The sequence below is a fragment of the Nothobranchius furzeri genome, chromosome 12 (assembly GCF_043380555.1).
Source record: "Nothobranchius furzeri strain GRZ-AD chromosome 12, NfurGRZ-RIMD1, whole genome shotgun sequence".
Taxonomy (NCBI): Eukaryota; Metazoa; Chordata; class Actinopteri; order Cyprinodontiformes; family Nothobranchiidae; genus Nothobranchius; species Nothobranchius furzeri.
Window position 1 is genome coordinate 4,664,366 of NC_091752.1, and position 144,179 is coordinate 4,808,544.

At 42.9% G+C, this 144,179-nt stretch overlaps 2 protein-coding genes across 3 annotated transcripts in view; one reads left to right on the plus strand and one right to left on the minus strand.

The window, feature by feature from the left end:
- Positions 1-8,536: 8,536 nt before the first annotated feature.
- Positions 8,537-116,936, minus strand: plpp4 (phospholipid phosphatase 4). The gene is made up of 7 exons (XM_054749854.2): positions 116,354-116,936; positions 84,122-84,230; positions 67,725-67,815; positions 55,193-55,256; positions 51,368-51,492; positions 19,652-19,822; positions 8,537-16,675 (listed from the first exon to the last, which is right to left on the minus strand). The coding sequence occupies exons 1-7, from the start codon at positions 116,440-116,442 to the stop codon at positions 16,467-16,469; spliced, it is 858 nt and encodes a 285-aa protein (XP_054605829.1). The 5' UTR covers positions 116,443-116,936; the 3' UTR covers positions 8,537-16,466.
- A 23,496-nt stretch (positions 116,937-140,432) lies between these two features.
- cdh23 (cadherin-related 23) overlaps positions 140,433-144,179 on the plus strand; it is a 405,629-nt gene continuing 401,882 nt past the window's right edge. For both annotated transcript variants that reach the window (XM_070542163.1, XM_015943881.3), the window contains exon 1: positions 140,433-140,533. In XM_070542163.1, the coding sequence (XP_070398264.1) occupies positions 140,528-140,533 (6 nt within the window). In that variant the 5' untranslated portion in view covers positions 140,433-140,527. The remainder of the gene's footprint in view (positions 140,534-144,179) is intronic.

Consider the following 144,179-nt stretch of genomic DNA (forward strand, 5'->3'; position numbering starts at 1 on the left):
CGTCACTTTCCGCGACTAAAAAATGCTGACATCACGTGTGCGACCTGTGTTTGCACTAGCCGACAGCATGGAAGCCCTCAGAGCTGCGCTCGCTTTATCAATTGTCCAAGCGCTTTCTGCTTGTTTGTTCTTGCAAGTGGAATTACTGCTCCTTGTGGAAGACCACAGATGAAGGACGAGGTTAAGAACGGGGGAAGTACTGCCACCTACAGGTCTGGCATGTTCGTAACAATGTATTTATCCGGGTACGTGTGGACAGAGTTTTTTTTTAAACGAGGTGGTGTGGATGCAGGTTTTTGGAGGGGCGGATATTCGTTTTTAAAAAAACCCGGCTACGTGTGGACTAGGCCTGAATGACAGTACAAGCTCTATGAACTGTTCCACGTAAAAACATTCTAAATAATATTGTACTCGGTATTTTGTTTTTTTCTCACTTCTCAGCCTTGCTGGTTACCAATGGAGAGGAGTAGCTTTCCAGACTCACTAACATCCCATTTAACCTCAGGGCCTCCTGATGTAACAGAAAGACCTGTAGCTCCATCCTCACTCCGCTCTCCAAATGTTTCTCATCTCTGGAAGCGACCTCCCACAACACTGATGTTATATATAATTTTGTTTTCAGGCCAATTGTGTCATGTTCCTGGGAATGTGTTTAACCCATGACATGAAGAATCATCACAAGACGGGGGGAAAAGTTCAAAACAATGATTTATTTAAGGAATCTAACAAAAGGTGTCCCTGGAATAAACCCAGAGTAGTTGGAGCCAGAGAGAGTCCAAGTTCTGCAGGTGGAGGAGGTCGAGGAGGGCAGGTGGAGTGACGGGGTGAGTCCAGGAGAGGGAGCCAGGCAGGGTGGCAGAGGAATAAGAGGAGAGGCGAACCGTGAAGTCCAGGAAGGTATGGTTCTTTCCAGGTGAGTAATCCAGTGAGGTTCTGCTTCTTGGATGGAGGATAATATCCAACAAACCCAGAGCGTCAGGGAAGATTGTCCAGTGATCCTGGAGAGAGGATACAAAACTTGAGTCCAAAAAATCCAACACAAGAGTCCAAGAATAATCCAAGAAATTCTCCCAGCCAATTATCTACTTAGAAAACCAAGCAACCTAGAACAGGTGGCCAAAATACTACCATGAGTAGTTAATCATCCAGCGCTGTGTAGTGGTTCCCTCTCTTCTTAAATAGAGCTCTGCTGCAGATGACCTGAGAAGCTGCATCTGCCGCTGATTGCTAATACCCTGCAGCTGGTGAGCTCCCTCTCCTGAAATGAAGAGCTCAAAGATGTTATAGAGATGAAGAGTGCTCACCCCACCACACAACAAAATGAACCCAAGAAATCTGCTGTCAGACTGATTGCTGCAGCTACAAATGGTCCAGACTAACATGAAGCCTTGCAGGTGTAGTAAAGGTGAATTGTTTTTAATCATATTTGATCTTCATTACAGCCTTTGAGTTTTAACATCTTCTATGTTTTTGTTTCATAGCTTATTGCTACACGTGTGTTGCTGCTGTGAGCTTGGAGCTAGATGACATCATGAAGGAAGCGACTGATTCTGGTCCTGTGACACTTGGTAACGTGTGAGCTGATTCACCTGGTAAACAACTTTTACATTAAATATTTTGTTTTTTGCTATCAAAAGTAAATTAACTAATAACCTGCATTATTGTAGGACACTCAGCAAAATATGGACTCTATATCATGCGGCAGGCACATGTTAATATTATATAAGAGCACATGAGGTGAGCAACACTACAGGTTATTATTATTATTATTATTATTATTATCGTCATTGTAGTACACTGTCCTGGATTTGTTTTCTTTCTGCATCTCATCACTAGCCTGGCTGATCACCACTGCGGGGCACCTGACACCTCCTGCCATCTGGTTGTGACAGCATGAGTGTGTCCTCACACACCTGTACCTATCAGCTCAAACCACATTGGGACCCCTTTTTTCCCAGGTGAAGAGCTAAAATTTATATCAGATTCTGCCAACGAAAAGGCTCTAAAACAATTCATTCGTAAATATTCTGCATATTTATTGCAAAATCTCTATTTTAAAGGGATTTTGTATTGTAAATGTAAAACAAATAGATATTATCATATCTTTTTATAATTTATAGAAGGAAAAAAGTGACATAATTGGAAGAGATGAAAAATGAGTCCTTTCCTGACACGCCTGGCCTCTTTTTACTGACGGCAGCATTGTAGCATATTAGTATATTTCCTTCAGTCTTTCTTCTGCAGCCACCAGCTACTTGTAGCTCCAAGGACAGTAAATAATTCAATTCAAGTTTATTTATAAAGCGCCAAATCACAACAAGAGTCATCTCAAAGCACTTCACATAGTAAACATTCCAACACAGGTCAGTTCATTAAGCCTATCAGTAAAAAGTTTCCTATATAAGGAACTCAGCAGGTTGCATCGAGTCACTGACTTGTGTCAGTGTCTTTACAGCTATCCTCATACTAAGCAAGCATTTAATGACAGTGGAGAGGAAAACTCCCTTTTAACAGGAAGAAACCTCCAGATTATCCTGGCTCAGTATAAGCAGCCATCCACCACGACTCACTGATAAATAAATAAGCAGGCTTGTTTCCACTATCCCAACTTCCAGACCATGAGTTCCTGCCTTGGGGCGTGTACTCAAACATTCCAGACCATGAGTACCTGCCAACTTTGATTTGACCAGAAATCAAAACATCCAGATGAATAAAACCAGTCCCCACGTCATCTTAGTTCAGTTCTCAACAGTTCTCAAGAGTTCACGGGAGTTCTCTGGAGCTCTCTGCAGTTCACCGCATTCTAACAGAAGTATCGGACCGGCCACCCGGACTTCCTTTTTAAGCAAAGAACCAACAAGCTGGATAAAATCTCTTGCATTTTACCAACCAAGTAATGGTTCCTTTCAGAATAAAAGCTGAACTCACTGACCCTCCGGGTCCATCTGACGCTGTCAACCAACTGTCGCTTTTTACCTGGAGACAATCCAAAGACTAGTCTGTCGTACTGCTGACGCCGTTTCATCGGCTCCGGTACCGAAAGGGGGGTCCGAGGACCTGGCATTCTGGATCTGTACGGAGGTCTCATCCTGAAGGGTATGTGTGGAGTGACAAAATGGCGTCTCATGTGTTTATGAAACTCCGATCATAGCTTAAGAGCAAAACATCACAACATCATTCAGACTTGCTTCTTCGGATACGAGAGTTCTGATGACAACATCACTCACACATACACCATTCATCTCACGTCTCATTACAACAGACCCATTCATCATTTAGAGTTTAGAGTTAGTCTTGTTAAAATTCTTTAAAAATTTTTAGAAATAAATCTTCTTAAACGTTTTAAAGGTTACTCTCTCTTCTCTTTTCTCTCAGTTAATACAAGTGTTACATAATCCCTGCAATAAAAAGTTCCAATCTTATGGTTAAAATAACCCAACAGTCCGTAAGATTGATTTCATATTTAATATGGAACCTTACGTCTTATGGTCCATTAATTAGATGTAAAATAACTCCTTTATACTGAACATCTGTGAAATGTGTGTGATCCTTTGGTGGCTTAAGGCCTAAGGGGTTTCTGTTTAAATCGGACTCTAGAAGGTACTTTTACATTGACAGCTTTATGACTTTTGCTACAAAAGTTGCCCTCAAAAGTCCCATTAGATGCTTTGTCACTTCTTTCATTGCCTACAAAGTTTCAGCCAACTATATTCAACAGGGTTTTTCATTTTTCTCTCATCCCCAACAGCCTTGAGGCTTTGTGCTCTTTCCAAATGCCATTCTACTTTATTAAGCTCTGAATGAGAAACACTGAAGCAGCCCATAAATGCACTGAAGAGGGACAATATTTTCAGCAACGTTATTGATGTGTCGTCTTATTATTCAGAAGGGGTGGACAGTACTTTAAGGGGAAGTAAAGCAAAGTTTTTGTTTAAAAAATCCAGAAGAGTCATTTACAGCTGCAGTTGTCAGGCCTAAAATTAATGCATTTATTACTGACTCAGACCAGATGCATCAAGCGGAATGAGTCACACGCCATAACAGTACAGTCAAATGTCTTGTTCAACCTCTTCATTTGTATTTTGCTTTCAGTCAGACGTTATTGTGATGTTCTAAAATGTCCTTGAGCCGTAGATCACCAGCCTGATTTGTCATTTATTTTCAGCCCAGTTCTTGTCCATCACACTTTTCAAAGACATGTTATGTTTAAGCATCTTCACCTTTGAATCACTGTAGAAAGAAACCACACGAACCCAATGAGCAAGAATTGCACCAACACATAACGGACAACTTGGGAATGTACCATAGGCACCCTGTCACAAAGTGAATTTATTTGCTACCATTCAGTTCACCAAGTCTACACAAAACTCTACGTCATCACATAAAATAGCGCTTTTGCACCAAGTTGGTGATTTCTCTGTTTCTGTGAGAAAAGTTCTCCCGTCTTGACGTGCTTATTCATCAACATTCACCGAGGTTATTCGGGTTTGTGGTGCTGCTCTTTGATGGATATCTTTTCAATCGTTTAAGTCACTCCTTTCAAAAATAACTTTTCTGTTTTAGACAGTGTTTTTATAAACATTTCTTTCATGTGTTTGGCTTTTAGATGTCCACTATGCTGATACAGCTTATGCCGTGATTCGGCACACATCCCAATGCAAATCAGTGAACTGGTGCACAAACCTCATGTTTATTATTTAAAACATTTAACTAAAGTATCTGTGGCTAAAGGTCTGAACACACCATTTAAAATGAGTTGTTTCTGTAAATTTGTTGTTAGACACAAAGTCAGCTCATCCTTTGAATTTAATATTGCTTGAATGATGCATGAGTCAGCATCAAGTGACTTAAGAGACAGCATAAACGTCAGATACAATGACAGGGGTGAAAATAGACCTTTTAAAAAAAAATAAACATTTCAGCCTTGTTGATATTCCACCGTGCGCGATAAACATTGGAGATACTGTGGGCAGAAGTCTGTCATGCCACCGCTCCAGCCAGGCCTGGTTTCCCCAGCAACCACAACCAGCTCATCATCTACCTGATTCAAACCACCTGTCTCACATTAACTCATCAGCTCCACCTGCAACCACCTCTATATAACATCAGGAAAAACACCAAGCCAGTGCCAGATTTTTAAAGCATTTGCTAGTAGATTCTCCAGCATTCTAAAACCCTGCCTCAAGTTCCTGACCTTGCTTCTGAACCTCGACCTTGCCACCTGCCTGCTCCCTGACTGGATTATCTCACAGTTTCTGATCTTCTGGACTCCTGACCTTGGATCTGTTACATGGACTCTGCCTCTGGATTTCCCCTCCTGACCAAGCCTTCTGCTTCTGCGCTTCCTACAGACTGGTAACACTCCCCTGTGTGTTCTCAAATAAAAACTTTAAAGTGTCTTACTGTGTCTGGTGCTTTCACGGGTCCTCCAGCCCTGGTTGTTACAGAAGTCTAGTCCAACTTCTGTAAACAATGAGCAGCATTAACGTGCTTTTGAAAGATAAGTGTGCGTTACAGAAAAATAAAACTTGTCATATTATGGGACACACACACCACACACCACACACACACACACACACACACACTTTAAGCTCCATCAGTGCAACCTGAAGGCAAATTACTAAAGCATAAACTCATTCAAGTGTCTTGAATGAGTCTAAGCTCAGTAATTTGTACATTTATAAGAAAATGTGCTCAAAGCTCGATCTTTTTCCTCTGTCATGTGTTCAACTCCAATAAAGCTGTTCTGAAGTTCTGTCAGAAACAAACCCATTCTCCACCCAGTGGTGGCTCCAGAGTGAATGGCGCCCTGGGCAAGGACCTCCTCTAGCCCCGATAAATACAGACAAGGCCCCCGTATTTAGAGCATTTAATGTTTAGTTACTGTTCATATTATTTCCTATCTCACTATGTGGTTCTTGTGCTTTTGTGCTATAAACTGCTCACTCGCACAGTTCAGCTTTTTTGCTTATTGTGTTCATTCTCACAGACAAAAATACAGTGGTGTGAACTATTTGCCCCCTTCCTGATTTCTTATTCTTTTGCATGTTTGTCACACAAAATGTTTCTGATCAAACACATTTAACCATTAGTCAAAGATAACACAAGTAAACACAAAAATGCAGTTTGGAAATGATGGTTTTTATTATTTAGGGAGAGAACAAACTCCAAACCTACATTGCCCTGTGTGAAAAAGTAATTGCCCCCTGAACCTAATAACTGGTTGGGCCTCCCTTAGCAGCAATTACTGCAATCAAGCGTTTGCGATAACTTGCTACGAGTCTTTTACAGCGCTCTGGAGGAATTTTGGCCCGCTCATCTTTGCAGAATTGTTGTAATTCAGCTTTATTTGAGGGTTTTCCAACATGAACCGCCTTTTTAAGGTCATGCCATAGCATCTCAATAGGATTCAGGTCAGGACTTTGACTAGGCCACTCCAAAGTCTTCATTTTGTTGTTCTTCAGCCATTCAGAGGTGGATTTGCTGGTGTGTTTTGGGTCATTGTCCTGCTGCAGCACCCAAGATGGCTTCAGCTTTAGTTGACCAACAGATGGCCGGACATTCTCCTTCAGGATGTTTTGGTAGACAGTAGAATTCATGGTTCCAGTTATCACAGCAAGCCTTCCAGTTCCTGAAGCAGCAAAACAACCCCAGACCATCACACTACCACCACCATATTTTACTGTTGTATGATGCTCTCTGTCTGAAATGCTGTGTTACTTCTACGCCAGATGCAACGGGACATTTGCCTTCCAAAAAGTTCAACTTTTGTCTCATCAGTCCACGAGGTATTTTCCCAAAAGTCTTGGCAATCATTGAGATGTTTCTTCGCTAAACTGAGACGAGCCCTAATGTTCCTTTTGCTTAACAGTGGTTTGCATCTTGGAAATCTGCCATGCAGGCCATTTTTGCCCAGTCTCTTTCTTGTGGTGGAGTCGTGAATACTGACCTTAACTGAGACAATCGAGGCCTGCAGTTCTTTAGAAGTTGTCCTGGGACCTTTTGTGACCTCTCGGATGAGTTGTCTCTGCGCTCTTGGGGTAATTTTGGTCGGCCGACCACTCCTGGGAAGGTTCACCACTGTTCCATGTTGTTGCCATTTGTGGATAATGGCTCTCACTGTGGTTCGCTGGAGTCCCAAAGCTTTAGAAACGGCTTTATAACCTTTACCAAACCGATAGATCTCAGTTACTTTTGTTCTCATTCTTGAATCTCTTTGGATCTTGGCATGATGTCTAGCTTTTGAGGTGCTTTTGGTCTACTTCTCTGTGTCAGGCAGCTCATATTTAAGTGATTTCTTGATTGAAACAGGTGTGGCAGAAATCAGGCTTGGGGGTGGCTACAGAAATTAAACTCAGGTGTGAAACACCACAGTTGGGTTCTTTTTTAACAAGAGGGGCAATCACTTTTTCACACAGGGCAATGTAGGTTTGGAGTTTGTTCTCTCCCTAAATAACAAAAACCATCATTTCAAAACTGCATTTTGTGTTTACTTGTGTTATCTTTGACTAACGGTTAAATGTGTTTGATGATCAGAAACATTTTGTGTGACAAACATGCAAAAGAATAAGAATTCAGGAAGGGGGCAAAGAGTTTTTCCACACCACTGTATGCAGCCAGACAAACCTTCCGACATATGTAAATATATAGTATGTATATATGTAACGAGCTGACTGGCTGATCCGTAAAAACACCCAACACAGAATGACAGTTAAACAAGTTTATTAAAAGGAGAGAGGCGAAGGCAATGTCAAGAGGCAGGAGGTCGTTACCGGGAGATCTGAAACAGAGAATAATCCACAAGGGAGATCCAGGAAGCGAAGTCGGGGACGGAGCAGAGTCGGAGCCAGAGGATCAGAAAGGCAGCGGTGCAGACAAGGTAATCCAAGAATCGGAGACGGAGGAGAGTCGGAGCCAACAGGATAATCCAATAATCAAGGTCAGGGACGGAGCAGAGTCGGGATCAGGAGACAAGGTAAGAGAATGCTGGAGTATCTACTAGGAGAACGTTCGATAATCTGGCAATGGCTGGGTGGCTGAGTGGATATTAAATAGCAGGAGGAGCAGGTGTGGTGAATAAGGTTGATGACGGAACAGGTGGAATGAATGGAGCTGATGAGGTGCGGCAGTGGTTGCTGTGGCAACAGGTCTTTGGCAGGAACAGGATCATGACAATATAGCTTAAATGAATGACCCGCACTTGTTTAGTGCCTCTCAGAGTAAGGACTCCAAAGCGCTTTACACTACAGTGTATCATTCATCCATTCACACACACACATTCACACACTGATGGTGGTGAGCTACAATGTAGCCACAGCTGCCCTGGGGCACACTGACAGAGGTGAGGCTGCCGAGCACAGGCGCCACCGGTCCCTCCGACCACCACCGGCAGGCAAGGTGGATTGAGTGTCTTGTCCAAGGACACAACAGCAGAATTCTCTGTCCGGAGATTTATGGTAAATCTCCTCAAAGTTACCAGTAATATATTTTCTTATTACACAATATAACCCCTATTCCACATCATGGATAAAGTTCACACAACTGAAGTATTTTATTGTACACAAAGTATACAAACAGCAAAGCACAGCTCAGAGTTCTCAAGGCCCAGCATGCTTATTCATAGAAAAGTATTTTCTCACAAATGGAACTCGCATGCCATGGACAAAGATTCTTACACTCATTTGTTCTTCAGACATCTAGCCACAAGTCATTAAGTTAAAAAATGTTTTCATTACTTTTGTCCTTTTGCTATGGACGAAATGTGGTTAAAAGAGATTTCACACAGTAACAAACACTGGTTGCATTTGATGTAACATAAAGATTACCGTATTTAGAGCCAACATTGTTGTTTCTCTCCTTACGAGATCATTTTTACGTGTCTAAATTAGACATCCACCATCTGAAACAGGCAGCAGATATTGCTACAAATGTTCCTATAGCACCAAATTAAACTGACAATGGATTGGTTTCAAGATTAGTGGGATTTAAATCAACAAACTGAATCATTACAAGGAAAAATACACCAAAATCTGATCATTTTTAGATTCGAACACACTTAAGTAAAACTACATGGCAAAGCACAGACTTCTAACTGCCAGTTTAAGCAAAAAAAAGGGAACAGAATCTGATCCTGCTTTTAAATCCAGCAGATACCTCTTACCTACTATCAGATCTCCAGCTTCGTGCTGAAAGACCGTTCGGACATGGCCAAAAGCCTAGAGATCAACCTCAAGTTTTACTGACAACAAAGTTAGAATTATTAAGATGTAAGCTTTGAATGACTCCAGAATGATATAAAGAATAATCAATCGAATGCAATGGCCGTCTTTCTCATTAAAAAATTCCAATCCTAACGTTTAATTGTCCTGCAAGTCCAGCAATGCCAGAACACTGAACCAGCCTTAGGATCAGAGTAACACCAGGATAGAGCTCGCTCAGAAAAGGCAGCACATATCTGCACCACAGTGCAGGGGAGGGGGGGGGTCTGAAGTTAATTAGGGCAGCAAAGAAGCCACTTCACAGCATAAAAACCCGCAGACATGGACTGATATTCTGCTGAAGTTCCAGGGATTGGACTTTAGTGTTCTGAGGGAAGGTAGTTTTCTCTGGTAACTGAACTTTCTAATTGTTTGGGGTATTCAGGAAAAGAGTGGTCTAAAGGCCAAGTTCACCCATTTTTTTCAGTACATTCCCAGTGGCCTCTAGAATAAATGAATGCCTTGAGTCGTTCTCGTTGGGGAAAAAAAGCTCTGGTGTTCATGTTTCAGGGAGTAGACGTTTGCTAGAATAGAAGGACACAGAAAACAGCAGGACTGATACTTGGACATCTCACCTCTGATTGGCTAACAGCAACATGACTCTACCACTGACTGACTAATCTGCAACGTCTTTTTTTATTTTTAGTGTTATAGAGTTACTAATGCTAACGATTAGCTTCTACTGCTACTAGCCGAGACATTCTCAGCTGTTTCCCTGACGCTAAACCAACAACAGTCTTCTCCTTCATGAGTCAAGATGAGTGAGTCCATGAATGTTAGTGACAGTGTGATGTAGATCTGTCAGGATTTCTAATCCCAGAGTTTCACCGTCTGTTTTCCATCAGACGCTAAAGCAGGAAAAAAGGGAAGAAACTATTTTCATGTTCAGCCTGTGAGACAAACTCAGAGTGACCATATTATGTATATTTAAAAAATAACTATTAAAAATTGGCTTCTCAGTGAACTTGTCTTTTAAAACAGCCATCACTGAACTGTTCAGTAATGTACCAAGTCTTTTACAGCATGAAAACGACTAAAATGAGAAGTTGGTTGCTCTGGAGGCAGAAAACTCATGAATTTGGGCCTACAAACAGGACTCTTCTCAGATCTTAAATTCAATACAAAATAAATCCACAAAAGGAAGGTGTACAAACAAAAACCCAGCCAATTCTCAAATGTCAAGCAGAACTTGGTCCAGACGTTGATCGTGCACATGTAGCATGTCAGGGTCTACTTCAGAAAAAGAACCAGCCCTGCAAATATCGACTTATCGTAACTGTCAATAAAAGTCATTTAAACTTCTGTAGAGCTTGTCAACATAGCTCAGTAAACCACATAAACATCTGACAAAAATCTAAAAATCACAGAAGCAGCAAACTTTTTTTTAAACCAGCACTTGTTTCAATCTCTAAAGTTTGGGCCATTACAGCAAGAGGAACCTGCTGTTAAAGCAACCTCTCACCCCCAAATTCCACTACCTCCGCTCCGCTCCGGTCCGCCCCCGCCTTCCGCAGCCGCTCGCTTCCGAACTCAATTTTTACTGGTACCCGCTTTACAACGGCTCCGCTCCGGTGCGGAGACCTGAGGGGGGCAAACAAGCATGCGCGGGATTTTCGAGATCTTGCGATACAGTCCGAGCAATAAACGCGGAAGTTAGATCCAAACACCCGTTGTGTGGGAGAAGCATCGACATGAACTGTTTAATCTGCCCATCATTTGTGTTGAGAGATCAGCAGTGTTTGGATCAACAAAGTGTGACTACTTTGATAGTAGAAACTGTATTTATGGCTTACTTTTGTGCATTTAAACTTCAGCCGCCATTGATAGTTGTTAAAAGTTGTTAAACCTGTGCATATGAAACAAAAAATGCCTTTTGTTTATCGATTTATTGTGAAAAACGGAAGTTGTGCCCGCTCCTTTTCCTGTTGGGCGGTTGTGAGTTCTGTCCATTTACTGCGGAGGTGCTCCGGCGTCCGGCGAAAATAGGATCGATTCTATTTTTGCCGGACGCCGGAACAGAGGGCGGCGCACGGCGCCGCACTGCCGAAGCACAGCCGCAGTAGTGGAATTGCTCTGATTGACTACAACGGGACCGATTTTGCTCCGGCGTTCGTGTCGGAGCGGAGCGGAGGTAGTGGAATTTGGGGGTCAGAGTCTCGTCAGGTCCGTTCACTGAGTCTGAGGTGTAGAGTCCAGTTTTTGCCTTCTGGTGACAGCTGTTTCCTTAGCTAGATCTCAATTTGTATTGCATCATTGTGGAATGGGCTTTGTCAAACGCACATATATACACACTTACACAGCAAAAAGCTACAAAAGAGCTGAAGAGACGTAGCTGTAGCCGACTTGAAGGTGGCAAAAGGTGTGTAAAGAAAACAAGCATCACACTTTTCCGGTATTGTGCCATGAACCAAACTCTTCCGAACCATTGCTATACAACAGCTCTGCTTACTGATACTGCAACATGTGCTGTGTTCTGAGCTCAGGTAGGCTGGAATCACACTTTCCCATTAATGTCACAGTAAGGAATCTCCCTGCCATCTTTGCTGATAAAGCTTCCAACCCTGGCAGAAAAAAATCTCTTCAAATCTTTGGTGTCATCTTCATTGAACACTTTGTCCTTATATTAATAAATAATGTAAGTATAACGGATGAATAATACATTAAGCCTATCATCCCAGGTTGATAAACGCCTCTGGCTCAATGCTAGATTGTCTATTTGTGAGGGTCAGTGAGCTGAAAGCTATTTGCAAAGCTGGGGGACTTTAACAGGGCAGCTCTAATGTTCTCATAAGCAGCACGGGCTGACCTCACTTAATGAGGATTAATGCTGAATCAGATTGGAGCTTGTGCCTGTCGAGACTCTCTTCTGCAAACCCACTCCCACCTGCTGGTAATTGATTGCACTCATTGAGAGTCCATGTCCCCATGCAACCTCTGAACATGCGTTAAAAGCCACGCTGGTGAAAAATACAATTGTGTTTTTGACAGGATGGGACAAAGAGAGGGAGACATGAATGGAGGCATGAGCAGGTCGGGCAAGTCCAGGAAAATGGAACCAGACAGAATATTGAACAGTGGCTCTGACATGGACCACTGCTTCTCCGACAAGGCAAAGCTTCTATGCCTAATGTTTGCAATAAAAAGGTCAAAAATAAATAACAGAAGGCATGGATGTTACTTACTGCAGCAGCTTTTTAAAGTGCAGATGAAAATTTAGCATTATACAGTTTTAAAAAGGTTTTATGGTCATTTTCTACACAAACAGCTGCAGCTGTCTCCCATGCAGCCTGGGACAATCCCAGTGTTATAATATTTCTGCTAGAACATTTGTGTGTTGTGAAATAAACAACAATGTAAAAGATTATTAAATAAAGTCCAAACATTGATGTGATATTTTTGAGATGGGATTTGGTTTGCCCATTGAACCACCTTAGAGGAGCTGGCTGTTACAACAGGACTAGACTAGTGAGCTGATAGGGTTAGGGTTATCCATAGTGAAATCCAAATGTCCTGATTTAAAGCTGCTTTACCAAATCTGCAGAACAAGCTAGATTTTAAACACAAACACCGATCTCTCACCACTCCCATCAGATATCATCCCTAGGCCACGTCCCAACGGTACAGGAACATGCATTGCCAGAGGGATCGAGGGGATGCTAAACACCAGTCGCTGTTTTCTAAGTCTAAGTTTTTCTTTTTGGGGCTCTTGTTTGTCCTAAAGTTGAAGTGGCAGCAGCCGGCTGTTTCTCCTTCTCTGATATAATTGAGTGGAGAACCTCTCACACCACTGGTGTTCTGGTGCTAAATACGTGTGTGTATTGAGTGGTGGACGCAGGTAAATATAGATGTACAGCGGTTCAGCGAGACCGACAACCAGGTAGTTCAGTCGTTGGTTTTGGACCGAGTCGTGTTATTGGCTGAATTTTTTAGACAAATGCAAGAGAAACACTTTTTTCTTTCTTTTCTCCACAATATACCTATAGATGTACTATGTTAGAACTGTAACGTGATGAAGGAGCCATTTCTACCCTCTAACAGCTGTTTCCTTCTGACACAGTCCCAGAGTGCATGAAGCAGCCTCAAGGTCATGCATTCGCTTCTAAACTGTTTACGTTCCAGCAATGAAGACAGAAGAGCGAAGAATGAACTCTTTTCTTTTAATTAATCAAAGAACTCTATTTTAATAAAGCCAATCCATCAAAGTGTTAGTCAATAATAACATGTGACCAACCTGTGAAATTAAAATATTAATTACTTTATTATGATCTTAGAAATGAAGTACTTTCACTTTAAGGATTCCAACAGGACTCATTTCACATAGTGTTAAAAAGACATGATACATTCTTTCACTGATCCAATCAGAATTTTACAGATCTGACGGAGGCGTGCTTCTGCAGGTGTTTGGTAATTTTCATTTGACAATAAACCATAACATCCGAGGTATAAAACTACGCCACGTCCGCTCTAACGCCAGTTCAAAGTGTTCCAGAGCAAGCGTCGGAGTGGCCAATCCGACCTTTAACTCTTCAACCGAAAGAACCACGACAAGCTGAAAATCCAGTCGCTATAACAACCAGAGGCAACAACAGCTCCTTTCAGAATAAAAGCTCCACCGACCCAGGCTGGGTCTGAACAGATGCCAATAAAAGTGTGCCGGAGGTAACTCAGGACGGGTCTGGTCAGAGCCGCGGCTTCTTCTACCAGCTCGGTTTCCAGAGAGGGTCTGATAGGGCCTCGGCATTCCTGATCTCCCGAGGACTTCCACAAGGCAGGTAGACGCGACTTGATGGTGTCTCATGCAGTTTCTGAAACTAATCCAAGCTTATTTCAAAACAACATCTTCAGTTCCCGTCAGAACTAATCGCTTCTTCGGATTTGCTGGTTTTGATTTACTCGACACGTCAACCATTCACCGCCTCATCCATTTTTAGTTACACTATACACTTAGTTCTGAAATCAGCCTAGTTTAATTGTTAGTAATTTTAAACTTGGCTCTCTCTATTCTGTGTCTCTGAGTGAATACATAACGGTTACATAATCTGTGATCCGATCTTCTGGTTTAAACAACCCTCAATCTGTAAGGTGGATTTCATATTTACTATGGAATCCCACGCCTTACGGCTCGTTAAATAAAATGTAAGAACCTCTTTCCCTTACAGAACGTTGTTTAGGGGCATGAAAAAAATGTATTAAGTTAGCTTGATTTGCCATTGTAGCTTAATGGGTTTTCTCTGAAATTCATCTTGTTTTGCGAAAAGTATAAAATTCATGTATTCTTTTTATTTGAAATTAAGAGTGGTGTCATGTATTCACAGTGTACTTTTGCCTATGGGTGGATTAACATGGCGTCGTTTTGATCCGTTTGAATTGCAACAGAGGCTCCAAAGTGCTTTACACTACATCATCATTCATCCATTCACACACAGATTCACACACAGATGATGATGAGCTACGATGTAGCCACAGCTGCCCTGGGGCACACTGACAGGCGCCACCGGTCCCTCCAACCACCACCAGCAGGCAAGGTGGGTTAAGTGTCTTGCCCAAGGACACAACAGCAGAATTCTCTGTCCAGAGCCGGGATCGAACCTGCAACCTTCCGATTACTGGACAACCCGCTCAACCTGTTGAGCTACTGCTGCCCCAATTCTACCTTTTGTTTAGCGAAAAACGGTTTGGAACAAAGCGTCTGCTTCTCCTTCAAGTCAAATCACCTGCATCTTAGAACACCTTGGTTATATTTCTATCAGAAACGAGTGGGACTGAAGACACGGCCATCTTTGTTTAGAACAGGAGCATCTTGGTACGTTACACTAGCCCCAGACTCTTTAGCAACTCAAATAGTTTTCAGCTGCCTGTTCTGTAGGTTTTACTACAGTTAGTCAGATAATGGTGAATTAATGTGATTTACCTGCAATGCCCATAAACAATCAGCTGATTGCACAATGTATTATCAACCTTTACATGACTGCTGTAGCACAGTTGTTGTCCAGTAAGTGTCAACATCACCACCACTAGAAAAATGCAGCACTTCAGGCGAATCCTGCAGTACGTACCCAACGCTTTTACCAAAATAACCACGTAATGTGAAATGGATAAACAGTGTCAGTAAAAATGCTGATAAATTAGGAGAGTGAGGCTAGCACCAACAGCTAGCATTTTTAAATCATGCCTGAAAACTCACTACTTCAACCTAGCTTATACCACATAATTATGAACCTCACTCACATCTGCACTGTTTAAAAATGGACTCCACAATTATCGACTTCCGTACTATTGAGGTTCTTTTTTAAAATGTTTTTCTAATTTTTTATTCACCCTGTGTCTTATTGATTTTTAGCTGTTATTTTTGGGAATTTTGTTGTATTTCCTTTTTATCTTTTATCTGTGTTCGACATGTTTGTATAACGCCAGTTTAATTAACCAACATTTTTAGTGTACAGCGCCTTGTTTGGTTGTAATGCCTTGTGAATGCGCTTTATAAATAAAATTGGATTGGATTGGATTTGATACAGCAGAAACACATTTTGGTTCTAGCGTTTGGATTACCCTAACCCTGTTCATCAGTCCTATAGGAGATCAAAGTTATTTCTCCTGATTATCAACCTTTTACTTTTTTACCCAAAACCACATTTCAAAATGGCAGACACGTCCATTTAACAGACTGCGGTCTAGTTTCTGCCACCAGTTGAGATAAGAAACCATCATTTGTTGTGACATAAAAAGTATTCCAATAATTTGGATTTCTTTTGGGAGCTTAATTGCTGTGACATTTTATGGGTTTTCTCTCTCCAGCCCCTCCAGCTGTTTGTTTCTAAATAATTTAGCTGAAGCACAAATCAACTCGATAACCACACCTTTCATTAGGCAAAAGTTTTCAGTGGAAAAGACCAACGTTTGTCATCCTGCCTCACAGGTTAAGGGACAATGTTTCGCCGGGTTTTCCCTTCATTCTCAGCAGAGATACTCCGTATCAACTACATCTGTAAACAGACCTTAATGACTGCTGTTTAGGAAACAGACTTTAAAAAAAAAGGAAATGAAAAAATACAACTGAATGTTGGTGTCACCGAGACGTAGAGTTGTAGACTGAAAATGGCTGAGCTGTCCACTGGAATGTTTTTAAGAATCAGTCATTCACTAGGAATAGGGAGGCGGGCTTGGTGGTTTAGTGACAGTGTTGAGGCTCGTCTCGATGGAGGCCGCTAGTCATACCGACCCCTTAGTCAAGCCCTCCATAGGAAGGGTGGTGGCGTTGTCGGTGGGCAGTGGGTCGTCCTGAGGAGGCGGGGGCGTTGTGGAGGCAGTGGGCAGGCTGGCGTAAGGCAGGTGGCAGTCCGTGTGCAGGAAGGGGGGGTAGTGCTGGCGGTAGCAGATGTAGGCGAACAGCAACCCGATCACTCCTCCAACAAAGGCGTCTGAAAAGTCACAGAAACACACATTTTAAGGAATGGCCATTTTTGGCCAATCCATGGAAGATAAATAACACCTACTCTCCTGGAATAAGCCTGGCTAATTAGGCATTGCTGTTTGTGCTGTAGTGTTTCAGTGAGCATTCATCATACTCGCCTCGTTTAGAGGTTGATAAAAGTAACATAGAAGGCAATAAATCTGTTCAGCCGAGCTTGTTTTCCCTCTGGGAAAGGCTAGCTCTGCTACTTTTAAGGGTTCTGCATCTCAGCTGCTCTTCTTTGAGATATGAAGCATTAGCAGAATGACTTTTAGCAATAAAATATTAGTAAAATAAAGTTATTAACGGGAGTTAGCTAAAAACCGTTTAGCATAATTTTATGGAAAGGTTCCTGGTTTGGTTTATGCACATTTCCAGAAAATTTCAGGTATCTGTTTGGGATCTGATTCAAAGTTGAGCTCAGATCTGCAGTTGTACCAGAATTCTCTTAGCCTAGAAATCTAGACGAGCCGTAGCAGAAGCAAAGTGATGTTCCTCTGCAGGTTGGTCTAGCCACGCCCCACTGTAGCCTCAGCAGGTCTACCTTTGGCCTGAGCAGTTTTGTGTCTTGCCAATCAGAGCTCTCTATCGGTTTAGTGGGCCAGTGACAGTGCTCTATTGGTTTGGTGGGTGGGATGTTACTGCAACTGAGCGGAGCAACAAAGATGGCGACGGCTCGTTTGAAGTGGCTTTGCACTGGTGAGACTTGGGCTTTTCTTTAAGTCAAGAGCAGATAGAGAAACTTTAGTCGTTTCTTTTAGAAAAATGATGTATTTGTGCAACAGTGGATGGTGGCCCTGTAGACTGACATCTGCAGCGGTGAGTACATCACGTTGTTCATTGTCCAAATCAGAGCTGATCAAAATTTACTCTTACAAAGGAAAACAACTTCATTTGATCATGGAAACACATCTCACCTGGACGTTCCCCTGATGCGTAAGCGGCTCTTAACATAATAAACCTTAGTGGCGCATCTCTTCCCTGCTGGAGCATTTCAGAAGCACATGGACGCTAATATTTTGGGATGCATCAGAGACATGCCATGTGCCCTGTGTTTATAACGGAAGCTATTCGCAGCGTATTGAGCTTTGCAGACGTTAGACAACGACTACACATCTTCTGCGTGAGGTGAAACTGGAGCACAACCTACCACTTATTCGGGTCAAATCAGCTAAACAGCCTACGTAAGATTAAATGGTCAAGATATGAAACTGAATTTCTGAGGAAATGTGTTAAACGTCCAAATATTGAAGCACAAAACCTTTCATAAAATTATAACAAAGGGATTCTGAACTAGCCAGAATTAAAGTCTGATTCCTATCCATTCCCCTCACCCGATATATAGAGTAAAATAGTCCTGCCAGATGGTAAAGTGGTAATTTTACAGTACTAAAATGCTATTCTGCTTTTGTTTACTTCTTTTGAAAGAAATGAAAAGCAATACAGAAATAGTTTCAACCTCCCTGAAGTGAATGAGCTCATGGTCTGAGTCCTGCCGCTTGAGTTTAACACACTAAGTGTCATGGTCTGCGTCTGCCCCTTCCTTCATGTGTCTCCTGGTGTTTCTCCATCCTCTCTTGGTGCTCCTTTTGTGTCTTCTAGCGCCCTCATGTGTCATGTCTGCATCTTCCTCATGTGTCTCCTGGTGTTCCCCATTTGCCCTCTAGGTTTCCCCCCTCAGACATCCCTTTCCCAAGTCCTGTGCTCTCTTGGCCCCCTCTTAGCTACGCCCCTGTTGTTTCTTTCTATGGTGTTTTCCTTTAGTGTCAGCTTCCCCCTAGTATATTAGTCATGGTTCATGCTTTCTGGTCTTTTGTTTTTCTCTTAGGTCATTTTCCTTTGTTACAGCCTTTCAGTATTTAGTGTGTTTTTCCCACCAGTGTTTTCTTCCTCCTCCCTGATTTAGTCATTGCCTTCACCTGGTCTTCCTCCCACACCCCACACACCTGCAGCTCATCTCCCTCTCATCCTCCCTGTGTATTTAATCCCTGTCTTGTCTCAGTGTCTTGTCGGTCCATTGTGTTTGTATTCTGTCAGCGTTTGTTCGTGCTCTTGGTGAGCTTTGTTTCTCCTGCTTTGGAGTTTTGGGCTTTAGGCTCGCTGCCTTTGGATTTATTTTGTTCATCCTTAAAAAAATAAAGGATTTTATTTTGCATCATCTCCAGCCTCCTGTCATCCTGGGTTGCTGCATATTTGGGTCCTAAACATCCCCAAAACGTGACACTAAGTTGATTTGATACATTACATTAGTGTCTCTATCAGCATCTCCAAAATACAAAGTGATGGTATTAATACTAATATTCATCAAGCATTCTGTAGCAGTTGGGCTAAAAGGAGCTCCCAGCTTGTGTTTACACTAGGAGCAGATTTGGCACCCTCAAATTTAATGGCCTGTGCTACTGCCGCTTATTTACTGTCTGCAGAAAAGAGTCGAGAGACAAAACAAGACCCAAAGATTCAACAAATGAAGGACTTCTCAGTAACTATAGCGAGTGTGTTGCTTTGGGTGCAAATAAAGACAGGTTGTGATGATAGAAGTTGTTGGTTTTGTTGCCAGGAGCATATGGCTTTCTCAAACTAATTGATACCACACGACAGAGCCGTCATCAAATCATCACACACTGCACACACGTGCAGTTTGTTCACCCCGTCAGCACAGATCTCATTCCAATCTTTAGAGGAGACGTAAAAGAACTCAAATTTGGAATGTTGGAATCCTTAGTAGATATTTTTAGGCTCACGTTCGTTTGATTTATCTTCTCAAAGATTAAACCTGAAAGTGTCAGAAAAGTGTAAAAAATACAACCATGTTAGAAAAAAAAAATGTCAGTCAAAAACCTAAACGGCTGTTTGACTATTGATTCCACTGGTTTTGAAATAAACACCTTCAAGGCAATATTTCTGATTGATGCAGCTGAAGCCGCATCAATCCGTCTGAGCACACCTTGCCAGTGGTGTTTGTAGTCGCATGTTCGTGACAACGCAATCATCATGGCGCTGTAAAGAGGCAGCACCATGGCACAGAGGCGCCAGCTGCGACCTCGACCCTGATCTGTAAAGCACTGAAGCTTTCCTGCCAGGTAGAAGGAGGTGAAACCAAGTCCGGAGAAGGCAACTGATGGGCAGAAAAAGAGAAAATGAAGTCAATCAACACAGATCAGCATCTAGAGAGTACACAAAAGCAGTTTAAGAGGTGGAAGTTTTCAGCCAATGATCCCATCTCAGGTTATTTCTGTAAACATTGGGATGATAACCAAAACCTTTAGAGAAATCTTATCTAGAAAGGTGATATTTTGCACAGTGTTATCCATTTCTGGGTGATGTTACAGCAAAAAATTGCAGTGTAACATGCAGATGACCTTGGAGCATTTTCTAACAAACATAACTGTAAGATTTCTTAATTTTGCAAACTAGACAAAGCTCATCTAATCTAAAACCCATCCTGTCTGGAGGTTTAGGTTGTTGCTGGACCCGAGTGATGATGACTCTAGGAGGCAGGCAGGAAATCTCAAAAAGCCTTCAGTAACTACAAATCAAGAGTGGTCAGGAGAACAGGAGGTTCTGACAAGTGGTGCAGTCACTTTTCTACTGAGGGAGGGGATCACAAACGAGGAACCGAGTGCTGATAAAAAGGTGTGCATAATCATCGACTGGAGAGCAGACGGATGCACCTAAAAGAGCACAGAGAGACAAGACGGATGACTAAACAAACGAAGAACAGACAAACAAATCGTCCTCAGTCCAAACACTTCACATTCAACTTTATTTATACAGCACCTTCACATGGCCCAAGGGCCAACCAAAGCACTGTACACCATCGTAGAGGCAAATTTACACATAAATGCATAAAAAGTACACAGAATATAAAAATGATCAAACCCAATTAAAACATTAAACATCAAGCCCAGTGTCCACAGTTCAAACAAGTTGGGACCAAGAAACAAACAGCAGCCACCCACTAGTCCATCGTGACTAAAAGCCACCAAGTGTGTTTTTTTGAGTCTATGCGTGGGCATGGTCATCAGTCCCTACTCAGCTGACCGAAGGGGGCGAGATAAGGAGTACGAGTGAATCGGATCTGACAAATAACGAGGAGCCGTCCCATTTAAGGACCTAAAACGAACAGGAGTCTTCAACACATAATAAACTTTATTTACAACTATTGTCACTTATGGTAAAATGTAGTAGTCACTGTTAGTTATATTTTAACATATTGATTTCAGTCTGACAAGTACAATAATCAATATTTATTTCCATCTAGGTGCTGTTTGTTTTCAAACAGGTTTAGTCATGCTGCAACTGCTTGGTCATGTGACACTGATAGTAAGCTTCAGTGTATGTGTGTGTGTGTGTGTTTATATACACTATTTCATTACTATAATATCTAGGAATGCACCTTTTCCAAAATGTCTTTAACCGGTTCTTGACGACCCTTAACCATTGATCAAAACCAAGAACTTTTTGATAACGGCGCTTGTGCACTCTCTAGTGGCACAAAATATAAACGTAAGCACAGCAGAAGGGCTGGAAGCAGTTAACCGAGCAAAACCACTTTACTTGGTTACAACAATAATGGCAATTAACCGGTTGCCTTTGTACATCTCTAATAATATCAGTTATCGGCCATAACAGCAATATAAATATAAATATCAGATATCGATATCAGACCAGAATGGTGCATCCCTAAATATTAGTAATTAATATTAGTTTTTAAGGCCCTGCAGGTCAGTATGCCAAGGTCAAGGTGCAAAGCTAGGGCTGATTGGGTCTTTTCGGGTATGGTCGCGACATTATGGAATGCTTCGTTCTGCCTTTCTTGTTTTTACTTATCAATGTTTGATCTTCTGATGATGATGATTTTTCCTTCAAATTCTTTGATTTATGGAAACATGTTATAGACCCCCAACTCTGCTCCTTAACCCATCGTAGGATCCTGACTACTGTTTTAGGAACCATCGCTTTAGATCCCACTAGCTAGCAGTTCCACAAAGGTGAAGCGATTCATTTCTTAAGTCACCACAGAAACAGAAAGCAGATGCGGATGGGGTTTTAGTGCAAGATGATGTCAAGATGGGTGAAAACTCAACAAAATCTGACGTTCATCAACAGCTTTAGGCTTGGTTTATGCTTGACACATTTACTTTCCGCTTGGTGATGCGGCTCGCGGATGGAACGCACTTCTCAACTTGCAGCGTTTATAGTTCGTGCGGCTTGTCTCTGTGGTGAGCCAATATTCTCCCAAACTGTAGGGGGCAGCATGGAGCTCTACGGCATGCATCCAACACTACACCATAGTAGAAGTAAATATTACTGTTGTTTACAACATGGCATTCCAGCAATTTTAATAGCGTCCTCGTCTTTTCCGACAGTGCGAGCTATTTCTCTCCAAGAATTATTAACAACATGTTGATCACGGCGATCTCTGAGAGCTGAATCATACAAATGTCTGTATTTACAAACCTCTGCCATACTAGTTCTTGCCGGTCCGCCATGTTTTTCCGTGTTCGACCGTCCACGTGGTTAGAAAATTTCCTAGATGCGCCGTGCGGAAAGTTTGGGCCGTGCGGAGGCGCGGTGGAGGGGCTTGGTTGTTAAAATGACGCAACTTTTCCACGCGGAGCAGAGCGAACCTCGCGGAAGCGTCAGGCGTAAACCAACCTTTAAGCTCCACTCAGCTTTCACGCTGTAGCACAAACAAAACGAGCCATGCCGCTGATTGGTTCTCTTAGCAACATCCAGTGTGAAAGAAGCATTGGTGGTCTAATTGTGTGAGGGAAGGACTGAGTCATGGACCCACTTGTGATTCTGAGAAAAAGGCCATGAGTTTACTGCTGCAGCAGGTCAAGCAGCTCTCGACAGCTGCCCATTTGTCACTCAGCCACTTGCTCGCTAAACAACACCTCGAGCCAAGTGTGCTGCCTGAAGATCAGAGGACGGCTGGTGAGAACGGAAAGTATAGACAAAAAGCCCAGCTGTCTCCGTTACTGTCCTGCTGACAAACAGCTGAATATGGCAGGCATGATCTCTTTGGCTATTTCCACCAGTATATTAGACAGCAGGGGGCTTTAGTTTGTTTTTAAAATTCAGCCCATGAATATATTCAAGCCTGCTCCAGTTTTCATTTCAAATTTTCATTTATTTTTAACAGTAAAATGAGCTGCTATAGTGAGCTACTTTTGGCAGAAAAAGACATTAATCTAGCTGTTGATATGAAACCATTTTCTTCTGGGGGGGTTTTCTACAGCCAGTCTAAATGTCCTGCTGTTGTGAGTAAAATGAGGGAAATAAGTTGGCAGACATTTTTGTGACATAATCTTTGCCAAATGGTTTGGATCCTAAAAAAATGCAAAGACGGCCCAAAAACCAAATGCATGATTTAAAAATAAATAAACAGGGGATGGTGTTTTGGTAAAGACTACATAGTCAGCTTAAGTGTTAGCCCAAACTGTACACCTGCCAAAATCACAACTGAGTGTAAAGTTTTGTATTCCAGTCAGCCAAGCGTCAGGTCGCCTTGAGGAGTAGAGTTATCGCTGTAAGGGATCTAGATGCAAGAAGAAGTAAAAAGCATTGGAAGTTTTTTTCTTCTTCATTAAACTCATGCTGAAATAAAATCAACTCAGTTCTTGCAAATAATTCATATTAGCATTTTTGAGTTAACGGAGGGAAAAATCCAGGCTCTCCAATCTCTGGGTCTAAGGTCACTGAGGTGGTCAAAAAACACCTCGGTGGCAAGGCTCCAGGGGAGGATGAGATCCACCCAGAGTTCCCTAGGGATCAGGATGTTTTAGGGCTGTGCTTGCTGACATGGCTTTGCTATATTGCATGAACATTGGGAGAAGTTCCACTGGATTGGCACTGGATTCCCACTATTTAAAAAAAGGTGCGTTTCCAAAGGTGTGAAGCAGCTGCACCACATTGAGAGGTGGCTCTGGTATCTGGTCAGGATTCCTCCTGGACACCTCCCATGTGAGGTTTTCCGGGCACGTCCGACTGGAGGAGACCCAAGGGAAACCCAGGACACACTGGAGGGACTGTCTCTTGGCTTGCCAGGGAATGCCTTAGGATTCCCCTGGAAGAGCTGGACCAAGTAGCAGGGCAGCAGGACGTCTGGGCCTTTCTGCTTGGTCTACTGCCCCCCCGAACCTGACTCTGGATAAGCGGCTGAAAATGGATGGACGCACGTTCCAACTACAGGAGGTCACACCCCTGAGCCTAAAGTCTATTCAGGAATTCTGGACAGAAGGGTCCATTGGATAGTCGACCCTCAGATTCAGGAGGAGCAATGCAGTTTTTGTCCTGGCCGTGGAACACTTGACCAGCTCTATACACAGGGGGATCCTGGAGGGTGTGTGGGGTTGATCGAACAAATCTACCAGTGTTTTGTTGATTTGGAGAAGTTGTTCGACCGTGTCCCTCAGGGTGCCCTGTGATTACGCTCCGAGGAAACTCTTAGCCAATCCTTCAGTCTTTTGTTCCCTGAGTTTGAGATAGTCTTCTGGCCCAGGGCTTCTACTTGATGGACAGGACATTCGTTGTAAAACTGTTCTTTGATGGTTGGAAGGAGTCCCTCAGGGAAGATGTTTTGGTACCATCTTATATTGGCGCTGCTCCGATCATAAATCCATGCTTTCAAAAATGTACGATTGTCTTGGTCCAATATCGAAGATAAAGAATTGTGTCGCCTGTTGGTTGTGACGTGCAGCCAACCAGAAAGCGAGGTGATGGGAGCACACTGCACACTCCTCCTCTGTCATATTTGTTTACTCCTAACATTTCCCATCTGACTGAGGAGTATTTTTTGAAAACTTTTGGAAATGTAACTCATATTCCTCCCACACCATTCTCCAGGGGAAAAAAATTCATAAACACACATACAGGTTAAATTGGAAAAGGAAAATATGTTGCAAAAGTCAGTTTATTTCCCATTTAAGGCTCAGGAACCCCTTGCAGGTGTTCTGGATTCGTCAGCTGATTAGAGTGTTGAGAATATTGAACCTTTTCCCAATATTCTGGTTGTCTGAGATTTAGAATGTGGGGTTTTAATCAGCTGTAAGCCATAATCATCACAGTTATAACGTATAAAGGCTGACACATCTGGCTTCGCAGGCAGTGAGTTTCTCCTATACTAGTCCCACCGTTTTAGTTGAATTACTGACACAAATGAACCATTTTCTAATTTTTGACTTTCACCGCTAGCTGTTACGGTTAACTCTTGTTTGCCCATCACAGGAACATTTAATTCCAAAACGTTGGTATTTGAGTTTAAAATAACGAAACATGTAACACAGTAAAACGTTTCAATCAGATGAACAGTCAGAGAAATATCAGCCACGCTGGCGTAAAAAGTTAAGTGGTACTTTGGTAAATCATCACCCACAAAGTGTATCACTTTTCCCATCGTAGTCGTAGATCCTCAGACCCAGGGATCGTTCGTCTCACCTCTGGATGACTGATCCTCATTTCCAGCCACAGAGCAGCTTGCACTATTTATCCCGGTACCTCTAAGGAGAGTCAGGGCAATTCCATTAGTGGATTGAGAAGACGTAACTTAATTACAGACTCAGTCTCAGGACTGAAGGTTTTAACTTGCATCACTTCAACATTTTGTTTAATATTTATTTATTTAACTCTTATTAACTTTGTATTTTTTTCACATATTTTGTCTTGTTTATATTGTGTTTTTCTACATTTTTTAGACGTTTCTTTTTTTGTTGTTGTTTTTTTGTTTATTTATTTATTTTTTACCGTGTCCTGCCTGGCTGTGAGGCAAACAGAATTGATGTCTGAATGCTGGTAACAAGCCTTACAGATTTACTCTCAGGTGGAGCATCAAGGCGTCTGCTTTTAATGTTGCGGCTGCTACTTAAAACTTCATTGCTGTTGTTTTTGAATGCTTTGTAATACCGACCAGACACGGAGACAGAGGTGAAAGAGAAAGGAAAAGACAAAAGGTGGGGAGAGATGGGGGAAGGGGGTGGGGGGTGGGGTCCACAAAAATAAACAATAATTAACAAGAGTCTGCTTCTAGACCTGCAGAAAGAAAGAATAGAAGAAAAAAATGGGACACACAACAATACATCATGAGCAAGCTATCACTGTGTCAACCTGATGATGAAATATAAAATCAACATTGTTTAACTGAACAATCACACGATAATAAATCATAGTGCATGTAGTGGCAATGACAGCCTTAAGACATGTGTTGAATGTGCCCAAGCCCATACTTTTGAGAGCACCATGTGAGCACCTGTGTGTGTACACGCGCTTGTTTATGTAAGGTTTCTCTATAGGAGCATCCAATTGAGAGTGTGAGGGACCACAGAAGCACCCCCCCCCCACCCCCACCCCCCACCCCCCAAAGATGTGTAGGAGACGGGGGGAGCTCCGAGTCCCAGAGATCCAGGCGCTGCCCCAGAACACAGGAATCCCAAGGAGACTGCAACCAGAAAGGCCCCCGCCCCCCTCGAGAGGCACAGAGGGTCGCCCCGGGGGGCCACAACCAGCAGCCAGCAGAGTCCCTGGAGATATCAGCGGCAAGCCCACAGGCCCACCCGCAGCCTCCCACCCCCTAGCCGGCCGAGCCCAGGACCCAGCGGCCCGGGACCCAGGGGCGACCTCCCCCGCCGGGGACCCAGCAGAGCCAAGGGACCCATACCCCACCAGGCAGCCACCGGGACTGACCAGGCAGGCGCCAAAGATCTTAAACCCCCTGACCCAGGAGCCACGAACACTCAGGCAGATCAAGGCACCACACCCCACACCAGGTGTGGCAGGGGGAGGGGAGACGAAGATCTATATCATAAAAAGAAGTCCCAGGAGAAGGGAGGAGTCAAAGCCCCCACCTGACATATACAGTCATACACAAACACAATCACACACTCCCTCCCTCATGCTCACACATGCACACATACACATACAACCAAAGACTTACAAAAATGCACACCGGACACCCACTCATGCTCCCCATACACACCCTATTCACTCTGGTCCCGGTACTGCTGCACATTGGGTACAACCGTTACCAGAGTTTGACCCTTTCTGCTGGGGTGCTGATGAGCAGGCTCCCCCGCCCAATGCTGAGCACAGCAACCCACCACCCCAGACCCCAACCAGACGGCCAGATCTCCCTCCTAGCCTCCAGCCCCAGGAAGCCAAGCAACAACAGAGGTGTGCTAAGACCCCTAGTCTCCCTCCGCCTGCTCCAATATAGTGTTGTGTGTTGATAAGGTGTATGCATGGCGGTAGTGAGCAGGCAGTGCGGGCATTGTCTGGCCTATATCCAACTGATGCCACCGCACCACCCCACTTGCACCCACAGCCCTCGGTGTTTAAGTGCAGTTTTAAATTGGAAGTGGGCACCGGCACTTGGGAGGAGGCCGAGAAACCCCCCTGCCAAGTGCCGTTGAATATGCTCACTCCCAAGGCCCTAAGTGTGTGTTTGCGTGGAATGTCTTCGGTGGACGTGTATAAGGTGCAAATAAAATTGAGGGGCAGGTTGCCACAGGAATGCGGAAATGGAGTAAATACCCGCACTCCCTGACTTGACCACCCCACAAGGTCCTATGTGCATGTTTGTGTGATGATGTGAGGGAGCAGGAGGAGAAAAATATGCAAGGATGGGGAGGAATGGCTAGTTGGGCTTAGCCCTCCAGGGAGCCAGCTCCCCACTGGCCCCAATAGGCACCTCTGTTGTCAAATTGCCACCCAGGGCATGGAGACCCCAGCCCATCCTGCCAGGGCCCAAAGCAGCAGCATCGCAGAGCCTCACGGAGCCCGAGGGCACCAACCCAGCCCCACCCCAGCAGAATATCTATGCCCATCCCTGCATTTGCACAACTTCCAGAATATATAAGACACAGGACATCCAGGTAAGGTTGGGTCCTGGGCCTCCCCCTCCCCTGTGATGAGACAGCAGAGGAGCTAGCCAGAGGTATACCCGAGGTCTCCAAACCCGGGCCAGGCACTGCTGCATGTGCCTGTCTCCTTCCCGGCAGCATACATGCCAGGTTCCGACCCCCAAGGTCCCACCCAGATCCCCACACAGGGCCAGCCACCCCCACACCCCGAGCCCCAGGCCCCCACCCAGACCTGCCCAGGGGCAATGCAGCTGCCAGGCAGTGACCCATGGCTGCCGCCAAGACCTCCAAGGGGCCCCACTCACACCCACCAGTAGTCCACCCCCCGAGGCAACCCAAGCACCTCCAGAGGGGGCAACGGCCCCCCAGTCCCAGACACCCCCCAGTGAACCCACCTCCAGGGAACATCCGGATACTCCAAACTCAGACCCCCCCCCCACATCATCCCATAGGACAACATCAATGGTCCCCCATCATCGCTATGTGATGGAACCGATCAAAGGAGCCCAGAGAGATTGATTTGAAGTTGAAGCAGAGGCTAAATCAAGTGTGATATGATCTAACAAAAGATTTCTATACTGGTTAATGCAGAGAGTTTCTCTATTTTTCCAATTCAAGAGGATCGTTTTCTTAGCGATACATATGGCAGTCAGAACCACGTGATCCAAAGATGTTTCAATCGGGACATCGTCCAGGTTTCCCAGTAAACAGAGAGGGGGAAGTTGGGATATGACATTTCAGACATTTTGACAGATCCTCACATACTCTACCCCAAAATTCCTGGACAGGTGGACAGGACCACAGCGCATGTAATTGTCAGGAATGTTGTTTGTGCAGTGTGTACAGGTGTCAGATGACACAAACCCCATCTTGAACATCCGATGACCTGTATAGTGTACTCTGTGTAGAATTTTGTACTGAATTAATTGTAAATTGGAGTGTTGGATCATTTTAAAAGTTTGTAAACAAGTTTGGGACCAGAAGTTCTGGTCAAAGCTAACTGATAGATCCACCTCCCATTTTTCAATAGGGATTGCAATTTTATTGTCTATTTTGGACAGTGTCTTATATACTTTAGACAGTAGTTTGGGGGGTTTGAGACTATAGAAGTCAAATACCCTTGGTGGTGTTTGTAATTCTATTTTATTGAGCTTAAATTTTTGTTTGACTACAGATTTAATTTGGTGATATTCTAAAAAGCTATTCTTATCCATTCCAAATTGGGAGACTATTTGATTAAAAGGGATGAAGTCCAATCCTTCATATATGTGTTTCAGGTATAGGATTCCTTTATTTTTCCAGTCCGGAAGGTTCATCATTTAGTTATTTTGCAAAATATCAGGATTATTCCAGATAGGTGTGTGTCTGCATGGTATTAGTGAAGACTGTCATTTTTAGATACTCCCACCATGCTGTCAGAGAGGTGCTGATACTAATACTTTTGAAGCTTTTATGTTTTCTTATGCCTGAGCTAATAAATGGTAAGTCTGAAAGCTCTATCGTATTGCAAAGTGTCTGTTCTATATCTAACCAGGACTCATCTAGTGGGTTATCTTGCAACCATCTTGGTATATATTTCAGCCTGTTGGCTAAGAAATAATAATAAAAGTTGGGTAAATCCACTCCTCCTCTGTCTTTGGTCTTCTGAAGCGATTTTAAGCTAATTCGTGGAGGTTTATCATGTCAAAGGAATTTAGTAATTGAGGAGTCCAGAGATTTAAACCAGTCAGCTGGGTGTTTGTTTGGGATCATCGAGAATAAGTAATTTATTCTGGGTAAGACCATCATTTTAATTGTAGCAACCCTCCCCATGAGTGATATCGGTAAGGATTTCCATCTTGCAAGATCATCTTCCACTTTCTTTAAAAGTGGGATGTAGTTTAGTTTGGTTAGATCTGCCAGCTTGGGAGAGACATTAATTCCCAGGTATTCCCTGAATTCAATTGTGTATTAAGCAAATTGACAAAAGAGAAATGAATTGGTAGAACTGTGGATTTTATCCAGCTTATAGAGTAATCTGAAACTTTTGAAAAAGAGTTTATCAGTTCTATTGAATGGGAGAGAGAGGATTGAGAGTAAAACATCATCTGCATAAAGACTGATTTTATGTTCTATTTTCTTACACTTTATCCCTTCAATACCTGTTGTTTGCCTACTTGCTGTTGCTAGTGGTTCGATAAAAATAACAAACAGTGAGGGGGAGAGTGGGCATCCCTGCCTGGTCCCCCTCTGAAGACAGAAGCTAGCTGATATTTGGTCATTTGTCCTGACACGTGCTGTTGGTGAACTGTATAATGGTGAACTCATTAGAGAGTGAGATGGCGCTCGCGTGGGTGCACGCTGCGAGCTGCTCGTCCTCTTTATGCAGTGGTACCTTGCTTTTTACTGGCTTTTATTGGCGTTTTATTGGCTTTTATGCATTTTTGTTGTCTCTGATGACTTTTTTGTATGGTGTGGACTCTCTGGTGACATACGATCGAGCTGCGCTGTTGAGGCTTCGTCCTCACGTTGATGTAGCGGGTTGCGCGCGCTGGGAACCTCACAGATGGCGCTGCTGGTTGGACTGCCCGTGTGCTCTCTCCCCCCAAGCCTTGATGTGTCGGCCCTCTGTCCGCCCCAGCTCCAGAAGGAAGCAACGGAGAAGACGGGGAAAGAGAGGTAGCCGGCGCGTGAGACGTCGGGCTGGATCCCTGAAGAAGCGGCTGGTCCGATTCGGCCCAGCTTCTGACCCGGTGGTTCCAAGATGTCTCATGGATTACTCTGCACCCTGCCTAGGGAACTTGGCCAGCTCTGAGGGTGAACTGGCACCACGACACGGCCAATCGGCTCGAAGACCTCACCAGACTGGGGTTTGCTGGGAGAATCTGCGCTCGGTTACAGGCACAGAGTTAAAGGGGACTGGTCCCGTGCGCGATCTCGGGGCCGCAGCCCCGCCGCAGACCCGGTTTGGTCTAGTCAGTGCCAGGTCTGTGCTGAACAAAACTTTTATTCTTTGTGAATTTTTTATTCAGCATGACTTGGGTTTTCTCTGCACCTGTGAGTCATGGATCCCGTGTGGTGACTCAAGTGCCCTGCTGGAGCTGGTACCACCTAGCTGCTCCTGTTTTAATATCCCCAGATCACGGGGCAGAGGTGGAGGGCTGGTTGTTGTTTTTAAATCCAGCTTTCCTTGTAAACAGCTTAAACCCACCATGTCATTTTCTTCCTTTGAACTGTGCTTATTTGAACTGTGCATCTCCCCCCGCCTGCTCGTCGTGCTGATTTATCGCCCTCCAAAGACTGACTCTAACTTCTTTAATGATTTCTGTGATCTTGTGGCAGACTGCATCCTAAAATATGACTATGTCCTATTTTTTGGTGATTTTAACATCCATATCTGCTGTCCTGACAATGTGCTTGCTAAAGGTTTTTTGAATTTGCTAGATTCATTCAATTTGACTCAATGGGTATCGTCCCCAACTCATGCCAGGGGTCACACCCTGGACCTGGTTATCTCTTTTGGTCTCCCTGTCATGAACCTTGTGACTTTGCCTCCTGTGTTCTCTGACCACTCTCCTATACTCTGTGATGTTATGTTGCCATGTCCTGTCCCTGTGTGTGAAGCTCCAACTACTAGGTTCAGAGCCCTGGATGCAGAAACTATTTCAAAGTTTGTGGACTGTATGTCTATAAGGTTAGAGACCTTTAACCCAGATCCATCTAACATTGATCACTATTCACAACACTTTGATGTACTTTGTAATCAGGTCCTGGACGTGGTTGCCCCTCTCAAGCTTTGCAAGTCTAGGCCTAGGAGGGAGCCTTGGCTCTCTGATGTCACACGGGCTTGTAGGCGGGCGTGTAGAGCCTCTGAGAGAAAGTGGAAAAAGGATGGCCTACAGGTCTCGCGTGAGTTGTTCAGAGCATCGCTGGTTGCTTATCAGGATGCTGTGAGGGCTGCCAGAACGGCCTATTTTGCAGACATCATCGAAACAAACTCCAAGAATCCCAGGATTCTCTACAAAACACTAAATTCTGTTCTGGTGTATCAAGAGCCTAGCTCCATGTCTCCTACAGCTGCTGGAAACTCTGAAGATTTTCACAGATTCTTTGTTCATAAAGTATCAGGTATTAGAGCAGCTATTTCTGGTAACTCTGTTGACCCTGTTCCAGTTCCTCCATCACCACCCACCCTGAGGGCCCTCAATACTGTTTCATACTCTGAGCTGAGTAAGCTTGTTGTGAGGCAGAAGCCATCTGGCTCTCCACTTGACGTTCTGCCGCCTCATCTCTGAAAGGCTGCCTTTCCGTGTCTTGGCCCTTCACTTGGTCAGATTATCAATGGGAGCCTCAGCACAAGTGTGGTCCCAGCTGCTTTGAAAGCAGCAGTTATTCGGCCGACCCTGAAAAAACCTGGTGCTGATGTCTCTGTGATCGCAAATTACAGGCCTATCTCTACCCTGCCTTTTACATCAAAACTGCTTGAGAAAGTCATTTATCAGCAGCTGGTCTCACATTTAGCTGAGTCTGATCTATTTGAGGTTTTTCAATCAGTGTTCAGGTCTGGCCATAGCACAGAGTCAGCTCTACTGGGGGTCCTAAATGACATCCATCTATCACTAGATCAGTGTACATCTGTGGTGCTTCTGTTGTTAGACCTGACAGCAGCCTTCGACACAGTTGACCACGCGATTCTACTCGATCGCTTGGAACGATGGGTTGGGATCAAAGGGTCTGCTCTGGACTGGTTTAGATCGTATCTCCACAACAGGACATTCTGCGTTAAACTGGGTGATGTTTATTCATCTTGGGAGGGGCTCCGCTGGGGGGTCCCGCAGGGATCGATCCTTGGTCCTCTTTTGTTTGCCATTTATCTGCTACCTCTGGGGTCAATCTTTCATAAACATGGCTTATCATTCCATCTCTATGCTGACGACTGCCAGATTTACTGTCCATTGTGTCTGGAGAAAGGTCACTCTATCCAGTCCTTTGTGTCCTGTCTTAACGAGGTGAAGTCTTGGCTAATGGCCAACGTTCTACATCTGAATGAGGGAAAGACAGAGCTCATTGTTTTTCACCCCAACAGCAGGAATAGGGATCGTTATGTTGATCTTGGCCCTCGTTCTCCCTACTCAAAACCAGTTGTTACCAGTTTGGGGGTGAAACTTGATGCTGGACTTAAAATTGATGCTCACATCAATTCTGTGATCCGGTCCAGTTTCTTTCACCTGAGACGCCTTGCAAAAATCAAGCATATGCTGTCGAGAGCCCACCTGGAGCGGGTACTGCATGCCTTTGTTATTTCTAGGCTTGATTACTACAACTCTCTCTATGCAGGGTTGTGTCAGTCATCACTGCGTCGCCTACAGGTTGTGCAGAACAGCACAGTCAGGTTCCTGACTGGGACCAGGAAACGGGACCACATCAGTCCGGTTCTGACCTCCCTGCTCTGGCTTCCAGTTTGCTATCGCTCACAATTCAAAATCCTCGTCTTTGTTTATCATTTCTTCCAGGGTGGTGGTCCCCCCTATCTAGCCACACTCCTGAATAGACATTCCCCATCACGCGCTCTGCGCTCCTCTGACCAAGGCCTGCTCACTGTCCCTCGTTCTAGGTGTCGTACTCGTGGGGACCGGGCTTTCTCAGTCCTAGCACCGTTACTCTGGAACCAGTTGCCACCCTCAGTTAGGCTGTCCCCATCTCTGCCAGTCTTTAAGAATCACCTAAAAACACACCTCCTCCGCTTGGCGTTTCCTGAACATGTTTGATTTTGGCCCTCTTTTATGTTGAATTTATTTCACAGTTTTCATTGGTTCACTCTATCCATTGTTTTACACATTTGTCCTGTACCAGAATGTTTCACCTTTTTTGTAATTTGTATTTTGTAATTTGAATTGCTTTGATTTTTGATTTTTTTCAATATATTTACCTTCTACTGTACCATGTTCAGCCCCTTGGCCTTCCTGACAGGGTTGCGGAAGGCGCTTTATAAATAAAGCTTTGATTGATTGATTGATTGATTGATTGATTGATTGATTGATTGATTGATTGATTGTATAATGTTTGTAGCCAATTCATGAAGAAGTTCCCAAAGCCAAATTTATGTAAAGTTGCAAATAAGAACTTCCAGTGAACTCTATCAAAAGCCTTTTCTGCATCTAGAGATAATATACTAGTTTCTATGTTTCTACTGTAAGAGAAATCTATCAAATTAAGTAACCTACGCGAGTTTGTGGATGACTGTTTACCCTTAATGAAACCAGTTTGGTCAGGGTGTATTATGAAGGGGGTTACCTTCTCTAATCTTTTGGCCAGGGCTTTACAAATTATTTTGAGATCAACATTAAAAAGAGAAATTGGGCGATAGCTGGTAGGAAATGCAGGGTCTTTGCCTGGTTTTAACAAGACACTAATATTGGCTGAATTCATGTTTGGCTGTAATCTGCCGCTCTCTTTGATTTCCCTCACCATTCTGAAAAATGTTGGAGCCAGAATGATCCAGAATTCTTTGTAGAACTCTGCTGGAAACCCGTCTGGACCTGGAGCTTTCCTATTAGTCATGGATTTAAGGGCTTCCTGGAGCTCAACTGATGTTAGTGGCGAGTCCAGTTTAGTTTAGGAAGTGTTATCATGTCAAGGAACTCATTTATCTCATTATCGGGTTTATCTGTGGTGAGTACAACGTTTGGTAAAAGTCTCTGAAAGTGTTGTTTATGCTTTCAGGGTCATAAACTATATTCCCGGTTGAGTCTTTAACAGCAGATATGGTAGTTTTCTCTTTATTAATTTTTAACTGGCTAGCTAAAAATGTACCTATTTTATTACTATGTTCAAAGTTTTCTATTCGTAGTCTTTATGCTAAAAATTGTGTCTTTTTGTCAATAATTCCAAGAAGTTCTAATTTAGCTTTACGTAATTTGCTCATTAACTCTTCTTCTGTGGATGCTTCTAAAGACTTAATGTTTTCTTCTACCTCCTGAATACGTTTGTTTTCTGTTTTTTTTTTTCTTATGTGATGAGAAAGAGATTATTTTACCTCTCATCACTGCCTTTCCTGCCTCCCAGAGAATAGATGCTGATGTTCCAGGCAGGTCATTATGTTCTAAATATAAAGCCCACTCCTTTTTAAAAAAATCAATAAAACCTTCATCTTTAAGCAGTGATGTATTAAACCTCCAGTTTTTGTTTGGTGGGATTGTCTTCTTATTTACCAGAGTTAATGAAACCGGAGCATGGTCGCTGACAACTATGGGGTGTCTCAGTGTCTGAAATGTCAGCCAACAATGAGCTGCTGACTAGAAAATAATCCAAACGTGAATGAGAGTGATGGACGTGTGAGAAAAAAGTATAGTCTCTACGGTTAGGATGAAGAGATCGCCATGCATCACAAAGCCCATAATCACTCATGTACTGTTTAACTATGTTAGTGGATTGCCAATTGCGCTGAGTCCCAGCTGTACTGAGCCTGTCTGTTAAAGAGTTCATCCAAAAATTTAAATCACCTCCAAGTATAAGTGGACAGTCCAAGAGTTTGGAGAGTACAGGGAAAAAATTATGAAAGAATTAAGGGTCATCAATATTTGCACAGTATATACTGACAATACATAAACTTTGATTCTGTACAGATATTTTTAACTTCATAAATCTACCCTCTGGATCAGAGACTGTGTCCAATACTGTGAAATTGATGTTTTTGTTTATTAAAATAGCTACACTCCTTTGCCTAGAGTTATAGCAGGCAGAGAACATGCTGGGAAACTCAGGTGTTTGAAGTTCATCTGCGGATGTGGCAGATCTATGAGTCTCTTGTAATAATATTACGTCTGCTTGCACTCTCTTTAGCTGATCAAAAATCTTTATTCTTTTCTCTATGGAGCCAGCTCCATGTACGTTCCATGAGACAAACCTTAGTGCACCCATAGATGTGTGTGTGAGTAGCTAAAATATGACGCCTTCATGTGAATAAGATGGAATAACTAACTAAATGTATAAAATAGTATGTTAATAAATAACAGAAAAGTTAATAATAATAAAGATCCAACAGTAATTGTGGTTGTATTATTTGACGCATAAATTGTGATATTTTGCTGTGGATTTAATTTGTGTGTGTGTGTGTGTGTGTGTGTGTGTGTGTGTGTGTGTGTGCGCACGCGCGCGTGTGTGTGTGTGTGTTGAGTCTGACGCAGTGTTGGAAAGTTGTGTGGTTGTGCCATCCAGTTGTAAATATACAGAAGCAGGTAAAGAGGAAAGGAAAGAATTATACAGGTTAAAAAAGAAGAAAGAACTAAGAAACGGTGATAGGGGTGTGAGGTGGTGATGAACAGGTGATCTCATCATCTAGAAAACGGATTTAGCAGCTGTTTAATCCTGACATGATCAATCCCAGTGAATCCTGATAAGAATAATAAATGTCTGACCTGATGTTGGGCTAATACAGCCAGTCAGTCACTCCTCGCTCCTTCTAAAGCTTATTGTCCACATAAAGCTTATCCACCGAGATGACAGCTCTCTTCCCATCCTGGATAAACTTTTTGAGCAGCTGAAAGAGGACTCGGCGCCGATCCAGGATTTCCTTAGGGAACTGGTCATTTATGCTGAAGTCTTTCCCTTTGAGCTCTCTTCTGTGACTTTTAACAAGATCCTTCTACTTAAAATGTTCAAATTTAGCCACGATGGGACGAGGTCTTCTGCTGTCCCCTCTTTTAGCTCCAAGGCGATGTACCCAGTGAAAGGTGACGTTTTTTACCGTTTCTTCGGGTATCTTCATTTGGGTCTGGAGAAAGTTCTTGATTGTATGCTCGCAGGTCTCCGCTCGTCCCGCCTGCTCCGGCAGGCCTGCGAACACCAAATTATCCCTCATGCTACGGGCCTGAAGGTCCAAAACCGTTTCTTTCAGAATCTTGTTGTCCTGGGTGATCCGCGTCACTCCCTCTTCCAGGGAAGAAACGGACTCCCGCAGAGACGCGTTCTCAGCAGCGAGCCGCTCAACCTGCTCTTGGCTGAACTCCAAAGATGTTCGGAGGTTCTGAAACTCCTGGTGTAGAACCTCGAGCAGATGAAGTGGTCCCTCAAATCCCAGAAGCCGTTTATCTATAGAATCTAATAATTCTAATATGTCCTTACAGGGAGATGAGGCCTCAGGCGAGTCCTGAGGACGGCTCCTCTTGGTCCCAGGTGTTTCAGGCTCAGCTGCTGATTTCTTCGGACCCATGACGAAAAACTCAAAAACTCTGTCAATATGGTTTTGTAAACTTTCTAAATTTTCTTCACTTACCTCCAGATTGAGTGAGTTATACTTACCAGATTATTCTTTGCGTTGTCAGTAGATAAATTAGGCAAAAATGCGTCTTAAATGTTTGTGGATGTTTGCTAATGAGCTGCCATCAGCCTCAAACGCTGCCGTGTATCCGGTGATCGGCCGTCAGCGCATGCTCCGTCCTAATCGTCCTAGACGTTTCTTAAAAATAGTCTGCTTCAGGCTGCAAATCAAGACTAAAGCATTCACAAATGATCAAATGTGATCACTCAACCTTTCAGGAGTTAACAGGAAAAACAAACTGGGCATCAAAATATCAATAAGGTTTATTTAAACTCTGCAGCGCAGTTCCAGCTAGGCATCATTTTCTAAATGAGAATGTTACAGATAAGCACAGAAAATACATGTACATGACTCAAACTGAATGAATGTTTTTGACAGAAAGCACAAGAACACATTCAATCTGAGATGGTAGTTAAAAAATAAATAAATAAACCTAATTCACTCAAGCCTGAGGGACATAATAAAACTGTATTTCCATTCCCCACATAACCAGTGTGTTTGCAAACACAGAGAGTCAACATAACAAGGAGTAACCAAACATAAATATGTTGGTGTTTTGCATTGTGCATGAGTGAGAACAGCATGTTGGTGCCTTATTCTCACTTCACAGAAAGGAAATCTAATTCATTTCTACGCACACGGTTTGTTTAATTAATTAAGCCTATTGTTGATGCAACAAGGTGCATCTGTCAGCCGCTGGGTGTTGCTCATGAGGGAGCACCAAAGCCCCAAAGGCCAGGGGAGGGAAAACAATATCACGTTAAATAATTAGTTTTCTGCATCTTAACTTAACTTTAGTGGGAAAAAGGTTAAATTTGTTTAAAAAGAGGAAATCTGTGCAAATAACTTTTTTTTATCCTTTTAGAAAGACCTCGTGTATTCATGGAAAAAATGTGTAACAGTTTATTCAGTTTTGAAGTGAAGAAAATGACTTTTGACCACAATTTTCTAACCAAAATATTTAGATTTCATAAACATGAGCAGTAGAGGAAACGACAAAACTATAAAAGGATTTACGTAAACACAACAGGATGGATCAATCACTCTCCGACAGGGTGGTGGGTTTATGAGTCGATTAAAATGTATCTAGAGTTGCGGTTTTATAGCAACAATAGTAAAAACATGCATTTTCCAGTGAGCTGCATGTTTTCTGTTGAGTTCATGTTTCTAAAACTGCAGGAGGAGAAGATTAATGAGCAAATAACATTAAGGGTGCTCATAAATTAGCACCCTTAATTAACAAAGCACTGTTGTTACATCATCAACTTCACAAAATGAGCTGAAAGAATCTTCCCTTAGTCAATTTTAGAATTAATATTCATCATCATTCTGTTTTATATAAGAAAAAAAGTATTTCCAAGTTTTTATTTAAAGCTCAATCGCTCCTGTTTTCGGGGCTAGAAGTTTGACAGGGAAGTGGGGGTGGAAAATGACAGGATTACAATTCTCACTTATTAACTCATTCACTGCCAATGACGATGAATGTCGTCATTTGCATTTTTTTACTGTGTGGGCGTCGGAACGAGCCCCCGCGCCGTGAGAACAAACATCCCAGCTCTAAAGCCAATCTTCATCTGCATACGTATCACGTTACGTGATCAGGAAACAGAAAACCCATGTGTTAGGAGCAGTGGCGGATTTATCAATTTGGGGGCCCAAGGCAAACACAGACATGGGCCCCCCTTACACTACATTTTCGACAATCGTATCTTTAACTGGATTTGCAAAACTCTCCCCTCTTCTGACATGAGTTATTTTCCCTTTTTATTAGTCCTCCTCTTTTTTCCTGTCTTTCCCTCCCTTTGAGTGCCTTCAATATTTGCTCTGCTTTGTTCTTCCTGTCAGTGCTCCTGTGCTTTTGCCTTTATTTTTTTTCTTCTATTTTCCATTTTGGTCTATGTTTTCCTCCCTTTAAACATTTTCCATTGTATTTTCTTTTCTGCTTCCTTTTGATGTTTACATAGAAAAACGACGTCACTTTCAGAAGTGACGATAAAAGATTTTTTAAAGCAAGCTGCTTCGGATAACTCCATTTGATGCTTCATGTTTTGACTATCGCTTTGAGTTTGTTACGAACGCTCCCGCCTCTCTTCTTCTTTTTCTGTTTTCTCTTCTTCTTCTTATTAGTGGTCTTAGGGCACTTGGCAAACAACAATTTGGTGCATTACTGCCACCAAATGGATTGGACTGGAATGACTACCAATCACTTCCTATTTGTGCATAGACGTTTTAAAGGAATAGTCCACTGTGGCATTAACAGAGGGGTGCCAGCAGTCAGGGCTAGCCCCCCCCCCCCCCCCCCCCCCCAACATAAGGGGGCCCCAGGCAGCCGCTGACATATGCCTAATTGCAAAACCACCACTGGTTAGATCGTTTTGGGCCGTTCCTGTAAAAAAAGTGAGGCGCAAACTGGAAAAGCTTCTGCCGATCAAAAGTCAACAACGGATTATGAAAGAACGGATAACGCTCGAAACGTGCGGATTCTTCCTGATGTACGAGGGGAGTCTCCACTTTGTGTTGGTTGTTTTGGCGTCAACATCATCCTAGCGCGCAACGTTCTGTGACTCTTAGAAAAACAGTAAAAACGGCGAGAAACGCTGGCAGTGAAGGGCTTTACCGATCAGGAAACAGCTGGCAGTGAATGAGTTAAAGAGCAAGTCACCCCCAAATCAACAATTTTTTCTGATAAACTATATAAATGCGTGTCTAATCATGCTGCAGACACGTGTAATCAATAGTTTTGCACTTTTGTGCATTTTAGTTAAAATTTACTTTTCTGCCTAAAACTGTCAGCATTGTGCCGTTGTCAGGTAAAAACTCTGCACTGCATTTGAATTTAAATCTGCCATCGCTATTGGCTAAGAGGTACCCTAGAACGTTAGCTGGTACCATATGATGTCACAATGTCGTTGTGAGCCTGTGTGTGTGTGTGTATGTGTGTGTGTGTGTGTGTTTGTTAGCGGCTTCGCCCTCTCGGTCTGCTAGGCAACAGGATTTGTTGCATTTTTCAAACAGGAAGTGAGAGCTGAGTAATAATCTGGTAGGGGGTGACTTGCTCTTTAACATTCGTAACATGCAAATGGGTCTCCTCTGATCGGCTAACAGGAAGTGATTTTACCGCTGCTTTCGTTGTGAAGAAGAAGAGGCTTTTTCTGACCCCACTGTTTTCTCACTGATTTCCCTTTCTGCAGGTCATGCAGGAGATGGGCGATGAAAGAAATGTTCTTGTTATGACAGAAATACTACGTTTTCCCAGCGAATGACAACTTAAATTGTCATTAATTGTCATTAATAGTTTTTATATCGATTATATTCGAACATCTTCTCCATGCTGTGGGTAAAGGAGTCACTTCCAGTGTGAAGTGGACACTGTGCAACCTTTTTACTCATAGCATTCAGCTCGATCTCAAACTTTACAACTTCCTCGCAGGGGAAATCTCACGAGTCATGTTCTCACACCGCACGACCCAGTTCTCGAGTGCAACCTGACTGCTCACACTGTAAGTCTGGTAGCAACACATCTGGCCTAAAAATACGCTAAAAATAGCAGTTTTTGCACAACACGTCGGACTTTTTATCGTGTTGGTTTTTGTGTCTGTGGTCCTTCGGGAGTGAGCGCTGTAGGAGGACACACAGGGATTTATGGGGGTTGGAGGAGGAAGATGAAATAAAAAGTAAATCGATGTTTTGTGATCAGTTTAGTTTTACATTAACAAGCAAACACGCTTTCTTAACAATCCTTGTCGTTGTGTGTGAAAAAGTATATAAATAAAAAGGAATGTGTGTTAAAAGGGAAATAGCTGGCCGTGTTGACGCATGTTTACGGATGCGCCGTGAGCGTTTTGAATCGCAGCTGCTCATCATCATCATCAACCACATCATCCATAGGATTGAGTTTTACATCACAGCTCTAACAAAAAGTTTAGTTTTGTCAGTCATCAATGAATTCAGTCTGTATGTTGTTTGTTACTCTGTCATCCAACAGCTTCTATCCAGACAAGCTTGAGAAACCAAAGAAAACAGACATTATTATGCTCTCCATCTCTGCCATCCTGTCCCTCCTGTTTTGACCTTTGGATCCTTGTAGAACCAGAGGGATTGTGCTCTGTTTCTTCTCACAAATAAAATATATCAATCAAACTCAGACCCCCGGACCTCCATCTACAGAATGAACACCTAGTGTGAGCAGAGATGCAGATATTTAACTAATATGGTGATGCACATTGTGGGTGGAGAATAATTTAATACAAATGATGTTGAACAAACGAAGAAAGCAAAAAAAAAAAAAAAAAACAATAAAGTCATTAAGTAACCAGATGGAGCTAAATGTTAAAGACAATCGGCTTAACAAAAATGGCAGGTGGCTTTTAACCGAGAGCATTAGTGGCTAATATCTGTTGGTTTAATATCCACAAAGAGAAAAGGTGAGAGGAATATAAATGAGGAGTCAACAACAGGACCAGGACTCTGTAAGACTGGTAGATCCTGAGGAAATGATTTCTGTATCTTTGTTTTTCTCTTCATGGGCTTGTCTCCTATTTCTGATGCTTTCCACAAGGTTAAGAAACCTAAACGTAGGAGACCGAGCTGCCTTATAGGCTTTAAAACAAAGACGGAATTTGGTTTATAAATGTGAGGCTAAATGACCGCAGCAGGATTAACCCTAACCCTTAATACGTATTAGAGGTTATTATACATAAATCTGAGCTTTATAAATATGAGCATTTTGTTAAAGGAGGTCAATTATTGACTAGAATCACGCCTTTAAACACTTTGAAAAATGACTTGTGTTCATCATCATCTTGTAGTACCTATTTTCAAGGGGGATGGTTTTCATTTGGTTTCAAATTATAGACCAATAAGTATTCTTCCTGTTATGTCCAAGATCATAGAAAAGTTAGTGGCTGGTCAACTAATTAATCATCTTAATTCTAATCAACTCTTACACCCCATGCAACATGGCTTTAGGGCACATCACTCAATGGAAACAGCAACTGTTTACTTTGTTGAAAGGGTTAAGTCTATGATAGACAGAGGAGGGGTGGTTGGTGCAGTTTTTTTAGATCTACGAAAAGCGTTTGACACTGTTAATCATGATATGCTCCAGTCTAAATTTGTTCAGTTCAATTTTTCACAATTTACGTGCAGCTGGTTCAAATCATATCTCACTAATCGAACTCAATGTGTCATAATACAAAATAACAGATCTTCTTTTAAAGATCTTGTTACAGGTGTACCACAAAGCTTAATCTTGGGTCCAATTCTATTCAGTCTTTACATTAACGACCTACCATCTGTGTGTTGTGGTTGTGAAGTGCTGATGTATGCAGATGATACCGTGATTTTTGTTAAAGGTGATGATCATTTTGAGACAGCTGCACAACTTACAAAGGTCATGGTAAATGTCTCAAACTGGTTGAATAGCTGTCATTTACAACTAAATTTCTCTAAAACTGTTGCAATGTTTTTACTAAAACACAAAAAAAGGTTTATACAGAACCTAATGTTGTTATTTCTGGACAGAGGATTCAAAATGCATGGAATAAGAGGTGTGGCACATCAATGGGTTAGAAGTTATTTAAAGGCCCCGTGTGTGAAATTCACAGAAATCATAGTAAAAAGATCCGACTCTTTAGCACCACGCAGTTTAGAGTCGGTATTGCAGCTATTGGAGCCCCCGAGGATCAAAAAGGTTTTTTTATCATTATTTAAAACTTTATTAACAAATATAACAAATACAATACAAAATCGTGTTGCTGTAAACGGCAGCATGTCATCATCTAATTCCAGCTTTCAAGTCAGCGAACAGGTTAGTTGTTTTCATCTAACTTATTTTATTAATTTAATCTAAATAGGTTTTGAATAAGAAAAACTTTTTTATGTCAGTTATGTTTGCTAATAGCAAACGGCAGCTAGTTAGTGATGACTTCTGACTACAAAAAATGACAATATTTTGTTCATTTTATTTGAGAAATGTTATATTTCTATTTGCCATTTTGGAAATATACAAGGTAGTGTAGTCTGTAATTGTTTTCTCTCCGTAAACAGAGTCAGATATCATCCGATGGTTCATCAGTGGAGACAGACAGAGGACGAGGGAGAGGAAGAGGGCGAGGAAGAGGGAGAGGAAGAGGGAGAGGACAGACGTGTGCCAGCGCACAGAGAGGCAGAGGTGTTAGACATGCGACAGAAGCAGGGCAAGCATCCCAAGATGAAGGAGCAGAATTTGCTCAAACCAGCCGCAACGTCCCACGCACAAGAGGAAGAGGCAGAGCTGCAATAAAGTCCAGAAGATCAGCGCTTTCAAGAGCTGATGAGGAGAGAGTCGAGGAGCTTCAAAGGGAAACTTCTGCCCCCTGCTGTTTCTTTGAGGTTACATCATTTAAAAACGCAAACATCAAATGCGAAGTTTAATATGTTGTATGTCCCTAAAAGGTCACTGTATTTTAAGATGGCGCATGCCATATGGAGCACCGGTCTGCTTCTTTTGTCTAAAATATTAAAATATAAAGCTAATAATAATGCTTAGAATAAATGCTTGTTTGAATTATCATTAAAAAAAAACAAATTTGATAATGTGATACAAAAAATTTGATAACTTATAAGATGAAATATCACACATTGGGCCTTTAAAGAATAGAAAACAATTAGCTCAACTAAACAACACTAAATCAGAACTGCGGGAGATTAATTATGGTGTGCCACAAGGGTCGGTCCTTGGACCCAAACTGTTCATACTATTTATTAATGATCTTGTAAGTGTATCTAAGCTACTACTGTTTTATTTGCTGATGACACAACATTGTTCTATTCAGGGTCAGATATTAATGAAGTAACTAGAGTGATAAATGACGAACTGATAAAAGTTAACAACTGGTTTGACATAAACAGACTTTCACTGAATCTTAATAAAACAAATTTTATATTGTTTAATGACAGAGACAACAAAGATGTAACAATAAAAATAAATGGAATGGACATTCAAAGGGTGAAAGAAACAAAATATGGAAGTCACACATAGGTTATATCAGAGGTAAAATTGCCAAAGCCATTGCAGTACTACATAAAGTTGTTATTACTGAATAGTTCTGGATTGCTGACATTGTATAACTCACTAATTGTTCCATACTTGACTTACTGTGTAGAAATATGGGGATCCACATGTAAAACTCATACACAACCACTGTTTATTCTACAGAAAAGAGCATTGAGAATCATTAATAACAATCACTATAGAGATCCATCCAATCCATTATTCATCAAATATAAACTACTGAAATTTTATCATCTACTGAATATAAAAATATTGCAAACCATGTATAAAGCTAAAACCAATACGTTACCCACCAACATTCAGAAAATGTTTGAAAAAAGAGTCAGTAATTATTTCTTAAAAGGAACTGAAGTATTTAAAAAAACAAAATTTAGAACCAGAATGAAGGAGATGACTATCTCTGTAAATGGTGTGAGAATATGGAACAACCTCAGCAAAGACATAAAAGAATCAAAGTCACTAAATATATTTAGAAAATGGATCAAATCAAGTGTGTTACAGAACTACAATAACCTAAATTCAGAAGGTGTCTGATTAGGTCTGTAAGTTACAAGAATATAAAATGAAACTGTGTTTTGTTTTGTTGTTTATTGAGAACTGTATGGATGCATTATTAAAAAGTTTGGTTGGTTTAATATAAGATATTTCTTCCTTCTGCCCCTTTTCATTCAAATTGTTTGGTGTTGATGTTTATGTATGTTTTTTTATTGTTGTTTGTGTGTGTGTGTATATATATATATATATATATATATATATATATATATATATATATATATATATATATATATATATATATTCTAATACTTTGAATGAAACAAATAAAGAGAAAGAAAGAAAATGTAAATGAATACAAATATCTAGGTGTTGCCATTTCCTCACTGAGGGACTAACTTATCATCATTCTTATTCTTATTTTAGACAATAACTTGACTTTGAAACAACATGTTAAAAAAGTAACCACATGTATAAATTCCACACTTGTAAATTTTAAACACCTCAGAAATCATATGTCAACAGAAGCTGAAAAAATGTACATGGTTGCTCTTGTAATATCTCACATAAATTATTGTTTACCTGCTTGGGCCTCTGCAAACTTCACCACTTTAAGTAGGTTAAAATTTTTATATAAACAGGCTATCAAAATTCTAGATAAAAACAAAACAAGATCCTTTCATCATAGCACAATCCTTAGTAAACATACCGTAGGCTCCTAAACTGGAGCAATCTTGTCATTTTTAAGAACTGTTGTCCTATGTGCAAGATCAAAAACAGCTTAGCTCCACCTCCTCTTTGCAGTCTTGTAGAATTTCGATCATCTGCAACACGTGTTACTCGAGGGATTGTGTGGTACCATGCAGGAAAAGTTCCTTTGGACAATCAGTTTTCACCTATGAGGCGGCTAGAGTCTGGAATACAATTCCGCAAAACGTAAGAGACTCTGTCACATACAGCACATTTAAAATACAACTAAAGAAACAGTTGACTGACACTCAAATTTGTCAGCACTAGTTTTAAGAACCAATGTATGAGTGTTTTTGTTAGAGTGAATATGATTGATTTTGTATGTGTGTGTGTGCGGGGGGGGGGGGGGGTACTCTGTGTAATGTTGTGTTACTTGTATTGTTTACTTTAAACTTTTTTTTTACTATGTGCCAATCGGCAGGGGGACTACCAATGGAAATTAGCCTTTAGGCTACAATTGGGTACATTTACATAGTAAAATGTTTACTAATGCACACTGTCCCTCTACATCAAATAAAAGTTATTCAATCTTGGTCGTTCCAAATGGATATCTAGGGTTTAAATATTATGTAGATGTGTTCTCTAATCCTCGCTTCCTTGAGTGAATGTTGGTTTTATTTTCTGAGAAACAGTTTACTTTTGGTGTAATCCATACTGCAGGCTTTGTATCTGTCAGAAGACATGTTACAGTTGCTGCTGTGCATTAAGAGAGGCTGCACTGACTTTGTCATCTGTCTGGTTCAACCCCTCTGTCCCTTGTCTCATTTTTTCCTGAGTAAAAGTCCTGTTACCTCAACCCCAACATACATTGTTGGGTAAAAAGTGACACAGGAACAAAATAGGATTCCTCCTGCTCTCTAGAAGCTCTGGTGTACGGGTGTTCTCCGCCACACTTTTCTCAGAATAGCTTTCTTACTCACAGCGCGACAGCATAAGGCTGTTAGAGATGTCACATAGATGAATGTGATCCACACGCAGTGTTGCAGCGCGCTACACAACATCGTCCCTCTCTGCCATTTCTAATGGGACACAGACAGCGCTTCAAAGTGTTTCATTCTTAAGGTGTGCTGATGAGCTGTGAGCAGCAGACCAGTTTTTGAGGTTAGGCCAGGAGAGAACAGAAGTTTTTTAATGAGTGCTTTAGCTCGTTTGTTTCCTTCTGGCGGGACTGGTCAGCTAACAGCTAGTCCAGACACAGCTGAAGTGTCTAAATGTTTCAACGAAAATAACATCAACATAGTGTTTTATACAACTTCCACAGTAACTACTGTATTAATATGGAAGAGTGCAACAGTTTTAAGATGGCAGCAATCTACTTCAGTATTGGCTGAGCTCAACCTAGCCATTAGCTCATCAATCCTGTAGAAAGGAAAAACTCCACCTCTCCAGAGGAGGAACGAGGCAATAGAGCTCCGGGAGTTGACATCACTTTTCCCGGCATGCAACAGTTCAAATCGAAACGGCGCCATATTGGCAGGCAGAAGCCCGCAACTGAACTATTTGTTATTGTCAGAAAACTCAATCAAACGGGAAATATGGTCGATTCCTGTTGTGCCCCAGGATGCAGAACAGACGCAGACGACATAAGGAATGAGCCATCTACAGGATTCCCCAAGATCCGGAGCGCCGCAAACGTTGCATCATTGTAATAAAACGCGCTAGTGACCGGGCTAAAATGAAACTGTGGGATCCCGAGAGTAAAGGTTTTCGCTTGTGCAGCGACCACTTCATATCAGGTACTTAAACCAACGTTTCCTCAACTGTGTATGGTATTTATTTTAAATGCTTTTATTACAATTCTTAGTGGGCTTCCTAAACTTATTTTGGCGTGGCTTTTTCTGTCTTATTACTCATAGCAACAAGTAAACATCACGTAAAACGTTGCCTCGTGAGTTCTGCGTGCTGCTTTTTACGTGTTTTATGATCACAGCATTTAACCGGCTAAGCTGTATTTAATTTTTAAGCAATGGTTGATCAATTGTCAGATCACACATAAAAAGCACTTTGGATTGCTATTATCTGTCTCACCGAGACAGATCTCAGACAGATCCTGAGACGCTCCTGCCTGACATATTTATTTTATTCACAGAAAAAATTTAGACTACTGATTTCTCTTGGCGTTCAGTTTATACATTCAAACAGCACAGCACTCTATTTAAACTACTTACGTGTAAATCTATGTTATTTGTCCATCCATCCATCCATTTTCATCCGCGTATCCGGAGTCGGGTTGCAGGGGCAGTAGCCTAAGTCGAGAGGCCCAGACTTCCCTCTCCCAGCCACTTGGGCCAGCTGCTCCGGGGAAATCCCAAGACGTTCCCTGGCCAGGTCCGGTAAGAAGTCCACTCCGATAGCTTCTGGCATTTTTAAAAAGTATCCCAGGGGCATGGTAAGTGTCGGAGATGTTTAGTCTATTTGACTTCTGACTATATAAAAATGGCTGCGCAGTGACGCGGTGGTTAGAGCTGTTGCCTTGCAGCAGGAAGGTCCTGGGTTCGCTTCCCAGCCTGGGGTCTTTATTCATGGAGTTTGCATGTTCTCCCTGTGCATGCGTGGGTTCTCTCCGGTACTCCGGCTTCCTCCCACAGTCCAAATACATGACTGTTAGGTTGATTGGTTTGTCTAAATTGTCCTTAGGTGTGTGTGTGTGTGTGTGTGTGTGTGTTTGTCCTGTGCGTCTCTGTGTTGCCCTGTGATGGACTGGCTCTCTGTCCAGGGTGTACCCCGCCTGATTGCCCGTTGACCGCTGGAGATAGGCACCAGCCCCCCGCCACCCTGTGTGGACAAAGTGGGTTCAGAAAATGGATGGCTGGACTATACAAAACAATTTCTTTGGTTTTAAAGTGTGAAGTAAACTCAGACAGAGTAAAATCCAAGCCGATCCCATTCATTTTGTTTACCTTTGTTGCCTGCCAACATGGCGTCTACTCTCTGAGAGTCATGTGACACCCGGAGCTCTATACAATGAGATCTGACTTCCTATTTTTATCTGGTCTGTGGGGAGCCTACGCCTCCCCTCCTCCCGGTTGGCTCATGGGTCGCCTGAACAAAAGAATACACTGAATGAAAGTGAACAAGCTGTTGTCTAGTCTGCTTTGCCTTACATCCTGAATCACACATATGTTCAATTTAAATAATAATTATATGTGTTGGGACAATGTCATGTGATTAGGGCTTTCTTAGCTTGTAAAAATTAAATGACTACAAATCAGACGTCACTTCTACGACGTCACCACAGAATCGCTTCTCTCCCAGCGTAGCTGTTCACCACATGGCCAGATTTATACTGGTTTTTATCATATGTTAAATCTATGGCACGTATCGAACGGCATCAGAAAAAGTACTTATCTGCCAATAGACCTCCGTACATTTTTTGGGCAATAAGCGACAAAAGAAAATGGGTTGCTGCTATCGTAAAATGGCTCAAACATTCAAAATTGTAATATTTGCAGGAACGCTATTCTTTAAAAAAACTGTAGACTGCTGACATTTTAGCATTGTATTAGTTTATTTTTTCAGCTTAAAAAAGAAAGAAATTCACAGAGATAACATATTTTTTATGGTTTTTAAAATACGATAGGTTAGCATTAGCCCGCTGTTGTGTCTTCCACTAGGGCGCAGTAGAGAATAAGAGAAGTAGGTGGAGGAGAAGAAGTGCTTGAGTGAGAAGTTGAGATGGGTGCTTGACTGCTACAAGCAACACATCTTTGAGAATAGAGTCATTTTAGAAGGCTTTTGAAGCTTCTTTTAACCCTCTGGAGGCAGGCGCTGCAGATTAGCTACGTTAAAACCAGCCTACCTGGTTACTCCACATACGTGTTTCATGAGCTTTTTTAAACTCAGAAGTTCCCCTGAAGGACTTAGTTGTTCGTCCTTTTATCAAAACTGTTACAAACCCTAGATGGCAGTTAGTTGTGGTAGGAGGGGTAACATAAGAACTGGAGGGAGCAGGGGTGAGTATAAATAAACAGTAAAGAGTAAAGACAAATACCCAGTCCTTGACTAGAATAATAACGAAAGTAATTTACTCCATGAAAACAAATGAAGGCGACGGGGCAGAAATCAAAACACCTGTGGCAAAAGGCCTCAGGGAAGAAATAACGAAGATACTTCAATGAACAAAAAATGGCGGAGCTTAATAACTAGAAAACAACAAATCTCGACGGCTAAACTTTATTCTAGTTACCAAAAGGAAAACCGAGCTCTGAAGCGGAAAGCGGAGCAGAAATTCAAGCTTTAAGAGCAGGCGAAAGGATCACAAACTGAAAATGGCTACTAAACAATAAGATTTTACCAAAAATAACTGCTTATCTTACAACCAAATTCATCAAAGTTCTTTATCCACTACGGAACTGTTTACTACAGAGATCCAAGGACCGGGGCGAGAAGGACAGAGTGTGAAGCTGTGGTTCTCTCCCTGAGAACTGACAGCTGCTGTCTTTTAAGCCATCAGCTGATGAAAGCTGTTGGCTTGCAGCTGAGCCGGTGAATGCAGGCTGTGGGGAAAACCGGCCTGACTGAGGACCTGTCCAAGGTCCTGATCCGAAAAGGGAGCAGAGCTGGGCCTGAGTCCAGGATCCGTAACAAAACTTATTTTGAGCCTGAGAGGGTTAAAAAGGCAGCTGGACTTAGTTCTTTTTTCTTTCTTTCTTGAAATCATTTCAGCCATTACCCAAAAGTCTTTTTGAGAGAGGACATTTAATCTATTTGTCTTTAAAACCTTTTAATCACTATAGGAGACATAACTGAGAAGCTACACCAGTGATTTAAAAGATCAGCAACACAATTCAGTATTGCTCTAAATTAGCTTGTAAAGATTTTGAGTGATCCGTCCACAATGAGTAGAACTAAAGTTTGATGGCATGCTCCATTTACCATACCAGACCATTTTATTTGTTACAACATACAGAGGGAGAGCATTAACAGTCCAATGATGGAACCTTGAGGGACGCCCAGAGAAGGGAGACTGATTGGGATGATTAGCCTTCCAGTATGACCCTAAGGTACCTGTTGGAGAAGTGTGACTTAAACTATTCAAGGATGTTCCGGAGATCAGGATGGTAATCCTGTCAAAAGCTGTAGATGGATCAAGGAGAACCAGAACCACATGGAATCCTGAATCCAAGGCCATATAAATGTCACTGAACACATGTACATGAGCAGTTTCAGTGCTATGCTGGTGCCTAAAACCTGATTAAAAAAAAGTCAATTGCCTGATGGTCAAGTAGATTTTAACCATTGTGTGGTCGCAACTAAAACTGCATGTTTGATTTTTTAGGTCTGCATTAAACAGAGAAAGTCGGTTACACCAGCGATATTAAAACTTCATCTAAAAATTGCTAAATTCTTCACAAGAATGCAACAATGAGCAACTGAGTAATATCACTAAATCTGTGTATATACAGTAATATCAATATCAAGGATTCCAATAAACACCATGCCAAAGAAATGTACTGACAATCAAAGGACCCCCTACTCCCCATGAATTCAACCGCGTTCCGTTGTGATCCATGAATGATGACTGGAACGCAACAGTGGGAAAAAGTAAACAAAACATCAATGATCTGCCACAAACGGGAGCAGGAACGGTTAAAGACGCTGAGATTTATTTAAATTTTTCTTGGCTGATAAAAAAAGGAAGTGAACATCTATTTGTAGTTTTGCTGTGGTAGATTATACCGAGGCACAGACTTGATAAAGTAACAGGATAAAAGTCTCAACGCAATAGCATTTTTTGTGCTCAAAGATGGAAAATCACCAAGAATGTTTTCGGAGCTGCTGCTGCGGAGCACGGACGGTTTAAACATCTGTGTGGCCCAAAGCGGTGCAGACCGACCCGTTTCCAGAAATCTGGACAACAGAGAGCATGTGAATTATTTAACACGGTGCTGGAATGTGGTCCAAAGCATTCCACTCCGGTTTTCTACAGCCGAGCACAGCAGGAAATCCAATGGAGCTGAAACACTGAACATTGTCAGGTGTCACGTGTCAAAAACTTTTCAATTCAGCCGGCATACGAGCCTCGGGAGTTGCATATTAGAGTGTGTAATTCACTTTGAAAAGAGGCGCTAAAAGCAGAAAAAACATGGTTGGCACATGGATGATGTAGCTCAAAACAAACTAAGTGACCAGTTTTTCTGAGCCATTAGTGTAAATCACTAATTTAAGCTAACGCGATACCCGTGTCTGCCATCCCATGATACTCACAGGAGGAATGGCTGCTGGGGAAGCTCTTTCGTCCCTCAGAGACCACCCGCGGCTCCCCAGTGCATGCCATCTTGTCAGTAATTTGCCCATCTGGGAAACAGCGCTGGAAATAATCTGGCCTTGGTCTGGAAATTAGACACAGAAAGTCTCTTTTAATTATGACTGCTGTATGAAGTTCACATGCACTTCACATGATTTGGGTTTTTTAATTAAAAGCTGGCTTGAACTAGGTCAAAATAAAACATTTAGGCTCAAATATACACATACATTCATCTAAATCTTTAATAAGTGGAGCTAACGGTTCCAGAATGTATCGAGGGGCTTAATTAACTTCTTGTTAGGGATTACGGTTTATTATGTGTACAGCACCTATTAGATTGACCAATACTGGTCAACCTCGGATGAAAGGAACTCCAGGCTACTAAAAGCTGGATTACCTGTGTCTCTGTTCCCAGCAAAGCCAGTTTTATGGGAATATACCAATAACAACATTCCTGATCCAAAAGAGACTTTCAAGCAAGGGTGGAAAATTGCTCATAAACGTGCCTGATTAAGGTTACTCAATATCAGCGTTTTCACTGATACCTGATATCTTCATTCCAATACAGATATAAACCGATACCAATATGTATGGTGTGTCTAACCTGTTCATAAAAATCACATAAAGATTTATCTTTTCATGTAGCTAATTTTAAGGGCATCAGTTTTCTTTGTACCAGGACGCTGGTCAATGACATTAACGTAATCATTCATGTTTTTAATGGTGCTGGGGACAACAGCCAAACACTTGAGTGGGACTTGAAGATTGCTGAGGACAACCATAATTACGAATTCTTCATATATACGGATTTGTCCAATGTTTAATTACAAGAGTTGCACAACAGTGTAATGGCAGGTGCTGAAAATCGAAGATTTATAATAATAATAATAATAATACATTTTATTTAAAAGCGCCTTTCAGGACACCCAAGGTCACTTTACACAAAACACGTAATAAAATACAATAAAACAATAATAAAACCCAAAGAAGAAAAAACAAAGAGAGAAACAGTTCAATAAAATCAGAGGTTGTAGGCAGATTTAAACATATGTGTTTTGAGTTTTGTTTTGAAAAGGGTAAAACTGTCGACGTTCCTGATGTCTGGGGGAAGTGAGTTCCAGAGTCGAGGAGCAGAGCGGCTGAAAGCTCTGCTCCCCATGGTAGCGAGACGGGCAGAAGGAACCGCAAGATGGATGGAAGAAGAAGATCTGAGTGAACGGGACGGGGTGTGAATACTTAGAAGGTCTGAGATATATGGAGGAGAGAGGTTGTGGATTGCTTTGAAGGTATGGAGGAGAATTTTGAAGATGGACCTGAATTTAACTGGGAGCCAGTGAAGCTGCTGGAGAACCGGTGTGATGTGGTGAAAGGAAGGGGTTCTGGTGATAATACGGGCTGCTGAATTCTGGACCAGTTGCAGTTTATGAAGGAGTTTGTTGGGGAGACCATAAAGAAGTGAATTGCAATAGTCGATACGGGAGGTGACGAGGCTGTGGACGAGAATGGCGGCAGTGTGAGGGGTCAGTGAGGGACGGAGACGGTTAATGGAACGTAGATGGAAGTATGCTGACCGAATTAAGTTATTAATGTGAGCCTGAAAAGAAAGTGAGCTGTCGAGAATGACAAATTAAATAAATAAAATAAATTAAAATTTAAACAATCCAGCGGAACACAGACAACCCCCGCGCCCCTGTAATATGTGTAAGATCTTTCAGAGAAGTACCCATGAAATGAAACCAGTGACTATATAAAAATATATAGATACATATATGACTTGACTCAGTTTAGAAACGTAAAAAATAGTTTTATTTTTTGAGTTTTACAACAGAAAAATGGCGCCCTTTCAGTGGAAAAACCCAGTTGTCTCAAAAACTGTACCACATATCTGTCATATTTAGAATTTTGAAAGGATAACTTGCTGAAGAGTTTAGTTTATAATATGTATATGGTGTAAAAGTTGTGTTGTTAAAGGAGTAAAACCATTACCAATCATTTCCAATATTTCCTTTAAATGCCAGTTTTGGCCAATCATATCAGACAGTCCAAGTTTCATGATAAGACGAGACAAAGGTTGAGCTGTAACAAGATGCTTGATAAAGTCTAGGTGAGGATTTCAAACCTAAGAACATAACTGAAGCACGGTGATGGTAGCATCATGCTACCATGCTATGGTATTATGGGCTCGACACACGGGAGGCGACATCGCCTCTCCTCCATTCATTTTCAATGAGACATGCGCGACAAAGCGATAATCGTGGGTCTCCCTCCTACGAAGCGAAACGCGAAAAACGTGCGTGTGAAATTTTGCGCTCGTGCACGTTCCAAAAAAGTTGAAATATTTTCAACTTTTCATCGCTGTCGCTCGGACGAGGACCAATCAACGGAGGTTTCATTCACTGACCAATGAGCGGACAGGATGCTCCGCACTTCTCCGAGCAAACATGGAGGAGAAGTTGATTATTATTATGTTTTATATAGTAAAATCAGAAGTAAGATTTCACATAACTCTAGCAGCACCTTGTGAAACATCATATCTACCGCTTTATTAACTCTGAACCGCTTAAATAACCTTAATTCCCTCCAACCTGACACAGCCAATCAAAACAACGGAAGTTTAGGTTTCGCCATGGAACAGAACGCGTAGACGGCTTTGCCGCTGCCGCGGATCGCATCCCGTGTGTCAGGTAATAAAAGCGACAGCGACGAATTTCGCTGATCGCGGTCGTTTGTCGCCTCCCATGTGTCGAGCCCCTTACTGTATTGTGAAGGGCATAGAGAGGAATGGTAAATGGTCTGTATTTGATATAGTGCCTTCTAGAGTCCTGGAACCCCCCAAGGCGCTTTACAACACAATCAGTCATTCATGCATTCACACGCACATTCATACACTGGTGGAGATGTGCTACAATGTAGCCACAGCTGCCCTGGGGTGCACTGACAGAGGTGAGGCTGCCGAGCACAGGCGCCAGCGGTCCCTCCGACCACCACCAGCAGGCAAGTCGGGTTAAGTGTCTTGCCCAAGGACACAATGACAGCGACAAACTGAGCAGGGCTTTAACCTGCAACCTTCCGATTACGGGGCAAGCACTTAACTCCTGTGCCACTGTCACCCCATAAAGACCTCCAAATGTCTAAATTTCACCTGAAATCCTCAGCCAGACGTTTAATTCTTGGAAACAATTGGTAGAACGGAAATTAAGGTTCTGGAATGACCTTAATAAGAAGAAAAAGAAGAAGACAATCTTTTATATGGCGCCTCTCAAGATAAAAATCACGAGGCGCTTCGCAAAAGCAAAAACTAAAACAGCTATTTAAAGCGTAAAAGATTAAAAAAATGATTAAAATATGTTTAAAAGGAGAAAAGAACAAAAAAAATAAGGAAATGGAGAGAGAAAATGAATAGGAAAGAGGGAAATCAATGGATCCCAGGAAAGGCAGAATAAGAACAGAATAAGAAGAGGGAGGCGACGAAGGCCACGCAAAAGCCAGCTTGAACAGTTGAGTTTTCAGCTGCTTTTTGAAGCATATTTGAAGCCTATTTACATTTCATATTTACTCTAATAAGTTTGAAATGAGTTGACTATGATTAAAAGTTGGGTTTCCTCCATAAAACAAGGTAACTTTACCAAATCTGCCAAGACGAGAAGTCAAGTATGTATACCAGAAGCTTGTTGATGGCTACAAAAGAGAATGTGGGAATGTGTCTGTGATATTAAGTGATCAGAACCTGAATCTAAAGACTTAGCGTAATTGATTGAGTCTGTAAAATGTTTGGTTTAACTCACCTGCCGACAATCAGCTTAATGGTATTTGTAAAGACTCCATTCAAGGCGAGGGCGAGGGACACAGCTGGAGAAAGAAAGACACGCATAAGTAGATGTCCTACGCCGTTCTGAAGCTGAGAAAAAGATCGGCTTGACATTTTCTGCATTAGCAGTGAAGCTGCTGTAAAAATAATCAACCTTTGCATTAGTGTTTCACTCTCCCCTGATTAAAACAAATATAAACCCAGATATAATACTACACTTACCTCAGTTGGGCAGATGGTTGTGAGCATGCATGTGTGCAACAATTTCTCATCAAGCAAAAGAAGTAAGTGAAGCAAAAAGCTCTGAAACATTGTTAGCTATACCCTTGAAGGTTGTAGGCACTTTAGGTCTTTAAATAGAAGCATTCTGCAGGTACTTCACCAAATGGTAGCTGGTCTGCTAGCTTAGCCTAGAAATCTAGACCGACAGTAGATGAAGCAAAATCATTGTGATCCGCATGTCAGTCTACGCACGGCTTTGGCGTCAACTTTGGACTATTTAAACTAGAGTTTTTCTCTGAGCCAAGAGCAGATAGAGGTATTATTTAGAAAAGGATGTATTTGCTGATTTTCTATGGCATATGGCAGGCTGCTCCATTGACTGACATCTGTAGCGATGGACTTCATGTTGTTCATTGTCCAATCGCACACAGAGACTATTGTAAAAAGACCACCGTCGATCTCGTCCCACGACTGAGTTCTGTCTATAGGCCATGGCCAGACTATATATTCAAATACTGTATAAAGGATGGCTAGCCAGGCTACTGTTTGCTTGTATATATCTGAATATAATCAAATTGCATGGCTCAAATGACAGAAATCAAAAGTAATAGTTTGCTCCGGGTGAATTTTTTGCCTCCTTTGCTCTTTTGGTAAATTCATATATTCCACGTTGTTTGGGTTTGAAATAAAGCAGGTTTATTTTGACACATCTGTCCTCTTGTACTTACTTGTGACCATAAAGCACCCAAGTTCAGACCAAATGAACCCTATCATAGACACAACAAACTCAGAGCAAGCATTTCTACCTTCAAACACTATTTAATAATCAGAAAATCATTTCATCCGTTTACATGGAGGATGGGTTTTAAGGGTTTTAATAAAGTAATAGTAAATTAATCGTAATTTTACTGGCACTGGAAGTATTTCTGAATGACTCCTTATCTGGACCAGATGAAGTTGAAAAAATCAGCCCTATTCAAATCAGACATTTTTCTCCTATAATAATTGTTGTGTTTGAAATAGGGGTACGATTTGGCTGCCAGCACCCATAATGAACAGACAGACTAGAAAGCCAGAAGAAGAGAATACTTGATTTGTTTGTTCATGGCTGTTAGATTAAAAGCTAATTTTCTTCTTATCTCTAGACAATAAGTCTAGCTTATTGATTTTGGTATCAATCTTGGCCTGCTTTCTAAAAAAAATGGTCGAACTGCTTAGAAACGCCAAAACAGTTTCCTGTTGTAGTTGTTAAGAAACACTTAGATGTACCACAGCAAAGAAAACAACACGTTTAGACCTTTATATCACATTTATTTACGGACCCTCAAGAACTGACATAATTATCGTAATAGCAGAAATCAACACAAGACTTCGTCCGTTCTTCAAACTCCCTGTAATGTTGAGAAAATAGATTGTTTCTCAAGTCAGGCAGTTAATTTATCTTAATGAAATGGCCCACATATGTGTAGATTTTCTTAAAGGTGCAATGTGTAAGAATGAAGCAAGAACGACATCCTGTGGTTAGATTTGGGTACTGCTGCCCATGTTCAAAGCAAATAAGTGACTTTCTCTCTGCCGTTTTGTTAGTTTCATGGTTGTTGCCAGTTACAGATCGGCGCCAGAAGATTCTAGCTGACAAGCGAAGACGAGTCGTACACAGTAAGTTGATAAGAAGATAAATACGTTGTCATATCTGGTGTTAGCACTTATTACGTTAACTCATTCACTGCCAGCTGTTTCCTGATCAGAAAAGCTCTTCGCTGCCAGCATTTTTCAGTGTTTACTGTTTTTTGAAGAGTCACAGAACGTTGCGCGCTAGGATGATGTCGACACCGCGCTCTAGGATGATGTCGACGCTAAAACAACTAAAACAAAGAAGAGACTCACCTCTTACATTAGGAAGAACCTGCGTGTTTAGAGGGTTATCCGATCTTTCATAATCTGTTGTCGAATTGTGATCAGCAGAAGCTTTTCCGGTTCGCGCCTCACTTTTTTTTACAGCAGCGGCCCAAATCGATCTCCTAACACATGGATTTTCTGCTTCCTGATCATGTGCCATGTGACGTAAGCGGATGAAGATTGGCTTTAGAACTGGGATGTTTGTTCTCTCGGTGCGGGGGCTCGTCCGCCGCCCACACAATAAAAAAATGCAAATGATGACTTTAGTCGTCATTGGCAGTTAATGGTTGGATCTAAAACAACGTCTTTTGTCGTCAATGGCAGTTTATGAGTTGATATGCCTCCGGCATTAGAGGATGTGTGGTTGTTTGCGTCTTGCTGTTAGCTTGCTGTTTTAGTTCTGAATTACTGATTAAAGTGAAACACCACAATTGACTCATTGTTCACTTCACACACACATTTCATTGTGATATTGAGTTGTTGGTAATTGAAAAAGTAGTTTAAGATGTATTTAGAGCCAGTTATTTGCTTGTAATTCCCCATTAGCATTGTTAGCTAAATGTTAGCCTCTAGCCGGCTTCATCCGATATTAGAGTAAAACAAAAAGATGCTGTGGCTTATTAGGGGTGCAAGAAATACTGTCTGGGTCGCTCCTGTTCACTGGTTTTAATTCCTTAAACAACTCTGGAGCTTTTTGTCACCGGTGTGAAATTACAAATGCTGATTCTGCAGTGTTAGTTTGGCCAAACTTGGCAACCTCATGGGCTCACTGATAGGCCCCAGAAACTACATCACTCTTTTGTTTGTTGTGAAAGAAGAAAAACTGACAACCCCTCAGCCGGCTGAAAATTAAATCTGTTTCAACATAACCTTCCTTCCGACATGATTGAGACATTAGACTGTTTTGTGATGATTTCACAGTAGAATTCTTACATATTGCTCCTTTAAAACTTCATCCGGCTTCTGCAAACTGCTTCACAGTGTATTTCTCATTTACTGATTGACACAGACATCTTTATACATTGACAAGCACATCAGGGGCAGATGGGGTCGGTTGGTATTCTGTCTTGCCCAAGGGCACTTTGGCACAATGACAGGGCTGTGAATTGAACACCCTATCCGCTGACTGGAGGATGACCTCTAACACTGAGAATAACACTGCCGCCAAAACAAAACGTCAATATCTTGAGATAAAGGTAAAAAAGCACCTTTACTTTGTCATGTTGGAGTGACAGTTCATTGTTCCTTTCCCTCCCTTTTTTGTATTTGACTGTTTTCTGAGTATTTCATCAGGCAAATATGTTTTGTTTTTGCACATCATTTGCATCCAATACCTCTTTCTCTGCATTTGTTTCACAAAAATGATGCTAATAAACTGCAGATGCAAAAATCCCATCCCGTTTAGTCGATGGGAGTGATTTGCACTCTTGTTTGCGTTGGATTACACTTGTTCTTGTTGCACAATCTATGAAATATGAAATTCTATCACAAACACAGCAGGCACCAAAGTAAGAAAGAGAATGAGGGAAGTCTTTCCCCACAATGAGTGGCAGGTCTTGACAGACAGACAGACAGACAGACAGACAGACAGACAGACAGACAGACAGACAGACAGATAGATAGATAGATAGATAGATAGATAGATAGATAGATAGATAGATAGATAGATAGATAGATGATAGATAGATAGATAGATAGATAGATAGATAGATAGATAGATAGATAGATAGATAGATAGATAGATAGATAGATAGATAGATGATAGATAGATAGATAGATAGATAGATAGATAGATAGATAGATAGATAGATAGATAGATAGATAGATAGATAGATAGATAGATAGATAGATAGATAGATAGATAGATAGATAGATAGATAGATGATAGATAGATAGATAGATAGATAGATAGATAGATAGATAGATAGATAGATAGATAGATAGATAGATAGATAGATAGATAGATAGATAGATAGATAGATATCCTTTATTGTCATTAAATGATTGTCCATTCAACAAAATTTCCTAGAGCTTCACATTAGGCATCCGCTAAAAATACTGAGAAAAATAGCTAAAACAAGTACAATATGCACCATGCAATAAAAACAAAAACATTACAAAATACAATTAACAATATCAATAGAGTTGATTTTTCTGTCCATTCAGGGTTCTAACAGCCCAGGGAAAGAAACTCTTCCTCAGTCTGTTGGTCCTGCAGCCGAGGGATCTGAACCTTTTCCCAGAGGGCAGCATGGCAACAAGGTAGTGGTTTGGGTGGTAAATGTCCCTGGAGATGGTCCTTGCTCTAGTGAGACACCTCTGCAAGGCGATAGTGTCCAAGGAGGGGAGGGTGCATCCAATCACCTTTTCCACCGCTCTGATGACCCTCTGGTATCTGTTTTTATCAGCTACTTTGCACCCCGCGCACCACACAGGGATAGCATCAGTCATCACGCTCTCAATGATTGCTCGATAAAAAGACACCAAGAGGTTGGTCTGCAGCCTGTTCCACTTCAGGACCCTCAGGAAGTGCAGCTTCTGTTGTGCTTTTTTGACCAAGGCAGTGGTATTGATTGTCCATGACAGATCCTTAGAGATGTAAATCCCGAGAAACTTAAAGGAGGGAACTCTATCCACCTTAGCTCCTTTAATGCAGAGAGGGCGGGGGGCATCCTTACTCCTTCGGAAGTCAAAAACCATCTCCTGGGTCTTCTTGATGTTAAGAGAGAGGTTGTGATCATCACACCATTCTGATAAATGTCAAACCTCATCTCTGTATGCTGCGTCATCGTTGTTATGGACAAGACCTAAAAGAGTGGTGTCATCTGCAAACTTAATGATCTTATTAGAGCGATGAACAGGAATGCAGTCATGGGTGTAGATGGTGAACAGCAGGGAGCTTAGCAGACAGCCCTGAGGGGAACCAGTGCTGAGCATCAGAGTGGATGACCGCTTGTCACCAAACCTGACAGCCTGTGGGCGATTGGTGAGGAAATCTTTGATCCAGCCACAGGTGGTAGGGGGGAGGTTCAGATTAATCAACTTGGCTACAAGAATGTTCGGGGTTATGTTATTAAAAGCACAGCTAAAATCAATAAAAAGCATTCTAACGGAGGTGCCGGGGTTCTCCAGATGTTGCAAAGAGGAGTGGAGAGTATTAGATATGGCATCCTCAGTAGACCTGTTTGCTTTATATGCAAACTGGTAGGGATCCATGCTGGGTGGGAGGAAGTCCTTGATACGTTTTTGCACCAGCTTCTCAAAGCTCTTGGTCACCACCGGTGTGAGTGCTATGGGTCTATAAACATAAACACACAACAGGCGAAGCACCGAGGCAAAAGTGGAAAAGCAAACATCAGAGAGAAATTGGGGTGTTATTTTTAAATCACTCTTTGTGTTAGCAGCGTAGCTTTAGGAGTGCATCTCTCTTTGCTTTGAGAATCAGACAGATGCACAGGGCTCTATAACATTTGCAAAGCCACCTGATCCTTCACTGAATTCAGTTTTGGGTTTTTCCCTTTTCCAGAGCGTCACATCTCTCCACTGTTGTGTACAGCACACACTGTGGCCCCTTCAAGCCTCGTTTATTTTCTTGATCTTTGGGAAACTAATCATGCCCTTTTGTGGCACAGAAGGGAATGATTAGTTTTTGTTTACAGTGAAGCAGCTGAAGATCTGTGACAGTTTAAGTCCACTGGGGTGCTGCTGCTGCTGGACAACACCTGTCCCCCTCCTGCTCGGCTGTGTGACTGCACTAACCTGTCCTGTAGGACCCTCACCATGTGACCCTCATGTCCATGCTGTCTCTGGAGGAGCAGATGGGAAACAAGATCTCCTGTAACCTAAAATGAACCAAAGCTTCCTCCCAGTTTCTCTTTAAGCTGAATTTAACATCAGTTTATCATCATGAAACAAAAGAATAAAGTGGAACAAGAACTTCTATCTTCTATTTCTCTCTCCTTTTAACTTCTCCGTGTCCCTAAATAAAAGAGACAGATGATTACGCTGCAGCTGCCGTCATTGACCCCGCCCCCTCCCCAGGACCGGGTCTCCCTGCATCACAACACTCGGTCTGACTGAGCGCTTCCAGGAGAAACAATAATTAAATTATGAAAATAATAACGTGTGTTTGGAGGAGCGTCCTCCAATCCTCTCTCTTGTGTGAGCAGACAATCTCTCTCTCTCTCTCTCTCTCTCTCTCTCTCTCTCTCTCTCTCTCTCTCTCAGTCGCCGATTGAGCGAGCGGAGCACGCCCCGCGACAACCTGCTCAATTAACATAATTCACGGCCCAAATCCAACAGAACCGGTCGGGCCTATTCGGTTCGGGTTCAGTCTCAGGTTACAACTCCAGCGCTCGGCCCTGCAGTACCACATAAAGGCAGACCAAAGTTTTCTACCCGGTAAATGTGGAGAACGCCGCTCTGACAGATGTGGATGCTGCGCTGGTGCCGCCATTAAAATAACAAAACCACATTCCACTATAGTTGATTATGGCGCTCTTCTATGATGCAGAATCGTTTACACCTGCATGTCATGAATTGATTGTTTGATTATTTTCCTCAGCTCTATCTATCCTACACCTCCCAGTCGGCCGTCGGGGGTGGGGGTGGGGGGTGCGTGCGGGGTTTGGGGCGACAAAGAGAGGGCTCGCCGGGCTGCCATTTGAGGACCACTGGTCTAGGGTAAGAAATAGAGGCCTGTATGAAGTCTATGTCAAGGCTACAGTTGGTGAGTAGGTTGTCGCTGAGCTGTAAATGAACATCCGTTCAATTTGCTTTAAATTAAACCACAGAGACTAATGATTATAGGGTTCCTACCCTAATAGATTAATCCCTGGAGTCGGTGAAAGTGAGCTCACCCTGCATTACCATCTGTCTAATTTATCATCTCTCTGAGCTTCAGTGAGAAACTCACCATCGATAATATTTATCTTCTTGTTCATTTGAGCACACTTGGTGCAGATGAGGCAGAGAGCTTAAAAAGTATTCAGTTTGTGCGGTCTGACAGTGAGACCTTTCCTTTTTGTCGTTTATCTCAAAGATATCCATTACGCAGCATTATTCTTTCAAGCTCAGTCAAATCTTGGGTTGTTCTGCTAAAGGTCAATGAAGAACAGATGAAATGTTATTGGTCTAAAGCAACAATAGCCATGAGACATGGCGGTAATGCTACCTCTTGTCTGCTCATCCACCCATACTCCATCAGGTTGTTTGGAGTGAATAATAAATCTCAGAAAGCAGACAATGCCTGGTTTAAACCTGCTTCATCGATAGGTTCAGATTCAAGCATATTTATTATCAGTCTATCCACTTTATTCCTAGGCCCCAAGTTCCTTAGTATGAATGATGCAACCTACTGCTCTAGCATTTGTTACCATTGTGACTATAGATGGAGGATGTGATCGGTTTGCTCTAATCCACTTTTTATGTTCCTTTTAGAGTCGTAAACTATGTGAGACCACCAGGTGTCAGCTCAAATGGGACCCCGCTATAATCCCTTTGCCTGCTGCAATGGAGGGGTGGAGAATGATAAGAAAATCTGGCCAAAGCTAACATGCAGTAGCATTTTAACTACTTTATGAACTCTGTCGTGTCTGACGGCGAGGCAATGAGCAATCTTAGAAGCTCCGAGGCTTATCAGTTCATACATGGTAATAAGGTTGGTCGTGTTTCGTTGAGAGGCGGGACAAAATCGTAACTACCTAAAATCAGACGTAGAGCCGGGTCAGAGCCTTAAATCCATCATCACCAAGCTCGGGCTTTAGCTTCTACATCAGGTTAAACAAAAACAGCAGGTTTATCATTCTTGTAGCCACACATTTTACTTGTTACTAGAACCGCAAACAGCGCAACATTTTCTCAAGCCGCGGGAGTACATTTTTCGTGGACCAATCCTTTATAAAATCCACTTGACAAGCTCAAATAAACAGCTACAAGAAGCAAACCTCACCATGTGAGCCAATGACTAAGTGCTACCCCCGGTAATTCATCAGAGTTGCTCCTGGCGGTCCGGAGGAAGGGAGGCCCAAGTGGTGAGTCACCGGATGTCGAGACCACAAGAACCCAAAGAGTTGTAGCCCCCTTTGAATTCAGCTTCACCGGCAATGAGATGCAACCAGGGCCTGCAGGTTAGATGTCTGAGGTGTGTAGTACAGTAGCTCTTAAAAGAGCTGTTGTGTCTGTAATCACTCACAGCATCGCAGAGAGGCTTTTTGACTTGATGTCAAAAGAGAAGATGGTTTCAAAATCCTTTATCCCTGATTTGGCCGAATCGAGAGTCAGCTGGAAACTGAATTAATCGGGAAGAAATTCCCGTTTTATTAATCCTCCCACTGTCTTTAAGGGTGACCCCGCGAGGAAAGTTGACCATTGAGCAGGATTGATGGCTTATCCCTTGAGGTCCACATGGCAGGGGTGAGGTGGTGCCCACTCCTCACCCCTGCCACGTGGACCCAAGGGATAAGCCATCAATCCTGCTCAATGGTCAACTTTCCTCGTGGGGTCACTCCCACTTGGACAGTGGGAGGGTTAAAACTAGGGCCGGGACTTTAACTCGTTAATTATGATTAATTAATTAGAAAAATATGACGCGTTAAAAAAATTAACGCATTTAATCACAGCTTGCATTTCCAGCAAGGCGGAACCTTTGTCATTGCACGATTTCCTCGTAGACCGAATATCACTGACGCACACAACAATGCACAGTTTTAATGGCTAATAAAACGGAATAAAAACAGAAAGAAGTTGCCTTGCTTGGACTGATGCAGGATTTAGGAAACCCGTCCGCCTCTTTTCTTAACTTGGAAAAAAAAACTTCCAGACAACAACGGAGTCCGTGTCGCGGACATTTTTCAGAGATCGACACTGCTGCGGCTGCCCGGTGGCACCGGAAACTTTACAGAAGTTGCGGTAAGCTATATTTTTAACATTTACGTAACACCTTTGCAGCACCAGACAGAATAATTCTTTGCCCCAACAGTAGTTTATGAAAGCAGTCAGAAAAACGAGAGGCACCTGGCTGCCGCTGGGAGAACGCTCCGTGTTCTCACTACTCTGTAAACAATCACAAGCAACGTGTCTTAAAGTTGAAAACAGAAGTTTAAGTTAAAACAGAAACACTCTAAAAATGCGATTAATTTAGATTAATTAATTACAAAGCCTCTAATTAATTAGATTACATTTTTTTATCGAGTCACGGCCCTAGTTAAAACACATTGCTTATAAATTTGGCAAACCAGGATTTTACACATTTGGGGCAGCAGTAGCTCAGGTGGTAGAGCGGGTTGACTCATGATCGGAGGGTCATGGGTTCGATTCCAGCTCCCACCAGGGGTATCCTGCTGTTGTGTCCTTGGGCAAGAAACTTCACCCAACTTGCCTGTGTTAGTGGTGGTCAGAGGGGCCGACGGCGCCAAATGGCAGCCTCGCCTCTGTCAGACCTCCCCAGGGCGGCTGTGGCTACAAGTAGCTTACCATCACTAGCAGTGTGTGAATGTGAGAGTGTGTGAAAGCGTCTTTGGGGATTCTAGAAAAGCGCTATATAAGTTCAATGCATTATTATTATTATTATAAGGCTTTATCAAAACATACCTCAGAAGTCCCTCCTTCCGTCAGATCCTCAGAGAGGTTAACTCTTTGTGTGAATGTTTTAAAACACTTATGTGAAGTGAGTGTTACTTATTATAGTGTGTAAGAGTATAGTTATTGATTAAAGCACAGATTAGTCAAACATTTGATTTAAACATCTTGTTCATTCAACACATTTGATTATTTCAACTTATAAGTTGTAAAGTCACGTAAGAACTTTGAAGTGGGTAAAATTTATTCAGAGTGAGGATGCAGCCGTCTTGCACGAGATGTTATGGCTTCTTAGCAGTAACAAGAACCGGGGCAGAACTTTGTTTTGGATTTGGAGGCCAGACAGATGGTCTTGTCGCGTCTGCAAACGAAAGGTTAACCTCTGGTGAATTTGTTGGTGAATACGACCACTGGTATGTTACAGTATGTCATCATTTCTGAGCTACTCTAGCAGCTCTGCGGCCTCATAGCTGTTCCCACAACAAGCTCTTCTGCTGAAGTCCACCACCATCACTTATCTTTGCCAAATTGATAATTGGGTTGTTGGGCGGCCCGTAAACCAATCAGAAAGCTCCTGTACCTCCTTCCTATAGACTCCCTATTGTTGGAGGTTTACTAGATGTTTGTGTTCATTCACAAAGCCCCCCTCATGATCAACGCTCCTTAAATCATCCAAACAACAAACTTCACCTGAATCCCTCTATCCGACAAAATGCGTTTCATGATCGTCCTGTTTAAATGTTTGCCTCTAGATGCAATTTGGTCAAATTCTAGAGAACCACTTATTTTCCTTTCGGGAAAGAATAGCTCTAATGAGTAAAGACACGGTTCCTTTTATGGCAACCCCAGAGTCCATCCCCCTTCAAGAATAAAAAGAATCCATCCTTTTTTAAATCTAATTATTGCTATTCCTCTGCAGAACAAATGTAAAACATCAAAGCAGCAAAATACTTCCGTAACTTCAGAGCTGAATCTTCAACACGTCAAAACAAATACGCAAAGACTCTCCGCAGCTTTTTACTGGAAACTATTTTTGTGGTTCCGTGGTAGATTACTCTGGCTTTGTGCATTAAATAGCAACACCTCGGCACGTTTTGTGATCTCATATTCCGACGATGAACAAAATCTTTTAAAACTTTGTAATGAAATTAAGGCTAAGCTTTGCAGAATAATCTCTGTGCTATTCTCCGAGTGTAGCCGTGTGTAAAAAATGATCCTGAAATGGCTTCCTTATTTCCTGGCTCACAGACAATCATGCAATTAGAGAAGAAGTGTTTAGGAGTGATAAAAAAAAGATTATTAAACAACGTTTCAAAAGGAACGCTGCATTCTTCTGAACTCCTTAATGTAAGACTTAGGCTGAATAAAATGGAGATGGTTCGTGTCGAACTACAGTTGCACCATTTTAGCAAATCCACTTTGACTCAGTGGAAAAAAATCGGCTGCATCTAGAAACTCATTTGTGAAATTTGAATTTAAAGACTTTATAGGGTAAGTTTCAACTCAATGACTTTGAAAGAACGTAAGGATCTCTGCTTTAATAAAGATGAGCAGCTTTTTAGCAAAACACCCACAAGAACCAGCATCTTTTAGACACCTGTAGATCTAAAGTTAGAGTTGCTGGAATATGAGTGAAAATGCTCCTTTTGATTCCTTCTTTTCAGCATTTCTCTGTTTTGTGAAGCTACTCGTAGGCAACCTTCTCTGCAGGCAGTTATCATCCTGTTAAATTGCAAGCAGCACACTGTAATCTCTGCATTGCTGCACTGAGCCAGCCCCTCTCTACCTGATTCATCACTGTGTGTCGTTTTAATTGGATTTGGGTTCAACTTTCTTGGTGCCGCGGGATGCGCCAAAGCCTCAGCAGGTTTTCTGACCCCAAAGGAAAGTAAAAAATTTAAATAAACACTATTTAAGGACAAAATAAATGCTATCAATTTTAAATTCAGAAAACAGTTACTGTGATTGGGTCATTGGCTAGAATAAAATAAAAGTATGTTGTCAGTTCAGCAAAACCAGAAAATGAAGTGTAATAAAGATAAAAAATCTTCTTCTTTGATACGGCAGTAAACAGCTGTATCTGTAGTCACATGACCTGCTGGAGCTCCATCCAGGACATCAGTCCTAAATGTCTAAATGAAAGACTACTGGACGTCTCAACCAAGAAGCTTTCTCATTTCAATGTAAAAGGTGCAGCGAAAAGAGGAATTTTACTCATATTTTAATACATTTGCAGCTGTCTCTAGTAGGAATAAATACCTTAAGTCGTATTCTGAGGAGGAAAACTCTGGTGTGTCTGTTTCAGCACTGATAATTCATCCAGAGTAGAAAGTAGCTTCAGACAGCAGGATCTGGAGTCTTGTTCCCTGATATGTGGACATCTCGCCTCTGACTGGCTAACAGCAACATGACTCTACCACTGACTCTGTTTACTCTGTAACTCTGATGTTTTATCTCTACATATGACACAAGGCTGGAGGAGTTCTGCTGTGTGGAGGAGTTCCGCTGTGTGGAGGAGTTGCTAATGCTAACAATTAGCTTCTACTAGCCGAGACATTCACTGCCGTTTCCTGGACACTAAACCAACAACAGCCTTGCCCGAAAACTCCTTAGATACATTTAAAAAATGTAGTTTCATTGGATTTAGTGTTTGAGTTTAGTTACTAGTGACCTGCTAATAGGTTTCAAAATGTCATGTCATTTCTTCACCAAAGAACATGAATGGATGGCTGCTCCACTGGTGTCTAGTCACATGACACTGAGACGTGAAGTCATATTCCACTGGCTGAAGATGAAGACCCCCCACTCACCTAAACATGCCTCTTTGATCTCAGTCCTGTCCGTCCTCTGAATAATCTTCACCACAAATATCACTGCCAGCGGAGTTAGGAATGAAATGGCCTGTGAGGACAAAAGTACAGTAAGAGAAGGACATTTATATTTTTGATAGAGACGCAGAGCAGTTGTCCTCAGGGTCCACTTTGCAGGTTAATTATAAAAGACCTCTGCTTCATGATTTGACATGAAACATCAATTATTGTTTGAATGCTGTTAAGCATTCAAACCTCTTCTTCATGATTTGACATGAAACATCAATTATTGCTTGAATGCTGTTAAGCATTCAAAATATTGTTTTCCTGTTTTCTTCTTATTCTGCTTCCATACACTTTTTGAACCTCTTCATCTCCTTCAAATTTTGAGCTATTTCAACAATTTTATTTCAAAACGTTAAGCTCGTTAAGCTCTTTCCGGCTATTACCTTTGGCATTGATATATTTAAAATTGTTCGAGTTATTAAGCTTTTTCTGAAAAGATTTTCCCATTCAAATGAATGGGATTGGTCATTTTTCAGCATATTCCTATCACTTTTTTGACCTAAAACTCTACTGGCTTCCTTTTAACTTAGAGACTTCATTCAAAGTTTAACAAACTCACAAGACTTTACTGTTTAACATATTAAAGAGGCTTTTTGATATCTTTTACGGTTTTTCTAAAATCGCAGGTAGAAGTTGAGGTACGACTTGAAATTTTCAGACAAATTCACAAAAGTTATAATGGGGAAAGATAGGAGCAGTGACCCTCCCTTGCTCCATTTCCAGCGTTGTCCCGAGAGAACCGTAGGTCCGATTGAAATGAGACACACACTGGCTTACAGCTAACGAATATATCTTCGTTGTGAGCTATAAGTCATGACTGTACTCCAAACATTGTGGTCGTACGGTTCCTTTGTTTGAGAAAATTCAAATAAAAAAAATGTCTCACCACTCTAAACTGAAAAATCCGCACTCTAACTTTTGAACTTCACATCTTCTGTGAACAACTCTTTACTACCCCCAGACCGTTTGGACTACCAAAACAAATTATAACTCAAAAAGTAGCAATTTTTGTCAGCTTTTCAAAATGGGTTTCATTTTATCTGTAAGTGTTACCGTTCTTTCGCTACAAGCCTCAGAAGGAGGAGAGACCCAGATTTTCCCTCATTGAAACCCATGTTAAAGGAGCAGAGATGTTCTCTGATCGGCTTCAGACAGCTAAAAGTTTCTCGTCATAGCTTCTAGACAATTCATGGTAGGCACATAAAAATTGACACAGATGACCAACAAAGCCTTCTGCCGCTCACGCTTTTTGAATTTTTCATTTCGGTGCAGTACTTTTCGAATGGTGATGAGAAGTTTGACAGGTCCAATTTCACTTCTGAAGGACAGATTTAAACAGCTGCAGGCCTCCAACAGCCAGAGGGAAAGGAGGGAAAACAGTGCTGCTCTCTGACTGGTTGAGACTGTTCAACCATTTTCTGTCCAATCAGGATCCAGCACCCACACATATTACACATCAAATAGACCAGTTTGGTCTCAGGAATCTTGTATTCAATTTTAAATGCGTTATCTGTTACCATGGCAACACAGGGAACTACATATCACTTTAACCAAGTCTCATAGGAATGAATATTAAAAAGCTGAATATTGAACCAATAACAGACTCCTGTTATTGATCTTTTTGAACAGTTTGTACTTAAAACTAGAAATAAGTTCAATTAGATTGACCGTCAGAACGTGGGGAAGTGCCCCGCTCCCTCCCAGCTCCCTGATTGGTTGAGAGAGGTCAGTCATCTTCTGGCTAAATGGAATTACACACCCACGCATGTGAGGCATCAAATCGATCGGCTTGGCCTAAGGAATCCATCCATCTTCATATAAATCCATGCATGCTTCTATCCATCCATCCATCCATCCATCCATCCAATAAACCATCTAACATCCATCCAACAATCCTTCTGTTATTTCATTCATCCAACCATTCATCCATCCCATATCAAATCTGAACATATGTTAATCTATCAGTTTCAGATATCAGCAAATATTTCAAAATTCACAGTTCAGCCAATTGTAAAAATGTACCCGTTAAACTATTCTCATTCAAATGCCAGCTGTTTAACATTTCAAATTTCGAGTTTTTAATCAATGTTAAAAGATTAAAGTTTTCTGCTGTTTAGCATTTTTCATCCATTCTTCACCTATATTCTGAGCTTTATTACACTTGATGATTTTTGCTTCTAAATCTTTAAATACATTCAGCTCATTTTGACAGTTTAGCTTAGTTTCAGTTTCACTTCAGCTATTCAGCAGCTTCAGCAATCCGTTTCTGAATTTGGCTTATGCTGCTCATTTCACAGTTCAACTAAATATAAAAATTAAACTGTTAAACTAGTCCTACTCAAACAACAAGTGTTTAGACATTTTTGGAGTCCAGATTTTTAAATAATGTTCAGATTTCAGTTTTCTGCTGTTTAGGATTGTTTTCTCTGTTCTTCACTTTTTGTGCTTTATTTACATTTTGGTGCTTTTTGCTTCTAAATCTTTCAAAACATTCAGCTCATTTTTACAGTTTTGCTTAGTTTCAGCTTCAGCAATTAGTTTCTGAATTCAGCATATGATGCTAATTTCACAGTTCAGCTAAATGTAAAAATTAAACTGTTAAAATAGTCCTACTGAAATAACAGGTGTTTAGTCATTTTAGCTGTCCAATTTTTTTTTAAACAGTGTTCACAGATTTGAGTTTTCTGCTATTTACGATTCGTTTTCTTGATTCTTCACTTACTTTTTGTGCTTTTTTTGCATCTTGGTGCTTTTTGCTTTCACATCTTTCACTACATTCAGCTCATTTGACAGTTTAGCTTAGTTTCAGCTTCAGTTCAGCTGTTCAACAACTTAAGCAATCAGTTACCATATTTAGCATGAGCTGCTAATTTCACATTTCAGCTAAATGTAAAGATTAAACTGTTAAACTTGTCCAACTAAAACAACAGGTGTTTATAGACATTTTAGCTGTCCAGATTTTTATACAATGTTCACATATTTCAGTTTTTTGCTATTTAGGATGATTTTTCTCCATTCTTCACTTCTTTTTTTGTGCTTTATTTGCTTGTTGGTCCTTTTTGCTTCTACATCTTTCAATATATTTGGCTCATTTTGACAGTTTTGCTTAGTTTCAGCTTACTTCAGCTATTCAGCAGCTTCAGCTTACAGTTTCAGCTATACAGCATTCAAACAGCATTTGTGCATTAAATGCAAATTATTCTAGTTCTTACTAGATTTCCATTAAACAAACCAAGAGAACCTCTTCATTGTTTAGTTGAGCTCATGGAGTTTCCCCTCAACTTAGCAGGAAACTCGGGCTCCCTCAGCAAATGGGTGATTAATTAATGTGTGTGTGTGTGTGTGTGTGTGTGTGTGTGTGTGTGTGTGTGTGTGTGTGTGTGTGTGTGTGTGTGTGTCTCCACACGGACGTCCAGCAAGTTCAACGTAAGGTAAATCACACAATTCACCAATATAATGCAAGAAACCCTAGAGCTCCATATTCATACATGCTTCAATCAGCAGGTTCAAGTTCATATTTAAGGTCAAATTTACTCATATTGTTTACACTCTTGCAGTGGTCTCTAGGAGGAGTGAATGTTAGTCAATTTTATTTATAGTAAGTAAGTAAATTTTATTTATATAGCACTTGTCACAGACATAGAATCACAAAGGCCTGTACATAGATCAAAACAAAATAAAACATCAAGTCATCAAATCATAATGATCTAAAACAGAAATAGATTAACATCAGAAACATTTCTCATCAAATGATAAGAAATATTACAAATTTGAGTTAAAAATAAGAAAATAAAAGATTTAGGTAAAGCAGCTTTAAATAAAAGGGTCTTTGGCTGATTTAAAAAAAAAGTGTCCAGACTGTCAATGCTACGTAAGGATAAAAGATCATTCCAAAGTCGGGGTGCAACAGTCTGGAAGGAACAATCACCCCGACTTTTACAGCTCTTTGGAACTCGAGGGCTTGAACTGGAGCATAAGCTTTAAAATTTCAGTGATATAGGGAGGAGCTCCTCTTAGCTTGAGCATGTAGAGCCCTGAACGTTATAGTCAGGATTCTAAAATTTACTCTAAAGTTAATGGGTAACCAGTGCAGAGACATCAGCCGGGACCTCAGGCCGGCTGGGTGACGGTGTCATGAACTCCTCCTGCTAACTACACTTCCCAGCATTCCCGCCACCACTTCCCAGCATTCCCGCCACCAACTTGGCTTGCCGACGTCATCACGCTGACACTATTTATGGAAACACCGCCGCTCATTCATCACTCAGTCATCGTTCCTACCAGACATTGAATCGAGTTCTCAGGCTTACCAGCCCTCAACCCAGGGGAAGGATCTTCCCACGCTGTCTACTGCTAGTAAGTCAGCTTCCTTATCCATCCGGAACTGCTGCTCAGTCTCGGCTCTCTCCGAGCGCTGCGTCGCCGTTCCTAGAATAAAGCTGCGTGCTCTGTCTAACCCAACGCTAGCCACTCCGCGTCTGGGTCACACAGTTAAGCCACAATCTCCGCTACGCTTCAGCTCAGCCGCTAAAACCTAACAGACGGTATGCAGGACGAATAGAACCCAGCCCATGGGCCACCACCAACCCGTCCACGTTTCTAACAGATTTCCCCCGCTCAGTGACGCACCCACTGACAAGCTGACTCTGATCATTAGCAGCTCCATAGTCAGAAACGTGGCATTAGAGGCTCCAGCAACCATAGTTAAATGCTTACCTGGGGCCAGAGCGAGCGACATTAAATCTTACCTAAAACTGCTGGCTAAGGATAAGCGTAAATACAGTAAGATTGTTATTCACGCTGGCGGTAACGACACCCGGTTGTGCCAATCGGAGGTCACTAAAATTAATGTTGCTTCGGTGTGTAAGTTTGCCAAAACAATGTCGGACTCCATAATTTTCTCTGGCCCCCTGTCTGATTGGACCAGTGACGACATGTTTAGCCACATGCTGTCCTTCAACCGCTGGTTGGCTAGGTGGTGTCCTGAAAACAACGTGGGCCACATTGATAATTGGAAAACTTTTTGGGGAAAACCTGGTCCGATGCCAAGAGACGGCATCCATCCCTCTTTGGAAAGAGCAGCTCTTCTTTCTAGGAACATGGCCAGTTTTATTAGTCCTCCATGACAACCCAGGGTACAGACCAGGAAGCAGAGTCATAGTTTAACACACCCCTCTGCAGCTTCTGTACTGTTGCCCACCCACTACCCCATAGAGACAGTGTCCTGCCCATGGCCAAAATCACACAGATTAAATATCAGGCTTAATAAAGCAAATCATGGAAATCTCATAAATATTAGAACAAATTCAACTGAGCAGAAAACTAGAAAAGTTAAACGTGGGATGTTGAACATTAGATCTATTTTTTCTAAGACTTTGTTAGTTAATGACTTGATTTGTGATAATCAGATTTCTTTGCTCTCCCTCACAGAATCCTGGCTGCTATTAGAGGACTATGCTAGTTTAAATGAGTCAACTCCTAATTTTTTAAACCATCATATTGCTCGAAGTACAGGGCGAGGAGGAGGAGTAGTAACCATTTTTTTTCATTCAGACCTATTAATCAATCTCATCAATTAATAGTTACAGTTCATTTGAACACCTTATTCTTTGTTTTCCTAATCCAGATTGCAAAACTGTAAAACCACTCTTGTTTGTAGTTTTATATCATCCACCAGGCCCTTACTCTGAGTTTTTGGATCAGATTTCTGATTTTTTATCTGATTTGGTGCTAAATACTGATAAGGTCAGTTGTAGTGGGGGATTTTAATATTCATGTGGACATTGAAAATGATAGCCTTAATGTAGCCTTTAGTAATATCTTAGACTCAATTGGTTTTACTCAAAGAATACATAGCTCCACCCACTCCTGCCATCATTCATTAGACCTTGTGCTGACTTATGGCATAGAGTGTGAGGAAATAACAATATTTCCACATAATCCAGTCCTGTCGGACCACTTTTTGATAACCTTTGAGTTTTTTATAACTGAGCTCTCGAGACATGAAAGTAAATTTCACTATAGTCGTTCTCTATCTGACAATGCTGTTGCATCTTTTAAATCAACTGTTCCATCTTGACCGTCTTCAGCATCTCAGAGGAACGTAGCAGAGGGCAATAGTTTTATTTCTAGCCCCTCACAAATTGATACTTTAGTTCATAACGTTACTTCCTATTTACGTGTGGCATTAGATGATGTTGCCCCTTTAAAAAAAGGAAGGTAATTAGGGACAGGAAGTCGGCTCCCTGGTTTAATTCTCATTTATGAGCTTTAAAACAAAACTCTAGAAAATTGGAGAGAACATGGTGCTCTACACACCAGGAGTCCTACTTATCCTGGAAAAATAGTCTTGTGCTTTATAAAAATAAGTTTCGACAAACTAGAACTGCTTATTTCTCAGTGTTAATTGAGAACAACAATAATCCTAAATTTCTTTTCAGTACAGTTGCTAAACTTGAGGCAGCATCAGAGGTGACTGTAGAACCTAATCTGTGATTGAACCATTTTGATCCAGTTGAGCTTTCAGAGTTATCAAAAATTTTAGCTTCATCTAAACCTTCAACTTGCATTTTAGATCCAGTCCCAACCAAATTATTTAAAGATGCATTTCCTTTGGTTACTGCCCCCATTCTAGATATAATCAATCTATCCTCTGTAAATGGATATGTACCACAAGATTTTAAGGTTGCTGTAACCAAACCTTCACTTAAAAAGCCTTCTCTGGATCCAGATGACCCAATGAATTATAGACGAATATCTAACCTTCCACTTTTATCCAAAGTCCTGGAGAAAATAGTGGTGATCCAAGTATGTGAGCATTTGAACACTAATTATCTGTTTGAGGAATTTCAGTCTGGTTTTAGAGAGTATCACAGCACTGAAACTGCATTAGTGAGAGTTACAAATGATATTCTCATGGCCTCAGATAAGAATCTTGTGTCTGTTCTAGTCTTGTTAGATCTCAGTGCTGCCTTTGACACAGTTGATCACAATGTTCTATTAGAAAGACTTGAACATGTTGTAGGGATCAAAGGAACAGCGCTAGGCTGGTTTAAATCCTACCTGTCTGATAGATTTCATTTTGTAAGTGTGCATGACAAATCTTCTTCATACTCCAGGGTTACTTGTGGAGTACCACAGGGCTCAGTGCTTGGACCAATTCTTTTTACTATATACATGCTCCCAGTTGGTAAAATCATTAAACAGCATGGGATAAACTTCCACTGTTATGCTGACGATACTCAGTTATATCTATCCATTAACCCTGATGAACCTAATCGGTTAGTTAGACTACAGACTTGTCTTGCAGACATAAAAAATTGGATGACTCAAAACTTTTTGCTTTTAAATCAAGACAAGACTGAAGTTCTCATCTTTGGACCTGAAATTCAGAAAAGGAAATTGCTTAGTCAATCACCTGACCTGAATGGGATTTAATTAGTCTTCGAGAACAAAGTGAGGAACCTTGGTGTTATCTTTGACCAGGACATGTCATTCAAATCCCACGTTAAACAGGTTTGTGGGATTTCCTTTTTCCACCTTCGGAATATTGCTAAGATTAGATGCATCCTTTCCAGGAGTGATGCTGAAAAACTAGTTAATGCATTTATTACATCATGACTGGATTACTGTAATTCATTACTCTCAAGAGGTCCATAGAATGTAGTTAAAAGTCTTCAGCTGGTCTAGCTATCTCTGTAGTTATGCTGCTATAGGCTTAGAATGCTGGAGGGTACACTGACCACTTTCCACACTCTACTACTTTCTTCTACAATCTGCTCTTTAACTGTATTATTTCCTGCTATTTCAGCTGTTAACTTTATTTTTTCTCTAAGTGTTTTTCTCCCCAGAAAAAGCTACAATGATGTTCTGCTGAGCTGTGGTGGCCTCATGGAGGGGGCCATCGTCTAGCACACTGCTGGTAACCACTTAATCATTCTCCCTCTCCTGATAATGACACTTAACTTTCCTTGACATTGAATGTGCTACTACTAGTCTACCCATTTAATTATAGATTCACTAGGATAAATATAATAAAGTTTATCTCTCAGCAAATAGAATATTTACTAAGAAATCACAATCTAACCATAGAAACATTACTCTCTCTCTCTCTCTCTCTCTCTCTCTGTGTGTGTGTGTGTGTGTGTGTGTGTGTGTGTGTGTGTGTGTGTGTGTGTGTGTGTGTGTGTGTGTGTCTGTTTCTGTCTTCTCCATCCCCAGTGAGTCGTGGAGGATGGCTGCTTATACTGAGCCAGGATCCTCTTGAGGTTTCTTCCTGTTAAAAGGGAGTTTTCCTCTCCACTGTTGCTGCATGCTTGCTTAGTATGAGGATTGCTGTAAAGTCACTGACACTAGTCAGTGACTTGATGCAGTTTGCTGGGTTCCGTATATAGGAAACTTTTTCTGATTGGCTTAATGAACTGACCTGTAGTGTAATGTTTATTATGTGAAGTGCCTTGAGAGGACTTGTCGTGATTTGGCGCTATACAAATAAACTTGAATTGAATTTAATCAGAATAGGAGTGATGTGTGCTCTTCTGTTTGCTCCAGTTGGGAGCCTTGCTGCAGAGTTCTGGACCAACTGAAGGCGGTCAAGGGCTTTTTTGTTAAAACATGTGAAGAGTGTGTCGCAGTTATCTAGCCGGGAGGCGATAAAGGCATGGAGGACTATTTCAAGTTCATGTTTTGATGCCACCCTTCACAGTTTGGAGATATTTCGTCTTCTTCGTCTTCGTCTTCGTCTTCGTCTTCCTCCGCTTATCCGGGTCCGGGTCGCGGGGGCAGCATCCCAACTAGGGAGCTCCAGGCCGTCCTCTCCCCGGCCTTGTCCACCAGCTCCTCCGGCAGGACCCCAAGACGTTCCCGGACCAGATTGGAGATGTAACCTCTCCAACGTGTCCTGGGTCGACCCGGGGGCCTTCTGCTGGCAGGACATGCCCGAAACACCTCCCCGGGGAGGCGTCCAGGAGGCATCCTGACCAGATGCCCAAACCACCTCAACTGGCTCCTTTCGATCCGGAGGAGCAGCGGTTCTACTCCGAGTCCCTCCCGAATGTCCGAGCTCCTCACCCTATCTCTAAGGCTGAGCCCGGCCACCCTACGGAGGAAACTCATTTCGGCCGCTTGTATCCGCGATCTCGTTCTTTCGGTCATTACCCAAAGCTCATGACCATAGGTGAGGATTGGGACGTAGATCGACCGGTAAATCGAGAGCCTGGCCTTCTGGCTCAGCTCCCTCTTCCCCACGACAGATCGGCTCAGCGTCCGCATCACTGCAGATGCCGAACCAATCCGCCTGTCGATCTCCCGATCCCTCCTGCCCTCACTCGTGAACAAGACCCCGAGATACTTAAACTCCTCCACTTGAGGTAGGACCTCTCCCCCGACCCGGAGGTGGCAAGCCACCCTTTTCCGGTCGAGAACCATGGTCTCAGATTTGGAGGTGCTGATCCTCATCCCAGCCGCTTCACATTCGGCCGCGAACCTACCCAGCAAGAGCTGAAGGTCAGAGCTGGATGAAGCTAGGAGGACCACATCATCCGCAAAAAGCAGAGACGAGATTCTCCTGCCACCAAACTCGACACACTCCACACCACGGCTGCGTCTAGAAATTCTGTCCATAAAAGTGATGAACAGAACCGGTGACAAAGGGCAGCCCTGGCGGAGTCCAACCCTCACTGGGAACAGGTCCGACTTACTACCGGCTATGCGGACCAAACTCACGCTCCTCTGGTAAAGGGACTGAATGGCCCTTAACAGAAAGCCACCCACCCCATACTCCTGGAGCGTCCCCCACAGGGTGCCCCTGGGGACACGGTCATAAGCCTTCTCCAAATCCACAAAGCACATGTGGATTGGTTGGGCAAACTCCCATGCCCCCTCCATCACCCTTGCAAGGGTATAGAGCTGGTCCACAGTTCCACGGCCAGGACGAAAACCACATTGCTCCTCCTCTATCTGAGATTCAACTATCGATCGGACCCTCCTCTCCAGTACCTTGGCGTAGACCTTTCCAGGGAGGCTGAGGAGTGTGATCCCCCTATAGTTGGAACACACCCTCAGGTCACCCTTCTTAAAGATGGGGACCACCACCCCGGTCTGCCACTCCCTAGGAACTGCCCCCGATGACCACGCAATGTTGTAGAGACGTGTCAACCATGACAGCCCTACAACATCCATAGCCTTGAGATACCCAGGATGAACCTCATCCGCCCCCGGGGCTCCGCCGCTGTGTAGTTGTTTGACTACCTCAGCAACTTCTGCCCCCGAGATCGGACAGTCCATCCCCAGGCCTCCCAGCTCTGGTTCCTCCTCGGAATGCGCATTGGTGGGATTGAGGAGCTCCTCAAAGTATTCCTTCCACCGTCCGACTATAGCCTCAGTTGACGTCAGCAGCTCCCCATCCCCACTGTAAACAGTGTGAGCGAGTTGCTGCCTTCCTCTCCTGAGGCGCCGGACAGTTTGCCAGTACCTCTTTGGAGCCGATCGATAGTCTTTCTCCATGGCCTCACCAAACTCCTCCCACGCCCAAGATTTTGCCTCGGCAACTGCCACTGCTGCACCCCGCTTGGCTATCCGGTACCTGTCTGCTGCCTCCGGAGACCCACAGACCAGCCACGCCCTGTAGGCCTCCTTCTTCAGCCTGACGGCTCCCCGAACCTCTGGTGTCCACCAGCGGGTACGGGGGTTGCCACCATGACTGGCACCGGCCACCTTACGACCACAGCTAGCAACAGCCGCCTCAACAATCGCAGAGTGGAACAAGGCCCACTCGGACTCAATGTCCCCCACTGCTCTCGGGACGTGGTCAAAGCTCTGCCGGAGGTGGGAGTTGAAGACCGTCTTGACAGGTTCTTCTGCCAGGCGTTCCCAGCAGACCCTCACTATGCGTTTGGGTCTGCCAGGTCTACGCGGCATGTTCCCTTGCCATCTGATCCAACTCACCACCAGGTGGTGATCAGTTGACAGCTCCGCCCCTCTCTTCACTCGGGTGTCCAAAACATACGGCCGCAGGTCCGATGATACGACTACAAAATCTATCATCGACCTGTGACCTAGGCTGCCCTGGTACCAAGTGTACCGGTGGGCATCCTTATGTTCGAACATGGTGTTCGTTATGGCCAAACTGCGGCTTGCACAGAAGTCCAATAACAAAACACCGCTCGAGTTCAGATTAGGTGGGCCGTTCCTCCCAATCACACCCCTCCAGGTCAAGCTGTCATTGCCCACGTGAGCATTGAAGTCCCCCAGCAGGACAATGGAGTCCCCTGATGGAGCACTATCTAGCACTCGTCCCAGGGACTCCAAAAAGGGTGGGTACTCTGAACTGATATTTGGCCCATAAGCACAAACAACAGTCAGGACCCGTTCCCCGACCCGAAGGCGCAAGGAAGCTACCCTCTTGTCCCCCGGGGTAAACCCCAACACACAGGCAGAGAGTCTTGGGGCTAACAAAAAGCCAACCCCAGCCCTCCGCCTCTCACCCGGAGCAACTCCAGCAAAGTAGAGTGTCCAACCCCTCTCCAGGTCTCGGGTTCCAGAGCCAATGCAATGTGTCGAGGTGAGTCCGACTATATCTAGCCGGTACCGCTCAACCTCTGCCACAAGCTCCGGCTCCTTCCCCGCCAGCGAGGTGACGTTCCATGTCCCAAAAACTAGTTTTCTTGTCCGGGGATTGGACCGCCAAGGCTCCCGCCTTGGTCTGCCACCCGATTCGCATTGCACCGGACCCTTCATGTTCCTCCTGCGGGTGGTGGGTCCACAGTTGGACGAGCCCATGTATCCGGTTCGGGCTGGGCCCGGCCGGGCCCCATGGGCGAAAGCCCGGCCACCAGGCGCTTGCTCACGGGCTCCAACCCCAGGCCTGGCTCCAGGGTGGGACCCCGGTAACCCTCCGGGCCGGGTACTCCGACTCTTCGTTTTAACCGCCATGAAAGATCCTTCGTACCGTTCTTTGTCTCACCCTTCACCTAAGACCAATTTGTCATGGGAGACCCTACCAGGGGCACTAAGTGCCCCAGACAACATAGCTCCTAGGATCATTAGGGCACTCAAACTCCTCCACCACGATAAGGTGACGGTTCAAGGAGATATTTCGTAAATGATAAAAACTGTTCTGGACCAATGCTTTTGAGTGACCTTAAAGAGACATTAATTGGTCAAAAACAACACCCAAATTCCTTAAATTTGTCTTGATGGCAGAAGATAAATGACTAAGTTTTTGACTAGTGAGGGGCGATGATCAGACATTCAGTCATTCTCAGAAAAAAAAAAGCTCCGGTGCACCTGTTTGAGGACAAAAATTCAGCTGGAGGAGAAAGTGGCAGCAGGATTTGGAGTCTTGTTTGCAGATATTTGGACATCTTGCCTCTGACAGGCTGACAGCAACATGACTAACTCTGACCTGCTCTGCTTTCCCCTGGACGCTACACCAACATCAACCTTCCCCGTCGTGAACATTAAGTGATAGTGAGCGTTTTTTCAGAAACTAATGCAGGAGAAAGGTGTAGGAGACTATTTTCATGTTCAACCTGCATGAAAAACTCTGAGTGACCCATCATAATCAGAAAAAAACATCTTAAAATTTGTTTTTTTCAGTCACCCACACCCTTAAGAGAACTGAACCGAAAACAAAAGTCTTACTGATTCAGAAAATTTTAGAGCTGGTAAAAACCACATAATTTTTTATTGTAGTGATATGTAAAACCGTTAAAGTGAGTGGACTTTCCTTTGCTCTTGATTTTAATAGGACAGAAAATTTTGCAGGAACAGATGGAACAATGATTTTTGTTTTTAGACACTGATTTGAATGCTAAAGGGTTAGGGTTAGCATTAGCCGGCTCACACATTAAAAACTGACATTTGGCCGTACTACTCCAAAGATGTCCTGGCATGTCTCACAATGAGAATAACCAAAAGTGATGCTGGAGGCAGCCCTCAGATTTATACATCATGTAGCTTAATGAAGGTCACAGTGAACCATAATGCTGCCTTGTGTAAATCCTGTTCATGGGCTCACATTAGTGGTCAGATAAACCACCCACCCGGTAGAGGGCTCCAGTCAGAGTCGAGGCACTGCAACCTGTTCTCCCAGAGGAGCCGGGTGGGGGTGGGGGTGGGGGTGGGGGGTTCTTCCTCATTCATAATTTAAGCCATGACTTCAGCAAAAATCTGTAGTTAATGAAGTTCATAACAAATTTCAACATTTCTTGAAAGCAGATTGGAAAAGGGAAAGAAAGATAATATTCTCTCACGTTTGTGTTCTGCTCGTGGCCGGTTGTTGTTCTCTATGGATGAAGGGGTGGATTCAAGGTTTTGTGTGTGTGTGTGTGTTTCTTTTCTATGTTATGGATGATAAATGCACTCTCAACAACACAAAACTCACATCACCTGCTTTGGTAATGAGCAATTCAGAGTTATTTTAGTGTTTATGCAGAAACTAGAATCCGTTGATGGTTTGATTGTTTCTAGCTCCTCGTTAGACAAAGAGCTGAATCCCATCACATAGCTGCCATTACGTGTGGGATGGAATGACCTCCCGTTACCGGCTCCTCATCCACTCATCACCAGATCTGAGGTGATAGATGTGAGTAGAAGAGCTCTGGGTGGGAAAGCGTGCCAGTCACTCGCACGATGGCAGTTCAGGAAGACGTGAGCTAAATAAACTCGGGGCAGCAGTCTCTGTCTTTTTGATTTTTCATAAAACCCCAGTACAAACTCCACGAACCTCTCAGATAGAAGAGTGTCACAAATGTCCTAACTGATCAAAACTACACTATACATAAACGTTATCAATCTGAGGATTGGGTTCTCGGCTAAAAGGGGTACATAGCCTATTTTAGGGGTTTCTTCTCACGTGACGAATTGAATGAGCTCTCAGTTTGTCAACAAATCGACACTCAAACTCTCATTTATGGTCAAGAGATTTAGGCAATGATGAAAAACATGATGCAAGTTGACAAAGTCAGTCTGGCTGGAGTCAACAGTTTCACTAAATGTGACCCAAGTTTTATGAAATGTACGATACTGGAAAATATCATCAAATATGATGTTTCCAAACCTTCATCTGATACAAAAAAAAAGAGAGAAGTTACATGTTGGCTGTTTTACAGACGCCCCATACTGCTATAGTCCAACTCTGATATTCAATTAAATTCTATTCAGTTTATTTATATTCTATATTAATATAGACGCCAGAGCTCCTCGGGTTATTTATATTCCATATAAATATCTATACAATTCACAACAGGAGTCGTATCAAGGCACTTTACAAAGTAAACTTTCCAATTGAACCTACTCATCTGAGTTCTGATCATTATTATTCCAGTTAGTTTAATGTTTCCAGCAGGGAAACTATCATCACCCATCTCCTATCATTCAGGATTAAATGTTAAGCACGACTGCTTCAGACTGGTGTCTGGATAATTTCGGTGTAAACTTCGGATAAAACCACGGTTGATCAGACCTGGTTTAGTCGTTTAGCTCTGTGCAAACGTCGGACTTTCTCTGAGCCGAGTAACAAAAGCACAAACAAAGAGTGACAAAATCACACAATTGAACCCACATTCACTTACTTTTAGGAGATTAAATGAGGTGAAAGCAAGATAAACCTCCCTTTCGGAGAGGAAAGTACAAAGAGTCAATGCTCTTCGAGATAAGCCGCTCCTCTGGCTGTCGGCCAGGGGAGAGGAAGAAGAGAGTGATGGAAACTCCGGTTCAGAGCAGAGTCAGACTGTGTAATGTTTAATGACATTAACTTTAATTTATATCTCATGAACATTGTGTATGAGTGTAGATGATGATTCACTTGTTAAACCAAACAGTACTGATCATAACATCAAAATGTTTCATTGTAGTATTAAAATTCAACTTCATTGAATTAGGCACAGATTAATCAAACATTAATTTTAGTATTCATATAACATTTGTTCATTCAACCATATTATTATTTAGTGATTATTTAACTTATGAGTTGTAAAAGTTCTTCTTTCATGAGAGTGTGCAATCCTGCTGTGTTGTCAAAAGAAGGCTTTGTTTGGGAACACAGGCTGACATCTTGTCCCCCTGAAATGTCAACAAGGACTGCAGAATCTTCTGGCTTGTTGGAAGATATGTAAAATCCACTTTAGAGAATGGAATTGAGTCTGCAGATGACTGGAGGCATGTGGGTCAATATGTAGGTGAAAACTTACCATTTCAGCATTATCTTTGCAAAACATGAACACTACTTTGAGTTAAGTTGGGCCAGTTGTGCAAAACAAACAAGAATATCAGGAAAACTTTTAAGACGTGTTATATTTGGACATTTTAAGAGAAATGAAAAAGTACCTGAAGAGTTTGACGGATGTCAATATTTGGTATGTAAAGGCTGTATCATTAAAAGCGTAAATAACCAGACATCTCTACAAAATACACTTTATTACTTCATGTTTAGACACAACTTGAAGAAATGAACTGCTGCATTCAAAGTTTATTTCCTTCGAAGGTGTGGTTGACAGAAAATCCATTTTTTATGATTATTTCTGATTCTAATGGGTTACTCTGTGTTTTACATGCAGGCTGAACATGAAAATAGTCTCCTACACCTATCTCCTGCATCAGCTTCTGATAGAAAACAGACGGTGAAACTCTAGGATTAGAAAATCCGGACAGATCTACGTCACACTGTCACTAAACATTCATGGATTCACCCATCTTGGCTCATGACGGGGAAGGCTGTTGCTGGTTTAGCGTCCAGGAAACACCAGAGAACATCTCTGCTAGTGGAAGCTAACCATTAGCATTAGCTAATCCGCCACACAGCAGAACTCCTCCAGGCTTACGTTGTTTGTGGAGAGGAAACCAACGTTGCAGCACAAACGGTGTCAGTGGTCGAGTCACGTTGTTGTTAGCAAATCCGAGGTGAGATGTCCAAAAATCAGAAAATAAAATTCCAAATCCTGCTGTCTGAAGCTTAACTCTGGTGTGGCTCACTTGTAGTTCCTGAAACTAGTGCACCGGAGCTTTTTTCTCCAGAGTATGACTCACAAGGCACATTGCAAATGTACTGCAAATAGCTTTTTTAATCCATATTTAAAGAGTACAAAGTTTGTGTCATTGCTGCATAATTGCATCTAAGTGGCATTGTCTGTATTTAAAGAAAAAAGTTTTTTTTTTAATCCCACAAAATACAGAAGGAATTTCATGACAATCGGATCTACTCAGGGGAAAACTTTATCTTAAATTGTGCATCGTACAAAGTGAACAATTAACCACAGCATGTGACTCTTGTAGAAAAATGAGCAGGTGTTAAGAAGCAATTGCATTTCTAATAAAAGACAGCAGGTACTTACAAACATGACCCTCTTGGGAATGTGATCTGATTCCACAAGAGGATTCTTGTAGAGCCAGAGCTCCTCGGGTTGTATAACTCTCTCAAAAGGATCCAGGAACTCTGTGAACCTGAAGAAAAACAAAAGCGTGCATGAGAACAGTCAGGATTTTAGACATTAAATGCATTTTGTTTGGATGTGGAGGTTTTAACCTTTCTTTTTTAGACTGAGGCCTAGTCCACACGTAGCCGGGGTTTTTTAAAAAACGAATATCCGCGGCCGTATGTTTTGGACACCCGAGTGAAGAGAGGGGCGGAGCTGTCAACTGATCACCACCTGGTGGTGAGTTGGATCAGATGGCAAGGGAACATGCCGCGTAGACTTGGCAGACCCAAACGCATAGTGAGGGTCTGCTGGGAACGCCTGGCAGAAGAACCTGTCAAGACGGTCTTCAACTCCCACCTCCGGCAGAGCTTTGACCACGTCCCGAGAGCAGTGGGGGACATTGAGTCCGAGTGGGCCTTGTTCCACTCTGCGATTGTCGAGGCGGCTGTTGCTAGCTGTGGTCGTAAGGTGGCCGGTGCCAGTCGTGGTGGCAACCCCCGTACCCGCTGGTGGACACCAGAGGTTCGGGGAGCCGTCAGGCTGAAGAAGGAGGCCTACAGGGCGTGGCTGGTCTGTGGGTCTCCGGAGGCAGCAGACAGGTACCGGATAGCCAAGCGGGGTGCAGCAGTGGCAGTTGCCGAGGCAAAATCTCGGGCGTGGGAGGAGTTTGGTGAGGCCATGGAGAAAGACTATCGATCAGCTCCAAAGAGGTTCTGGCAAACTGTCCGGCGCCTCAGGAGAGGAAGGCAGCAACTCGCTCACACTGTTTACAGTGGGGATGGGGAGCTGCTGACGTCAACTGAGGCTATAGTCGGACGGTGGAAGGAATACTTTGAGGAGCTCCTCAATCCCACCAATGCGCATTCCGAGGAGGAACCAGAGCTGGGAGGCCTGGGGATGGACTGTCCAATCTCGGGGGCAGAAGTTGCTGAGGTAGTCAAACAACTACACAGCGGCGGAGCCCCGGGGGCGGATGAGGTTCGTCCTGGGTATCTCAAGGCTATGGATGTTGTAGGGCTGTCATGGTTGACACGTCTCTACAACATTACGTGGTCATCGGGGGCAGTTCCTACGGAGTGGCAGACCGGGGTGGTGGTCCCCATCTTTAAGAAGGGTGACTTGAGGGTGTGTTCCAACTATAGGGGGTCACACTCCTCAGCCTCCCTGGAAAGGTCTACGCCATGGTACTGGAGAGGAGGGTCCGATCGATAGTTGAATATCAGATAGAGGAGGAGCAATGTGGTTTTCGTCCTGGCCGTGGAACTGTGGACCAGCTCTATACCCTTGCAAGGGTGATGGAGGGGGCATGGGAGTTTGCCCAACCAATCCACATGTGCTTTGTGGATTTGGAGAAGGCTTATGACCGTGTCCCCAGGGGCACCCTGTGGGGGACGCTCCAGGAGTATGGGGTGGGTGGCTTTCTGTTAAGGGCCATTCAGTCCCTTTACCAGAGGAGCGTGAGTTTGGTCTGCATAGCCGGTAGTAAGTCGGACCTGTTCCCAGTGAGGGTTGGACTCCGCCAGGGCTGCCCTTTGTCACCGGTTCTGTTCATCACTTTTATGGACAGAATTTCTAGACGCAGCCGTGGTGTGGAGTGTGTCGAGTTTGGTGGCAGGAGAATCTCGTCTCTGCTTTTTGCGGATGATGTGGTCCTCCTAGCTTCATCCAGCTCTGACCTTCAGCTGTTGCTGGGTAGGTTCGCGGCCGAATGTGAAGCGGCTGGGATGAGGATCAGCACCTCCAAATCTGAGACCATGGTTCTCGACCGGAAAAGGGTGGCTTGCCAACCCCGGGTCGGGGGAGAGGTCCTACCTCAAGTGGAGGAGTTTAAGTATCTCTGGGTCTTGTTCACAAGTGAGGGTAGGAGGGATCGGGAGATCGACAGGCGGATTGGTTCGGCGTCTGCAGTGATGCGGACGCTGAGCCGATCTGTCGTGGTGAAGAGGGAGCTGAGCCAGAAAGCCAGGCTCTCGATTTACCGGCCGATCTACGTCCCAATCCTCACCTATGGTCATGAGCTTTGGGTAATGACTGAAAGAACGAGATCGCGGATACAAGCGGCCGAAATGAGTTTCCTCCGTAGGGTGGCCGGGCTCAGCCTTAGAGATAGGGTGAGGAGCTCGGACATTCGGGAGGGACTCGGAGTAGAACCGCTGCTCCTCCGGATCGAAAGGAGCCAGTTGAGGTGGTTTGGGCATCTGGTCAGGATGCCTCCTGGACGCCTCCCCGGGGAGGTGTTTCGGGCATGTCCTGCCGGCAGAAGGCCCCCGGGTCGACCCAGGACACGTTGGAGAGGTTACATCTCCAATCTGGTCCGGGAACGCCTTGGGGTCCTGCCGGAGGAGCTGGTGGACAAGGCCGGGGAGAGGACGGCCTGGAGCTCCCTAATTGGGATGCTGCCCCCGCGACCCGGACCCGGATAAGTGGAGGAAGACGAAGACGAAGAATATCCGCCCCTCCAAAAACTTGCATCCACACGACCTCATTTAAAAAATAAACTGTCCACACGTACCCGGATAAATACGTTGTTAAGGACATGCCAGACCTGTAGGCGGCAGTACTTCCCCCGTTCTTAACCTCGTCCTTCGTCTGTGGTCTTCCGCAAGGAGCAGTAATTCTGCTTGCAAAAACAAACAAGCAAAAAGCGCTTGGACAATTGATAAAGCGAGCGCAGCTCTGAGGGCATCCATGCTGTCGGCTAGTGTAAACACAGGTCGCACACGTGATGTCAGCATTTTTTTTGTCGCGGAAAGTGACGTTGCGGACCTTAAAACTCCGGTTTTGTATGTCCACACGCAGACACCCAAAACGGAGAAAACGCAGATCTTCACGTTGGCCGGAGTTTTTAAAAAGATCCGTTTTCGTGTGAAAAAACTCTATTTTCGTGTGGATGACAGACCAAAACGTAGAAAAATATCGACGTTTTGGCAGATCCCCGGCTACGTGTGGACACGGCCTGAGACTCAGGTTGTTAGTTGAACAATCAGTTCCAGCTGTGAGTGCAAAGCTAAAAAACACTGCCATCACACACGCACGCACACACACACACACACACACACACACACACACACACACACACACACACTCTTACTGAACTAATTAGCATGCTTCCTCCAGCCTTCCTCGCTCTCTCAGGGATCTGTCCACCTCAACCTTCTTCTCTGTCACTTTCACAAGGACTTTAGTCCCCACACTCCAGCTCAATGCTCTGCTTTGTTCTGAGTGGGACTCTGAGAAAACTCCAATCACAGAAACAAAAGGATTCTGAATATTTAAGAATTACTTGACACATTTAATTTCTGAACAATGAAAAATAAAAATAGTTTTCTAATGTAAAGCCACCGTTTGTTTAGTGGCTGACAAGCGTATCACACCAAGACGTTTTTTATTCACGGCCGAAAGCAACGACTCATTTTCCTGAATGTGCTCCTCTAGCCGACGAGATAGAGCTAAAACACCATATTTTACCATTATTAGGCTCATGTTGTGTTTTCCTATATTTATATTTTAAAGACTAGTCCACAAGAAAGGTTGCCAACTCTGTATCAATCGAGGCACGTCCTTAAACACTTGAGTACACTGTGATTGATGTCTGTACATAAGCAGCAGTCTAACGCTATTGGTTCGTGCTCATGGCACTCAGTTCATGCAGCTCTACGGGACGGGGGCGGGATTAGCATAACAGAAAGACATCTTGCCTACATTGTGTAGCAGTAGCTCAGGACGTAGAGTGGGTTTCCCAGTTTTCCAAGGTTGCAGGTTCAATCCCAGCTCCCACTGCTGTTGTGTCCTTGGGCAAGACACTTAACCCACCTTGCCTGCTTGTGGTGTTCGGAGGGACTGGAGAGCCACTGTTCGGCAGACTCCCCGGGGGGGGTGGGGGGATTGTACACCTCTAAGAAGGTGCTATACAAATACAGGCCATTTACCGTTATATCACAGTTCATGATAAGTCAATCACTTTTATGGATTTCTGCAAAATCGAACTTAATCCCTGAAAGGGGAAAACACTGGATAGCAGCATTCATTTGGTGGAGTATTAAAAAACCTTGATTAGGAAAGAAAACATGATAGCAGAAGCCTTAGAGTTACGTAAACTTCAACAAAAACCTTCCTGAAAGCTGAACGCTACCGTCTAGATAAACTGCTTGAATAAACTAGGAAAAAGTAATTGAGTGCTATTCACTGGAAAGACAACACGCCCTTCAGCAGCTCATTTGCCTTCAAAGAGAGGCTCTCTAGTGAGGGAAGGAAACCTAAATCTCGTGAAACTCCTGCCTGTGAATCTAACAGTGACAAAATGACTGATAAAATCATCTCAGTGTTCTATAAATCACTTTTTCACCAAACCAAAACTACGTCAAATAATTCATCTAATTTTCTTGTTTGTCTTCTCTTCAGTGGTGGAAACCTAATTATACATGCTCAATCACTGTCACAGACATCTCTCGCAGAGGAGAGTCACTGTGACATCAGGCCTGTGTGAACGGGTAACGTGGCACATCAACCCCAGCCTGAGAAAATGTCCTCTTGCTGGTCTGCTGATAACCACACATGAAGATACTTTCGCAAAAAAAGAGCAGCCTAATCAGCGGTGGTTCATTTCACACCTTACTGAGCCCGCGTGAGATCCACTTCAGCGGCATTACTTTCACTGTATGGGGCGTGGAACAGAATATACCCTGCTAATGACACACAGTATGCTTCATGAAATACTTAATTTTCTGAGCTTTTCCTATCAGCCATCACCGACTGGCAATGTTATTTTTGTCCCCTTGGGACTAAATGTAGGGAGACTGAGTGTGCAAAGATAAAGTCAATCAGACTCCATCCTCAGTTTTTAGATTCTTAGATCTGCTGCTTCGCAGGGGCTTATCTTCCACAAAACATCCTAATTAGTTTTACACACACACTTCTCTGAGGTACCAACTGAACATTGTTGATATTGTTTCATAAGTGATGCAAAAATTGTGGCCTACTGTGTTGCAGGATGGTATTATTAAGGACAGAGAAAGTTATTCCCATAGCGAAAGCCATAGAAATATTGATGGAAATACATCGACTCCTCAGTGTCAGAACCCTGGGGGTGGATGAGATTCGCCTGGAGTTCCTTAATGTTGTGGATGATGTGGGGCTGTGTTGGTTGACGCGGCTCTGCAATATTGCATGGATATGGGGGTCTATTGACAAAGGGGGTGGGGGCAAGGTGGTGGGGGGGCAGGGTGTGTTCCAACTACAAAGGGAACACACTCCTGAGCCTCCCTGATAAGGTCTTTTCAGGGGTTCTGGAGAGGAGAGTCAAATCTCAGATTCAGGAAGAGCAATGTTGTTTTCGTCCTGGCCATGGAACACTGGACCAGCTCTTAGCAGGATCCTGGGAGGTGTGTGTGAGTTTGCCCAACAAATCTAAATGTCTTTTGTGGATTTGGAGAAGGCGTTTGACCATTTTCCTCAAGTAGTCTTGTGGGGGTACTCAGGGAGTACGGGATACCAGGCCCCTATACGAGCTGGTTCCTGTACAACCCGTGTCAGAGCTTAGGCTGCATTGCCGGCAGTAAATTGGCCTCATTCCCAGTGAGAGTTGGACTTTTCCAAGGCTGCTCTTTGTCACCAATGCTGTTCATAACTTTTATGTACAGGATGTCTACGAGCAACCAAAGGGTCAAAATATCAAAGATTGTTTTCTTCTTACTTTCCTTCTAAAGGATGTGTTTTGGTGACCATTTTTTTGCAGATGATGTGGTCCTGTTGGCTTCATCAGAAAATGATCTCAGCTATTACTGAAGCTGTTCACAGCCAAGTGTAAAGCAGCTGGAGAATATGGTGTTGAGTTGGACAAGGATGGATCCCTTCTCTGGGTCCCAGGTGGAGGAGTTCATATATCTTAGGGTCTGGTTCACAAATGAGGGAAAGCCAGAGCGGGAAATTGATAGGCAGATTGGTGCTGTGTCTGCAGTAATGCAGGCTTTGCATACATCTCGAATTTACCCATCGATCTACCTTCCTATCCTCATCTATGGTCACGAACTTTGGGTAGTGACTGAAAGAATGAGACCATGGATACAAGCAGCAGAAATGCTGGGGTTCGGGGGCCACAAAGAGGGGCTCTGCAGGCTGTATATGGCCTGTGGACCGCCTATTGAGGACCACTGGTGTAGGGTTTAGATTGAACTATTTAGATTTATTTTTTTACTTTCCAGTCATGAAATGTGCTAAAACATAAACTCCTCTATGGTTTAGGCTCATTTTAAAGGTTACAGGCCCTGCCTGTCAAATATTATTCAGATGAACGCGAGACACTTCAAAAGACAGACACTGCTGTCCTTGTTTTCAAGGATTGAAGAGATCTCTTCTAAAAAGAGATTCTTTTTATTGTAGTTTGGTAAAAGACAGTTCTGTACCTCGTGCGTCAGGGGATTTCGTTTTTAATGTGAGGAAGGACGAGCCATGATGATTACAATCATGTCCGAAGAATTAACATCCGTCTCTAAATGTAATGACGTACACAGCACATGTGGTGTTTTATCCTGTTGTGAAATAACTGTAATCACAGTCATCCAAAAAGAAGCATCGGGTGGAAAATCGTTTTAGAATAAATCAATTTGCACATGCAGACAGGCGAAACGTATGGCTAACAGAAGGAGATTTATGGCTTTTGCTGCTGATACTTTAATTATTAAATATGTTCCTTTATGTTTATATAACTGTAAAAAGAACACAACAGATCCTGGAAGTGGCCAGAAGCCTAAAAGGCAAAAGAACAGATGTAAGAGGCTTCAATGTAAGCAAGTCTAATCAGTACTCCAGCAAGACCAACTGACATCATAGTAACAGCCCAGTGCCTTGAAAGCAGCTTATCACAGTATCTTATTTTTCTACTTTAGAAAATAGATCATACGTTCTGAAATCAGGACCTTTCTGATCAGCATTTAGTTGTGGAAGGTTTTGATGCTGTTTCATTGTTCTGAGTGATTGTGGAGCTCCTGAGCGCAGTTGTCCCTCCCCAGGCTGCTGCCAGGTTTTTAGTAGGTTGGATTGACCTTGACTAATGAGTCATAACAACATTATCTGCCTACAATTCACTTTGCCCCCCCCCCCCCCCCCCCCCTTTGTCTTGTCTGACTAAAACCAAAATGCAGAAACAAATGTTGGGGAGCTTGTAGGAAATGAAATGAGTGAACTTTAGTGGTAGATCGAAAAAAGAACTAGCCTGCAGCCAAGGTGACCATTTAGTCATGATCAAATACAAGAATTATACCATTAGGTTATAAAAGGGGAGCGGGGAGCAGGAAGACACCCCCCCTCCCAAAAAACAAAAAGCGATTGAACCTAAACACACGAAGAATGACTGTTTACTTCTGGGTGTGCACTCTTGCTCTTCCTGTACGATTGATTTACAAACAACTCTAAAAGCAGAATATTGGGTACTTAATCACATTTGCTGATGATACTGTTCTAGTTGCTGGAGGAAGTGACACAACATGACCCACTGATTATTTTATTGGAAAGTGTGAAGACCATCACCTGAAGTTTAATGTTGAGGAAAAAAAGAATATAACGTTCTATGTTGTAGAGTTGTTAATGCTAACAGTTAGCTTCTACTAGTTGAGACAAGCAATGCTGTTTCCTAGACGCTAACCCAACAACAGTCTCCCCCATCGCAAGCTAAGATGGGTGAGACCATGAACATTAATTGCGCAGCGTTAATAGAGCTGTGTGGCTTTTTCCGGCCTGGGCATTTCCCCTGGTAATTTCTCTCTGCAGCTTATGCAGATAAAGGGTTTCAGTATTATAAACTAGTTTTACATTCAGCATTCTTTTGCAACTCTTAGTGCTCGATCAAATAAAAAAAGAACAAGAATTACATGGTTCCTCAGTGAACAAGACCTTTAAAAGGATTTACGGGCCATGAGCTTTACAGCTTCAGGGAAGAAGTTGTTTTTCAGCTCTGCTGTCTGGACTTTGAGTTCGCTCAGTCCACTGCCTGAGGGGAGCAGGATGAAAATGAATGACAATTAGGACTGGTTAATTGGTGCAATGCTAAATTTATAAAAAAAAAAAAAATTTTAAGTTTTTGCGTTTGATTTGAGGAATCACAGATTTTTCCATACAGCACGTGTAAATATGTGCTTAGGGATGTGTTTCTAAATGTTATTAACTGGCATCAAATGATCTGATATTGTAGCATCTCTGTCCCTCACATAGCATATTATTATAGTCAGTGGCTGCATTATTGATTGAAAGCAGTATATGTTTTCATTTTCAACATTACCATTGTTCCAAATTGAAATTATAAGTAATTTTCTTAGTCACTGGAAAAATGAGGTTGTATAAAAAATATATATTTATTTGTGACTCATCTGAAAATAACCTACAGGTTTATTTAGAATGTTGAGTTTAGTTATGACGATTGTAAAGTCATATGTTAAAAGAAACTGAACCACATTTTGGATTTGGACTACAAAAATGTAAACATTAACATCAGATCTCATTTAATATGTCTGCCATTCCTTTTTATCCATAATGCAGTTTGAGGCCCAATTCCCATGCTTGCACTTCCATACTTCCGGCTAGGGGGTGCAAGTGCATAGAGTGTCCCGATTCTCAAGTATAGAAGTTGATCATGACCCTTTTGCACTCTTGTTTGCATTTTACCCACAATCCATTACTGTGGGAGAAAGAAAGAAAGAAAGAAAGAAAGAAAGAAAGAAAGAAAGAAAACCATTTTAATATATCGCCTCTCAAGATAAAAATCAAGAGGCGCTTCACAAAGACAAAAAAATTTTGCATAAAAAATTCACAAAAAAAGATTGAAAATATGTTTTAAACGACAACAATGTTAGATTGTGATTAAAAAACTGTAAGGAAAGGGAAATCAGTGGATCGTGGGGAAAGACGGAAGTATAAAGAGCAGAATAAGGAGAGGGTGATGAAGGTCACACAAAGCCTGAACAAGTGAGTCTTCAGCTGCTTTTTAAAGGAGACAACTGAGTCCACTGATCTCAGGCTCAGGGGGAGAGTTCCAGAGTCTGGAGGCCACAGCAGCAGATGATCTGTCACCTTTGGTCTTTAGCCTGGTGCTGCACAACCAGTAGGCTTTGGTCACTGGACCTCAAGGATCTGCAGGAGGTGTTCTGCCATGTTGTGGAGTTGCTAATGCTAACGATTAGCTTCTACTAGCTGAAAAGTTTTCTGCTGTTTCCTGGACGTTAAACCAACAACAGCCTTCCCCGTCGTGAGTCAGGATGGGCGAGTCCATGAATGTTAGTGACAGTGTGACGTAGATCTGTCAGGATTTTCTAATCCTAGAGTTTCACCGTCTGTTTTCTATCAGAAGCTAATGCAGGAGACAGGTGTAGGAGACTATCTTCATGTTCAGCCTGCATGAAAAACTCAGAGTGACCCGTTAGAATCAGAAATAATCATCCAAAAATTACACAATAATGAAGTTGTTTTGCAAAATGTTTTTGTATCTTTACACACCCACATCCCTTTAGATGGAACAGAAAAGTGTAGCACAGATTTTGCTTATGTTACAATTTCTTAACACACACACACACACACACACACACACACACACACACACACACACACACACACACACACAAATCCTGTGTCTGCTTTCCCAGCAAAGTTAAATATTACCTCCTTCGAAGTGGCTGGATTAGAATGAAGACTACTGGGTATGGATGGATTAATAAAGCTGCTGCTGTAGGGTCACGGTGGGGAGAGAGTGGCTGGCTGACAAACTGAGGGCATGATCTGGATTTAATTGCGTCACTTTATTTCATCATTATTGAACCTGAGCACCACACTGCTGCCTTGAAATCTAATGTGGACCATTAACGTGTCGGTTGACTTAGCAAGGACCAGGAGATAATGGCACTTCTAAAGAACAGAGGTTTCAATGAAGCTAGCAGCAATTTACTGAACAGATTCCCGCTGGATTAACCCTCTGGAGGCAGGCGTTGCAGATTAGCAACGTTAAAACCTACCTACCTGGTTACACCACGTACGTGTTTCATGAGCGTTTTATAACTCAGAAGTTCCCCTGAAGGACTTTGTTGTTCGTCCTTTTATCAAAACGTATCCTGAGCCTGAGAGGGTTAAAGACGCCACAAAGAAAACCAGCTTCATGGTTAAAGATGTGTTTTGATGTTTCTTTCTTTTATATGTGAAAGGACCTTTCTGGCCGTGGTTTCGAGTTTGAGATGTTTTATAAACTTTTTTAAATTATGTAATTTATATGTTTTTATTTGTATTTGTAGATTAGTTGTTTTATTTTTATTTTCCACAATATATTTATAGCTACACTATGTTAGAATGTTGTTAACCCTCAGGACACATTAGGGACATTTTAGTCCATTTGGGCAGTTTTTTTGTTTTTCCTTTTTGACGCCATTTCTCCACCGTTTGTGAATTTGGTACAAAATTTTGTAAAAACTAGAAATGCAAAATTTTCTACATATTAGATATTTCATAACATAATCAAGACTGATTTGTACTAAACACCCCAGGCAAAAAAAAAATGTCTTTTTTAGAAAATAACTCAATTTTTTGTGTTTTTTCATAAATTACATTAATGACTTTGAGTATTCAGACTGACATTTCAAGGGTTAAAAGCCTCAAAATGATTGATTTTTTTTATGTTTGAGCTGAAGTAGTTCAACAGATCTGTGAAAAAAATAGCAAAAAAAAATTCATGTGTACATTTTTATAGCCACTTTTACAAGCGGACGTTTTTGTCTTCTAATGACTCTTGTATGAAAATTAAAGTGAAGCCCGAGAGCATGAAAAAAACGTTTTGAGCCCATTTTATTTGTATTTTTTGCAAATTTGGCATTGCAGTTTTAAGTCCTCCCTCAATTTAGCATGATTTTTTATTTACTTACAGTTGTTTGGTCATTTAGGAGTGGTTATTTGGTCTGAATTATTTCTGGCAGGACCGCATTTCGTGTACAAAACTAAGTTGTTTGCAACATAGCATGAACGGGAGCGGGTTTAAGACCCTGCCTAGCCTTTAGCCTGTCAGTCTTCTTGGACTAAGAATGGATTTCTCTGAGACACAAGCTGTGCGACCTTCATTTCGTAACACTTTTACCCAGCACAACATTCCAGATTTGCTGGAAAATCTCTTTGGGCTTAAAAATGGGAACGTCTCTTATAGTTGAGCTTTGAAGGCAAAAGTTTGGAAACTGAAGTCGGAACAACCGGAGCTTTAACCTTCACACTTGGCCAACAAAGTAGTCGTGGTGTTTTTGTTTGAGACACAAACAGATGATCATGTTCTGAATGAACTCATGCATCTGCCCTTGTAAATGACGTCCCATTAATATCCTCGTCTGTTATTCCCAGATGGGAATCTGCAGACCAAAATGACATTGGATCAACACATTACACTTTTCTCACCTGGAGGCTCCTTATTCTATGTTCTGCTATAGAATTCACAATTTCTTATGTGCAGTAAGTGTCACATACTCTCTGTTTCTGTTTGTGTTTGCGGTTACAGTTAGGGGATTGGCTGAACGTGTAGGGAATGCAAAAAGCGTCATTCCTATCAGAGAAGCAGAGTGGGATAGCTGCTGATTGACACGCGGCAAGCTCCCTGAAGATATCCCTTCTCAAGATGGCTAAAGGGAAGAGGAGGTAAGAAAAGAAAAGCTATCCTTCACTTGTTACAAACAGCAGTTTGAGGTGTAATGAACAGTTTTTATCTTAGAGTGATTGAGGCCCTGTCGAAACGTAGATATTTTTCTACGTTTTGGCCTGTCATCCACACGAAAACGGATCTTTTTAAAAACTCCGACCAAAGTGAAGATCTGCGTTTTCTCCATTTTGGGTGTCTGCGTGTGGACAGACAAAACCGGAGTTTTAAGGTCCGCAACGTCACTTTCCGCGACAAAAAAATGCTGACATCACGTGTGCGACCTGTGTTTACACTAGCCGACAGCATGGAAGCCCTCAGAGCTGCGCTCGCTTTATCAATTGTCCAAGCGCTTTTTGCTTGTTTGTTTTTGAAAGCGGAATTACTGCTCCTTGTGGAAGACCACAGACGAAGGACGAGGTTAAGAACGGGGGAAGTACTGCCGCCTACAGGTCTGGCATGTCCTTAACAACGTATTTATCCGGGTACGTGTATACAGAGTTTTTTTTTTAAAACGAGGTGGTGTGGATGCAAGTTTTTGGAGGGGCGGATATTCGTTTTTAAAGAAACCCGGCTACGTTTGACCTATGTCTCAGATGGTGAAATAAAATTCACTGTATAATGACAAGCCTTACGGGGACTGATTTGGTTCAGCTGCTGCTGTTTAAAGCTCGAGAGACACCAGCAGAAAGGTCAGAGACCTGAATTTGAGACAGGTGTCAAGAAAGGCAGCAGTCTAAGGCTGGCAGCACATGAGCACTGGGACATGCAGGGATTTCAGAATCAAGAGAGCGAGGCAGGGGAGTGTGGGGAATAACCCACTAAGGAAATGAAGGAGCCAAGCTGGTACGCGCCAGTGGTTTCCCTGAAGGCTCCTCCTAATGCTCCATGGGCTCTGCTCATTAGGAATGCTGTGAAACAGCATTGACTTTGACAGCACTTTGGTGCTAATTCATCAGATTTGTTGAACTTCCTCTGTTTCTGTTGCACTGTGGAGTTTAAATAACCACACTTAAAGCTACAAAGGCAAGTTTGGAAAACAAGTTAGCGTAAAACATTATTTCATGCCTCTTTACTAAGTTCTAACATAGTATAGCCATAAATATATTGTGGAGAATAAAAAAAATAACATTGAGAAAAATAAAGTGATTCTCTTGCATTTGTCTAAAAAGTTCCACCAGCAACACGGTTTGGACCCAGGGCAACGATTGGACCATCCAGTCGGTCTCGCTGCACATCCCTGGGTCCTCCACTCACTACACACTCACACATTTAGAAACAGAACACCACTGGTGTGAGAAGTTCTCCACTCAATTATATCTTTAACTTTAGGGTGACTTTTTGACAACAGAAAAGCAAGAATCTCCTTGACCATCTCAGATGTTTAGAGGTGTTTCTTAGTTTTCTTACTGTGCTTGTTGCTCTAGTCTTAAAACCCATAAAGCTACAAATGGTTTGACCTCTCTGAACTTGAAGAGCAAACATGCAAGTCTACCTCCAGCTCTTTTACAATTTCAGGAATGCTTTCAGTCAAAGTGAGCCTTTAATGGTTTAGCGTCCAGAGAAACCGTAAAGCACATGTGTCAGACTCAAGGCCCGCGGAGCATTTTTATGTGGCCCGCGAGATAAATATCAAAAATATATTAAAACTGGCCCGCTGGCCGATTTTACCGCAAATACTTCAACTCCCATGATGCTTTGCGGCGTCAGCGCGGAGCTGACACGGCCCCTCCTTTGTGTTTTCCCAGCGCCTGCTGCCGGTGTCTGCAGTTCCGCTGTCTCGGACAAACTACACTCCTCTCACTCAGCGTCGAGTTCACTCAGCTATTTTCTGACGTTGAAGCCCAGAAACGGAGATTCTAGCCGCTCAGTAATGTGTTCACGACTGAAAGAGAAAGTTTTCCAACTAACGTCCAGACAGAGCTGATATAACTCCAGCGAGCAGCGACACGCTCAAACCAGCACGACTCTGTGGTTGCTGTTGTTGTGTTTCCTCCCCGACACACACCAACGTGGTCAAGCTGCTCAGACATGTTCATCAGCACAAACCTATGTGAGCACCTGTTGTCATCTAATGTTGTCATTATTATGATGAAGATGAACAAAACAACAGGAGTCTCCTCCTCAGCTCAGATCAACCCCATGATGCAGGTATCTGGCTGGAACAGGTGAGCATCACAGTAAACCAGTGGAGCAAACTGAGCTTTAAATGTGTTGGTTTTATGCTCTTTTTCTGCTCCAAAACATGAAAGTTAACAGGTGAGATGTTGCATTTTCATTTAAGATAAAATGATATTTTATTTTGTTGTTGGCCCGTGAGAAAAGATTTAACCTACAGTAAACAGGAAGTGGAAAGGCTGCAGATAGATGAATAGAATAGAAAATCCCTTTATTGTTCCTCAGTGGGGAAAGCTAGACGTCACAGCAGCGATGACACGTATTACAGGAGAAGAAAAGGAGAATAAAAATAAGAAAAATGAATAAACAAGAAAACATAAATCCTGAATAGATTTTAAAAATGCTGATTATACCACAAGTAATGAATACCACTGATGCTTTTTATCTAAAACTGACTTGCTCGTGTGTAATTTGGTTATTCCACATTCAGTGTTAATGCAGAAATATGTTTGTTTCCAAATTTAAAGGTTCAAAATTGCATATATGGTGATAAAGAAAATGTGCAAATTTCCCGTCACTTTTTAAAAAAATATTAAGTTTGGCCCTCGACTCCGTCCCAGAGTTTCATTTCGGCCCCTTGTGAGTTTGAGTTTGACACCCCTGCCGTAGAGAATGTCTGGAACAGAGGAAGCTTGTCATTAGCATTAGCAACTCCACCACATAGCCAAGTGGGCCGCTTGGGCGGACTCTCCTGCTCTCACATTGGGATGGCATACCATGCGGAGATAAAACATCAACGTTTCAGAGCAAACTGAGGCAGCCATAGAATTGTGTTCTTAGCCAATCAGAGGAAAGATGTCCAAATGTCAGGAAATAGGATTCTAAATACTTGTAATGACCAGAACTTAAGGACCCGTGAAGACACCAAACACAGTAAGACGATTTAACAGTCTTTATTAGCCTGAAGCTAAGAGGAGGTGTTACCAGAGTTAAACTCAGGTAAAGGCAGAGCTGAAGGCAGGCGTGGGTCAGAACCAGGTAGAGATGAAGCAGGTACAAGGAGCAGGTGAGAGACGTGGTCAAAGACAGGCGAGGGCCGTGGAGGCAGGCAGAGTTCTTGGCGAGGGTCAGACGTGAAAACGAGGTCAGGAGGCTATGGTGAAAAAGGCTGGAAGTAGGGCCGGGACTTTAATGCATTAATTATAATTAATTAATTAGAAAAAAATAATGCGTTAAAAAATTAACGCATTTAATCGCAGCTTGCATTTCGAGCAAGGCGGAACCTTTGTCATTGCACGACTTCCTCGTAGATTGAATATCACTGACGCACACAACAATGCACAGTGCTAATGGCTACTAAAACGGAATAACAACAGAAAGAAGTTGCCTTGCTTGGACTGATGCAGGATTTAGGAAACACGTCCGCCTCTTTTCTTAACTTGGAAAAAAAAACTTCCAGACAACAACGGAGTCCGTGTTGCGGACATTTTTCAGAGATCGTCTCTGATTGTTGAAGCAGAAAATTACTTTCTTGTTCGTCAGCAAACTGCTGCCCCACAACCTGCAGGACGGTCCCTTGGCCAAACACTTTAAGTAACATTTTAGGTGAATTAGTGTGATGAAGCATTATGGTGATGCTTGGTTTTCTCATTTGATAATGAAAAAAGCCTTTCTGCATGTTGATGTAAAGCCTCATCTCTATGGGCACCTGATTATGCATCTGAATCAGGAGGATGCAGCTCTAATCACCACCTACAGCTAATCAGCAGACACACGTTGCTGAGTCTCATTTAATAATAGGACCTATCACAGAGTGGTTGTTTAGCGTAAAGTCAGGTGGCTTGAGTTTGATCCCTATTTAGCAGAGTCCCAGCTAAATATAGATCTCCCCTTGAGATCAACAATGTGCTTTAGATGCTTATAATACTTTCACTTTAAAGGGATATTTTGGTCATTTTGAACAGATGTTCCATCAGTTACATACTGTTTTATATATCTATCATCATGAAAAGATGTCCATTCCTTTTATGAATGGGAATATCTTTCCTTTTTCAATACTCTGATGTTGTGTGGTGTTGGAACTCTAAATTGCAGTTTAAAATATGCCAGCATGTTAGTGCCACGGCCACTGTGAAGAAATAGAAATGAGTGGAAGCGTTCAGACTAAGATCGAATCATCAAGGAAAACATTTAAATGTCAGGAAAAATAAGTTAAAGACAATTTCCATTTAGTCTAAAATGAGCTACTTGATAAGTATCCTGAAGCAAACATCATAAAATACCTAAAACTGACCTTAACCTGTAGATTATCATCAGAAACTACCATTAACTGACCCTTTGCACCCGGGTCACAGAATTTTTGAGCCGCTTCCCTCAGGCAGGAGGTTACGGTCCATCCGGACCAGAACCTCCCGCCATAAGAACAGCTTCTTTCCATCTGCTGTTAGACTTGTGAATAGATTATAAACACACAACCATGCTCGTCTTCTGTACTCGACACAACGTCACGTTATCGGCCATGTTACCATTACCTGCCTTTTTTATAGCTGAAAGTTTTATGCTAATTTTATTCTATTTTATTCTATTTTTAATCTTATTATTCATATTATATGTAGCACATTAGTACCGAAGCAAGTTCCTAGTTTGTGAATTGTTTGTTCACTGACAATGGCAATAAACCTTTTCTGATTCTGATTCTGATAAACAAAAACGGAGCTGAGAGTGGGGATGTTAGGGTGGGAGCAGATGATTAACACTCAGCAAACTGAGCCGCTGTAGCTACACTATGAGCTAACTGAGCTAACCAAAGCTTGGCAAGCGCTTTTAGCCAGAAATCTGCAGTTGAGCAACTCTACCCTCTGCCTTCTAGACTGTAATGCCTTTAGTGTGAGGCCAAGTGTGACGCCTTCCCTAGAGCAAAAATTGGGTCAAGCTGCTAGCGCTTACAGCTAACTTACCTGTCAGTCAAAAGGGCATGCCTGTAATTATTCCTAAATTCAAGCTTTAATTACTAAACTAATTAGTTACAAAAAATATTCCCCACTCAGACTTGTCATGATGGTAAACCTGACCTATTAAATAGTTTTTAAACCAGGCTGTAAACATGTTTATTTATCCTGTGAAGTTAGCTATTTTAACATGGGGGTCAACAGAAACATGCTCCCTTCCATAGCCAGTCCCTAGTGGATGAGAGAGGAACTGCAATTTTTGTAGCTTCCACGGTATGGTACGGTATGGGGGCCAAAATTAAGACTACTGCCCAGCAGCAGGAGGCTATACAAATTCTGAAGCAAACTACCGACCTGATTAATGGTAAGCTGGCGCCGGTAACTGAGAGGCCGGCGCTGCTTACTGAGAAAACGCACCTTTACTGGCATTACTACTAGATACGCTAGGGACTAGCAGCCCTCAACTGGTCATTGACTGGTTCACACACTCCCTCTGCTGTCTATTAGCATGGATAGGCTAGCATTAGCCTGGACGGGCTGTATTAGCATCGGAGAGGCTAGCCACTAGCGTGCCTAGGCTGGCCACTAGCTGACAAGTGACTCTCCGAGACATGCTAATGGCTAGCCTCTCCGATGCTAATGCCAGCCTATCCATGCTTAAGGTCCGTCGAGGGGGTAGGAAATCCAGCTAGTGTCATGCCTAGGCACGCTAATGGCTAGCCTCTCCAATGCTAACGCCAGCCTATCCATGCTAATAGTCCGTCGAAGAGGTAGGAAATCCAGCTAGTGGCCAGCCTAGGCACGCTAATGGCTAGCCACTCCAACGCTACCACCAGCCTGTCCAGGCTAACGCTAGCCTATCCATGCTAATAGACAGCAGAGGGAGTGTTTGAACCAGTCAATGACCAGCCGAGGGCTGCTAGTCCCTAGCGTATCTAGTAATAATGCCAGTAAAGGTGCTATTTCTCAGTAAGCAGCGCCAGCCTCTCAGTCACCGGCACCAGCTTATCATTAATCAGATCAGTAGTTTGCTTCGGATTTTATATAGCATCCTGTTGCTGGGCAGAAGTCTTAATTTTGGCCCCCATACCGCACCATATCCACAGTGGCTTCACTTTTGGCAGTGGAGGTATCCCCTTGGGTGCAATACAAATGTTAAGCCCCACCCCCTTCCAGATTCATCATGGAGCACATTTCAGAGGACTCCTTTTGAATCACAGTTTTTACTTTTCAGCTGCATTCTGAAAACACTGTTATAACAACTGATGGCTTTTTAAAATTGAAGCTAGAGCTCTAACATTGATCAACGTTTTTTTTTTTTTTTTTTTTGCTTTTGAATCTTGAGCAGTGTCATATTGGACTCCACTCTGCAGCCCTCTGCTGACCAAAAACCACACTAAGTAGTTTAGTGGAGCTGGTAGGTGTTGCAGGGGTTCCCAAATTAGGGTCCCCACAAGATTGCAGGGGGTCCCCATAAATTTGTCTTGCTGACGTTGTGAGGTTAGCAGGATATTATTTGTAAAAATTACAAGTATGTCCCAATAACACACCCCACAGTATAAGATATAACTCTGTATGTCTGCATGAAAATGATAAATGATCACATTTAATGTGTGTATGCAGGTAGGAGTCGGGGGTGGGGGTCTTTAAAGAAAAGATTTTGGGAACCACTCTTCTAAGGGGTGCTTTTCACCTGCTTTACGGTTGTAAGCCGTAATGCAAGCGATTAGAATTTTCACTTCACCAATCAGCAATTAAACATAAACGAAGGAGGAAAAGACGAAGTTTGCTTTTTCTGTTGGTATCATGGTGGAGCCTGTAAGTAAAGTAGTGTCTTTGGAGATGAGCTAAAACCCCTGTAAACATCGGTGCAGCCTACACTAGTTTGAGGGAGCTACAGAGGCTATAAAATCACAGACTGATGCTGACCTGACTTTGTTGTTACTGGGCTTGTAAGTAATTATATTTTATGTATTTGTACTTTGGATCTTTTTGTTTTAGTATTAGCTGGCTCACATTAGTCAGCTTGTTGTCTAGCTGCAGCAGACTGCAGCAAGGTTGTTTACGACTGTTGCAATTCCACTTTCAACCAATAGGGCGGAGGAACAGGAAACTTCTCTGTGTTACTTTAAACGTTCAGTTGTAAATATTTATCACAGTTGGGTGTTACTGCTTCACTTTTCTAGCCTGGCAAGCCAGACTACACATTCACGTGTATACTTTCCTAAGCAGTTGTTTGGTCTAGTTCACTAGGCTATCTGTTTTCTACAGCAGAAGTCAACTGATTCCCTTGGTCCATCACTTTGCACATTGATGGTTTGCTCCACTTGTTCCATTGATCAGGTGCTTACACACATGTAATTAAAGCACCCAAATGAATCAGAGGCGACAGCGCGGTCATCCGCATTTTACGGTGAGCCGTCACTCCACAAGTGTGGACACAATGTCCGCTTTCTCAATTCAATTCAATTCAAGAATACTTTATTAATCCCAGAGGGAAATTGATTGCTGTAGTAGCTCAGAATAATAATAATAATCAAGTCATCAAAGAGTTGTTGTATATTACAATGGCTGTTGGCAGGAAGGATCTCCAGTAGCGGTCAGTGTTGCAGCCAAACTGAAGAAGCCTCTGACTGAAGACACTCTTCCGTTGTCGGACAGTCTTGTGAAGAGAATGCTCAGGGTTGTCCATCATTTTCTTGATTCTCTGGAGAATCCTTCTTTGCATTAGTGGTTCCACAGTCGTCCCCAGAACAGAAGCAGCCTTTTTTTATTAGGCTGTTGAGCCTTTTCAGGTCCCTGCTTCTGAAGCTGCTACCCCAACAGACGACGGCTGAAGAGATTACACTCTCAACAACAGACTTGTAGAAGATCTGCAGCATCTTGCTACAGACATTGAAGGACCTAAGCGTCCTCAAGAAGAGCAGTCTGCTGTGTCCCTTCTTGTAAACAGCTTCGCTGTTCTTTCTCCAGTCCAGTCTGTTGTCCAGGTGAACTCCAAGGTATTTGTATTCCTCAACCACCTCCACTTCTTCTCCCATGATGGAAACAGTGTTTGACTCCACCCTGTTTCTTCTGAAGTCTAAAATCATCTCCTTTGTTTTGTCCATGTTCAAGGTCAGATGATTGTTTCCACACCATGCCACAAAGCGCTCCACCAGCTCTCTGTACTCAGCTTCCTGTCCATCTCTGATACACCCGGCAACTGCAGAGTCATCTCAGTATTTCTGTAGATGACAGGTCTCTGATTTGTACTGGAAGTCTGAGGTGTACAGGGTGAAAAGGAATGGTGAGAGTACAGTCCCCTGTGGTGCTCCAATGTTACTGATCGCCTGGTTTGATGTGCAGTTCTTCAGCCTCACAAACTGTGGTCCGTTTGTCAGGTAGTCTTTAATCCAGGCGATAGTTGAGGCCCCCACCTGTGTCTTCTGGAGTTTCTGGCAAAGTACATCAGGCTGGATTGTGTTAAATGCACTGGAGAAATAAAAGAGCACGACCCTCACAGTGCTGCCTGCTTTGTCCAGATGACAGTGGGTTGGTTGAAGCAGCTGGATGATGGCATCTTCAACTCCAACTCCATGGCGATAAGCAAACTGCAGCGGGTCCTGATATGTCCTAGTTTGCTTATTCAGGTAGACCAACAGGAGTCTCTCCAGGACCTTCATGATGTGGGATGTCAGGGCAACCGGTCTGTAGTCATCATTGACTGATGGGCGAGTTTTCTTTGGAACTGGAACAAGGCAGGATGTCTTCCACAGGACTGGAACCTTCTCCTGGGCCAGGCTGAGGTTGAAGAGGTGCTGCAGAATCTCACAGAGCTGCTCTGCACAAGCCTTCAGTACTCTGGGGCTGACACCATCTGGACCTGCAGCCTTCTTCCTGTTCAGTCTCTCCAGCTGCCTCTTCACCTGACTTCTAGAGACAGATAGGTGGGGGATGGGGGGTGGGTGGGGGGGTAACTGGGGCAGCAGCATCTCCTGACTTGGTTGAAGACAGATTTACAGAACCAGAAGAGTCCATGACTGCGTTAGTGGACAAAAGAGCTGGCGTGTGACAGGAACATGTTGGATCAGAGGAGGATGGGATGTCTGATTGGCTGGGGACAGGTGAGGAGGATGCTGGGTTTGTTCCTGAACTGAACCTATTGAAGAACTTGTTCAGTTCATTGGCTGTGTCCAGGCTGCCATCTGTGCAATCCTTCCTCTGCTTGAAGCCTGTGATCTTCTTCATCCCTGACCAGACATCTCTGATATTGTTCCTCTGTAGTTTGTTCTCCAGCTTCTTCCTGTATGCCTCCTTGCTGTCTCTGATCTTGATCTTCAGTTGCTTCTGTATATTCTTCAATAATTCCCTGTCTCCCTCCTTGAAGGCTCTTTTTTTTTCATTTAGAAGATTCTTCAGTTCACTGGTGATCCAGGGTTTGTTTTTAGCGAACCATCTCACTGTTCTGGTGGGTATGATGTTGTCCACACAGAAGTTTATACAGTCAGTGACACATCCAGTCATGGCATTGATGTCCTCTTCATATCCTTGGCAGAGAGTCATCCAATCTGTGGTCTCAAAACAACCCTGCAGGGCTTCTTCAGCATCCTGTGACCATTTTCTCACAGTTCTTCTTGTCACAGGTTGCCTCTGAACAAGTGGTTTGTATTCTGAGCAGAGAAAAACAAGATTGTGACCTGATTGTCCCAGAGGAGGTCTTGTTTTGGACATGTATGCATTCTTTACATTTGCATAACACAAATCCAATGTCTTGTTTTCTCTGGTGGAGCAGCTGACAAACTGTTGAAATGTTGGAAGTGTAGCAGAGAGCGAGGCATGATTAAAATCACGAGATATAGCCACAAATGCATTGGGGTGCTGGGTTTGTAGCTTAGAGACAATGGAACTGATGGCATCACATGCATTTGGCTAAAGGTGGAATATAAACGGTTGTCAAGACAACATTGGTGAACTATCTTGGCAAATGAATGGGGCTCTGGGGCTCATATAATCCTGTGTTGCATTTATTTATCCAATAAAAAGAAAACAGGAAACCTAAAGGTCACCAAGCTTGATGTCCGTGCTGAAGTCAAGGATAGTTCAATCAAGCCGTCTTTCCCCACACTTCTCAGACGAGGTCTAATCAGAGTACTGTAATTAATTTCAGTGAAAAAACATGTCTGTGTGCTATTAAAGTTTGACATTTGGAGATTAAAGGGTAAATTAGACCAGGTTAGTGTCTGTGGACAGCAGGAAGGCACAGTCCATCAATCAGAACCATAAAAGCAGTCCAAACTTTACACATTCAGGTTGGACCCATGAGACAGGACGCTGACGAACAAAACAATTCTTGAATCTAACCAACAGCAACAAGGGAATACTTGTTACATATTAATGTGAAACATTGATTTAAATGTGTACAGGAGTAATAAACGATAAGTATAAATCTAAATGTAATCAGGAGTTTATTTCTAATAAAACACGTACAGCAGTCAAAAGGTCAAATCTGGTAGTTATGAAGAATTTCTGTGATCAGTAACCATATGTGAGTGATTATAAAATCTAAAATCCCTATTTCCAGTAACCATTTTCTGTTAAAGCTCTCGCCGTTTCGTGTACTGACTTAAGAAAGCCACTGGAGTGGTGTGACAGCAAAACCTGGGAGCCTGAGGGACACAAAGACGGACATAATGAAGGCTTTTCCACTGGAAGACGGCCTCGCTTGTTATATTTAGAGATTTTGGCGTGTGTGTGTGTGTGTGTGCGTGCGTGCGTGCGTGCGTGCGTGCGTGCGTGCGTGTGTGTGTGTGTGTGTGTGTGTGTGTGTGTGTGTGAAAGATGCTCCTACATTTCTTCTACCTCTTGTGTGTCTGTGCGTAAAGCTGTAAATGACAGTAACAGAATAAATCTAAGGGAATACCCGAGGGAGGGAGCTAAAACCATCCCATTTCTACAGATCGGAATATCGTGGAGGTAGAAACTGAAGAATTTATTGCCTGAGAGGATGAGCACAACCGGCTGACTTCTTTGTTTTTGTGGAGGAAACTGAAAAATTATTCAACTGCAAAGTTCCTACTAACCTGTGGTTTTATTAGTAACCATCATCATCACCATCATTCATAACAGCATAGCTCTCATTGCTCCAAATCAGTTAATAGTGCAATTTTAAGTAATATTGCACTGTTTTCTTGCTGTGGACATTAAGCTGTTAACAACTGGGTGACGGTGGCACAGGAGCTAAGTGCTCGCCCCGTAATCGGAAGGTTGCAGGTTTGAGCTCTGCTCAGTTTGTTGCTGTCGTTGTGTCCTTGGGCAAGACACTTAACCCACCTTGCCTGCTGGTGGTGGTCGGAGAGACCAGTGGCGCCAGCGCTCGGCAGACTCGCCTCTGTCAGTGTGCCCCAGGGCAGCTGTGGCTACATAGACTATGTTTACATGCAGCCAATATCCGGGTTATGATCGGGTTAAGGTCGGGATTCGGGTTTCTGAGTTGATCAGAATAACCCGTTTACAAGCATAAATCGAAAGAGTTACCTCTAACTTTGCATAACCCGATGTAAATGCGGATGTCCAGACGCAATATGCGTCATTTCCGGTTCTTCTTGTTCCGGTATCCATGAAAACAACAACATGTTTCCCAGTTTGGAAGAGATAGCGACCGCGTTTGTTTGCGCTTTAGTTTCCTCGTCACTCCAAAAGTGTGGTGCTGTGCCGCGACTCGCCATGTTGCTCCCAACTTGTTGTTTACTTCCGGTGTTCTGGCGCATACAAGACGTCTCGCTACTCAAAAGACCAAGATTCCTTGCGAACAGAGCATGCGCAGAACACACGCTTTGATGGGGATATCCCGATATGCTAAACATTCGGGTTAGAAAAGGGTTACCCCAGGTGTAGTAACCGGGTTTTTAAAAACCCGGTTATGAGCATATCCGGGTTTCTGGCGGTGCTTACATGGACCTGCAGAACCGGGTTATTGTGAATATTTGGGTTTTAAAAGGGTTACTGGCTGCATGTAAATGCACTGATAGTAGCTCACCCCCACCAGTGTGTGAATGGGTGAATGACTAATTGTGTTGTAAAGTGCCTTGGGGGGTTCCAGGACTCTAGAAGGCGCTATATCAAATACAGGCCATTTACCAACATAATAATAATAATAATAATATTACATGTTATTTAAAAGTGCCTTTCTTGACACCCAAGGAGACGTTACAGCCATGGGAAAAAAATAAAACAAGATCAACGCATTACAAAAATACATAAAAACACTAAGATGTAAAAATAAAAAGAACGGAATTAAGATCACCATGTGGTAAAAGCTAGTCTGAAGAGGTAGGTTTTGAGTTTTGATTTAAAAGGAGGATGGGAGAGGTGCGAAGGTCAGAGGGAGGAGAATTCCAGAGGGGGGGGGGGGGGGGGGCAGAGCGGCTGAATGCTCTACTCCCCATGCAGGGGGAAGGGGGGAGCCAAGAGACATCCACTATTGAAGATATTTTCAAGTTTCTCCTGTTCAAACACATTTAAGAAAATCATTTGAACACATTCTTTCCCCATCCCACATCCCAAACACACACACACACACACACACACACACACACACACACACACACACACACACACACACACACACTTTTGATGATCTCCCCGCTCCTTCCTCCACCTTATCATCATCTAATGTTCAGTTTGACCTGTGAGTGAGTTGGCATGTCCCTTAAGACACAGAGCAGCTGTTTCATCTAGTTTCACATGAGAGATAAACAGCAGCAAAGACAGCGAGATATAATGAGCTGATCAGACTATTATATAGATCAAAATGCCAAAGTAGCTTCAAGCGACGACAGACTGATCTGTTAGGGAGTCCGTGGTCCTGCTGAGACAGTCGGCTGCTTCTCCTCTCACTGGAGATCACACTTATTCTGTCTCAGCCTCCTCCAGGACTGCTGAACAACACTACTTCCTCCTTTTCTCTAAGCATCATTTTCTTTCCTTTCCTTTTCTCCTCACTGGAATATTCAGGTTGCCTGATTTTCAGCACGACTTAAACTTGTTACGTCCTTCTCTGATTTCACATTGTGATTCTCCTACTTGATCTGATTGGATTCCTTGTTGCTATGCAGCTACTTTATAAAAAAAACTCCTTCTCCATGAACTAAGTAGTTTATCAGGCTCCCTGTAGCTTATGTAATAGAGTACAACAATAGGTGTGCTCCGTGTGCTGATTCAGGGAAAGACCCATGAACAAACCTTAGCTGAGGTCAGACTTTTAGGGCGACTCTTTTCCATCTGTCTCTGGTCAAATTTGCTGATACCAAGTGTTTCCGTTGGAGTCACTTGTCAAATGTGTTATCGCCCCGCAGCCTGCTTCATATTTAAAAAAGACGAGCAGCTGAACCAGTCTGCATGTTTCTCACAATGACCCCTCAGCAATCACAAAGCAGCAGGACCGAAACGGCGAGGGGCATGGACTTAAAAGAGCCGGCTCTGAGTCTGAGTGGATGATGGGACCTATAAAAGATCCTCATCCAGGCAGTGTTTTTCCAAACGCATTCAATCTGCACCTCTGGGAGAAAGTTGGGACAACGATATCTTGCTGAAGGTCACTGGAGTTGATGATAGTACCAGGTTCTCTGACAAAAACACACAAAGCATCAAACACCAAGTCATTTTGTGGATTTCTTATAGGACACATGCCAAACAGCTTTGGCTAAGACGTCTCCTGCTGAGATCCCTGATGATGTTCTTTTTAACGTAGCACTGAAATGATGTTTCTGAACATATCTGCAGCGATAAGTTCTGAAAGAACAGACACTTACGCCAAGCTACGTTTAAACGTCCTCTCTAAAGAAACAGAGAATCTATAAAAGTTTCCAATCCCGTGACTGTCTGCCCTTGGTTTATTTACACCCGGATGCAGGCTGCGAGATCCTGTCTGTGGATAGAGACAGTATGCTGCACTTCACATTAAAATTCTACTCACAAAGCATGGGTGGGCTTAAATAATGAAGCAGTCACAGAATCAGCAAAGGGAGATGGCAGAAAAGTGTTCATTCTTCCTCATTTTACAAGAGTGGATCATAACTGGAACAAAGAGCAGCATGGGAAACAAAACGCAAACAGAACTCTCAGAAGGTCAGACTATAGTTCAACTCAAGATCCTGATGAAACCAGAGTCTAAATAATCCCTAATATGTAAAATAATAAAATAATCCCTAATCCTAAATTAAATCTGATGAAGCTGAGGTACGTAGTTTATAAAGTAGGTAATCTTCCATAATTTATAATCCCCTAAATCTCTCCACTGGCCTCTACAATAAAACTAGTCATTTACACAGGCCCAGAGCGTTGACCACAAGAGGGAGCTGTCACTCAAAGAGACCCAGTTCCCAGCATGCACCAAGGTTGAAACGGAGGCCCATCCGCACACCAACTTAGCTTGAATGCTAACTCGACCTGCATTGAATTATTGTCAGTCTGTAAGCATCAAGCTAACTGCAGAAGAAGAGAAAATGAAATATTTTGTGTTGTAGCTAAGTGGTTAGCATAGCGTTCAACCTAACGCTACATCAGAGTATTGTTTAAGCCTGTTGTAGCATTAGCAACGATCATCGGTTTTCTGCCAGTTTTAGATGTTTCCTTGCTTGAAAACTGCAGACTTGTTTAAAGGTGCACGAAGTAAGAATGACACACTGTGGTCAAATATGAGAACTGCGCTCAATATTTTAAAAACAAAAACTAGTCTGTTCTCAGTGACCGCCTCCTTTGCGTTTGTTAGTTTTGTGGCTGTTGATAGTTACCGATCAGCACCAGAAACATTGTTACACTGTTAAATCTGGTGGTAGGGAGCATTTACTACACTTATTACGGTAACATTTCTCTGGAATTGGATGAGGTGTGGTTGTTTGCCATCTTGCTCTTAGCTTGCTGTTATATTTCTGAACGATTTAAAAAAAGGAAGTTAAACACGACTCATTGTTCACTTCACACAAACATTTTATTGTAATATCGAGTTGTTGGTGATTTAAAAAGCAGCTGGAGAAATATTCAAAGCTGACTATTTGCTTCTAATTCACCGTTAGCGTTGTTAGCTCAACATTAGCCTAAGACCTGCTTCACCTGATACTAGAGTAAAACATAAAGATGCCGTGGCTTCTTAAGCCGGGCGTACACTGTGCGACTTTTTCACTTTTTTGAGCCGATTTTCCACTCGTGCGAGAATCCACGAGATCGGGGCGAGTTTTGCGCCGAGCGGTCGTGTAGTGTACAGGAGGTTACGAGAGGCGATTAACACCATGTGACCAGCTACCGATCAGCAGTCGTGAGCTCGCACAGACTTCTGGCGTGTTTAATATTTAGCTCGTCCCTCGTGAGGGTATCGCACTGTTGAAGCGGCGCTGCGAGCAGCTGCGACCCAAAAAGTACCAGAACCGGTCACGGCGCATCCTGCATCAACACCGCTCGCCCGCTATTTCCCTAATAACACACGTTGTTCGTTTTAATTTCTACACGTTTTTTTACTCACAAAGATTGTCAAGAAAGCGTGTTTGTCGTGTTCATGTCAAATTAAACTGATCACAAAACTCAGATTTACTTTCTTTATTTCTTTTTCCTCATCCAACCCCCATAAATCCTTGTGTGTCCTCCTGCAGCACTCCCGAAGGACAACAGGCAAAACAAGACAAAAAAGTCTGACGTGTTGAGTAAAAACTGCTATTTTTAGCACATTTTTAGGGCCGACGTGTTGCTAGCAGACGTACAGTGTGAGCAGTCAGGTCGCATGCGAGAACTGGGTCGCACAGTGTGAGCGCATGACTCGTGAGATCTGCCCAGCGAGGAAGTCGTACAGTTCGAGCTGAAGCTGAACGCTACGAGTGAAAAAGTCGCACAGTGTACGCCCGGCTTTAGGGGTACAAGAAATAACTTCTGGGTCACTCCTGTTTACTGGCTTTTGTTATTTAATAAACTTATTTAAACAAGTCAGAAAGCTGAAATTTTGTCCTCACGAATTCTGCGTCTTAGCTTCTAACAAAAACAAAAATTTAATTATTCCATCCAATAAAACCACAATCAGGTGTGATTTATCATCCTGAACATTTTTATCTGCATCAGTTTCAGTACAGCTGCATGGTAGCGTGGTAGGTAGAGCAGCTGTGGCCTTTCTGTGTGGGGTTAGCATGTTCTCATGCATGTGTGGGGTTTTCCTGGTGCTGCAGGATCCTCCAGCAGACGTGAGTGGTTGTTTCTGCATGTCTCTGTGATGGACTGGAGACCTGCTCGGGGTGTCCCCCACCTCTCATGCTGTGCTGCTGGATAGACACTAGCTCCTGTGACCCTACAAAGGAAAACCAGCTCAAGAGAATAGTGAAAGAAAGTTTCACTGCATTCAGTTAACAAAATATTTTCTCCTTGGCCATCATTTTGTCCAACAGAAGCACTTTGCCTCAGACCCAAATTGTTGATCTTCTCACAAACACATCTATTTTCTTTTGTTGTGTACATCAGCCAGGAAAAGAGCCGTCCTCATCTTCGGTCAATCAGTCCATCAGGAAGCATTAGAGTTTGACTTTTCATGCCTTGGCTTTTAACCTACTGCCTTTAAACACCACCCAAATCTGCTCCCCGGCATGTCTATTTTACTTTCTTCCACTACCTCTGTTGTTTTAGTTGCTGTTTGATAGTACTGGGATTTTTTTTCTTTTACATATTCAAATCTACCACAGTATTTGAAACAAGCACAAAAATTATGTTGTGTTAAGCACATGGGCTTCTTTCCCCTAAAAAAACACTTCAAAGAGGGAATGACATCTTGGTATTTGCTTGAGCTTCTGCTCGTTGTGCTCTGGTATGAAAGTGATGTGAAACCGCATCGATCTCATTATCCAAAGCCCAGAAAAAGAGAGATTTTTCTTATTCTAACTGTTTTTTTCTTTATATTTAACCTTTTGGGTTTTGTATTATTTCTCTTGGGGGTGATTTTGGACTCCTTACAGGATAGTTCTGATCTTTTAAAGTAGCTTTTTTTGGGAACGATTAAATCTGTTAAAATTTGTTGTGGATCGATCTTTGAACGATTGTGTAAAAAAAGAAACTGATTGGTTTCGACTGAATTGATATGCTAACAGCTAGTCTGAGTGTGGCCAGTAATGAAAATCTTTAGAAATGCATGTAACAGAGATGTAAAAAGAATTTCATTTATTAAAGTGTGACATTCTGTTGAGGTGGCTGCTGCTGGGTGCCATTAAGTAGCAGTTAGCATAGCTTTTTCGGACTACGTTAGCTGTGAAGACGCTCGCATCACTTTCAAATCCAGAGTGTGGCAATAATCTAAAGACCAGGTAGAAACCTTAAATGGACAGGGCATCAGAAAAGACAGAAATTATTTATATTACTGTATAATATAAAAACCTGCTGTAGCACCTCCAGGAAATGTAGAACAACCACATGACTGAATAATATTTAGATCTGTAAAATGAGACGATAAAGACATTTTTATTTTATCTGGATTAAAAAATAATTATTTAATGTTTGTGGAGTGTTCAGATCAAGTTGAAGCATCATTCTGGGGTTTAAACACACTCACCATGAACCAAAGATGACAAACCAGTCAACTGAATTAGTCCTTACGTAGTTACACCCCTACTATCTTTCATGAAAATTTTCACCACTATGCATGATTACTTATAGTGATTAGTGATGGGAATTCCAGCTCTTTTGAGAGAGCCGGTTCTTTTGGCTAAGCTCACCAAAAAGAGCCGGCTCTTTCGGCTCCCAAGTGGCTCCTCAGATTTTCTGTTGCGAAGAGTACATTTATAACCAAAATAATGCAAAACTATATGTAAAATGATTTACTAATTGAGAAAAAAAATGCAATATATCAAATATTTATCATTTCTATGGATTTAATAACTGAACACTAAGAAATCTCCACTTTCCGACTGCTGGCGCTCATTTTCTCACCGTCTTCATCGTACTTTCCTCTCTCTCGCCTTTTTCCTCCTCCTCATCAATCAATACTTTATTAATCCCAGAGGGAAATTAGAGTTTCAGTACACACAGTTCAGAGATCAGACATACATGGGCAAGACACATGACAAGAATTGGTGACTGTGGTCATTCACAACCTGAGTCGCGCTACCTTACTAGAGATAAGAGGGTTACATTAGGATTGGTTCAGGTGGAGGGTTCATTCCCTCTCATCTCCCTCCGCCCGCATGTGCTCTGCTGTGTGTCTGAGTCTGATCCTCTGTCTTCCCCGCCCCCTACTGCTCTGTGTGTGGACAGTCTGGACATGCAGTTACACATGTTGACCAATTGCCTGTAGCTTTTACTAAAGCAAGAGGGGAGGGGGGAGGGGAGGGGACGGCTCCCAATAACGAGCCGGCTCCCGTCGTTCACTTCAAAGAACCGGCTCTTAGAGCCGGTTCGTTCGCGACCGACACATCACTAATAGTGATTTTCAGCAGAAATTAGTGGACGATCTGTAACTCTACTCATCAAAATATCAAATTTCTCCACAAATAATTGAGTAAAATAAGATTAATGCCAGTGTGAAGGTAAAAGATCGTCAGATGAACTCCTAGGATTTTTTTGAGATTTTAGTTGAAGAGACCTAGCTTTGGTATGATGTTAATGCTGCTGTTTTTGAGGCCGAGACTCGCTGGATTAATTTAATCATAATCAAAACCGACAGAAGGACAAACAGAATCTTTGATGCATTTCTAATGTTTCAAACCCAGACCAGAGAATTAATTGATCCCACAGTGGGGAATTTCACTTGTTTTTGAAGATTTGTCTCATTTTAAAGCACATTTTGATCAGTTTTGTAAAGGAATAAAAATGTCAAATGAAAATTTTAATTTTCTACTTGCTGTTAGTCTAATTTAAAAAGGAGCTGCCAATGAGGAACAGACTGGAAGATTTTTAAAACGATAGCTGAATTATTAAAGAAAACAAAACCTTAACCTGCAGAGGTCTCCAAAGCTCTTTACACTACAGTGTATCATTCATCCATTCACACACCCATTCACACACTGGTAGGGATGAGCTACGATGTAGCCACAGCTGCCCTGGGGCGCACTGACAGAGGCGGCGTTGATGAGCACAGGCTCAATGGGTCCCTCCGACCACCACCAGCAGACAAGGTGGGTTTAGTGTCTTGCCCAAGGACACAACAGCTGCATTCTCTACCAGGGTGGATCCTGCAACCTTCCTATTACAACCCGCTCCATCTCCTGAACTACTGCTGCACCATTAAACTACCTGAAGACCAAATCTTTACAGATCTTCATGTAGAAAAGATGTGTGAACGACTGTCCCTCACGCCTCTGGAGAAAACAGCAGCTGATCCCAGTTTTCACTTTCCCAGATTCGTGACAAGAACATGACCCGTCTCTCTTCAGGGACAGCAGCTGTTTTTGATCCGCTCCAGATGAAATGTGTCTGAATTCAAATCTTAAAAGAATCGGACAAAATTCTCCTTTTTCTCATGTTTAATACGTCTTTAACATTCTTCTGTTGTTTACCGTCACTTAAAAGCCAACAGGCTTATTTTTCCTTTTATTTTTACCCACATTTTTGAATTTTTAATCATGGACACCAAATTCTTCAATATTTTATTGCATTTATAACCTGTGCTCAAAAGAGACAATTAGTCCTGGTATGAAGGTAAAAGTCATGAACCAAACTTCCAACAAAATCAGGTTTTCTTGGTTTGGCTTCATTGTGCAAGAATAAAAATCTCTTTTAACAAAAGGCTCTGAGCAGTGAAGCCACATAATATGAGATTTATTTATTTAACTTATTTTTTCAAACAAATAAAGTTTTTCTCAGATTAAATGTTTTGACTGCATCACAGCTTGGCTGAGTCATGTTTTAATGTTGAATGCATTTCACCCGAGGACAGAAATGAACGATAATGAACAAAAACTAAGATACCGGTGCTGCTTCGACTTTCTTTTTCTTTCCAGTGACGTGATGAAAGCTGAGCTAATAACAACAATAACAATAAAAATAATAATAATAATTAGCTTCTCGTCACATCATGTCAAGCAAAAGGAAATAAAAAAACATTGATGCAAACAGACTTTATACCTCCAGGCAATGCAAACAATTAAAAATGTATGTTGGTGTTAGTTTTGAAGATTGCGCCTGCGAGGCACAAATCTAAAATTCATCAGAGCAAATCGGAGCAGCGGAGGCTCCTTTGGTGTTGAAAAGCAGCTGTTCTGGGATCAGGAATCATGTTAAAATCCAGAGGAATTCTGTCCTAACTGAGACGAAGCACCTGTTACCGGGAATTGGCTCTGTCCATGGTGCTGAACTGCGGCTTTTCTAGCACCACACAGCGGGAAACGAAGCGATGAGGCTCAAACTCCACCACGACCCTCTCTATTTAACCCTGTCTCTATTTAAAACCATTCTTCTGAAAGAACAACAAACTCAGCTGATCGAGGGTTTACTCACACAAAAACTCCGAAAAGCAGAACCCGGATGCCGATCTCCAAAGCCAGCTGTCGCACGGTTTTCCTCCGGTCCGTGGGCGATACTTTCATGATTCCGAGAAAGAATTTTTTAAAAGGGAAGAAAGAAATCCTTCAAGTGTGAGCTGGACAACGGATGTCCCGGTCTGCGAGGACGACCGTTCACTTTTTCAATCCACAGAGGCGACGTTCCCTAATCACGCACGCGGCGCATCGCAACTCAGCCACCTGAAACAGTCTCTTCGACCGATCCGGTACCCTCAGGCGGGTTTCTTTACTTGGACTCTGCTGCTGACAGCTCTTTAGTCCACTCCCTGGAATACTTCACCTGGTTCAGCGCCGGGGAGCTGAAAAAGAGGAGGCAACCCTGTCAGGTGATTAGAGGAAGCGCAAAGTAGAGATACTCAGCGAGTCACGAGTCTCTCTCTCTCTCTCTCTCTCTCTCTCTCTCTCTCTCTCTCTCTCTCTCTCTCTCTCTCTCTCTCTCTCTCTCTCTCTCTCTCTCTCTCTCTCTCTCTCTCTCTCTCTCTCTCTCTCTCTCTCTCTCTCTCTCTCTCTCTCTCTCTCTCTGGAAGATCAGATGACTAGAAGTTTCTGGAACACCACCCAGGACTTCATTCATGTGCAGTCACATGATTATCAACCTCTTATTGTTGATCATAGAAACAAACATGCCACCTGTTGCGGATGACTCTGAACAACCTCAGTTTGGAGAAACAGAGATTAGTTTAAGCCGGCTCGATGAGCTAGTGGCTAGTCTCAGTGGAATCAAATGCCACTTTTTACTGACGTCTGTACAAATAGTGGGGCTGTCCCTGTGTCACCCCCACCACCACCAGGCTAAGGACCAGGGGCAACACCATGCAGTAGATTGGGGTTGATACAGCAACACTTTTTGGCAAAGCACCAGCTTTGTAACCCCTGCTCCTCAGTCCGTGCCGACAAAGATCAACAATTCCTTCCTTACTTACTAAGCAACGGGTAACCCATTGCAGGGGGGAAATCCTGGCACTGCCCCTGTTGAGGGCAGAGCCTAGAGCCTAATTTATACTTCTCCATCAGCTCCAAGAGGGGGAGACACGCATGCACGGATGGAGACAATTTGCCATCTTATATATACTCCTCCGTCTCCTGGGGAGTGTTGCAAAGCAATTCCCCACCAGGACAACAGGGGGCGAAGCGCTGTTCTGTGGTATCCTGTCATGTATCCGCTCCAAGATAGTGTTTAGATTTAGTTTTTTGTATCTAAGAGACTTTTTTACACACACAAATGTGTCACTCATTCTCCTCCACCTCTTCATGTGCTCGCCACCTCTAAACCTACATTACCTGTCATTTCTGTCCCAATGAAATGCTTGCTGCACATATTTTCACTCCTCCAGTCACTGTGGAATAAAACGTTCATATTTTTGGAGTTTTTCTGCGAAGTATTCTTCAAGCTTCTTCGTGTCCGCCACTAGATATCCTCGACCCTCTTTATGTTTTTAACCCTCCCACTGTCTTCATGGATGCCCCCGTGAGGAAAGTTGACCTTTGACCAGGATTGATGGTTCATCCCTTGAGGTCCACGTGGCAGAGGTGAGGCGGTGCTCACTCCTCACCCCTGCCACATGGACCCAAGGGATAAACCATCAACCTTGCTCAATGGTCAACTTTCCTCACGGGGTCACACCCATTAGAACAGTGGGAGGGTTAAGGGCGCAATGGCGGTGCTGTAGACAACAGTGGCATCCTGACCAATCACAAGCTTGTATTCTCCATTTCAACAAATGGCTGTTTAGAAAAGAGAGCTAAACTCCGCCCGTCCTTGCGAGCCTGTAGGAGAGCCATCGAAAGGATGGATAATGGCGTTGCGTGTGTCCGTTCCGATGCAGACGGAGGAGTATAAATTAGGCTTAAGTAGTTAAAAGTGATATTTTTTGTGATATATTTGAAAGAAAAGTTCAAAAGACCAATTTAAAAGACAAATCCCCATCTCACCCTTCGTGGGTGGTCTCATCCTTCCAAGCTCAGGTCCTCTACCAGAGGTCTGGGAGCTTGAGGGTTCTGTGCAGCACCTTGGCTGTTCCTAGAACTGGACTTTTCTGTACTCAGATGTCTGATGTTGATCCTGGAATCTGCACTCCTCCAGTTTACTGCCCCGATTGCCCTGATGACCACCAATATCCATCTCTCTCTCTCTCTCTCTCTCTCTCTCTCTCTCTCTCTCTCTCTCTCTCTCTCTCTCTCTCTCTCCATTTATATATATATATATATATATATATATATATATATATATATATATATATATATATATATATATACCATGTACATCATTGGAATAAGGTGGGTAAGACATTTTTGAAACTTTTTCTTTTTTGCACCAACTTTAATGCAGATCAAATGGAAATGAATGATGTGGAGATCGGGCAGAACGTGATGGGAATGCTTGTGTGGGATCCCTGACATCACACACAGTCCCACTCTGAAAGGAGGGAGACCCTTGTCGAGATTCCAGCCTTTCAGTCATCCACTTCACACGGGACCATACCTAGGACTTCACTTCCCAGGATCCCCTGCACAAGTAGTCACCTCTCCACGTCATCACGCTCCCCCTATCAGGAAGTCATCACAACAATCATAGCTCACTGGGGTTTATGAGTGGCTGTGATGTTTATTGGCTGTGAGTTGTGCGGTTGTGGTGGCTGATTGGAGTGGGAGGATATCTGGTTTTCTGGAAATTTGGGGAGACGGGAGCGATTGGAGGGCAACCCGCACCCACGGAAAGCACCGCCCGGGCGGTGACCTCACAGACTGGGAAGTTACTCGAGGTGAATCGTAAGATGGACAATGTTCCTGCTGCGTTGCCGGTATTAGTGCGCAAAATGGATGTCATCTCGAAGAGGGTCACCGGACGGTGTGGGGATGATTAGTACCTAAATTGGCTTCACTGGAGGACTTGAATGATCAATACAGACTTCAAGGCAGAGAGGAAAATTATCTCTGCCTGACCCAAACAAAGTCTTGTTATCCAAATCTGACGCCAAGGCAGCCTTGAGCTGCTAACAACAACCCCCACGAAGGAAGGAATGCAGACAGATGCTGTGAAAACCCGTCCTACCCCCCGCCTTCAGATTGTGGACTTCTGCCTAGCGAGGTCATCAACCTGCAGGAACTCAAATGTGCTCTGCGCTCCTCCAAGATCTCCCTCCCTCCTGTGGATACAGCTGGCTGAGCGCCACACAGGGCTGCTCCTGCTGGGGAAGCAGGATCCCACCCCCCACCCCCCCCCCCCCGCCTCCCTATCGGAGTCTCATGTTGTGATGTTTGTGCTTATATGTTTGAGGCGTTTTATTTATTTATTTTTTGCACATTAAAGCTACGCCCTGCCGGGAGTAACTCTGGTATGCCTTTTTTCCCTCCCCCAATTTATCCTCATGTAATTCCCTTTTGATCTTTTAAGGTAGCGCAACTCGTGTTGCGAAGGACCACAGTCACCAGCTCTTGTCATGTGTCTTGCCCATGTATGTCTGATCTCTGAATTGTGTGTACTGAAACTCAATTTCATTTCTCTGTATGTCTTGCACATGTGGTAGAATTGACAATAAAACTGACTTTGAATACGTCTCGTTGGCCTCTAGCCTGCCCATCTCATTGAAGAAGAAGAAGAACAATAAAAGCTCAGTCATCGCTGTGTCCATGGCCTTAGCATTCCCGTTTTGTGTCGGGTAGAACAGCGCCTAATGCGGTACCGCGTTTTTACTTTACTTGAGCCTTTTACTTTTCCAGTGCATCGGCTCATTAGGTCATGCTGAACACCAGGAGCTTCCATGTTCACCTCGCTCAGGGACGTCCTGACTAATGATTCATGCCTAGTGGTCACAGCTAGCTGTGTTCCTGTCTGACTCCCAGTTCCACGCCAAACGACTCAGAGCTCCAATCGCTAGCACTCATTTGGGTCTTGTCAAACGCTATAACCCTCCTCGCCAAGGTGAGGAGCCTGACAACCCTGGCCCGTAATCCAATGGGATAATCTTAATCCAGGAATGGACAACGAGGGCTTCCAGGAATGGCAAAATCGTCAATTAGAAGTTGATCAATAAAGTAGTGAAATAAATAATTGTACGTTTTTATGATTATTAGAGTTTCTTTATTATTACTGAGATCCAGTTTCTTCATTGCGACCAGCTGACACTTCAAACCGAGGATTTTTCAGAGGCTCACCAGGTGAGATTTATCATTTCTCCGCAGAATCCAGATCTATCCCTTTTAATGGCCAAATTTCTGCCATTAAACCCGAACAGCTGGCACAAGGAACCATCAGTCCTGGTCTCGGGCCCAGAACTCAGCCTGACACATGGTGTTGCATCACCGTGCTAACAGAAGTAGGTTAGAAGAGTCCAGAGTGTCCAGTCCACTACCAGGAGGGTCTAAGCAGCCAGACACTGATGAATGGGCACATGCAGCATCCCCCTAAGATATTAAACCCTGCCATCACCTCATAGACTCATGAATATTTCATTATCTTCTAAACCGACCTTCCTGCATCACCTGCCAGTCAAATGAATGCCTCTGTGTAATGATCCGGCAGAGGGGTAAAAACTCCAAACCCCTAAAACTTTCCGCACTCCTTTCTAGGTCACACTGATGCACGTCTCACCAACACAGTCTCACCTATGACTAAGTGAAATTAAATTGTGTCCACACGTAACCCAACTAAAGCCAAGATTCAGATCTTTTTCCTTTGTTTCGTGCTGCGAGACTTTCGGCGATGCGCCAGGAGCTTTACCTGCTCCTCATAGAGAAGAAAACACAAGAAAACAAGAGGAGACATGAAAACAGCGGCAGCCTGGGAGGAGCTCTCACTTCAAAGCTTTCAGCCAGTAATCAGACTTTTGTGCTTTTAGGGAATGTGGCGTGTTTATTACAAGCTATCAGCAAGGTTTAATCTCACAGCATCACACAGAGCTCATGAGGAAAATGATTCAGCTGCCGAGGCTTAGCGGACCTCCGGAGCATTAATACAAGGTGGCAAAAAGAATGACAGGAAAGAGCTCAGCTGAGGCTCGGGTCTTTTCTGCAGCTCTGATGGTGACTCACACTCCCTGAGGTTACTTTAGCCTACAGGGTCAGACGTCTGGAAGCACTGGGAATCTCCGCAAACCAAAGATTTTAGTCAAAATCTGTGTCTGTTTAGGAGATTGCTTCTTTGTTGTTTTGTTTTGGATCATGCGAGTTTATTTGTCAGTTGGTTTTATCAGTTGTGGCTTTTGCCCCTTTCATAGGGATAGGTACCGAATTCTGTACTTTTTAAGGTACCAACCGAATTCCACAGTACCGACCGAGCACCGATTCACGTCCTTTGAAACGGTGCCTCGTTTCGGTACCCGTCCTTCATAACGAGAACTTGCCAAGACAGCTGCGCATGCGCAAGAGCGTTATGTCGTCGGTCGCTGCGAGCCAGTTGTAAACAGAGCAGCATGGTAGAGAGAACGCACGCTAAAGCTTGGGCCCACTTCACTAAATGTGATGGGTAACTGGGTGATGATGAAACCAGCGACAACGATCTAAGTGAGACTTCCTCATCTTAATCTGCTCCGGTAGGTAAATATAATGATTAAGATAACGTTAGCTTGATATGTTAGCTTCCGTTTCGCTAATGGTGAGTTCGCTTTCTCCTCCGAATTTCCAACTAGAAGAACATGAACGCTCTCTAAAGTTTGGCTTCGCTTTACTAAATGCGACGAGTGATTGGTTGAAGATGAAACCAGCGACAACGATCTAAGTGTGAGGCATCATCGTTTTAATCTGCTCCAGCAGCTAAATAAACTGTTTAAGATAACGTTAGCTTGGTATGTTAGCTTCCATTGCTACCATTGTTATCAGCTAATGGTGCGTTTGCTTTCTCCTCGGAAATTCTAACTTCCCAGTAGGAAAATTCAAATGAAAAAAGACGGCAAAAGGAATGACGATACACAGTAAATTTAGTTCACAGTAAAGATGTTTGCTTCAGTTTAATTATCAGCTTATAAAACTACAAGGACGATGTTAAAATACAAACAGTTGTATGTTATTTATCGTGCTATTTATCAAATATGGTTATATGTTGAGAAAAATATACATTTTATTATAAAAGAGAATTAAAATAATAAACACTCAAAAGTATTGAAAATTGGTACCGTTAAGTACCGGTATCGAGTCGTAGGTACCGGGAATTAGTACAGAATCCATTCAAATGTCAAAGGTACCCATCCCTAGTCACCAGAGTATATTCTCTCATGTTTCCTCTAGATTACTTTTGGTTCCCTTGTGTTTGTGTTCAGGTTCACGTTCCCTTAGCTCCCCAGTCTATGATCGTGCCAGCGGTTGCTCATCCATACGGGGTGAGGCAGAACGATGGAACTGTAAGGTGATGGAGGATGATGGTTTTAGGGACTGGAGAAACAACATGAATAAGATCTGATAGACAGGGGGGCAGCTTTGAAGGGGAGGAGTCGGACTTTGAACTCCATCAGTTGTGTAACTGAGAGCCAATCGGGCGGATGTGGTGTGACAGAGGGGTTTTGATGACCCGTGCAGCAGATGGAGCAGTAAAATGTGTTCATTTGTTCTCCTTGTAGACCATTATATAGTTAAAGCTCCGCTTCCCGAATCTACAGAACAAGGAAACATGGAACAATCCCCCCCTCTCCGAGTATGTTTCCTGAGACACTTCTGCTGGAACCAGACCCCCGCGATGCCAGAGGAAACGAGATAGCGCTAAACTCCAGTTGTTGTTTTCTACATTCAAATGTCGTTTGTTGTCCGTGACTTCAAATGGTGTTTTTTTCTTTCAGGGACTCTGGAAGTTTGTCCTAAAGTTGAAGTGGTAGCAGCTGTTTCTCCGTCTCTGACATTATTGAGAGGAGAACCTCTAGCACCAGTGGTGTTCTGTAGCTAAATACGCATGAGCGGAGGACACAGGGAAAAGCGGCGATTCGGTGGGACCGACAGTCGGATGGTCCAAATCACGCTATGGGTTGAGGTTTTTAGACAAACGCAAGAGAACCGCTTTATTCATTTTTTAATCTCCACAATATATTGATAGCTATACGATGTTAGCATGTTGTTATGAGTCGTTAAAAAGGTTTGAAGCAAATTAGTTTTCCAAATTTGTTATAGTGGCTTTAAAACAGGATTTCCTTCGTATGTTGTTTCACTGCCACCTACTGGTGAGGCGGAGTACTGCGCCTTGTACGTGCATGCCTTGAGCAGAAAAAAACCACTGAGACTGAAAACTCAAGCTGGAAAACAACTCATTTCAAAATAAAATGTGAATAAAGACAAAAATAGACATGGAATGCAGTTGCTCACGCCGGCTTGTGTATTTATTTGAGTATTATTATTATTATTATTATTATTATTATTATTGTTGTTGTTGTTCTTGTTGTCTAATTTGTCTGTAAATAAAAAGACTGTCTGCTGATTTGGTGAGGGGACATAAATGATTGTTTTGGATTTTTAGTCATTTTTCTAATATTTATTTGAATTCTTATGACAGACTAAGAAGGAAATCTTTTCACCACCTAGAGTTTTTTCACCAGCTGCCACTGGGTCATGGCCACCATTAGCTCACCTGTCCCAGTTCAGTAATCGTCTCCCTCAGCATGAAAGCATCCTGGTTTAATTGCGTTGTGTCCGATCCTGGTTTTATGTCTTTTTTCGTGCTTGAGTCCACGCTTTGGATGTTTTGATTTCATTGATCATCTTTAAATCTGCCTGCCTGCCTCCTAGAGTTTTCTCCTGCACCTTTATTCTGACAAGTTTTAGATAAAAATCAAAGTCAACAAATCAAAATGTTTGTCTACTGTGTAGTGCCACAGTGGATCAGGCAAAATTGGGTCTTTGTGTGTAAGCAAAGACGTGTTTAATTATGTAAAACCTCTTTAAAGGGCAAAACAACTGAGAAACGCACCCGGTTATGTTTAGTGCTCACTAACCTTGAATTTCTCTGATTAGTTGTGAGAAAACTGATGCAGTTGGGCTAAAATATACAACTGTCTCACATTTATAACCCAGAGAAGAGAGATTCAAACCAACCATCATGTTATATTCTCAATATTTCTGATAAAAACCAATGCTAGCTTTATATTTATAGACATGCCTCTAAATGCATCAGAAAGGGCCATATTCTGCATCATAGTAAATATTTCTATTTAAGCACTGGCGTGATAGACTGGAGGTGGAAGCTGTTTGAGGTTTGCAGCAATGCTCTTTGCTTCCCTAAACCTCCCTCTCCCCATACAGTCAGCTCCTCCTCCAGCTCCCTAAAGCCCCATTCCCACCTGTACCGGGTCGGCCCGGGCCGGGTAGCGTAGGTTGTTTACATATCTGGGTGGCCTGGAATTTTCCCGGGCCAACCAAGGCTCATTCTCGGCCCTCTTCCCGAGGGGTACTGCTTCAGGCCGACCAGGGCCAACACGCCCACTGCTGACAGCAAATTCACACCTTCCATTAGAGCAAGCCTCTGATTGGTGGGTAGAATCAGCCCATTCACACCTTCCATTAGAGCAAGCCTCTGATTGGTGGGTAGAATCAGCCCACATGGGCTCAAGGCAAGGATGTGTGGAATCAACCGGGCCAGGCTGGGGCCGACTGGGGCTACCCGGCCCGGGCCGACCCGGTACAGGTGGGAATGGGGCTTAAGAAGGAAGCTGAGGAGTCCTGGAGGGAGTCTGAGGTGTGCCTGAAAGTGAGACATAATCTCTTCAGTGAGACTGCTTCGGGATCTCCACTCTGTCAAAAATAATCCATTTTGTTTGTGATCGCGTTGCAAGAAATAATTGTTTGGAAATGAATGTGAGCTAAATAAAAGTAGGGAGATAAATGGATTAGTGTGGGTGAAACTGGTGAAGTTTAGGCTAATATAAGTCCAGAGAATTTGTTACATGCTGTTAAATTTAGCAGCAGACGTTCCTTTAATTCCTGTCTGTGGATGCAGTTTGTTCTTCCAGCCTCACAAGGTAAAGAGAATAAAGACCAGTAGCCAATTAACATCCATTTTGAAGGGGACATATAATGGGAAATTTCCATTTTGCATCTGTTTGTGCTGGCATGTTGGTCTCTACTGCCTCTATAAACACTCCAAACATGAAAAAATCCGTCCATCCATTTCCTGTCAGGGTTTGATTTTAGGAACTGTGTGTGTGTAAAACAAGCTGTTTCAAAAAGTCCCAATTTGTGATGTCACAAACAGGGACATTGGAATAAAACCACTTCTCTAATGCAAAAGAGCTGCTGCTGGAGGAGCAGCGGCTCTACTACAAACACCTCCCAGGCACCAGGCGAGGTGCACTCTGGACAGGTAGCAGGTCCATCGCAAGACAACACAGAGACAGACGGGATGCTTTTGGACCACTGGAGAGAAGGCAGGCAGGTCTGCAGAAGACATGTTTAGGATTATTTTAAGTTAACGGTACGTACTAATCATGTTAGTGAGGTAGAGCTTTCAGAAAAAGAAGAATCAGATATGATGCATACCTAAACTACTGTCACCTGAAAAAGCCAAACACTAAAAGGTTTAAACGATTCAGTGGTACCACACACACACACACACACACACACACACACACACAGAAACCATGCTGCTCCCCAGGCACTAAAAAATGACAGAAAATTACAAACCAAGTTTGGAATAAGAATCCAGTACCTGATCTTAAACTCTTGGAGCGAAAAAAGAAAAAGAAAACAAACATCATCGGGATTTTGGAGCAGCTCCTCAATTTGTTTTCTTAAACAAGGCAAAGATAAAACGTATTGATTTACCCCTGAGATCCTCCATCTTGTTGAGAGGAGAGCATTTATTGATTTGAGTTCACGGCCTCCTGTTGGCGAGAGCCTTCATAACTTTTCCAAGATCCTTTCTGTCCACTTTAGTTTCTTTGGGTCATTTCACAACCGCAAACAGGAAACCATGCAAATACAAGACCAGAAACAGCACAGCAGTGATTATCTTTAATGAGTTTATTATGACCAAGCATGAGGGCATTTGGGTTAAAGCTGTTTATGGTACATTGGGTCAGAAGTGTCACCCAAAACAGGACTCGAGAGACCAGTAAGTATTGAGAATATGATAAAATTCAGGGGAATTTACTGAAAAATAAAAGTTGTTTAGTCTCAGACTCCTGCTCAAAACAAGCATATTCTGGAAATGAATGGATGAATCTTTTATGGTTTATATTGTTATAAAATGGGAGCTTTCTTCAGCTGAATGAAGATAAGACTGAGATCCTCATCTGTGCCCCAGACAAGCTGGTTCCCAAAGTCAGAGACTCTCTTGGTCAGCTTGCTTCTCACGCCAAACCTTCTGTCAGGAATCTTGGCGTGACCTTTGACCCAGCTCTCACCCTGGATTCTCATGTCAGTTCTCTTGTTGGCTCTTCCTTCTTCCATCTCAGGAACGTTGCTAAGCTGAGTCCCATTCTGTCCCGCTCTGAACTTGAGACAGTTCTCCACACCTTCATCTCCTCACACTTAGACTACTGTAACTCTCTTTTCACGTGTCTGAGCAGAACCTCCCTGAACCGTCTACAGGTGGTTCAGAACGCCTGTGCTCGGCTTCTGACCAAGTCCTCCAAACACACCCACATCACCCCGCTTCTCCTCCAGCTTCACTGGCTGCCAGTCAACTTCAGGGTTCATTTCAAGATCCTGGTTCTGGTCTATAGGGCCTTACATGGACAAGCACCATCTTACATTGGTGATCTTCTTAGTCCCTACACCCCCAGCAGGTCCCTGAGGTCCAGTGATCAAAGCCTACTGATTGTGCAGCACCAGGCTAAAGGTCAAAGGTGACAGATCATTTACTGCTGTCCCCCCCCCCCCCCCCCCCCCCAACCCCCACCCCCCCCCGCGAGCCTGATATCAGTGGTCTCCTTTAAAAAGCAGCCGAAAACTCACCTGTTCAGGCTTTGGTGTGTCCTTCACCCTCTCCTAATTCTGCTCTCCCCACCTATTCCACCTTCCTCAGGATCCACTGATTTCCCTCTTTCCTACTCACTCTCTCTCCTTCTTAACATTTTTATTCCCAATTGTCTATTTTTTGCTCATTTTAAATATATTTTTTATTATTTTCTAAATTCTTTTTTAGATTTTTACATTTTTTGTTTTTATAAAGCGCCTCGTGATTTTTATTTTGAAAGGCGCTATAGAAATGATATTTTCTTCTTATTATTATTATTATTAGGAATAAAGACTCATTAATCGTCCTACATTAACTGTGTTATTTCTATCAAGTGAGAATTATTCACAAATCTAGTGCGTGCTATACTTGACCCTCTTATTCCACTAGTTTATGATAAATGGTAAATGACCCAGCTGCGGAGTGGTTAGAGCTGTTGCCATGCAGCAAGAAGGTCCTGGGTTCGATTCCCGGCCTGGGATCTTTCTGCATGGAGTTGGCATGTTCTCCCTGTGCATGCGTGGGTTCTCTCTGGGTACTCCGGCTTCGTCCCACAGTCCAAAACATGACTGTTAGACTGATTGGTCTGTCCAAATTGTCCTTAGGGTGTGTGTGTGTGTGTGTGTGTGTGTGTGTGTGTGTGTGTGTGTGTGTGTGTGTGTGTGTGTTGCCCTGCGATGGACTGGCTCTCTGTCCAGGGTGTACCCTGCCTGATTGGCCATTGACCGCTGGGGATAGGCACCAGCCCCCCCCCCCCCCCCCCCCGCGACGCTACGTGGACAAGCGGGTTCAGAAAATGGACGGATGGTAAATGACCCACACTTGTAGAGTCAGAGGACTCCAGGGTGCTTTACACTTCAGTGTAGCACTCATCCATTTACACACACGTTCACACACTTGTGCTGATGCTGCCCTGATGCACACTGACGGAGGTGGGGCTGGATGTCTTGCCCAAGGACACTACAGCAGAATTCTCTGTCGGGAGCCGGGATTGAACCTACAGCTTTCTGATTACCGGACAGCCTGCTCTACCTCCTGAGGCAAAATGACCGGCTCGGCCGTGGGAAGAATGGTATGCCATAATTTTGAGGTGATCAAGCCAAAATCACCCAAATATCGTTCTTTGACCTGTGAAGCACCCCCAACCTGAAAGAGGAAATGACAAAAAGAATAACTAGAAAATTCCTGAAATTTTAAAGGAGACCTGCCTGCTGGCACTAGACAGTGACCATGTGCTTCACAGGTCAAAGAACGATATTTGGGTTACTTTGGCGTGATCACCTCAAAATCATGACATACCATTCTTCCCACGACCGAGCCGGTCGTTTTGTTGTTTAGTTTGTGAGGGTGCACACTGCCGTTCGAGCTGCATTAACGTCTGTGTATGAATAATAATAATAAAGGACATTAATGTCAAAAACTCCTCAGGTGCATAACAACATATAATAATGATTATAATAATAATGTTGGGTTACATTTGAGTAAATGGAGGTCTAACTGGTCCACCACCACTGAGAACTACATCTCCCAGAATGCACCAACAAAATGGCGACTGATTGGTAATAAAAACACCTATGCAGGGTGGTGACTCTCAGTCCTCAGTCGAACAGGAACCGCACAGCAAGCTCTAACAATGCGTTGACTCTAAAGACGCCAATGGTTGGTAACTATTGTTTGTTTATGATATGAAGTTGTTTTGGGTGACCTTTAAAGTCATGCTTTTAATTTAATCGTTTACACTGTTAGTGTGGGAAGATTTAGTTTAGAAGTTCTTGGTTTATTGTATTTTATATAAATGATGTGACATCTAACACTTATCTCTGTTCTTTGAAGGTTATCAACCTAATGTTCACTGAACTGACATAATAAAAATAGTTGGAATGTGAAGGAGTTGTCCCAAAGTGTCCCTTTAGAGTGAAACTAGTGTGGAGCTTGACAAATAATGAATCTAGTTTTAGAACTGAACTTCGATTTGTCCCAGAATAAAACAACTATATAATCACGTGTTTTCTTTCACTGGGTAATGAATTTAAAATATAACAGTAATGGAGAAATCTGCTGTTAATCCTCCACCAGAGGGCAGTAGACGTGTTTAGGGCTGGACATGGCAGGTTTGGGATGAAGGTACTAATCCTGATGCTACATCTGGATGATGACCATCATGGTTTGATGAGAAACAAAATGGTGCTGGTGGAGGTTCTCAGTCGTCCAGGAAGTGGGTGTAGAAATGACACTTATTTGAGGACAAAATGTTCTCAGTTTGGACAGAGATCATCCGTAGTTTAAGAAAGAGTCAAATCAATATCTTTGTCAGATCATAAATATTTAAAAAAAAATCAAACCTGAAGTTTCAACTCTCCAAATCTGTATTGCAGCCTTGAATCTGAAAACCAGAACATTATCGTTTGGGACCAGGACAAGAAAAATCTTTAGAAGATGGAATCAGAAAAGATTTTTTAAAACTTTGATGCCTTTTCAGCGAGAAACCTGCTCAGGTGAGGAGCAGAACATCTTCAGAGCCACATAAATCCAGCAGTCTTGTTCCTAAACCCACTTCAAACTGTTGTTAGCACAAGCTAAGTGTTTCATGCAGTTACACTCAGAGGCTGTTACATAAATACTGTATTTGCCTTACGTATTTACAACATAGAGACATATTTAACATTTTTGTCTGTCAACTAGAAACAGATTAAGACTTGATTGTAAAAGCTAATCCCGCTCTAAGAGGATTAAAACATGATCTTGCGTGTGAGGGGACTAATGCAAGGTCTCTGCATACAAAAGACGTCATTTTATTTATTCATGTTATACACAGACTTACTCAGTGATGCCACAGAGAACATGCACCTCCACAATAAATAACGATAATAGTAAATAAAGTCTGATATGTTAAGGGAGAGTCTAAGAAACTATTAATTATTTAAACTTTTAGGATTAAAATACAAAATTCATTAACTAAATGAATTAGGTTCATGAGAAAATATAGAAAAAATAAAACGTGTTTTCAAATCAAATCGCTTTTATTGTCACGTCACATGTGCAGGTACACTGGTACAGTACATGTGAGTGAAATTCTTGTGTGCAAGCTTCACAGCAACAGTTGTGCAAAATACAGTAACGTAAAAACATGTAAAATATAAAAATGGCTAATCTAAGTAATAATATATATATAGTATTTAAGGTATATACATTCCTAAATGTGTGTGCTAAGCATTTTATTTTTTATTTTTCTACGTGTGTGCGTGTGAGTGTGTGTATAATGCGTACATACATATTTAACAAATTAATAAAGTAAACAATAAAATAAGAGATATAAAATATACAGAGGTTGGTATGTGCAAAACAGTGGCATTAATGTACAGTATGGAGTGTGTAATGTTGGAGTTTCAGTAGTGAGGGTGAGGTGTCTGTGAAGTGTTCAGCAGTCTGATGGCCTGATGGAAAAAGCTGTCTCTCAGTCTGCTGGTTCTGGACCGGATGCTGCAGAACCTCCTTCCTGATGGAAGTAGTCTGAACAGTTTATGGCTGGGGTGACTTGAGTCCTTGATGATCCTCCCCGCTTTCCTCAGGCACCGCTTCCTGTAGATGTCCTGGAGGGAGGGAAGCTCACCTCCAATAATCCTTTCAGCACACCGCACTACTCTCTGGAGAGCTTTGCGGTTGTAAGCGGTGCTGTTGCCATACCAGGTAGAGATGCATCCAGTGAGGATGCTCTCAATGGCACAGCGATAGAAGGTCTTGAGGATGCGGTGGCTCATGCCAAATCTTTTCAGTCTCCTGGGAAAGAAGAGGCACTGCTGTGCCTTCTTCGTATTGTTCGTGTGCACTGACGACGTAAGATCCTCAGCCAGATGAACTCCAAGGAAACGGAAGCTGCTCACCCTCTTCACAGCGTCGCCGTTGATGGTGATGGGGGTGTGTATTCCTCTGCACCTCCGGAAGTCCACTATCATCTCCTTTGTCTTTGTGATGTTGAGGGTGAGACTGTTGTCCTGACACCAGTGGGTCAGGGCGCTGATCTCCTCCCTGTAGGCCGTCTCATCGTCGTTGGTGATGAGACCTACCACTGTGGTGTCGTCCGCAAACTTCACAATGATGTTGGAGTTTCTCGTGGCCGTGCAGTCGTGGGTGTAGAGTGAGTACAGGAGAGGGCTCAGCGCACACCCCTGTGGAGCACCAGTGTTCAGTGTGACGGGGGATGAGGTGGTGCCGCGCAGTCTGACCACCTGGCATCTGTCAGACAGAAAGTTCAGGATCCAGCTGCAGAGGGAGCTGCTCAGTCCTAGATCCTGCAGTTTCCTGTCCAGCTTAAAGGGAACAATGGTGTTGAATGCTGAGCTGTAATCTACAAACAGCATTCTCACATACGTGTCTCTCTTCTCCAGGTGTGACAGGGCAGCATGGAGTGTCAGGGCTATGGCATCATCAGTGGACCTGTTGTGGCGGTATGCAAACTGTAGAGGGTCCAGTGAATCGGGCAGTGCAGAGCAGATGAAGCGCCTGACCAACTTCTGGAAGCATTTGCTCACGATGGGGGTCAGGGCTGGGTTTTGAACTGAAGACCTGATGCAGGTGGACAGCTGTGAGGTTTTATAATGCGCTCTTCTGCTTAACGGAACCGTGGCTAAAACCTCAGCTCAGGTGCATCTATACAGTTCGTTCCTGAAGGTCAGGTGTGACTCTGCTCCTTTCATCCTCCTCGGATGTTTTGCACCGCGACGGCTACGTCACACCTGCAAGGCTATTCTGATTCGTTCACTGATTTCCCCTAAATCTGCACATGCAAGCAACCTTTGCTTGGTTTCTCCTCCCCATCCTTGAGCTTTCCTGCCACCATTTCCTTTTGTGCATGCTGATTTTATTGTGCAATGCAAAAAATAAAATAAATAAACGGTCCAATAAACCCTCATTTAGACGATAAACAAATAAACGAAAATGGAAACAAACAGCAAAACACGAAAGGCAAATAAAAACACCACCTTAATGACAGAAAAGCCCAATTGAAGTTATTACCCAGGAGTGTTTCGAGTCTAAACTCCCTGGCGACGGTGAAGCTCCATTAAAAACAGGATGCCTGAACTTGTGTAATTAAGTAGTAGAGGAAGAACGAGTGTCTTTTCTCCTCCGAGAAAATTATAGTCTCTGCATCCGTGCCATACTTCTCTCTGTGATTTCATTTTAATGTGATTCCAAGAAACAAGCCCAGGTCTTTGTTATCCATCTAATCTGTTGCTGCTAAGAGGCTGATTTCTCTCTGCTGTGTGGCACACATGGTGACCCGATTCCAACCGAGCATTTTGGGACTGAGAGATGTGTTTGTGGTGGAAAATGAGCTCAATCAGTGGGACGAGTAAGTGCAACGCTAGTCCCACGGAAAGACGGTCTGCGTGTGGTGGTTTCATAAATGCTCTGTTGACTCTTTATGTTTTTAATAAAGGATTCTAACGCGTGAGCACCATTAAAGCTGGGGTAGGTAGTTTAAAGATCAACTTTACTCTTATTTTTATACATTTGCTGTGGTCTCAAGGAGGGGATGACTTGGAAGTCGTACTCAGAGGGGGAAAAAAAGCTCCGGTGCATCTGTTTCAGGAACTAGAAGTGAGCCAGACCTGAGTTGAGTTGAACACGAGTCTTATTTCCTGATATTTGGACATCTCTCCTCTGATTGGCTACCAACAACACCACTCTACCACTGAATCTTATTGCGCTGCAATGTTGATGTTTTATCTCCACAAATAACACAAGCCTGGAGGAGTTCTGCTGTGTGGTGGAGTCGCTAATGCTAACAGTTAGCTTCTTCTAGCTGAGATGCACTCTGCTCTCTCCAGGACGCTAAACCAACAACAGCCTTTCCCGTCGTGTGTCAAGATGGGTGAGTCCATGAGTGTGACGTGGATCTGTCAGGATTTTCTAATCCTAGTTTCACGTCTGTTTTCTATCAGAAGCTAATGCAGGAGATCGGCGTATGAAAAGCTCAGTGACATAATATAATCAGAAATAATAATAAAAATAATGGTTTCTTAGAGAACTTGGCCATTAATATCAGTCTGTCAGCTAGGAAGCAATCGTGGAAGAGTTAGAGGAATGAAAAGGAATTCATCTTTAGTGTATTGGAAGTGATTAGTGTAGCGTTCGACCTTATGTTACGTCAGATTTTTGTGCTAGCCTGTTGTAGCGTAAGCAAGGCTGTGCTAGTAAATGGTAAATGGCCTGTATTTTGATATAGCGCCTTCTAGAGTCCTGGAACCCCCCAAGGCGCTTTACAACACAATCAGTCATTCACCCATTCACACACTGGTGGGGATGAGCTACGATGTAGCCACAACTGCCCTGGGGCGCACTGACAGAGGCGAGGCTGCCGAGCGCTGGCGCCACCGGTCCCTCCGACCACCACCAGCAGGCAAGGTGGGTTATGTGTCTTACCCAAGGACTCAACGACAGCGACAGTCTGAGCAGGGATCGAACCTGCAACCTTCCGATTACGGGGCGAGCACTTAACTCCTGTGCCACCGTCGCCCCATGAGTATCACAAGTAGCGATGGGTACTGAATTCGGTACTTTTTAAGGGACCGACCGAATTCCATAGTACCGACCGAGCATCGATTCACGTCATTTGAAACGGTGCCTCGTTTCGGTACCCGTCCTTCATAACGAGAACTTGCCAAGACAGCTGCGCATGCGCAAGAGCGTTATGTCATCGGTCGCTGTGAGCGAGTTGTAAACAGAGCAGCATGGTAGAAAGAACGCACGCTAACGCTTGGGTCCACTTCACTAAATGTGATGGGTAACTGGGTGATGATGAAACCAGCGACAACGATCTAAGTGAGACATCCTCATCTTAATCTGCTCCGGTAGGTAAATAAAATGTTTAAGATAACGTTAGCTTGATATGTTAGCTTCCATTGCAACCATTGTTATCAGCTAATGGTGCGTTTGCTTTCTCCTCAGAAATCCTAGCTTCCAAGTAGGAAAAATCAAAAGAAAAAGGACGGCAAAAGGAATGAAGATACACAGTAAATTTAGTTCACAGTAAAAATGTTTGCTTCAGTTTAATTATCAGCTTATAAAACTACAAGGACGATGTTAAAATACAAACAGTTGTATGTTATTTATCGTGATATTCATGAAATATGGTTATATATTGAGAAAAATATATATTTAATTATAAAAAAGAATTAAAATATTAAACACTCAAAAGTATCGAAAATTGGTACCGTTAAGTACCGGTATCGATTCCTAGGCACCGGGAATTAGTACCGGATCGATTCAAATGTCAAAGGTACCCATCCCTAATCACAAGTGCCGGAGTCCTGCTGCTTGCAGTTGGCAGAGGGGATGTTTGATGTCCCGTTTGAGCTGTGATAGCTTGTTCACGCATTACGTCTCTAAAAAGCCCCTAAAAAAGTGGATTAGCATGAACGGATCACATCTTCCATCCAAGGTCGCCATGTAAATAAACGCTACACCGGAAGTAGGTTGCATTTTTCACACAAGGGGTCTTGGGGGCTAGGAATAAGGTGGATAGTCTCCTCCTCTCATTGATGACATCTCACTACGGACCCCAGCTCATTTTCTGAGTGGAATTTTGTGGGAAACCCTTTGGAGCTTCGTAGCTCGGACCACACTCACAGCAGAAACATCTTTTGAAGTTTTATAAGGTCGGAAAAAAGTTGGAGGTTCAGGTTTTTGTTTTTAATAAACTTGTTTTTTGTGCTGCGGCTGTTTGAGGCTTGAAAAGCCCCATTAGATGGTGTGGTTACCATGGTGACCGTTGTAAGCTTAGTTCTTGCTACACCTCTCATCGTTTATGGATCAAAACTTTACCAGATTGTCAAAGTTTTTATTGTTGCAAAACCGAGTCCCAAACTACAGTTTATGTCTGTGGTGGAACTGCGACTGACTCATTAGTTTCTGTACAGAAGCAAGGCGGACCAGACAAGGACGCCGTGGCTTTCTTTAATATAAAAATGTTCTCTGTGTGCAGAGGGCACATCACTGCTGCAGAGACATCTCTTTATTGTCGTGTTCTGCGGGTGGAGATGGCAGACCATGTGTGGTGGTGGGTTTCAGGAGGCAGAAGAGCAGGCAGACGGATGAAAAAATAAAAAGATGTTTAATTGTAGACTGGGAGCAACAGGACGAACAAACATGCACAAACAACAATGAACCAACAAAGACAGCAACAAGGAGGGAGGTATAAATACACAAGGGAATCAGGAACACATGGGCAGAGTAATCAGGGACAGGTGAGAACAATTAGGCTAATCAGGGCAGGAGAGACACAGTCAGGGAGGCCGGGGCGGATCATGACAGTACCCCCCCCCCAAGGGGCGGATACCAGACGCCCACAAGCCACAGAGCACAGGAGACACAGGGACGAACGAAGACCAGACTAGGACACACATGACCAGGGAACACAGAAGATGAGACCAGGGAACAAACACAGTCCGGGGCTGCGGAGCAGGGGCCTCTAAGATCAGGCGGCACTCCGTCTTACGACCAACAGACGTTTCCTCGAACTCAGACCAGGGACGCGGAGCAGGGGCCTCTCAGATCAGGCGGCACTCCGTCTTACAAAGGGTCTCTCGAGCTCGGACTGGGAAACCCGGACTCGAACCAAAGACTCGGGAACAGGGGACTCGGACGCTTGGACTTGGACTCGGACACTTGGACACTTGGACTTGGACACTTGGACACTTGGACTCGGACACTTGGACTCGGACACTTGGACTCGGACTCGGACACTTGGACTCGGACACTTGGACTCGGACTCGTACACTTGGACTCGGACACTTGGACTTGATGGAGTGTACAGTCGGTAAAGACGGCTCTCCCTTGCCCTGACTCCAGCATGCCTCCATCTAAAAAGAATAGATTATCCAGAGTTATCTCTGTAGTTATGCTGCTATAGGCTTAGACTGCTGGAGGATACTGACCACTTTCCACACTCTACTGCTTTCTTCTACAATCTGCTCTTTAACTGTATTATTTCCTGCTATTTCAGCTGTTTACTTTATTTTCTCTCTAAGTGTTTTTCTCCCCAGAAGAAGCTACGATGATGTTCTGCTGAGCTGTGGTGGCCTCATGGAGGGGGCCATCGATAATAACATTGATAATGATGATAATAACATTTTACTTTCTCCGACATCGATTGTGCTACTACTACTTTACCCATTTAATTATAGATTCACTCAATAAAGTTTATCTCAACCCAAATAGAATGTTTACTAAGAAATCACAATGTAACCATAGAAACATTAATTGGTCTGTGTGTGTGTGTGTGTGTGTGTGTGTGTGTGTGTGTGTGTGTGTGTGTGTGTGTGTGTGTGTGTGTGTGTGTGTGTGTGTGTGTGTGTGTGTGTGCGTGCGCGCGCGCTCTGTCTTCTCCATCCCCAGTGAGTCATGGTGGATGGCTGCTTATACTGAGCCAGGATCTTCTGGAGGTTTCTTCCTGTTAAAAGGGAGTTTTCCTCTCCACTGTCGCTGCATGCATGCTTACTATGAGTATTGCTGTAAAGACTCTGACACTAGTCAGTGACTCGATGCTATTTGCTGGGTTCCTTATATAGGAAACTTTTTTCTGATTGGCTTAATGAACTGAACGAACTAATCCTAACCCTAACCCATAAATAAACTTGAATTGAGTTGAACGTTTTCAGGTAGATTTTATTGTTTCTTTGACCAACATTTATGCTCATGAAGCACAAACCCATCCCATAATTATCATATTTGTAAAACATTATCTTTATTAATTAAAGTTTATTTACTAATAAAATTATAATCAGACGTTGGCTGAGTTTTTTTTAAATAAGAGCTGCCTTCAGGTTGCCTAGAAGGGTAACAAAATATTGACCACTAGAGGGCAGCAGAACATATCTTATATATAATAATAACAACAACAATGGTTAGGGGTGACCAAACTTCAAGAGGTGGGCAACATTGCCGTGTTAAAAGTCTTCAGTGAACCAACAAATGTTTCCCATTTTTAAAAACAATTATGGATGAATGTTTTATTTATTTATTTGTGCCACTTACAAAATGGTTAAAAGCATCAGCCTCCTGCTGCAGGCAGTTTTCATTAGAGATGCAAAGGGAGCTCGACAAAATCACTCCATTGGCGCAGATGGCCCATAGGCTGCACTTTGGACCCCCCCCCCCCCCCCCCCCTAGATTAAACTACATGAAAATGTTTTTTTTCTGTAAATTCTGATGTTTTTTGTGACAGAGTTAGGTTAGGTTAATCCTAAATCCATCGGTCACCCTCATTGGTTTATTTTTTGTGGCGACAAAAGATTTGAAGGTCAACTTCACTGAATAAAAACTTTTTAAATCATTATTCCTGATGAAAATCGATCGCTCTGAGTGTTTCATGTGGGCAGAATGTGAATGTGGTCTCCTACAGTCAGGGCCGGCTCTGGGTAATTTGGTGCCCAAGGCGAGAGTGCCCATTTGCGCCCCCCGCCTCTAACCCAAACCCAAGTCCACACATTGGAAAAAGCAACTCCACAGTTATTCCTTAGTTACTAAGTTTTTATTTTAAATATTCACACAGCAACTCTTTAAAGTCAACAGCCTGAAGAATAAATGTAAGCTTGAAAGATAAGTAACCTGAGAAAATTACAATGACCGACAACTCAAAATGTTGTGCAAATGTCATTGGGGGGGATGCAAAATCAACAACTGTGCAATCAAAAGCAAAACTCAAATATCAAAGTGTCATCATAAAGAAAGTTCTACTTTCCATTTCGTTCAACTGCTGTGGCCAGTCAGCAGGATCCATGGGGCCAGCAGCTCACACATGTTCACAGCCATCTGTTGAAGCTGATGATGGTGTCTCTTCAGGCTGTTGGATTGGAGCACTGAGTCTGCTGGTGTTGGGTTCTTCTTCTGTGAGAAAATAAACACACACACACACACGCACACGCACACGCACACACACACACACACACACACACACACACAAAGCAACTTAACCCTCTGATGCATGAATTAAGAACAGTGCCACTTTCACATCAATATTCCTCGGTCATGTGCAGTGATGCTTTTCACTATTTTTAATATTACTGGACTTTTTATTTTATTGATCTTTTTTAATCTGTTCTATGAAAACATGAATAAAATTATCAAAAACAGGTGGAAGTGGGGAATATTTGAAAACACTTATGTCTCACTCTCAGGTGCTCTTCAGCATCAAATAAATTGTAGAATACGAGGAAGAAGAACCGGTGATCTGAGGCACTCTGAGGATTTCATTTATTAAACAAGGAAACACCGACGCATTTCGGTACCACCTTCTTCAGGGCATAAACCTTTATACCTTAAAGATGACTCACTATGTCACAAAAACTAACGTCCATCCTTTTTTTTACAAATTTACAGGCTAATTGACAATAACATCTTAAGGAGACAATTTCAGATGTGTAGGTTGAGATTATTTAATATTCTCAATGCTAAATCCATGCTGCACTGATTGTGCCAAAAACACGTGTCTGGTGTGGATTTAAATAAATTAATTTTGCATATCGATATATGTGATAAGCCGTTTAATTTGAAAAAGCCCGTTTCTACTGCTGAGCTGTGGAGCTGTGGCGGCCTCATTTGACCGTTAAGGTTGCCATAGACACGTGTGTGGGTGGCATTGTAGAAGGACATCCTGTTGTCGCGTTTAAACGTTTGATATTTTACGATGAAAAGAACACCTAAGCCATCGGGATCAGCATTCCGAAAGCGAAGGGAGGAAGAAGAATAAAAACGGGCCCAAAGCAGAGGTATGTAGACTTTATAAGTTTTGCAAAGGAACTTTTTGCGTTAGCGTTGTAGCTAACTGCCACTCCTGCCACGCCTGGTCCTTGGACGGACCCTCGCTAGCTGTTTACACACACAATACAGTATCTGTAACTTTAACCCATTCATTTTACTTTTGAATCGTCGTGTCCAGATGCAGTGAGACAATGTTGAGTCTCACTGTGATGATGAAGAATGTAAGATTTTTTCCTGGTTTTTGGAGCTTGATTGCAGCCTTTTATGAACGTTGTTTCAAGTTTTAAGTACTTATACAATATGAATTTAATATTTGTATATCAGAAGAATGTTAGGTGTGGGTGTAGCAAATTTTCAACTTTGTCCGACACCCTGCCAAACATGAGGCCAACCAGGAAGAGACTGCCGTTGCAGTTCCCCTCTCATCCGCTAGGGGCTGGCACCAGAAAGGAGGACGTTACCATTGACTCTCATGTTAAAAATGCCATATAAGCATGTTTACAGCCGGGTTCAAAAACCATTTCAGATTTAACAGATCTACTTTACATGACGACTCTGAGGGTCATGAAATGCTTGCAATTATGAATGATTAGATTTGATTAACAGGTTGCATGAGGTGTTTCAATTTCATCATTCCGTATTTGACTCAATCTATTCCTGTCTATTTCACACTGCTGTGATAGATTACATAAATGTAGGTATCCCAGTGGCAATTAAGGCAGTTTTTCCTACAATCAGCTCTTAAAACCACCGGGAGAATGGCTGAAATGATGATGTTGCTCATTTTGTTCTCTGATTTTTACTAATTTAAACATTTTAAAAGTCTAAAGCAGCTTTTCATCATAATTTAATGACTTCTTTGAGCAGTAGTTTAGATTCTGTACACTAGGTGGCGCTACTAAACAGGCTCTTTTGTCACAGCCTCTTTGGTTGAATAATGAATTTTAAATTAAACCTGGATAATTATTAAGCCCGTGGTTTTATTTAAGTTGCGTCTTCATAAATCTCTTTATTCTGACTCAAATTAGACATAAAATTTGTTGATTTTGTTGTTTCATCATAAGCAAAACTCAACATGAACTAGCTTTGTTTTATTCTATTATTATTATTATTATTATTATTTACGTTAGGAAGCAGAATGAAAGTCCTGCTATGTGATGGTGCAGACCGTAGTTGCACGTGAGCTAACGTGCTTGAGTGCAGCCATGCCTGCAGCGCTGCGTAAAGCAACTTTAACTCCGGCGGAGGCACGTTGGAGCTGTGGAGGAGTTGAGCTTTGCGCGCTCGGCGGCTTTGCAGAGGAACTCTGAACGCTGGGAAGTGACATTTGCAGTCACCAGGGCGTCTGTGGTGGTGACAGAGTAAAGCTACCGGCGGAGAGAGAGGGAGAGGGGGTGGGGGGAGCAGATACTTGGTAACGCATCACACCAGGACGGGCAGCCGAAACTCAAGGCTCTCAGCCTGCGACGGCCACGGACGATGAAGGTAGGAGAAAATGGGGATGATGTGGTGGTTAAATGTAAACAATTATGAGTTTCTTCTGATTAGGTTCTGCAAATTGCATTTTTCCTAATTAATCAAGTATTTTAAGAGCTTGGAGAACATTTGGCGAGCTTTGCGCATGACTTCCCACTCCGTAGTTCTTCCTCCTGAGGTATTTAAAATACTTTATAGTTGATTAGTGATATAAATCATGTTTTATGTGCTTTAAGTTAATCTTGCTCTAACTGGAACAGCACAGCCTCCCCATGTTAATGTATGTAATTGTTGCTGATGTTGTTCATTTAACGAGATGCACGAAAAAGGGTTAAAAAAATAAAATAAAGTCAGAAACATGAGGTGGAGTGCGTTCTTACGCAGAGGTGTCAGATGTTCGCGTTATCTCAGGTAGCCTGCTGACTCCAGGTGCTGCTGGGCATGATGCACGCTTATTTATTCATGTGTCACCTGAAGCAACGTGGCTCCAGGTCAAAGGAGAACGCAACAGCTTCTGTTAGATGCGCCTTTTTTATTTATACAAACAGATGATGAACTTGTAGCATGTCTATAAATGATTCTGAATAGGTGCTTCCTTATTTAGTCACACGTTGTTGTTGTTAAAATTACATCATATTTAGATGTTTTACAAAGACTTAAGACAGACAAGCACACAAGAGATCACGTTCATGTTTTATTCCTGCAACGTTTTTAACATTTCTGGAAATTCTGCATTTAGATGCATCATGTAAGTATGAAAAAGTGTTATATTTGCATTAAACAGGCACATATTGACCCCTCAGAGCCATATAAATACAATGGAATGTTGCAAAAACAAAACCTTTATTTAAAAAACACTTCTCACTCAACAAGGTGTCATCCTTATGGCAAGCCTCCAGGTGAGAGGAGTTAGAATCAAGATGCTTGAGAAAAAATTAAATTGCAGACTCGGGGAGAGCTGCATGGTGGTGCATAGGGCAGCAGTGGTGCTTCACAGTGAGAAGGTTGCTGGTTTGAATCCCGGCTGCAGCCTTGCAGCGTGAAGTTGACATATGCTTCCCATGCATGTGTGGGTTTTTACTGGGCATGCAGGTGTGTGTGTGTGTGGGGGGGGGGGGGGGGGGGGGGGCTCTCACCTGCTGACTGCTGGAGAACACCTGCTCCATGTGACCCCAGTGAGGAGAAGGCAGTTTAAGTTGATGAGTGCGAGTGAGCAGACTTCAGGAAATACAACACAGTAAAACACTAGAACCAAAGAAACACTCAAAAAGGAACAATACAATAAAATTAAAGTGAAATAAATCTTTTTTTTTTCCAAAAATGACTAATAAAAACCACTCCAGGCAAGGCAGCTTTATTTGTATAGCATATTTCATAAACAGGCAATTTAATGTGCTTACATTAGAATAAAATAAGGTTACAGCATAATTAAATACTCAAATTAACTTCAGATTTAGGAATCAGAATAAAGACTAGGTTAAAGGGTGAGCAGTTACAGTGCAGAAGGTGCAGCACAAGAGACGTTCATTCAGAGGCTGATGAAAACAGGAAGGTGTTAAACGTTTCTAGGTCAGGAAGCTGATTCCGTCTGTGTGCAGCGTAGCAGCTAAAAGCAGCTTCACCCTGTTTGGTTCTGACCCGGTTCTGTTTCCTAAGGATCTCAGAGCCCTGCTGGGCGTAAACACCAGAAGGAGATCTAACATGAAATGGATTCTGTAGTTTACTGGTAAAGCCTGATTCGTGCTTCTCCGTCAGCTCCGCAAGGGACAGACACGCACGGATTGACGGGTGTTTTGCTCTCATACTTCTCCGTCTCCTGGGGGAGTGTTACAAAGCAATTCCCCGGCAGGACACCAGAGGGCGTAGCGCTGTTCTGTGGTATCCTGTCATGTATCCGGTCCAAGATAGTGTGTTTATATTGTGTTTTTTGTACACAAGAGACGTTTAACACGGTCAAATTTGTCTCTCATCCTCCTCCACCTCTTCATGTGCTCGCCACCTCTAAACCCACGTTTCCTGTCATTTCCGTCCACAAATAAAACGCTTGCTGTGCATCTTTTCACTCCTCCAGTCACGGGGGAATTAAACGTTCATATTTTAGAGTTTTTTCGCGAGGTGTTTTTTCTTCAAGCTGCTCCATGTCTGCTGCTAGTTATCCTCGGCTCTCTTTATGTTTTTGAGGGCGCAATGGCGGCGGTGTAGACGACAGTGGCGTCCTGACCAATCACAAGCTTGCGTTCTCCGTCTCGATGGATGGATGTTTAAAAAAGTGGGCTAGAATCCGTACGTACTTGCGTGCCTGCCGGGCCCCTACGCAAGGACGGATAATGGCGTTGCGTGACTCCCCACTGACGCAGGCGGAGATGCATGACTCAGGCTTAACTGTAACTGTACTGGTGGAGATTTAAGAACAGGAGTGGTGTGCTCATGCTCAAAAACCAGACTGTTTTTTTTTACTCTTCATTTTAAAACCAGCTTCGGCTTCCGCCAGGAAAGCAGTCCCTATGAAGAGCAGTGTCAGAATTTCAAAGTGACAATCATCCTCAAGGCTGATTCATGCTTCTCCGACTGCGTCAATGCGGAGATACGCAACGTCCTTGCGGGCCTGCTGGAGAGCTCCGCAAGGACAGACGGAGTCGAGCTCTCTTTTCTAAACATCCGTCAGTCGAGACGGACAACGCAAGCTTGTGATTGGTCAGGACGCCATCTATACCGCCGCCATTGCGCCCTCAAAAACATAAAGAGAGCCAAGGATAACTAGCGGCAGACACAGAGCAGCATGAAGAACACCTCATGAAAAAACTCTAAAAAGATTAACGTTTAATTCCCCCGTGACTGGAGGAGTGAAAAGATGCACAGCAAGCGTTTTATTTGTGGACGGAAATGACAGGAAACGTGGGTTTAGAGGTGGCGAGTGAATGTAGAGGTGGAGGAGAATGGGAGACAAATTTGTCCGTGTTAAAAAGTTTCTTATATACAAAAACACTATAAACACACTATCTTGGACCGGAGACATGACAGGATACCACAGAACAGCGCTACGCCCTCTGGTGTCCTGCCGGGGAATTGCTTTGCAACACTCCAGGAGACGGAGAAGTATGAGAGCAAAACGCTTCCGTCAATCCGTGCGTGTCTGTCCCTTGCGGAGCTGACGCATGAATCAGGCTTTAGATGAATCAGTCTTTATTGTATTTTTTAGAATACACGTTAGCTGCAGTAGTACTTGTAAAACTGTTGTTCAGTTGTAAAAAGATGTAATTTTTTTTTCAGACCTCCTACATCTTACAGTGGCTCAGTAATTTAATGAATGAAACTTGTATTTACCCGTCATCGGGGACTTTCACATTGTCGCATCACCTAGATCAGTGGTGTCCAATCCTGGTCGTCCCGGGCCACAATCCAGCATGTCGTTGTGGTTGATCAGCTTCAACTCACCTGATTCAATGGTTGCTCTACCTGTTCAGGTCACTGAGCTCTGCAGAAACCTTCTTCTTCTTCTTCTTTGAAATTAGGCAGGCTAGATGCCTATAAGGCGTATTGCTGCCACACCAGCCAACACACCGAGCCAGCACAACCCACTGCGCACAACGGGCACGCACACCATCCCACCCCGTGTTCCCACATAACCACCATCAACAAAAACCCACCCCCCGCT

Bases quoted from the DNA above. Each gene is read 5' to 3' on its own strand.
- plpp4 (XM_054749854.2), bottom strand. From the start codon at position 116,442: ATGAAAGTATCGCCCACGGACCGGAGGAAAACCGTGCGACAGCTGGCT. The intron at 84,231-116,353 runs GTGAGTAAACCC...GTTTTTCTTCAG, and splicing joins CTGCTTTTCGGAGTTTTTGT to GTTCACAGAGTTCCTGGATC. The intron at 16,676-19,651 runs GTGTGCTCAGAC...GTGACTTTTCAG, and splicing joins CTACAAACACCACTGGCAAG to ACGCCTTTGTTGGAGGAGTG.